At 37.4% G+C, this 106,342-nt stretch overlaps 4 protein-coding genes and 2 long non-coding RNA genes across 31 annotated transcripts; 2 read left to right on the top strand and 4 right to left on the bottom strand.

Moving 5' to 3' along the window:
• Window positions 1-5,186: 5,186 nt before the first annotated feature.
• Window positions 5,187-22,082, bottom strand: LOC119563078 (fibulin-1). 2 transcript variants are annotated; one of them, XM_037876307.1, is made up of 13 exons: window positions 21,789-22,050; window positions 19,706-20,200; window positions 19,328-19,645; window positions 16,915-17,136; window positions 16,775-16,857; window positions 16,665-16,722; window positions 14,906-15,193; window positions 14,037-14,174; window positions 9,995-10,439; window positions 8,967-9,099; window positions 7,730-7,818; window positions 5,449-5,679; window positions 5,187-5,376 (listed from the first exon to the last, which is right to left on the bottom strand). In XM_037876307.1, exons 1-13 carry the CDS (start codon window positions 21,859-21,861, stop codon window positions 5,214-5,216), a joined length of 2,736 nt encoding a protein of 911 aa, XP_037732235.1. In that variant the 5' UTR covers window positions 21,862-22,050; the 3' UTR covers window positions 5,187-5,213. The 2 variants fall into 2 exon arrangements, with proteins under 2 accessions (XP_037732235.1, XP_037732243.1); XM_037876315.1 differs by lacking the exons at window positions 5,187-5,376; window positions 5,449-5,679; window positions 7,730-7,818; window positions 8,967-9,099; window positions 9,995-10,439 and adding an exon at window positions 14,652-14,773 and having other exon boundaries at window positions 14,038-14,174; window positions 21,789-22,082.
• LOC119563122 lies at window positions 21,259-44,295 on the top strand. 8 transcript variants are annotated; one of them, XR_005222111.1, is made up of 6 exons: window positions 27,721-29,342; window positions 30,035-30,201; window positions 30,269-30,700; window positions 30,765-30,904; window positions 43,342-43,405; window positions 44,004-44,295. It is a non-coding gene; the product is annotated as an uncharacterized LOC119563122 (long non-coding RNA). The 8 variants fall into 8 exon arrangements; XR_005222108.1 differs by having other exon boundaries at window positions 27,727-29,342; window positions 30,765-32,510; window positions 44,004-44,292; XR_005222109.1 differs by having other exon boundaries at window positions 27,727-29,342; window positions 30,765-32,517; window positions 44,004-44,292.
• On the bottom strand, window positions 43,413-51,904 carry LOC119563093 (protein yellow). 3 transcript variants are annotated; one of them, XM_037876346.1, is made up of 3 exons: window positions 51,879-51,904; window positions 44,344-45,010; window positions 43,413-43,918 (listed from the first exon to the last, which is right to left on the bottom strand). In XM_037876346.1, the coding sequence occupies exons 1-3, from the start codon at window positions 51,887-51,889 to the stop codon at window positions 43,433-43,435; spliced, it is 1,164 nt and encodes a 387-aa protein (XP_037732274.1). In that variant the 5' UTR covers window positions 51,890-51,904; the 3' UTR covers window positions 43,413-43,432. The 3 variants fall into 3 exon arrangements, with proteins under 3 accessions (XP_037732274.1, XP_037732256.1, XP_037732265.1); XM_037876328.1 differs by lacking the exon at window positions 51,879-51,904 and adding an exon at window positions 46,315-46,648; XM_037876337.1 differs by lacking the exon at window positions 51,879-51,904 and adding an exon at window positions 46,258-46,307.
• Window positions 51,905-52,747: 843 nt separating this feature from the next.
• Window positions 52,748-86,424, top strand: LOC119562996 (kinesin-related protein 4). 16 transcript variants are annotated; one of them, XM_037876198.1, is made up of 15 exons: window positions 52,795-52,943; window positions 53,021-53,072; window positions 53,351-53,393; window positions 54,668-55,267; window positions 56,292-56,366; window positions 58,787-58,852; window positions 58,910-59,005; window positions 63,679-63,966; window positions 73,458-73,542; window positions 73,806-73,982; window positions 76,634-76,864; window positions 79,386-79,813; window positions 79,862-79,976; window positions 82,216-82,629; window positions 85,601-86,424. In XM_037876198.1, the coding sequence occupies exons 3-15, from the start codon at window positions 53,370-53,372 to the stop codon at window positions 86,290-86,292; spliced, it is 3,291 nt and encodes a 1,096-aa protein (XP_037732126.1). In that variant the 5' UTR covers window positions 52,795-52,943; window positions 53,021-53,072; window positions 53,351-53,369; the 3' UTR covers window positions 86,293-86,424. The 16 variants fall into 16 exon arrangements, 14 of the variants coding, with proteins under 14 accessions (XP_037732221.1, XP_037732158.1, XP_037732143.1 ...); XM_037876181.1 differs by having other exon boundaries at window positions 52,798-52,943; window positions 73,806-73,994; XR_005222099.1 differs by lacking the exons at window positions 82,216-82,629; window positions 85,601-86,424 and having other exon boundaries at window positions 52,776-52,943; window positions 73,806-73,994; window positions 79,386-79,563; window positions 79,619-79,813.
• On the bottom strand, window positions 80,119-83,775 carry LOC119563145. The gene is made up of 3 exons (XR_005222112.1): window positions 83,541-83,775; window positions 80,365-80,518; window positions 80,119-80,310 (listed from the first exon to the last, which is right to left on the bottom strand). It is a non-coding gene; the product is annotated as an uncharacterized LOC119563145 (long non-coding RNA).
• A 3,631-nt stretch (window positions 86,425-90,055) lies between the features above and the next one.
• On the bottom strand, window positions 90,056-104,103 carry LOC119558948 (zwei Ig domain protein zig-8). The gene is made up of 8 exons (XM_037872147.1): window positions 103,630-104,103; window positions 103,447-103,562; window positions 96,762-96,972; window positions 91,619-91,672; window positions 91,453-91,555; window positions 91,207-91,394; window positions 90,971-91,150; window positions 90,056-90,160 (listed from the first exon to the last, which is right to left on the bottom strand). Exons 1-7 carry the CDS (start codon window positions 103,757-103,759, stop codon window positions 91,014-91,016), a joined length of 939 nt encoding a protein of 312 aa, XP_037728075.1. The 5' UTR covers window positions 103,760-104,103; the 3' UTR covers window positions 90,056-90,160; window positions 90,971-91,013.
• Window positions 104,104-106,342: the final 2,239 nt, after the last annotated feature.

Here is a 106,342-nt window from a genome sequence, read left to right as displayed (position 1 = left end):
ATTAAACCCTCAGCACTTGATAGAACTGCACACAGGTGCCAGTACAATCGGATATGGGCAATATTTGTACATAGAATAGATAAAAAGCTAAAACTAGGTTAGGTTAGGTTAGGGCGGCTGTCGGACTATGGTCCGACACACTTAGACCTCTGTGGGTCCATTGTGATACCGCATGATCTCGTTTTTCCTTCTCTAGGGTCCCGTTTCTAGTAATTTCAACCTGTGTTAAGCTGATCAGCATGTCTTCCACCCGGAAGATTTAATAAAGGCACTTATGTTTTTGAGATTAATCTCCGATATTTCGGTAAGATCGTCGATGAAGGGACTTCTTAAGTGTTTCAGTCTGAGTCTGCATAGGGCTGGGCAGAAGCAGAGAAGGTGTTCTACAGTTTCCTCTTCTTCCTCATCCCTGCAGCTTCTGCAGAAATCATTTTGCGGGGCTTTTAGCCTGCCGGCATGTGCGTCAACAAGCCAGTGGCCTGTGCTTATCCTGCCCGTAGTTAGGAAGCACCTTCCTTGCCCACTCTACCTATTTTAGCCATTCAGGCGAAGGTGTGGCAACGGTGCTCCTAGTATGAACGCGCAGAGTCTGGGCGGCAGTCCGCCTTTATGCGTAAGTATATTTATTTGCTCCTGCAGGTGGCCCGAGCGCCTTGGCAGTGCCTACCGCTGCTTTAGGCGCAGATGCGCCTGTGGCGGAGGCGTTTGCGGCTGGCTTTCTGTCCCCCGTCATTCCCAATTTGGGATGCGGCCCTTTCGGGACCGTGCTGGTGCGGATGGTGGAACCAGTGTTCAGCTTATCCGAGGGTTTTTAGAGAGTTCCCGTCTCTGTGTTTTGTTTTGTATTATTATTTGAATTTGTTTGTTCCATAATTGGTCCCACGAGTTGCGGAGAGTGGAAAAGTCCGCCCGGGCACAGATCCGCGATGCCCGGGTAAGGCGATAGTTAGAAAAGGGGGTCGCCAAGTCCCTGAGCACACCGTTTGAGACTGGGCTAGTTTTTGATCCGGGCCCCAGCCAGGCTGACTCTGGCACGGTCCGTATTACACCGTAGTTCGGCCCGGAGTGAGATGTTGTTTGGGAGGGGAGATGGGTAGGTGTTGTGTTGGGAGTGGGTTTGTGTAAAGCAACTATTTAGATGCGGCTAAACAACTCGCATGTGCCTTGTGTCTTGATGTTAAGTTAAGTGAACTAAAGTTTAACATAAAATAAAAATAAAACAAGGAAGAACGCTATAGTCGAGTACCTCGACTATCAGATACACGTGACTCAGCTAAAGGGACCAAAGGGAAATGGAGATATGCAAGCAGCAAGGCGAGATTGAAATGCGCCACCTACCGGCGGTAGACAGATTTAAGCGTTATGGGCGTTAGGGTGGGCGTGGCAACATTTTTTTTGGATCAATCGATAGGTAATGACGAGACCAATACATTTCAGTTAAAATTTTTTATCTAGTATAAAAATGGTGGGCGCCACAGGCTTGGGCGGTTTTTGGGCGTTATAGTGGGCGTGGCATATTCGCATAATAAACTTGCGCTGCGTACAAGGCTACGGAATCTAAATCTGATATCCCAATACTTTATCTTTGATAGTTTCCGAGATATCCGCGTTCATACTAACGATTTTCTGAAGTTTGTGGGCGTTCAAGTGGGCGTGGCAAACTTTTTTTTATATCAATCGATAGGTCTTGATAAGAACAATTCATTTCAGTTTTTACTCTAGCATCAAAACTGTATGAGCCACAGTTTTGGGCGGTTTGTGGGCGTTAGAGTGGGCGTGGCATGCTGCCAAATCCCAATAGCCTAGCTCTCATAGTTTCCGAGATCTCAGCGTTCATCCGGACAGACGGACATGGCTAGATCAACTCGGCTAGTGATCCTGATCAAGAATATATATACTTTATGGGGTCGGAAACGCTTCCTTATGCCTGTTACATACTTTCCGACGAATCTAGTATACCCTTTTACTCTACGAGTAACGGGTATAAAAATTAAATTTTTAAAATCATAAAAACAATTGGCGCCCAACGTGGGGCTGCGTCATTAAAATTCAAAAAAAAAACCATTTAATAAAAATAAACTAAATTTATAAACGGAACTCGCGCGGCCAATAACTCAACATTTTAGTGGAAAAATTAAAACATCCGCCGACATGTAACAAAGTTTTAAATTTAAATAGAAAACAATTTATGAAATAATCAATTTAAAAGTATTAAGTGGGTTAAAAGGTGGACCGAAGATCTAACTCACAAGTAAAATATGAAGAGCACTATAAAAACAAATAAATTCGAAACGCACAAAAAAATAAAATTTGTTAAAACTATTATTTCTATGGGAGCTATAAGATATAGTTGTCCGATCCGGCTGGTTCCGACTTATATACTACCTGCAAGAGATATAAGACTTGTGGAAAGTTTCAGCCCGATAGCTTTAAAACTGAGAGACTAGTTTGCGTAGAAACGGACGGACAGACGGACATAACTAGATCGACTCGTTCAGTCATGCTGATCAAGAATATATATATATATATATATATATATATATATATATATATATATATATATATATATATATATAAGACTTGTGGAAAGTTTCAGCCCGATAGCTTTAAAACTGAGAGACTAGTTTGCGTAGAAACGGACGGACAGACGGACATAACTAGATCGACTCGTTCAGTCATGCTGATCAAGAATATATATATATATATATATATATATATATATATATACTTTATGGGGTCGGAAACGTCTCCTTCACTGCGTTGCAAACTTCTGAAATTAATATACCCTCGCAAGGGTATAACAAGGAAGAACGCTATAGTCGAGTACCTCGACCATCAGATACCCGTTACTAAGCTAAAGGGACCAAAGGGAAATGGAGATATGCAAGCAGCAAAGCGAGATTGAAATGCGCCACCTACCTGTGATTTAAGCGTTATGGGCGTTAGAATGGGCGTGGAAAACTATTTTTTGAATCAATCGATAGGTATTGACGAGACCAAAACATTTTAGTTAAAAGTTTTTATCTAGCATGAAAATTCTGGGCGGCACAGGTTTGGTCGGTTTGTGGGCATTAGAGTTGGCGTGGCAATCTTTTTTTTGGATCAATCGATTTTAGTTACAAATTTTTATACCCTTGCAGAGGGTATATTGATTTCAGTCAGAAGTTTGCAACGCAGTGAAGGAGACGTTTCCGACCCCATAAAGTATATATATTCTTGATCAGCATGACTAGACGAGTCGATCTAGCCATGTCCGTCTGTCCGTCTGTCCGTCTGTCCGTCTGTCCGTCCGTTTCTACGCAAACTAGTCTCTCAGTTTTAAAGCTATCCGGCTGAAACTTTCCCAAAAGTCTTATATCTTTTGCAGGTAGTATATAAGTCGGAACCAGCCGGATCGGACAACTATATCTTATAGCTCCCATAGGAATAATCGGACAAAAAAATGAAAAAAATTATATCTTTGGTGTTTTTTAGCATATAAACTCCTAAGCTTGGAAATAACAATTTTTAAATAATTTTGAATTTTGAATTAAATTTTATCGAAATCGGACGACTATATCATATAGCTGCCATAGGAACGATCGGAAAATTTGTGGAAAAATAATATGAAAAAAATTATAGCTTCGGTGTTTTTCAACATATAACCTCCAACGCTTGGAAATAACATTTTTTAATTAGTTCTGAATTTCGAATTAAATTTTATCAAAATCGGACGACTATGTCATATAGCTGCCATAGGAACGATCGCAAAATTGGTAGGAAAATAATATGAAACAAATTATAGCTTCGGTGTTTTTTAACATATAACCTCCTACGCTTGGAAATAACATTTTTTAATTAGTTCTGAGTTTCGAATTTAATTTTATCAAAATCGGACGACTATATCATATAGCTGCCATAGGAACGATCGGAAAATTGGTAGGAAAATAATATGAAACAAATTATAGCTTCGGTGTTTTTTGACATATTATCTTATACTATTGGGAATATCATTTTTTGTGTTTTTAAATTTAATAATTATAGCTGCAAGGGTATATAAGCTTCGGCTTGCCGAAGCAACTTCCTTTCTTGTTTAGCATGAAAATTGTGGGCACAGGTTTGGGCGGTTTGTGGGCGTTAGAGAAATTTTGTGCCAAAAGCGCAACTGTTTTTAATTTTATTTATGCTCTTCATACTTGGTGTTATCATGCAACAACTCAAAACACTCCCCGTGGGGCAAGGATAGTTGACAGTAACATTTAATAACACGGATTTTGTTGAAATATATATCTAGTTTTCATGGTGTCAGAGGTGATTGCACCTGTCAACGAGAACTTGATGACCCAAGTTGTAGTAATACTAAACCAAGCGGTTCAAAAAAAAATTTGACACTGCTGGGATAACGATATGCTGTGTAAAAAATTAAATTGACATATATGGGGCCTTTCTCGTCATAAGGTGTAGTCGAAATTCTATATCATGAAGAAAGATTTTAAAAAACAAACAATTTATTTCATTTCACATGAAAAAGTCAATTTATAACTATTTTTATCCCAATACTGGGACAATACTGACATTTTGCAACATTTCGCGAAATTGCAATTGACTTTACAGTGATGTAGGAAAAAGCTATAGACTAAAGATGACTTTAAGTGATACAAATTTCATGGTAATGACTTTTAATTTACAGCTGCTATGTCAAACTTTTCTTACTAACCTAACCCCGCTCTCCCCTACCAGTAAACTGAATTTTTGTGAGAATTTCATAAAATCTTTTGTCATACGCATCGGTATTTTAAAACATATTTGGGCGGAAGAAATGTCCGTGGTACCCCTAAAAAATGATTTCTACTCACCCCTAATATCTTTGCTTTGAATATTTGTGTGAGTATTTTTAAAACTATAAACTTAAAAAAGTATAATATCGACAAACTTAAAAAAATTCAAAATTGAATATAATGTGTGTGTGTTTTTTTTAAAGGGAAATAATATAAATGAAAATAATAATTATATTTATATCTTTAAATACAAAGATTTAAAACGCGTTAGACATGTTTTTTTCAATAAACAAACTCTGGATTTAACAGATCTCTCGAGAATCATATCCCAAGAAATAAACAAACTAAGATGCAGCAATTGGCGGTCTCTAATGTTCATCAATGTAAACTCTTTTCGGTGGCACTCCTTTAAACATCAGAATAATATAATTAATATTTTACTGGTTGTATTTATTTTTAAAATGTATGCTGGGAAACAAAAAGGAATAGTTTTGCAACACTTTTTCCACGAGGCATTCCGTTTGTGAAGACAGTCATACTTAACTCCAATTCAATGTCCTGTGGCCCTTCCAGTGATTTCTTCAAAAATACATTGACTTGGTTGTTGTTTTTTAAGGTGCTGTTAATTATATAGTTATAAATATAACTGTAATTTTCAAAGGCAAAGCTACTAATTTGGTATCATACTTACTCAAAATGCATACTAGTAGCCCTTTTAACATTGCTGGTTGCTTGTATACGAACAATCTTAAGATCAAAATCGATGTTATCATACCATAGTGGACCTCTCAATGTAAATATAGTTCTACCCTCCGGGGGGATCATTAGTTTGGAAACGAAGGTAATAAAATTATAGGTATAAGCCGACGGTTGTGTGTAACATTCTTCTCCCTCGCAGAAGTTAGTATTTTGTCGGCACCGGCTGCAAATAAAAAATTATAATTATTTTATGACAAAAAGTGCAGAACAAGAGTACATATATACATATAGGGCGGGTCGATTTATATGGGGCCGAAAAAAGTGACAAATCACTTATAGAATATATAAACAATTTTTGAAATTCTTTCCCAGCGATTTGCCTTTGGCATTGTTTTTTCATTTTGTAGTTGCCTTTATCTTTGAGTGCCGCGATTAGCTGTCCCGCTAAGGTAAACTAACAAATCGTTAAGTAAACACAAGATTCTGTTCGAAGACGATACTATTGCATTCCAAGTTCCACCCTTAAGGTGTTTCAAGTTCTTTTCAATTTGTTAGCATCAGTCAGCATAAATAAATTTCACAATTAAACGGTTCAATTTAAGCTTTTTATTTAAAAGCGAACAAGAATGGAAGTTAGCAAGCAGAAGTTTGTATACCCTTGCAGTTATAATTATTAAATTTAATTCGAAATTATTAAAAATACAAAAAATGATATTCCCATAGTATAAGATAATATGTCAAAAAACACCGAAGCTATAATTTGTTTCATATTATTTTCCCACTAATTTTTCGATCGTTCCTATGGCAGCTTTATGATATAGTAGGCCGATTTTGATAAAATTAAATTCGAAATTCAGAACTGATTAAAAAATGTTATTTCCAAGCGTAGGAGGTTATATGTTAAAAAACACAAAAGATATAATTTTTTAAAATTATAGCTTTAAAGCTGAGAGACTAGTTGCGTAGAAACGGACGGACAGACGGACATGGCTAGATCTACTTGTCTAGTGATGCTGATCAAGAATATATATACTTTATGGGGTCGGAAACGTCTCCTTCACTGCGTTACAAACTTCTGACTAAAATCATAATACCCTCTGCAAGGGTACAAAAATTAAAGCAAAAACCTTCCAGTCGAGATTCATCGGATAAGATTTTAAAATTAAGCCTTAGTCCTTTTTGAAAGAGGTCGGGATCGGCAGAATTTCAATTCAGAAGTGAAGGTTAGAAACTTTCTATAGTGAGTTAAGTGTAAAAATTTATTACCATGCCAAAAAAAAAAAAAAGTGCAATCAACTGTAGTGAACCATTTATTTGACGCCCAACGTGTGGCGGTTTCTTCAAAAGCGTGATCGAAGCAGATGCAACAGTCGTGAATGCCGTTGATGATGAAAAACCTCGACATATGGATACCGGCAAGGAGGAAATGCCGAAGCGCTGCCGCTTAACGCCAGTTGCGCAGTCCTTGGACCTTAACAGCCTGTTGTACATGATGTTCATGACCACAACCATGGTTAAGCATTTTCTAAGGACACCAATAGTGCGCTCTACAATATTCCTGGCTCCTGCTTGCTTTAAATTAAATTGATACTGATGCGTCCCATTCTGTGCGTTTCTGTATGGAGTCAGTACGAAACTCTCTGCAGCGGACTCAGAGTCAGCTAGAACAAGATGGCAACTGACAACTGATAGCAGCCAGTAGCTAGGAATCGCATCGCTGCAGCCAATTGCAATGAGTGCGAAATTGTAGTTACTTTCAAATAGAGCTTAGCTTTTGTCAAAATTTTGAAAGTACCTTTAGCCACTCTAAACGGTTTCACAAACCTACCATTGTTAATGGTAATTTATAGTTCAGTCAGTAAGTAAGACGTGCAATTTTGCAGTTTTACAAAATAATTGAATGAAAATGAATTAAACTTCTAACGGATCTCGCGCCACCAACAACTCAACGACACTTAACAAAGTGACCGTGATTGCAATAAAATTATATGTAAATCAATTAAGGAAATAATCCTATTAGTTGACAGAAAGGTGTACCGAAAACTTAACACACAAGTGAAAAAAATTTGTTAATAAATGAAATGAAATCATTGGACAATTAAAATGAAAATAAATAACAACACCTACCAAATATTTAAAAAAAATAGAATTAAAAAAAAAAAGGAAGAACGCCTCCTTAACTGCGTTGCAAACTTTTAACTGAAATCAATATACCCTCTGCGAGGGTATAAACATTGTAAATGTTTTTTTAAAATGTGTACTTTTGCACTTACTTTTTTTGGTCTGAATCAATTGCGTATCCGTATGGGCAATTAATGGTAGTACATTTGTAGCTTCCTCGGGTGTTCGTGCATATGTCATTCTGCGAGAAAAGAAGAAAGATTTTATTTTATAATACCCCTTTCTACATAGCCGTTATAAATTTTAACAGCGAAATGTTGTTGCAACCCCTCCTGTCTTTCTTTCCCTTCTTAAATGCCAAATTTTAGTTATTCACATGTACATTGTATATAAAATGTCAAAAAACCTAATATTTATATAATTTGTTCTTATATATTCTTTCTATATAAAGGAACACTTTTCTATAGCTAGTTGTAGCCACTTGTTTTCATTTTTCAAGCATACAAATTTGTTTGGCTTATGATTTCTCTTTTTTATACACTGATGTGAATAATACCCTCTGCAAGGGTATAAAAATCAAAAAGCTTTAAATAAGTTTTTTTTACACTATCACGCTTTTTAATGCAGCTCTAATGAATGAGCATAGTTACACTTCTTAGATTAAATTTTGTACCTTATTGAGGTTTTGTTAAATATCAAAAATATACCGGAAGTGCCTATCGATTTTTTTTAATTGCTTATTTGAGATTTTTTGCTCGCACTTTTTTAAAATCGAGAAAAATTGCTCTAATGTATGAGCCGAACATTGCCGCGGAATGAAGGATACCTTAACTAACTTTTTGGTCCTGCATATCCCTGAATGAAGGTTGCCGCCGTGGCTGGCCAATATTTAAAATCCAAGCGGCGGTTGCTGCCCGTAGATGGCAGAGATATAAAGGCCAAGTGAAGGGTATTGCCTGTAGTCGGACCTTTTGACTTCCAGGAAGAAACCTAGAAGCAGGTGAGGATTGTACGGAGCAGAAAGACATCGACCACATGGACGACGCGGGTGGGAAGCTCAAAGCAGGGTTGCCGAGGGGTCACGGCGCAACCGGATTCTGGTTTTCCGGAACAAAGGGTGAAAAAATGAAACATAAACCTTCGAAGTTCTGTGGCTCCCAGGAAATTTTTACACTGCTGCCAAAAAGCCAAACTCCGATTGAAATGGTGACTCGGTCGGTGATGGAAATATGTGTTTACTAATAGCTTCTTAGCTGAGTAAGTAAATCGCATAAAACAGACGAAAAAGCATCAGACTGTTTCGACTTGCCTGGTTATGCAGCTAGTTATAAATTGTTATCCTAAATTATAAAATCTCGTATCCTTAATTATACTTTGTGAAATACATACCCTGCCTGTACAAACTTGATTAATGGAATTAGTTGCACATTCATCGATATCTCGACACGTATTCCCGTCTGCAGACAACAAATAACCACGTGGGCAGGAGCATTGGTAGGATCCGGGTGTGTTAATGCAGAATCTTAAATGTAACATCATTTAATTTCAGAACAAAATATAATACATAGATCGATAAATATATACTAGTTTAATATAACAGAATATAAAAAACAAGGAAGAGCGCAATAGTCGAGTACCTCGACTATCAGATACCCGATACTCATCTTAAGGGACCAAAGGGAAATGGAGATATGCAAGCAACAAAGCGAGAATGAAATGCGCACCCTACCCGCGATCTCAATATACGGTTATGTGGGCTGTAGACTGATTTAAGCGTTATGGGCGTTAGAGTGGACGTGGCAAACTTTTTTTGGGTCAATCGATAGGTATTGACGAGACTAATACATTTCAGATATCTGGCATGTATCTAGCATGTTGGAGTGGGCGTGGAATGTTCGCGTTACGAACTTGCGCTGCGTTCGAGGCTAATTCTGAAATCCCAATTCTCTATCTTTGATATTTTCCGAGATATCCGCGTTCATATTTCCGATTTTTTGAAGTGGGCGTGGCAAACTTTTTTTTGGTTCAATCGATAGGTATTGATGAGAACAATACATTTTGGTTAAAATTTTTATTCTAGCATCAAAACTGTAGGAGCCACAGTTTTGGGCAGTTTGTGGGGGTTAGAGTGGGCGTGGCACCCTGCTGAAACAAACTTGCGCTGCGTAAGAAGCTCAGGAATCTGCATGCCAAATCCCAATAGCCTAGCTCTTATAGTTTCCGAGATCTCGGCGTTCATCCGGACGGACGGACAGACAGGCGGACAGACGGACATAGCTAGATCGACTTGGTTAGTGACCCTAATCAATCAATATATATACTTTATGGGGTCGGAAACGCTTCCTTCTACCTGTTACATACTTTCCGAAGAATCTAGTACTCTACGAGTAACGGGTATAATAACGTTAAATACATACCCCATGCATAGCTTATAATCCTTATGTACGTCGCATTCATTAATATCATTGCATGTGCGGTTGTCCTGTCCTAGTTGGTATCCGGGGTCACACGAACAACGATATCCTCCCCAAAAATTAACACACTTTTGTTGACAAAGACCCGGAATCACAGAACACTCATCGATATCAAAGCATTGTGTATTATTATTGTTGTCAGCTTTCTTCTGAAAACCTGCTTTGCACTCACAATAGTAGGACCCTATGGTGTTAAAGCAGTGTGCAGTGGATGGACATACACGTTGATCCTGCAAACATTCGTTTATGTCTACACATGTATTGCCACCAGAGCTGAGTCGCTTAAGTTCATGACCTATCGGACAGGTGCACACATATCCGCCGTTCCGATTACGGCATATTTGGTTTTCTCCACAGTTGTGTTCTCCACTCTCGCACTCATCAATGTCTGTCAAGTAAAGATAAATTTAAAAAAATCTTATAATTTATTTACAAACACATTTATTATTTACAAACAAAATTAAATTCGAAATTCAGAACTAATAAAAAAATGTTATTTTTAAGCGTAGGAGGTTATATGTTAAAAAACTCCCAAGCTATAATTTGTTTCATGTTATTTTGCCACCAATCTTCCGATCGTTCCTATGGCAGCTATATGATATAACCGTCCGATTTTGATAAAACTAAATTGGAAATTCAGAACTAATTAAAAAATGTTATTTCCAAGCGTAGGAGGTTATATGTTAAAAAACACCACAGATATAATTTTTATACCCTTGCAGAGGGTGTATTGATTTCAGTCAGAAGTTTGCAACGCAGTGAAGGAGACGTTTCTGACCCCATAAAGTATATGTATTCTTGATCAGCATCACTAAACGACTCGATCTAGCCATGTCCGTCTGTCCGACCGTTTATATGCAAACTAGTCTCTCAGTTCTAAGGCTATCGGGCTGAAACTTTCCCAAAAGTCTTCTATCTTTTGCAGGTAGTATATAAGTCGGAACCAGCCGGATCGGACAACTATATCTTATAGCTCCCATAGGAATAATCGGAAAAAAAATTAAAAACAAGAATGGAAGTTAGCTTCGGCAAGCCGAAGCTTATATACCCTTGCAGCTATAATTATTAAATTTAAAAACACAAAAAATGATATTCCCAATAGTATAAGATAATATGTCAAAAAACACCGAAGCTATAATTTGTGTCATATTATTTTTCCACCAATTTTCCGATCGTTCCTATGGCAGCTATATGATATAGTCGTCCGATTTCGATAAAATTTAATTCGGAATTCAATACTAATTAAAAAATGTTATTTCCAAGCTTAGGAGGTTATATGCCAAAAAACACCAAAGATATAATTTTGTAAAAAAATTGTTTCCGATTATTCCTATGGGAGCTATAAGATATAGTTGTCCGATCCGGCTGGTTCCGACTTATATACTACCTGCAAAAGATATAAGACTTTTGGGAAAGTTTCAGCCCGATAGCTTTAAAACTGAGAGACTAGTTTGCGTAGAAACGGACGGACAGACGGACAGAAGGACAGACGGACGGACGGACAGACGGACAGACGGACAGACGGACATGGCTAGATCGACTCGTCTAGTCATGCTGATCAAGAATATATATACTTTATGGGGTCGGAACGTCTCCTTCACTGCGTTGCAAACTTCTGACTGAAATCAATATACCCTCTGCAAGGGTATAAAAATTATATCTTTGGTGTTTTTCAGCTTATAACCTCCTAAGCTTGGAAATAACATTTTTTAATTAATTTTGAATTAAATTTTATCGAAATCGGACGACTATATCATATAGCTGCCATAGGAACGATCGGAAAATTGATGAAAAAATAATATGAAAAAAAATTATAGTTTCGGTGTTTTTTAACATATATCAATCCTACGCTTGGAAATAACATTTTTTAATTAGATCTGAATTTCGAATTAAATTTTATAAAAATCGGACGACAATATCATATAGCTGCCATAGGAACGATCGGAAAATTGGTGGGAAAATAATATGAAACAAATCATACCTTTGGTGTTTTTTGACATATTATCTTATACTATTGGGAATATCATTTTTTGTATTTTTAAATTTAATAATTATAGCTGCAATTGTATACAAACTTCGGCTTGAAGAAGTTAACTTCCTATCTTGTTTAAAATTTGTTTTCCGATAATTCCTATGGGAGCTATAAGATATAGTTGTCCGATCCGGCTGGTTCCGACTTATATACTACCTGCAAAAGAAAGAAGACTTTTGGAAGAGTTTCAGCCCGATAGCTTTAAAACTGAGATACTGGTTTGCGTAGAAACGGACGGGCAGACGGACATGGCTAGATCGACTGGTCTAGTGATGCTGATCAAGAATATATACACAATACAATTATGGGGTCGGAAACGTCTCCTTCACTGCGTTGCAAACTTCTGACTGAAATCATAATACCCTCTGCAAGGGAATAAAAATGACCGATTTATCCTTTTCTTTTTATATACCGTTTTGGGCTCCTGATTTTTTGTGTTTTTCTTAAGCGTTTTAGAATTAATTGCAAAGTATATGTTTTTTTGAAAGAAATATTTTCTGTAAATTAGTGCAAATCAAAGCACTTTTTATATCCTTGCAGAGGATATTATATTTTGTATTATTGCAGGTACTATTGCAGGTAGTAATAAATCCCTTTGCTCCCTTTGCAGCGCAGGTTTTTTTTCATATGAGTGCCACGCCCACTCTAACGCCTAAAAACCTTCCTAAACTGTGGCTCCTAAAGTTTTAATGCTAGAATTTTAACTGAAATGTGCAAGAAATACGCTATCGTTGCCACGCCCACTCTGGTAACCACAAAGCTCGGTCGTGTGAACAGTGATATCTCGGAAACTATAAAAGCTAGAAAGTTGGTATTAGGTATGTAAATTCTAGAGATTCTTGCTCATCGCAATTGTATTTCAGCAGGGTGCCACCGCAAATCACCTATTTTTTTCGAAGGGGCGCCGAAGAATGGCTACCAGGCCCCAATGGGCCAACATTTTTTAATATTTTATTTTGTATTTTATAGCTAAAATGACAATAAACTGTTTCCAAAAAACAAAAAACCACGTTAAATTGTCCACTCTTTAAAAAAAATTACTAGAGTTGTCCTGTTTTCTGGCCTTTAGAACAAACGTTTGCGCAGCGCCGGTATATTGAGAAATTATTATTATCGCCGACAAAGCATCCTTTGTGGAGGGCTCATTAAAATTCAAGGTCTTCGTTCGAATTAGACCTTTGGAAGACAGATTTCCAAACTGTGCAGTGGATGTTATACGCAAACTATTTGACGGTATCTCAAAACTTGTTTACTACCCCTAAAAATTGAAAAATCTGTTGCCATAATGATACCGAAGCTTGGGAAGACCACACGAATATCTCATCATTTAGGCTAATAAGTTTTTTATCTTGTCTGTCCAAATTGTTAGAAATATGTCTTCTTACGCGCATGATACCATATCTATGAGCTCACAATGTGTAGTCCCGGCACATCGATTCGAGGTCCTTGAAAGCCATGAAACTATTGATCAGGTTAACCGGATAACACCAGAGATTCGTACAGCCTTCAAACATCGGGAATACTGTTGTGTGGCTTGAAGGCCTTATGCATAAAATCATAACATTACTACCAGAAAGCATTGATAACTTGTGTCGTACCATTGGTACCATTCAGTTTCGTTCATCGCATTTTTCATCAAGCGCCGTTTCTATGTGATCTGCAGATTTTACTACGCCCGGACGAGTCGCGACCCTTGACGTGACTGTTTTTCCGAACCTTTTACAATTGACTGCTAGCTTCGGAGAGTGTTTGAATTCAGACTCGAACTGAATTTACTTAAGGTCTAACAATACGGCTTGGTATACGTGGGTCCTCCTGCGTGTCACATTTGATGTGCAATCATGCGGAAGGGGTAAATACATATGTAGACTAATGTGTATACAAAATATGGTGCCATCTATGTACATTTATTTTAAAAGTGGTATTCTACGATAACTTTACTCTGTCACTTGCCTGTACATGATTTGCCGTCAGCTGTTGATTTGTATCCTGCCGAGCACTGGAGAAGATTTTCGCAGCGGAAATGCCCATTTGTGTTGATGCAACGTTGATGGTTACCACAAGCATTTTTTTCCACACATTCATTTATATCTTAAAATAAAATAAAAAATACACATTTTTAATACAAGCGATAATATGATATTATATGGTAATCACTCAAAAACACCCCTTAACGAGGTAAAAATCTAGTGACGATTGCACCTTTAACGAAAAAAGTTCTGATATCAGCTTTTCTGACGAAAATGTATTATACGATATACTAAATTAATATAGAAGTTAGAAAGTGTATTTATTTAGTAGATCGTATAATACATTTTTGTCACGATCGAACGATCGGGTAATTAATGTCAAACGACCTGCAAGGGTCGGCTTTCCGATGTTAGATTACTTTCTTGTTATCTCTGCGTCCTTACTTGTTTTAAAGTTTTGAGGCTTAAAGGCATTTAATTTAAATCTAAACAAGCAAGCATAAAGCACTTTAGAAATGCTATTATACAAAGAAATAACGCCAGGTAGGCAATTAATTTTTGAAGGCTGTATCAAGCAACCGTTGCCAGATGTCTTTACCTCACTTGCTGTTACTGGAGTTTCCCCCAGTCGTCATATCTCTGGCTCGCGAACGGAGACGACAAGGACCAGTGACTGAACGGACATAACGATGTAGCAGACCAGTAATCCGCAACGACAATCTTAAGTCAAATTAATATAAAAATGTTACCACAGCGAGCTATATTAAACTCAGATGTTCAAATATGAGTAGACAGTTATTTCAACAGTTGTTCAAATATTGTTACGTTAAACATAAATTGGTTTCTAGTTACCGACACATGCACCACGATTATTCCTATAAAATCCAGAGGGACAGTCCAATCGGGATATTGCAGAATTGGCATAGTTGGGAGCTGAGTAATCCTGATGTACAGCTACTGGGGATGAGTATTGACTATTATTTAACCTTTCTTCAGGCTCTAAAGGTGAAATCGTCGTTGATGTCGTTGAAGTGGTTGAGCTTGTGGTGCTTTTTCTATAACAACGAAATGATCCCTTTGTATTGTGACAATCGTAGGTCAAAGGACAATTATGTGTTCTAAGTGTACATTCATCATCATCTTAAAAGAAATATATTATCAAATGTAAAACTAAGATTAATATAAGAAATTAAAATGCTTTTGGAGAAGGAGATATTAGTGATATTATGTGTGATTAATATATAAATATGTTCAGGTCGATTAAAGCGAAGTGCGTTATATGAGCCATTAAAACCATCAGGCACTTCAATCTCTTGAATCCGTCTGTCCGTCCATTTCTACGCAAACTAGCCTCAGAAGTATTAAAGCTATCGGGCTGAAACTTTCCCAAAAGTTTTTATTCTTTTGCAGGTATTATATAAGTCGGAACCAGCCGTATCGGACAACAAGGCTGCCGAATTGTTTTAATTTTTATTACTTGTTTTATATTACTAAGCAAATACATATGTGCCTAAATTGTACAGAATCATATTAGCTTAAAATATCATTAGAAATAATAAAATCATAAATCAAAATCAAAAACACAATGTAACCCTTAATGGTAATGATATGCAAATATTGAAACATAATTGGTAACTGTAATCCTGTGTCGAGAACGACCTGCAAAGCTGAAGAAATATCGAAGCAAGAAAGAAAGCTTTCTTGTTTTTTAGATTTTTTATTTTAAGCCGATCTGTCTGCCGGTAGATCTTACCGTTTTTCTGAGGTCTTTTTTCATTGGTACACAACGCGTAATGTATTTTTATACACTAGATTCGTCGGAAAGTATGCAACAGGCAGAAGGAAACCTTTCCGACCCCATAAAGTATATTTAATCTTGATCAGGATCACTAGCCGAGTCGATCTAGCCATGTCCGTCTGCCCGTATGAACGCTGAGATCTCGGAAATTATAAGAGCTAGGCTATTGGGATTTGGCATGCAGATTCCTGCGCAGCGCAAGTTTATTTTCAGCACGGTGCCACGCCCACTCTAACGCCCACAAGTCGCCCAAACCCATGGCGCACATTTTCATGCAAGATACAAAATTTTAACTGAAATGTATTGGTCTCGTCAATACCTATCTATTGATCCAAAAAAAAGTTTACCACGCCCACAATCCGCCTAAACCTTTTCATGCTAGAAAAAAATTTTAACTGAAATGTATTAGTCTCGTCAATACCACTCTAACGCCCATTACGCTTAAATCTGTCTACCGCAGGTAGGAGGCGCATTTCAATCTCGCTTTGCTGCTTGCATATCTCCATTTCCCTTTTGTCCCTTTAGCTTATTAACGGATATCTGAGGGTCGGGGATTTCGACTATAGCGATCTTTCTTTGTAATCCCTTTTTGTTGATTACGGTCACACTAGACAAAAAGATACCAGTCAAAACGAGACAGATTGGGTCCATATTGTCAGTGCGAAAAACATAACAAGCGAACTTTCTTTAACTTGATTTTTCCAAACTTATAACATTGAAACGTAGCATTGATCTTACCGTCAAAAGAAAGTTATTTTATTAGATGTAGATAAATAAAAGAAGAACTTTAAGAAGATTTTTTAAATTTCTTACCGTCACAATTCCCTGTATGTGCATTTAAGGTGTAGCCTGTGCCGCAGCTTTGAAGTCGCTAGATAAAATATGCTAAGTGACATAGAAAACACTTTAAAAAGTTTAAATACCGTGCATATATATGATCCGATCGTGTTATCACATCGTTGAGTTGGAAGGCAGTTGTGGTTGTTTATTGAGCATTCATTTATGTCTATAAAAACCCAATAAAATGTTATCGAAACTGTAATTATTAAGAAAACTTGCTTACCAACGCATTTATTCAGGGTAGCATCCAAATTGAATCCAGCCTGGCAAGGGCAGGAATAGCTGCCTACAGTGTTATTGCATACTTGGTGGTTTATAATATCACAGCTGTTTAATGTGCTATGAGAGCATTCGTCAACATCAGTACAACTTCCGTTTTTTAAAATGAAACCATTCTCACATGGTTGATGCATTGTGGTGCAGTTGCCATCCTTGCATTCGTTACCTAGATGGTTAGGATATATATACGGATAAAAACATTTATTAAAGAAATATTTTTATTTTGCCCTTGCAGAGAACGTCATTTTTCTCAGTTATGAATTATTACAATGAAACTTTGCAAAAAAAACTTCTTTTCAGATTAATATATATCACAAATCCTATAATATATCAGTAGCCGAGTCGATCTAGCCATGACTGTTAGCGCTGAGAAACTATAAGGGCTAGAATGTTGGGATTAAGCATGCAGGTTCTTAAGCTTCCTGCGCAAATCGTTTTTGTACCCTTGCAGAGGGTATATTGATTTCAGTCAGAAGTTTGCAACGCAGTGAAGGAGACGTTTCCGTCCCCATAAAGTATATATATTCTTGATCAGGATGACTAGAGAGTCGATCTAGCCATGTCCGTCTGTCCGTCCATTTCTACGCAAACTAGTCTCTCAGTTTTAAAGCTGTACTTTCCCAAAAGTCTTATTTCTTTTGCAGGTAGTATGTAAGTCGGAACCAGCCGGATCGGACAACTATATCTTCTAGCTCCCATAGGAATAATCGGAAAAAGAATTTTACAAAATTATGTCATAACCTCCAACGCTTGAAAATAACATTGTTTAATTAGTTCTGAATTTCTAATTTAATTTTATCAAAATCGGACGACTTATCATACAGCTGCCATAGGAACGATCGGAAAATTGGTGGGAAAATAATATGAAACAAATTATAGCTTCGGTGTTTTTGGAAATATTATCTTATACGATTGGAAATATCTTTTTTTTTGTATTTTTAGGAATTTTGAATTAAATTTAATAATTATAGCTGCAAGGGTATTTTCTTGTTCTCTTTACTCCAGAGCGCCACCTATCGGAGATTACAACATTTGGTTGGGCATTTGTGGGCGTGTAAAAATTTGTACTTTAAATTTATATTCTAGCTTTAAACTGTGGGCGCCGCAGTTTTGGCTGGCTTGTGGGCGTTTTAGTGGCAGTGGTAATTTTTTTGGTTAATCGATAGGTATTGACGAAGCCGATATATTTCAGTTTTATTCTAGTATTAAAACTGTACGCAAACTTTACCAACTTTCTAGCTTTCATAGTTTCCGAGATATCAGGGTTCATACGGACGATTTTAAGCGGCTTGTAGGCGTTAGAGTGGGCCTGTCTTCTGACAGGTATTGACCAGAGCAATACATTTCAGATGATATTTTCGACTCAGATAGTTATCCTATTCAAGAATATGTATACTTTATACACTCAAAATAAAATGTACCCTACATTTAAAAATACCGACATTAATTTTTTTTTTAATTCAAGAACATATTTCTGGAATATTGCAAATAGTTACCATAAACTAGAATCGGCTTAAAAACAAAAACAAATGTGCTTATATCTAGAAATTATTTTTTGAAAAAAAGAAAGGAAAACACAAAAATAGAATTGTTTAGCTATTTGCCTTTTCTATAAATGATTACCCTAACCCTAATAAAAGGGAAATCTAAAAAATATAAATATTTTCTGAAAAATAGGAAAATTAAATTTTGCATGATCTGACCGAAATATAAAATATCAGAACTTGTTAGCGGTCGGGCTGTTGTATCCGTAGCGCAGACGGTGAATGCGTCGGGTTAGAAATCGATGTGATGCAGATTCGACCCCAATGCCAGCCTTTTATTTTTATACCCTTGCAGACGGACACACGGACATGCCTAGAACAACTCGGCTAGTGATCTTATATATTCTTACACTTTACGGGATCGGAAACGCTTCCTTCTACCTGTTACATACTTTCCGAAGAATCTATTATTCCCTTTTACTCTACGAGTATAATTACGAGTATAATTACCCTAAAATTTAGAAAATATCTTATCCTAAATTTTATGCTTAGCTTGTCTTGAAGACAAAAATACGGCAATTTCCTTGACTTTTGGGTTTACCTTATTTTGAGTGCAGGGTCAGAAACCCATCCATCTACCTCTTACATTCCTTCCGACAAATGCAACATACCTTCTTAACCTACGAGTAAATATACCCTTTTTCTCCTCGAGTAATTATACCGTTTTTCTCTATAAGACTAAAAACAAAAACTTTAGGCACCTTAGAATCAGCAAGGGTATTACATTTCGGCTTGCCAAAGTTAGTTTTCACTCTAGTTGTGTTGTAAGGTTGTTATCTTAAATATAATTTTTTTATAGTAAGAAAAGTGTACCTTTACAATCATTGTGTTTATTCTCCGGCGGACAATTTTCGGCTTTCACATTTAAGCAGTGGTAGTCGCCTTTCGTATTGAGACAGTATTGGGAAAACGTACATTCATGAGTATTTTCCCTACATTCATCAATGTCAACGCATTTGTTTTCCAGTTTGTCTAAACTGTAGCCACTGGGACATATTTTTGGTTTCATCGGAGAGCACGTAACGTTGTTATCATCTAAGACAAATCCGGGTTGGCACTTACAGCGATATGCGTCAATTGTGTTTTCGCATATGTGCGCGCAAAGGTTTTCAATTCTTCCACATATGTCCTCTAAGGGTGTTGGGTAAAATAAAACATAAAGGTTTTAAGTGAGGCGCATTAATAACTTACCGTCATCGGTTAAGACTATAGTACCATTACTGTCCTCTTCAGAATCGGTTTGACTCTCGCCAATATCGGTTGTAGAATTTTCATTTCTTTTCTTATCTATATCAGAGCTGTCATTTGAATCTGCGTCTTCGTTACAACAAGCTCGATATGATTCAATTGAGGAAAGAAATGAAAATAATGGATCCTTACAATTGACTTTACTAGCTTTAACTGCCAGTCCAATTTGACAAGAACGACAACATGTTGTATAATAACTAGAAGTCAAATTTCCTTCTCTGTCGCAGCGAGTGCCGTCCAAAGCAGCAAGTCGACCTAGCTCACAACTTTGATGATCCAGTTCTCGAGAACAGCAAACTTCAAGTGTAGAATGACACAGTCCAAGCCAAAGTTGGGGGATTATTATAGGGGCTATATCGATGTTTGTGCAAGAGGCAGTTGTTCGCGCATGCCGAAGACCACTTATGCAGCATTTTCTTATATAATCCGATATGTTGTCTAAAAAATAAATGTATGTAGGGAGCATCTGTGAGACTTGTAGGTAAAAAGTTAGTTTCGGCCGAAGCCTCAACAAACAAAAGTTTTGATATCAACTTTTGTAACGAAAAATGAAACATTGAAAGAAATATCTACCCTTTTTTTAATTTTCTCAATTATTTCTATATATTTAAAATTCTCCCTGCACAATCCATTTAGACAATTGTATGTCATTCTTCGTCACAAATATTGATATTAATCATAAAATAAAAAAATAAAACAAGGATAAACGCTATAGTCGAGTGCCTCGACTATCAGATACACGTTACTCAAATAAAGGGACCAAAGGGAAATGAATATATGCAAGCAGCAAAGCGGGATTGAAATGCGCCACCTACCGGCGGTAGACAGATTTAAGCGTTATGGGCGTTAGAGTGAGCGTGGCAAATTTTTTTTTTGATCAATCGATAGGTATTGATGAGACCAATACAGTTCAGTTAAAATTTTTTATCTAGCATGAAAATTGTGAGCGCCACAGGCTTGGGCGGTTTGTGGGCGTTAGAGGGGGCGTGGCTTATTCGCGTAACAAACTAGCGCTGCGTACACGGTTACGGAATCTAAATCTGAGATCCCAATTCTCTTTCTTTTATAGCTTCCGAGATATCCGCGTTCATACTTACGATTTTTTGAAGTTGTGGCAAACTTTATTTTTGGTCAATCGATAGGTATTGACGAGAACAATACATTTCAGTTAATATCTTTATTCTAGAATCAAAACTGTAGGAGGCACAGTTTTGGGCGGCTTGTGGGCGTTAGAGTGGGCGTGGCACTCTGCTGAAACAAACTTGCGCTGCGCAGGATTCTCAGGAATCTGCATGCCTAATCCCAGTATCAGCGTTCATACGGACAGACGGACATGGCTAGATCGACTCGGCTAGTGATCCTGATCAAGAATACATATACTTTATTTGGTCGGAAACCTGTTACTTATTTCCCGATGAATCTAGTATACCCTTTTACTCTACGAGTAACGGGTATAAAAGTGCAAAAAGCTCCATCTTTTCGGTCCATATCATCAGAAGCCTTGTGTGAGTGGATTATTTCGTGAAAACGTTCGGAAATTGCCCATGAAACTCAATAAGATCCTTAAACATTCATTTATGCAAATTTTTATTGCAACTGTGTTCTTATTAAACAAGAGAGTGAACGATGTTCTTTTATACTCTTGCAATAATCAAAGTCAAAAAGAAAAACATATGTACATATGTGCAATGAGTAAACAAACAACCTGTTGAATGCAGAGCTATGATTTGGTTTTTGCAATCGGCGTTGCCTCCCAATTTTTGCAGATATGTGTACCGGGTTGCCCTCACCTTTTCACGCAATGGTGGCTAAAATCACTTTCATCAACTTTCGTGGGTAAGTGAATTTATAAAATAGTGTTTATACACTTTTTGAACATTTCATGATGCGATGGGGGAACCGCATAACACAGCCACAGCATGTGTTTAGAATATGTACAATGTACATACATAAGCTCAAGTGCACAGCGCACATGCATGCATACATACATATGTATGTGTCAACGCATAAGTATGCATTTACTTACCATTAGCCGCTGCTGCTTTGACTTGCTGTCCAACGATCAATAAACACATAAGTCCACATAGTTTATAAAACATATCAGGTCCAAAGTAATAACTTGCCGGTGGACAAGATTAAAATTGAAAGAGGTGAAAGGAGCTATAAATGAACAAGCCCAGCAATGAGTGAAAAACAACGAATGTTCGTGTGCATACGCTTTCTGGAATTATCTCTCAGTTGTAGTCCCATTAATATATGTATACATAGGAGCATACATATTTACGAATATGTGTGTGCATATGTACATTGGAAAGCAAATATACAATTTTAGAACAAAGAGTATGTATTTAGGTCTAAAACAGCGTGTGGGCCCATACATATGCATGTAACGATGTGTGTATACATACATATGTATAAATTTACAAATGTGTTTCTGTGGGCATATAAACGAGGTCTGTTTGTATAATTTTATCTTTGTACTTAAAGACTAATCACTTCTCGACTTGGTTGTGGGGAAAAGGTATCCCCATAGGGTGGGTCAAAAACAACAAAAATAAAGATTTTTATACCCTTGCAGAGGGACGGTCCGTTTCTACGCAAAATAGTGTGACAAGTATATCCTACAGCTTTCAATATAATAACACTAGTGTACAGTCCAAATGCCCCAAAAATGATGATGCTAGTTCCTGGTAGAGTTGGACCCCTAGCTCACAAAAAACAAGTCTATAAAATTGAATATGAATACTTTTTTTTAAAGATTTTTTAAGAACATTTTTTTGGTATCCCCTCTTTTATACCCGTTACTCGTAGAGTATCGTTGGACAGTAAGTAACAGGTAGATGGAAGCGTTTCCGATCACATAAAGTATATAGTCTTGATCAGGATCACTTGTCGTGTCGATCTAGCCATGTCCGTCTGTCCGTATGAACGCTGAGATCTATAAGAGTTAGATTGTTGAGACTTGACATGTATTTTCTAGGGCTTCCTGCGCAGCGCAAGTTTGTTTCAGCAGGGTGCCTCGCCCACTCTACGCCCACGAGATTTTGTTCTTAATATCAATACCCATCTACTTGTCAAAAACTATCCAAATCGGACCATTCATTAAAAAGTTATAACCAAACAAAAATAAATAATTAGCAACCCAATAGAGTGCGAGAGGGATAGAGATATATTCATATAGAAAAAAGGTTACACGTTATGTTGCGTCTCAGTGAAATCTCGAGAGCAGCCGATAGGAATAAATGATAGGTGGCGCTTTTTCCTAGCTGAACACGAATATCTCTTGCTTGAATTGAATTCGTAATTGTAAAGTATTAAAAAATTGTTAAATACCGGAGAAGAAGAGAATATGATGAAAAGTAACTAAGATTTATTTATTTTGTTCTTCCTGTACACGATGGTGTCACTCAAAAAATTGTCCAAAGAATCGTTCTTGAGATAATCGCGAAAAACATTTTTTTTGTGTCTTGATTAAGGATCAAATATCACAGAATCCAATTAAATAACCGTTAGGCAATTCACACAATCTGAAAGTAGATAGACGTACCTTTCCGAGGACAATAACTTGTTGGATGGGACTCCAATTAACGGAGTTATTAAGCAACAAAATTACCGAAATTAAAAGTTTCTAATTTTTTTTTTAAATAGCTAGTTTCTTTACTCAAAGTAAAGTGTTAGTAACTCTACTACCTTAAGAAAAATTGTCTAAATTATTTTAAGCAAGTGGTACAGTAGATTCGATATATTATTATACAAATCTTAATTATTTTATTATAACTTTAATAATTATTTAATACAACATAAATTATTTTATGTATACCTTGACTATGGTAAAAGCGCTAACCGATCGAGCGACTATAACTTATAGCTTCCAAAGGAACAAACGGTTAAAAACTGTACATCTTCGCAGTTTGTTAAGAAATAAAGCTTCCAATATGAAACGTTGCAGTTCGTATTATTTTAATTAAACCCTGATCAGGACAAAAAATGTGGGCGATCGAGTAACAATATCCAATATTTAAGGTATAGGGTCAAATAGGTATAAATTTTTGGTTTCTCAAGATAATTGCCGTTATTTTGTTGTTAAAGTTGGTGTTGGAGAAACTTTTTGCATCAAACAATTTACGTTTTCAAGACGAGGAAAAATGTTTGAAAAGTAGATTTTCACACAAATTCGTCCTTATCAATAAGTACTGAATGGGTTAAGAAAAATATTGCATCATTCGAACGGCATTTAAATTACCTTTCCATTGATGCCAAAGCTTACAATAAGTAAGTTCAAATTATGAGTATATTCAACTTTTGTTTTGTCAAAATACTTATTCCGACCATTGTAGTTTTACGCTTTCTGAAATCTGGGGGTTGGAAACGGTTGACATCTTGGCGCGAGCGAGTACTGCTGCGGATGGGGATACTAGATCGACGTGGCTGTGACGATTGAGGCTCATCTAGCTGGATTGGTGCTGGTACTTCATTGGAAGCTACTTCATTGGAGAGGCTGTGATGGGCTAAATGGCTGCTGTTCTTCATGTCTTGGGCTTAGCGGAGTTGTGAGTGGATTGGAAGTGTCGGTCATCCACCAAAAGGTGGTCATCGTGGTCAGATCTCGGCTTAATCTGATTTATGTGGCGCTTAATAACACCTGTGGATGTTTGAAGAATAAATACCATACGGCCTATGGACCGATCGTTCACTGCTTTTTTCACTTTTCTCCCCTGGCGTAGTTTTCGGCAAAGACTTTTTGGTTCGGCGAATACTTTTTTGGTTCGATATGTTGGCTTTCAGTTTATTTTTTAAAAAGTTGACTTAAGATCGTACGCACAGGGCGACCATGTAGAAGTTCTGCAGGACTGTTTCCATCTGAGTTCGAGGTGAAACGATACGAACTAAGGTATTTCGTAACGGCTGTTTTTACTGAATAACCGTCTTTTATGTTTTTGCCGACAGAAGTTTTAAAAGCTTGGACGAAGCGCTCAGCAAGTCCATTTGATGCTGTGTGAAAAGGAGCTGTTGTTAGGTGGTTAGTTCCAAGTTGAAGGTAAAATTTCTTAAAGGTTTCTGCAGTGAGTTGCGGTATATTACCGCTGACAATTGTTTTGGGGTAAACCTCAATTGCAAATATAGCTGTGAGCGCTGATATAGTATTTACAGTTGTAGTCGACGACATTTGGGTTATGAACGAGAACTGAGAATAAGCATCGACGCATAGTCTATGTGTATCCTTTCCCAGGCACTTGTAGCTTTTGGCCAGCTTTGAAACTCTTTTACCTCGGCTGGGTTGCCTACCTTGCAAACGCTGCAACTCTTAGATAGTTGTGCTATGTCGTCGTCGATACCTGGCCACCAAACATGCTGTCGTGCTAGTTGTTTCATGCGAACTATTCCCCGTCGTGAAGAAGTATAAGAATTTTACTTCGAAGCTTGCGAGGAATAATAATTCTGTTGACATCAGAATGGAGACATAGCAGCTTGTTGTTGATCGTCAAGGCAAATTTGCGGCTGAAGTAAGGTTGTAATTTGGGATCATCCTGTTGTTCTGGCCAACCAGTTGATACGAAGTTGTATACTCTCTGCAAAATTGTATCGCTATTCAGACTTTCGTTGATGATATCGGCATTTATTGGACAGGATATATCGACGATGTTATAGAATTCCTCTTCCTTATTGAAAAGGGGATCTGAGCTTATAGGAAGACGTGAGAGTCTGCGTTCCCATGAGCTGTGGTTGAGCGGTTGTTTGAGCGGAGGTTCAATAACAAAATTGTAAGCCATCAATATTATAGCCCAACGCTGGAGTCTGTTTGAAGTCATTGTTGACAAATGCTTGCTAGGATTAAAGATTGTGAACAACGGCTTGTGATCAGTTAAGAGAATAAATTTCCTGCCATATAAATACTGATGAAACTTCTTTACCCCAAATATGATTGAAAGGGCTTTCTTCTCAATTTGGCTGTATCGAACTTGGTGAACGTAAAGGGTTTTCGATGCAAAGGCTATATGCTTTTCCCTGCCATCTGGATGTATGTGTGACAATAATACACCTATGCCGAAAGAGGATGCAGCTAAAACAAGCGGAAGATTCTCGTTGAAATGTGCTAGCTCAGTAGCGTCGAGGATATGCTTCTTTAAAGCTGAGAAAGCTTGCTGTTGCTCGGATCCAAACTTGAAGGGTACGTTCTTTCTACGCAATTGATTTAGGAGTGAAGCTAACTGGGAGTAATTTGGAGTGAAATTGCAGTAATAGTTCTTTTTTTCCCATGAACGCATCTAGCTGTTGTAGATTAGTCCTGGCGAATCCGGAAGGATGCCCTTAACACTGACTCTTCTCCCAAGGTACTGTGAGGAGTTGATTAACTCCCCACAAATCCAAGCAACAGCAGCAGCAGATGGCCGGCCGGTTACCAGGTACGCGGCGAATTCGCATAGAAACGGCGCTGCGAGGAGAGGATGGAGAACGAGAGAGTTTGGAGACCAAGGATGGAGAACGAGAGAGTTTGGAGACCAAGGACGGAGAACGAGAGAGTTTGGAGACCAAGGATGGAGATCCAGAGAGTTTGGAGACCAAGGAGCGGATAAGGAGAGAGTGGAGACTTGCCGGGCAGAGCAAGAGTGCCATGTGGGGATAACGGGACTCCACCGTACTTTGGACTCTCCCGTGAAGCTTGGACCGGGAGAAGTGCCACATCTCGGCAGTGGAGCGGCTCACAGACGTGCCACATGCATCACGGGAACCAGCGGGACGGCGGTAGTGGGCAGAACATCGGTTGGAAGATGTGCGTAAAGGACAAGTGGGTCAACCAGGAGTCACGGACTTTGGACCCGGAGTGAAGAGATTCAGCGGGCCGTGCGCAAAAGAGAAATAACGGTTTCCGGAGGCCCTATATAAGACCGCAGAGCGCTGGCAGCTGGATCAGTCGATCACGAGGAGTCGAACCATCAAGATCAGTTAAAATACCAAAGTAAACAGTCAGTCAAACAAGTAGTCTACGAGGGAGCCATAACAAGGCGCGTCGTCGGAAGCAGCGCCGTGGGGAGCATACAAAGAACAAAATCGCCACGTCGAGACGTTCGGGATTGGGACATCAGGAATTTCCGAATTGAGACACAAGTGGCTGAGGTCCGGAAGTCAAGGCGTTTGTTTCCAACTTTGTCACGACCACACCTTGGCAAATCGCCCGGCGGGTCTGTCAGAGTCAAGCGAAAGAGGTCTACGACGAAGAACCGTTAGCTCGGGGAGGAAAGTTGTCTAAGACCCAGCGTACTTACCCGACCAAGCAGGACCTGGCGTGAAGGAGCGGTGGATCGATTTGCGGTTTCAAGAGGCGTTCGCCTGGAGAGCCCTGCGATTACTGGCGAAGTTCCCCAACAGCAACCGCCCAAATCCCCGAGTGCCAGAACGCCTACTAGTCTATCTACTAGTCAGGAAGGGCGAGCGAACGACCCCTTGAAGCAGTCAATAGGCGTTGTCCTGGAGAAGCCCAGCGGCAAGAAAGGAGACAGCGCAGAGGAAATCGGCAGCGACGCCAGCAGGCATCACTGGAAGCCACGTTACCATCGCCGCGCGGAGCTCATTGGGTCGCGGACGTCAAGCAATAGGGTGAAGCCGGGTGAAACGTTCGTCTGGGCTAGGCGTAAAGCAAAGTGGACTGCTAGGCAGCTTCCTGGCAATAGCCTTGACTGCCAGCGCGATCTGAGCAAGGACCTAGCGGGACAGTCCAGGACAGAGCAAGGGACAGGTATTGCCTCGAAAGTCGTTGGCCTGGAAAGCAAGGCTTGTTCACCCTAGTCTGAGAACGGTGACGCTTCCCTAAGTCCACAAGGCCGAACTCTCTGCGAGTCCAAGGCGCGACAAGCGACCCCGAGGCAGCGCGTCGGCAAGCGAGCAGAGGCGGCCACCACGAGCGTCCCGAGACACAGGAGCCAGCGGACGTCGAGTCAACGCGTCGACAAGCCAGGACGAGGACACCTAGCAGCCGGCGGAACCAGAGCAAAAAGGTACCGTTACAGTACACACTTTTTCTACCCTTAGAAAAAAACATTTCTCTCTCTCACATTTTACGCCACTCGCCTTTAAAATGCCTAAAATTTGTTCAAGTCTGGCTAGGTGTTGGTCCACTGTAGGAGCCGAAATAGTTATGTCGTCGAGATAATTTTCACAACCTTCTATTTCACTTAGAAGTTATTCAAGGTGACGCTGGAATTGCATACGGTAAACGTTGGTACTGAAAGAGGTCCAACGGCGTGTTGACAACCATAATTTCTTTCGCTGCATCGTCTAACTCCATTTGTAAGTAAGCGTCTTTGAGGTCAATTTTGGAGAAATGCGTGCCGTGACGAATTACTATTGGCGATGCCCAGTTGCTAAATTTTATGGGTTTCGAAATAAATGCGTCTATAAGACGCTGCGCTTCCTCCTTGAACTTATCCAATTGGGCAAACGGAATTTGCCTGCTTTTGTAGAACTTTGGTACGGAATTTAGGGTAAATGCTTTCCTTAAAGTTTTTTATCGTACCAATAGCCGGCTCAAATACCTCCTTATACCTCTGGCAAAGATCTGTCATTTGAGTCCCCTGCTTTTCAGTGACGTTTGCTGAATTTCAAAATTAAATGTTTTAAACAAATCCGAGCCGAACAGATTATTATCACCACATTTGCCAACTTGGTGCCACACTTTGCTACAGTGTGTAGCTCACCCAGTACAGGAATTTGTTGTGGGCCGAATGCGTCCAAGATTCGATCGCACTTCTGCAGTCTCGGGCTGTTTAGCTTTTTGTATGTGTTGACATTCAATGCTGACACCGTTGCACCAGAATCCATTTGGAAGGATACGATTGTATTGAAGAGGTCCACTTCAATTACAGATTTGTTTCTTCAAACTTGACCAAGCTGGAAACGTTGGAAATTGTTTTTTGTTGATCGGTGTATTTTTGTCTTTGCACTGCTTGGATAAGCAAACGACAGCTATGTGCCCCTTTCTGGCACATTTGTGGCAAATTGCCTCCCGAAATTTGCAAATTTCGCGAGAAATAGAATAACCGCAGCCAGTGCACGATTTATATACTGCGTTTGTGTCAAGAGCTCTCTTCTCACTCTCTTTGATTACTGACACTGGCTTTGTTGTTGCCTCGTAAGTTTCGGCAATTGAGAGAACGTCTTCGATCGACGGCTGCAACTTCTGCAAAGTGGCTGTGCGAATTGCGTCGAATGGAGTGTGCACAATTAGTTGATCGCGGATCATTTCATTAACGTAATTAAATGAACACCCATCGGATTGGCAAACAAATTTACACTCTCTAGCAATGCCACGTAGATCGGCGACCCATTCCTTATGTGTCTGTGAGTCCCGCATCCGACGCTTGAAGAATTCGTACCGCTCATCAACAATATGACTCTTCTGCTTGAAATGTTCTGTTAGTTTCTCTGTTATTTGTTCATATGTCTGCTGGTCCAAGTTTTCGCTACCAATCAGATTTTTAACAAGCTCAAATATGTGAGTGCCTGCCCACGATAGAAAATACGCTTTTTTTCTATCTGCTGCTTGCACCGAGTAAGCGGAGAAGTGCTGTGTTATTTGTTGGAGGTACGTTTCCCAATTTTGATTTTCTTTGTTAAAGTTTGGAAACGGCGGGCACACGTATAATTCTCCCGATCTGGCTAAGTTCACACCATTGTTTCGTGAAAGAATGGATTCCATCCATTTTTTTTTGTTGCATCAACTTCTGCGCAAATTCTTGCTGTTGAGCCAATATTGTTTCAAAATTAGCTTGGCTGTCAGCCATTGTATGTCTTTTTGCGTTCGATCACTGTAGTTTTAGTCTAGCGACACGAATTACAAAAAATGAAATTTTGTGGAGTTTTTCCTCGTCGACAGAAATGTTGTGTTCCGATTGAAAGGAGACAACAGATCGGGTTGAGATTAAATGTCCAACTGACTTTATTCGGCTCTGTATAGCTGTGGTATTTTTGGTATGTTAGAGTGTTCATAATAACCGAGAATATCGATAAGTAAACGGCAAATGATTGATTACGATACAAATCACGAAATCTTGGCCATTTGCCGTTTTAATTTATCAATAATAATAATAATTAAAAAAAATACCTTCAAAATTATATTCTAACAAAATATATCACTAGCCTGTTTCTTTAGTAGTTCACAAGTTATGGGTGTACAAAATTTAGCAATTTTAGCTTTTTTCTCGCCAAACTAGATAACTTTTCCAAAAGTGGTAGAAGTGAAGTTTCTTCTATTAAGCTGTTCAACATCATCTTAAGATTCCAGGACCTTCAAATAAAGTTTGGATACGCACAAAAAAGGCGAATGCTCAGACGGATGCAGACGCCGCTTTCTTTTATAGGTGCTAGTGGAATTCCTTTGGCAAATCTACCGGGGAGTATTGCTTGAAGTTGTAGACTGAGACAAGATCCCGAACAAATCGATGGTAAGAGTCAACATACTCAAGGCCTGCAACCCTAATCTACCAATTTACGATTGGCAAATTCTTAAAGTGGAAAAGGCCGAAAGGTGGGTTACTCTCTGTATAAGGAAGGAATCCAGCAAGCTGCTGAAGGCAGCTGAGGGCCGCGCGCTGCGGGTGGGAGGAAGTAGTGGTGCGAGTATACAAAGGAGACGCCAAAAGTCGGCTTGTAAAGAAACCGTCCGAAACCGACGCCGATCCCCTTGACGGCTATGTCTCGGAGGTGAGCGATCTCGCATGAGATATGCGAGGCGTCGGGGTCGACGATGACTCCCTTTCCGAATCGGACCTAGGACCGACCCTACCGTGGTTGAAAATGTCTCCAACATCCCTGCAGATCAACCTTCTCCACTATAAGGCAACGAACGCTGCACATGGGGCAGACATCGTTTTGACTTAGGAACCCTGGATCTCTAGTGCCGGGGTCTCTGGACTGGGCGCAACAAACTGACTGACTGTGCAGGTAAAACTAGAGCCTGCATACACGCTAGGAAAAACCTTAATATTTTTCTACTACCTAATTTCAGTGACGAAGGCACTGCAACATCGGGCTCAACCTAAGGATCAGCTCAGCTTACTCGGTCATGACCGTCAAAAATGGTCTTCGATACCGGTAATTTCCCGGAAATGTGGTTACGCAGCAAGGTGGTGTTCATTCCTAAAGCGGGTAAGCCATCGAACTGCACCCCCAAAGACATCAGACCGATCAGTTACTCATCACTTATGCTGAAAACGATGAAAAGATAAATAAATCTTCATATCCGAAACTAGTCTCACCAATCCCCTCTCTCCGACTCCTCACGCCTACGGGAAGGGTAAATCTATGAGAGCAGCCCTACACAGAATCGGCACGATCATATCATTCTTAGATCTAGAGGGAGCTTTTAACAATATCCTGCCAGAATCCATCACTGACGAACTAGCTGACTTGAATATTGGCCATTATCCGGCTACTGCGATACAGGACCGTGGAGGGGACGTTACGATTTACGACTTACTGTCGTAACGAAAGTTAGTAGAGGCACCCCGCGAGGCGGTGTACTCTCGCCATTTATGTGGAACGTACCAGTCAATAGACTGCTGCGAAACATGGAAGGAGGTGACAGTCTCGTAATGCCTTTCGACAGCCTAAGATGCTTATCAGACTGGACAGGCAAAAACGAACTGGGCGTAAACCCCTCCAAAACGGAATGAATACTCTTCACTAGGAACTATAAAATCCCTAAACTAAATATATCATCTCTTTTCGGAGAAACTCTAAGAACTCTGGAAAAAAAGCTAGATTGGAATTTGATCGTCGCTGACAGAGTGTGGAAGGCAACAACATCTTCCAAAAGCCTTTGGGCTCAGCTGGGGCAAGTCATCAATGGACAACACCAAGAAGCGTTCGACCAAATAAAGTCTGAAAAAGCGCCAGTATTGGCATGTCCAGAATTCACAAAACAGTTTTAACTCCAGATGTATGCCAGTAATTTTGATATAGGAGCATTACTAGCCCAGGAGAACACGTAATATCGCATGCGAGCCGGAAGCTGATTAAGGAAATTAAACTGCAACATCAAGGAGAACTCGGGCAAAATATTTCTCTCCGCGGATTGCCAAATATTTGAAACGTTTTGTGACAGCGTGCGATTGCTGACAGCGATATAACTCGTCACAACAGAGAGCTGCTGGAAAAATGCTAGCAAAGGTACCGGAGGCATCATGGAAAACCATGTGTATCCGACAATGGAGTCCAGTATACCACCAATTCACGACAATGTAGACTTCACAGTAAAATCCGACGGAGCGTACCAACCGAACGGTGAAAACAATGATCTCCCTACAGGGGTAGACCAGTCCAAGTGGGATGAGCACTTACCGGAGTTAATGCTAGCCTTCAATAGTACCACCTCAGAAACAACAGGTTACAGTGCAGCGCAGTCACTGTTTGGAAGAGAATTCTGTCTGGGTTAGGAATAGAAGAAGTCAGTAGAAGGCAAAAACAAAACTACGATCTCAGAAAACGGAATGGAAACCCAGTACTGGCCAACTGGTTTGGCACCCAGATATGATGGACCATGGAAAGTAGTCAAATTTGCATCACAGGCATCAACCCACAGGAGGAGACAAGGAAAGAACGCTTTTGGATTGATGGCTCCGGTGGGCACGCAGTGTTCGCACGAGCCCACCCGCGACATCTAGAATTGGGCCTACGTAAATAGGAAGGTGCAGCAGCGACGTTATCTCGTAAAGGATGGTGCCGTTACGTGAAAAGTGATCTTCAACCGCGGGTGAGAGGTAACCGTACTCTACAAGTTTTCATATAATTTATAATCATGTGCGTACATTAGTACACAAGATGAGTTATAGCTGAGGGAAGGTCATTTATAAATAAAGTAAAAAGTAGCGGCCCTAGGTGGCTCCCTTGTGGGACACCGGAACTAACGTGGAGTATACAAGAACCAGAAGAACGTGATTAACAGAGTCAAATGCTTTACTAAAGTCAGTGTAAATGGTGTCTGTTTAAAGATGTTTTTTAAATCCTTTTATCACAAATGATGTATGTTCCAAAAGCTTAGTGGTTGTCGATCTACGTTTCATAAACCCGTGTTGACATGGAGATATAACTGACCTACAGAGGTGCTGCATGTGGGGAGTAAGAATATTTTCAAAGAGCTTTAGGATCGCTGACAATTTAGAGATACCTCTATAATTGCATGCTTCCACTTTGCTACCCTTCTTGTGGAGAGGAATTACAAACGATTTCATATACATATTGGGAAATTGTGAGGATTCTAAAGATATAGTAAATAATTTGAGGAAGGGCTTGCATAAGGCCTCCGCGCAATTTTTAAGCACACAGACAGGAATTCCATCAGGACTAGGTGAATATGCAGGCTTGACAAGTTTAAGATCAACAAGCAAAGAGCTTTTATTTAAGGTGGGACAGAATATTAAATTCGACCTGGATACTGTGTACGAAAAAGGTTGTGAGGAATGAGATGAAATAGAATATGTCGTTGGAAAAAACTTGGCAAAAAGATCGGCTATCGCCTAATCAGTTGTTGCGGTAATACTTTTAGAAGATAACGAGGACGGATTATTTGTGGATATACGCTCAGTGTCAACAAAATTACATAACTTTATCGGATTCTGAGAGAATTTAACTTTACAACGATTTAAATAGTTTTTGTAACACAAAAAGTTAAGCACTGTAAAACTAGACCGAGCACCAAAGTATCTATAATAAATAGATTGAGAACCGCTATCTTTGAATTTCCTATAAAGTCTGGAGTTCTTATTTCTTAGGTATGTCAACTCACTACTGAACCAAGGTGGCTTGTTGGAGACTGACGGATAGTATACCGGAACACAAGAATTTAATGCACTATAGAAAATATTTATAGCATCATTCATTTTTTGGGATGAGTAGAGATCGGACCAATCAAGGCCTGATATATAAAGATTTAGCCGCTGAAAGTCAGCTTTGCGAAAACAATGTAACCGCTTAGTTGACTTCTCTGATTTTTCATCTAACACAGCACCAGTGTCGATTGAGACCTCAAAAGCAGGATGATATGGACCTTCGGGATGAGTAAGAGGTCCTACTTTGGACAGAAGCACACAGTCCGTATTAAATAAAAAGCACAGGTCCATAAACAGCCTAAGGAATTTTTGATGTAGTTAACTTGAGATAAAGATATGTCAAGCAAACCTTCAGTAAAAGCATTATGAGTTAAAGGAAGTAAGACATTCGTTTTTTCATCTGCGGACCACGTAATACCAGGTATATTAAAGTCTTCCAGGACTACAAGATGGTCTCTATTGGACAGCTTATTTGAGACTGCCTATATAGCAAAAAGATGATTTTTAATACTCCGGGAACTCAGATGCAGGCGCAATGTACGAGCAGGTGATATATATAAAACTACCAGGGATCGACAGCTTTACACATACGAATTCAGTATTATTGAATTCCTTAACAATATCCCTTCCGACTTGAGGGTGGAGTGCGCGCTACGCAAGACTCTGGTATTCTGATAGGAAAGCTAGTTTTTAGTTTTTTGAAGAAGATGCTACGGTAGAAGATGAAGGTGCGACGCAAGTGGGTAGTCTTGTTTCTACAGGTCTTTTTCTAGTTTCGAATTCCTTTACCACCTTAAGTGCAGGCCAGAAATCTGCAGAACATATGGTTGAAAAGAGCTCGTTTTGAACAGAGATCTTAAAAGAAGACGTGTCCCTGGCTTAAGTAAAATTAAATTTTTCTACGGTAATATTTGTGTCCAAGACCTCGGAGGCCGTTTGATAAGGAAAAGCAGACAAACAAATATTTGTTTTTTTGGCAGAACCACTTTAAGGGGTTTTGGTGCGGCAGATTGTGTTTCTGCAGAAACAACTTGTGACGGTAGAATAAGCTCAGTATTAACTGACGGTGTCATGATATTAAGTGAAGGAGGAACTGGTGAGTCAATTGCAGACGATTGCAGTTTGTATATATCTTTTTTAGCTGCTGATCTTAGCAACATTTGCGGATTTGTTGTGTTCGACCGCTGCTCCATGATAGAGCTCTGATCGTCACTTTCCGGGGGTTGCGGGGTGTTCTCACTAGGCTGCCTACCACCAGTGAGTAACTCCAGCGCTATCTCTAGCTAAGCAAAAGCTATTAATGGCACTCTTTAAGCCTTTAGTTTGGCGCATAAAATATCTCATCTCGTGCGTAACATCTAGACAAGGGTCACAGCAATATAATAAGTTATGACCCCTAGCAGGTCATCAATAATTCGACCGGTATACCCGGCACACTATGAGCCATTTTTTCACATAGCCGACACGTCAGTTTTGACTGGTCAGCTCTGATTAGTTGATGGATTTTTTAATAGAGCAGACAAAAGTATCCATAGTTTGTGATTTTCGGACCACTGTACCAAAGGAATGTAAAGATCGAAAATTTCAAGCAAATAGTTAAAAGTGCGGGAAGAGCACAAACTCTGTACGGTTAAGCTTTCGATTAAGGGAATCAGAACAAAATGTAATGAGAGAGTGCGAGAGAGCGGGAACGTAATGCAGTTGATGCGTATGCAATAACAACAGCACCAACCAGAACTGTAGCTACGACGGACAACGCACAAAAGAAAACAATAGAAGTCACAGTAACAAAATTTAGAGAGAGTATGCGGAAGAGCGGGAGCCTAATGCAGTTAATGTGTACGCAGAAAACAACAGCACAAAATAGCACTGCAGCTTCTACGGACAACGCACAAAGCAATATAAATCACAAAAACAAAAAACAGAACAGAAAATTCAAATTATAAATTGAATTACTAAGAATTTGCATAGAATAAATTCGCTCGCGAAGCTTACGAAATAGTGATCCTAATCACTTTAAGGACCGAATATTAAAAGTTTTGATTTAAGCCGTCCTAGGCAAACATAAAAACAAATAAAAATTCGGAGCTAAAAAAAAACACGACCGTTCACTTTAAAAGTCAAGTCAATGTACATCGTGGCAAGTTAATATGTAGTAATTGTGGGTTATTCTTATATTAACAATAAAAAAAACAATATTCAATGTTAGGACTGACAAAGGAGGCTAACAATAATTTAGTTATATATGGACCCTCAAATTCTTTCGACCAACCCTTTACAAACCCAAGAGCATTCATAGCTTTATTTACAGTAGAGGTGGGAGATGTGGGAGTCAAATTTAGGATTTGTGTCCAGAAGAGTACCTATATCGTTAACTGAATATATTCGGTACAGTGACATGTTCTGAAGAGAATAACTCATAAACGTTGGAGAACCCCTTTAAAAAGTCATAGCGTTGCGTTAAAGGCAGTTCAAATTTAAAAGGTTGTACTCAAACCATCCCTGGAAACAGTTAAGGGGTAGTCGCCGCTTGCAAATTATTTTTTTCCAGAAAAGTTTTTATTTTACCTTCAAGATTTTTTACAGCTTTATTATACTTAAAAAACGTTGCAAAAAATGTTTTTCTTTTAAATGCCGGTTGACTTACGGCAGAGTTATGGTTGATTCATCGTCCGATTTTTTCGACAACTTTTGAAACAATCTGCGGTAATAGAAGGTTTCTACACAATTTCTAGGGGTATAAAGTGTCCAAATATGCACAACAAATTGGAAAAAAATACCTGACTACCCCCTTAATATCTGACTGTAAGGAGAAACCAGACAATACACTTTTATATTATATTTGTTAAACGTTGATGCACTAAGAGCAGTACAAACAAGTGGCCCAAACGACACCAAGCACGTGCTTGTTACGCGCGGGCCCATTTTTATTTCGGGCAAGTACGGTTCGCGAGGAAGGTACATAGAACAAACAAGGACAGGACAAAACATAGATCAACAAGACTAAAGCAAATGAGCTAAGATTTTAGTTTTTAATACAGGGATAGAAGTTGAGGAACAAATTAAATGATATAGGTTGTTATAATTATTACAAAGAACGCGAAAAGGCTCATGCTGACTAAAATTAGATGAACATCGTGGCAAGTTTATGGATAGTAGTTTCGCATTAGTCTAACAGGAACACTGAAAGTAAGGCGGCTTACCAAATCTACAGAATCAATATCGCCTCTAATAAGATTATTCATAAAAATAGTACCAAGCATAGTTCTACGGCTTACTAGACTAGGCAAATTAATAAATAGCAATCTACTCGAGTAAGAAGGCAACCTGACGTTTTGGACCCAGTTATAAACAAAGCTTAAAATCATCAGCATACTTTAGTACACGAGAGTGTGTTACGATACAGGGAATATCCTTAATAAACAGATTAGATCTACTATCCAAATAACTTGAAGTCCAAGCTTATAGATTATTCGGAAACCCTAGTTGATCTAATTTGAATAAAAGAAGAAGATGGCTTACAGAGTCAAAGGTTTTACATAAATCTGTGTATATAACGTCTGTCTACAATTTTTTGTTAAATCCCTTTTATACAATATATGTCAATTCGAGCAGGTTAGTGGTGGTCGGTCTTGGCTCAACAAAATCCTTTTTGACGCGGTCATAGCAGCGAGGAGCACATATGTTGCAAATGAGATGTAAAATGCGTTCAAATGCTTTAGGAATTGCAGACAATAATAATATTAATAATTTAATATTTGGTTTTGAGGTTATTTCCAAGTGATACTGGCTAACTCTCTCTCTCTCTAATCTCGGAGCAGCTGCACTGTTGGGGGGGTTGGCACGTGGCGGTCGCAATTGAGGTGGATGTGTCTGGAGGTGCCGTTGGGAAGTCGTCGATGAATCTTCGAGGACTTTTGTGGCAGCTGTTTGCCGAACCTCCGCCTTCCCAACTGAAGGGATCCTATTCCCGATTGACGAGTGATTTTCCCGCCGACTAGCCTAGCCTGGATTGTGAACAGCTTGGTTCATAGCCCCACGGACAACCTGCTGTTGGCTAGATGTTTACGGCCTGATCTTCTGATTGAGAACTAGATGTTAATTTCACGTTGGCTATCTCCTTTTACTTTTACTTACGTTCAGTTTGTCGTTCCCTTAATTTATGTATTGTTTCTTTCTGTTTTCAGATTTAGACGTTTGACTAGTTGGTTATTTCATTGTGTTTTAGAATACACGAGCATACCCACAAATATTTAATATGCAAATCCGAAACAGCTTTTACACATATCCTTCAAAGTGCAAAATTAAGTTCAAATTACAAACTAATTTTGTTATTCTCAAATTGAAATTGCATTCCGAAAATGTATATAATTAGAACCTGTGGAAAAAACCAAAAATATCGTTTATAGGAGTGTTTTACAGAACTATTAAAATTTTTAAATTAAAAGATACGAATTAATGACATATTTGCATTGTGGAATACATTCTTTCCGACGAATCTAATGTACTCTTAGAAAGCTTGCATTTCTCACAAGCCGCAAAAATCTGAAATGTATTGGTCTCGTCAATACCCTTCAGTTCTGCAGTAGGGACGCGGTGACATGGCTCAAGGCAAAAAGTTTTTTTTGTTTTTTTATTGTGCCCAAAACGCTGTGCCGCTGTTGACGTCAGCAGAGCAGTCGGCGCAGCGTAGAAGACTGCCCACGAAAACGATCGTGCAACAAAGAGAGAGAGATACTCGGATATTTTCCTCTCTTTCTTGTCTTATAATCTGCCTGCACTCCGTGCTCGCAGAGACAAATTTCGGCCGGTCCGTTATTTTTTTTTGCGTCTCTCCGTTATGTTCGGCTAGCGACTAATATTTCGGCGGAAAAATTTTCGTGGAGCAGCGACATGTGAATGCCCTAATATTTTAGGAGCATTATTGTGTATCGAAAATATACAACTTATATTGATTTATAAAAGTAAATTATTTGATTATAGTAAAATTAAGTAATTTGGATTTACTTATAATGTTATGTTTACTTATTATACACTTTTATTACAATATATTTTTTTAGTGTAATTATAGAAAATTAGTCCGTTAAAATTGATTTCAATATTTAAAACATTAGTAGTATTAGTATTAACATTTTTAAAAAATTTCATATTGTATTTGTTACTCAAGAAGTAAAAACTATATAGTCGGATATATTTCACTTTAGAAAGGGTATAGGTGCAGTGGCACGCGCCAACAGCGAAGAGAAAACAAAAGAAATCTAGTAAAGGGGTGAGAAGACTTGGTGCATTCTGTTTGAGTGATTGAAAGGGAAGCATCCATTTTAATGGTGCGCAGCAGAGTTACTTTAATCGTTTAGTTAATATAATAAAGTCAGGTAAGTGCTACATTAAGTTTAAGATGTTGTGCATTGATCTTAGTTTAAAGTACGTAAATTTTGAAGGTATTCAATGGGTTCCGTTAGCCGAAAGTGGATGACGAAATGTTTTGTGCCAATAAAAATTCTGCAACACAGCTATAAAAGGTAAATATACAATTAAACAAAAAAAACGCATTTTTTAAACATATGTTTTTTCAGGAGCGTTGGCCAAGGATTCAGAGGACCCGGACAAAGGTTTAAGAACGGCGATGTCTAACGTTAAAAATAAGCTTACGAATCAAAAAACAGAAACAATAATTGTAAAATTTTTGAAAATCTAAATAATACCATATAATTAAAATGAATTAAAATGAAATTAAATATGTATGTACTTTAAATTCTATATTTTTTAAATTGAAAACTCAAGGAAAAATTCTGATTTTCACAAGTGATTCACTTGGGACGTGTCCCTTGCAAGTGATTTCACAAGTGAAAACTCAAGGACAAATTCTGATTTTCCCAAGTGTTTCACTTGGGACGAGTCACCGGCACGTGACAGGCCATACGAAAAATGAGTATAAGGAACAAGTGAAATCCCGTAGGACTTCGAAAAATTTTCATTTGAATTTTCACTTGTGAAAATGCGGACATCCCATACAATTTTCTATATGGAGCGTCACTTGTTCTTCACTTGTGCACGAGGACATGTCCCAGGTGATTCCCAAGGTGATTCACAAGTGAAACTTTTTTTTTGGAACTGAAGGGTACCTATAGGAATTGATATATCAAACCTACAAAAGTACCACGCCCACTTTAACGCCCATAATGATTCAATCTGTCTGCCACCCACAAAGGACTGTTGGAACGAGCTGTATCGGAGAACTATATCCTACAGCTCCCATAGGAATGATCAAATGAATATTTTTTTAAGTGTAAAAAAGTATAACTTCGGTGCTTTTGACATATTATTTTTACTCCTAGGAATATCATTCGTTTAATATTTCTGAATTTCGAACAAAATTTAAATAAAATCGGACGACTTCATCATATAGCTGCCATAGCAACGTTCGGATAATTAATGTCAAAATAATACATAAGCCGTTATATTTCGTCTTCCTTAATCATACCATACACGGTAGGAAATTAAAAAAGAACATTATCTTAAAATTTTTAAAATTAGTTTTTGGTTTTCTAACAATCGGAAAGCTCTGTACATACAATGCTCCCACGGGAACGACCTACAAGGGTATATAAACATCGGCGTGTCGAAGCTAGCTTCCTTTCTTGTTTTTGAAATGTTAAAATTTAATTGTTAAAAAGATCGGACGACTATATCATGCAGCTACCAAAGAAACAATCGAATAACACTGGTTGACTGTGTTTTTGGTGCAGACTTTTGGGCATTTAATTATGTTAATATAGACATACTAGGCATATCTGCATATTTGGTTTTTGATCCTAACGTGTGGTATTTCTGAAATCGCGGTTTAAAAACTTAATATTTTAAATAAAGATATGTTCGAGAGTTTGTACTTTATTTTATTGATATGGATGCCAATAAATTGCTTAGATGCTCTTCTACAGATTTGCATTTAAGGTCTCATCATATCTTAAGTCGATCACAACTCATGGGCATGTCTTTTCCCGAATTTTTAAGTTAAAAACCTACAGTGGTGGTCGAGGGATGGAATTTATAGAATTTTTTTTAACATCCTAAAGAGTAAGGTTTATGTTAACCTATGTCGTTTAATGCCCACATAATCAAAAAAGGCAATCGGAAAGTTAATTTAATTAAAATGTATAATATTTTGATTGTTTGTAAATCTACGAAGTTTAGATAAATATTATAGTCGTCACGTGCAATGTTCTGGTAAATTATATGGGGGCTGCGTTTGTGATTTTTTGTTTAATAAAAAAAATTAAAGACTTTGTTACTTCCATTGACTTATAACTGCAAGGGTATACAAGTATAACCTTCAGCTTGCCGAAGTTAACTTTTTTTCTCGTTTTTTGTATATGATGCTTTTTGTTGTTCGTAACCACATACCAATGCTGCACACCCCATTATTCTGAGCGCTGTGGCCGAAGAAATTTTGTACTGCATTGCACATTTTGTGAGTACAGTCATAGAAATTTTACGGTAAAGTCGCCACATGTATTTATCATACATTTATAACGATTTTTCCTAAATATAGGCCGTTTTTATACCCGTTACTCGTAGAGTAAAAGGGTATACTAGATTCGTCGGAAAGTATGTAACAGGCAGAAGGAAGCGTTTCCGACCCCATACAGTATATATATTCTTGATCAGGATCACTAGCCGAGTCGATCTAGCCATGTCCGTCTGTCCGTCTGTCTGTCCGTCCGGATGAACGCTGAGATCTCGGAAACTATAAGAGCTAGGCTGTTGAGATTTGGCGTGGAGATTCCTGAGCTTCTTACGCAGCGCAAGTTTGTTTCAGCAGAGTGCCACGCCCACTATAACGCCCACAAACCGCCCAAAACTGTGGCTCCTACAGTTTTGATGCTAGAATAATAATTTTAACAGAAATGTATTCTTTTCATCAATACCTATCGATTGACTCACGCCCACTTAATCGCCCACAAACTTCAAAAAATCGTAAATATGAACGCGGATATCTCGGAAAATATCAAAGATAGAGAAATGGGATTTCAGATTTAGATTCCGTAGGCTTAAGCGCAGCGCAAGTTTGTTACGCGAACATGCCACGCCCACTCTAACGCCCACAAACCGTCCAAGCCTGTGGCGCCCACAATTTTCATGCTAGATAAAAAACTTTAACTGAAATGTGTTGGTCTCGTCAATACCTATCGATTCATCCAAAAAAAATTTTTCCACGCCCACTTCAACGCCCACAACGCTTAAATCTGTCTACCGCCGGTAGGTGGCGCACTTAAATCTCACTTTGCTGCTTGCTTATCTCCATTTCCCTTTGGTCCCTTTAGCTGAGTAACGGGTATCTGATAGTCGAGGTACTCGACAATAGCGTTCTTCCTTGTTTCTGTTTAAAAATGTAAACTTCCTTTAAAATGAGAAAAAAGTGTATGCAGTTAACGGCAATATTTCTTTAAAAAACTGTGCCTTTTTTGTTTTAATGTTAAATTGCCTTTTAAATAATTAATGGCAATTTTTCTTCAACTTTTTTTTTTGTTTTAAAAGTAAAGCGCCCTACAAACAAGGGCAAGTGCCCCTACAATTTTAATAGATTTTTATAAAAAATAGTTTATATGTGTAAACATATTTGCTGGTAATATCGGTTAAAATTTCCGAAAAACTGAGAAACTTTTCTTTGGACCATTTTAAGATTATTTTACTTAACTATAACCGACGGTTTCTGACGGTTTCCAGAGACTGTCCGTCCAGCAGACCAGCAGACTATGATTTGTAGGCCACATGTTTTGCATACTGCTGCATGGCGTCGATCATTTCTAGTAGCATGGACTTTTACACGCTCGCTATATTGGGGCCCACGAGTTGCTAGGCATGAGACGAAATTTTCCGGGGCATTTTATACGAACTCTGCTGAATTCCAGAGCTCTTGCCATTCTTGGTCTTGTTTATAGCAACTTCCAATGAGCTTCAAAAAGGCCAATGTAGGCAAATCCACCATGATTACGTTACTCGTAGACTAAAAGGGTATACTAGATTCGTCGGAAAGTATGTAACAGGCAGAAAGAAACGTTTCCGACCCTATAAAGTAGCGCAAGTTTCTTTCAGCAGCGTGCCAAGCCCACTCTAACGCCCACAAACCGCCCACAACTGTGGCACCTACAGTTTTTATGCTGAAATAAAAATTTTAACTGAAATGTATTGTTCTCATCAATACCTATCGATTGACCCAAAATGGTTACCACGCCCACTTTAAAGTCATAAGCCGCCCACAAACTTCAAAAAATCGCAAATATGAACGCGGATATCTCGGAATCTATCAAAGATAGAGATTTGGGATTTCAGATTAAATTCCGTTGCCTTGTACGCAGTGCAAGTTTGTTACGCGAATATGCCACGCCAACTCTAACGTTAACAAACAGCCCAAGCCTGTGGCGCCTACAATTTTCATGCTAGGTCAAAAATTTAAACTGAAATGTATTAGTCTCGTCAATACTTATCGATTGACCAAAAAAAGTTTGCCACGCCCTCTCTAACGCCCATAAAGCTTAAATGTATTGATATCGCGGATAGGTGGCGCATTTCAATCTCGCCTTGCTGCCTGCATATCTCCATTTCCCTTTGGTCCCTTTAGTTTAGTAACAGGTATCTGAGCTTTGTATGCTGATCAGCCATGATTACCCATTTTTAACTGAAACTTAACATCGTTAAAATATCCCAACGCCAGCTGAGCAAGAGAAATAGGCTTAAAATAATAATTACTTTCAGATAACGAAGTACCCTCAAAAAGACGATAAGGTTGCACAGTGCTATCGAATATCACATAAAAATGGTATGTGTCCTTTTCTTATAAACATTTTTAATAACATTGACCTTCTTCGATTAACACAAAAGCTGATTTAGATCCATTAATGTACTTATTGTCTGGATTACAAATGCCATTGCTTATAGCCTTTTTTACGTTCGCCTTTAAAATTCGAAAATTTACTTCTCCATAGTCCAAATTACTATATAGAAATATTGGTAGTCGGTTACTAATAATCCATAGACTTTGGTCGTCTTCATTATCTACTTTTAAGTCATTTGGAAATTGAATTAGATTCGAGCCATTTTCCAGAAGTCTTTCCAGATGTGCTCGAGTGTATGGTTTTGACGTGTCCCAACATCCAATATTATCTTGATGAACTTGTGTGAAAAACATAACGCCACTCCTTGTAATTGCAGAAGTAGATGATTGGCTGTTGTATCCCCGATCCCCAATGGAAATGAAATACTTCGCATTTTCTTGATTGTTTGTTTGCCATAGAGATTCATTTAACAAGAGGTCCATCGGTACCATAAACTCCTGGAATCAATATTAATAACATTATATTATTTTAAACTGTTTTAGATATTACTTAATAAAAAATATACTCTTAATAATTCCACAGGACAACAAAATCTGGAGTTATTCTTGCTAAAAGACTAGCGGCTACAAAATTGAAAGAATTTGACCTGTAGATTAGTAATCCATAACCTGGAAACTTTCCATCAAGTTGCAGTCTTGAGATAATCGTGGTTAAGGTTCCATATTTTCGATTTATTGGCACTTTTTAATATCAGCTAAAGCATTTCTAGCCTAAAGCCAGAATTAAGATACTTTGAACATGTACTTGTTATGTAATTCTACACATTTAAAATCTTAAACTGAAGTGCACATACAAGCGTTACAAATAAATCGAATTAAACAGACTATGCTTATTTTCTTTTTTACTCATACATACAACTCACCTTGAAACTTGCCATCGGATGAAAGTAAAGAACGCGTTGCATCATTTTTTCATTGTAAGATATACTCATACCAAATACACCATCCAGCCATTGAAAGTTCAATCCGTAAATATTAAAATCTGATGCAACTGGATCGGGATAAAAATTATAATTTGTTACACGCCAGCTTCGGTTCTTTGAAAGGCTATACACAACAAGCCCATATCTCCATACATCCGATACAATAGCATGCGCATCGTCGCAATGATCTCCAATATCCACAACAATATTAGAGTGCAGGGAATCTTGTTTGACCTGAGAAGACTCTAAATTGTACTGAACAATCAGTTCGTCTCTTTTAAGATCATATACAACAATCTTTGGCGGACAAATCTGGTTTAAATTGACTGTAGCATTGACAATGCCAGAATCAATTAGCCAAATTCGTTGACACCTATCTACAGCTGTACGATACACCGACATCAGCTTTAAACAGTCGGGATTTTTAGGGTTTCCATGAGCCTCCCAGTTTGGATACGGTCTTATTGCTGGACTTGACTCTGTTGGAGGAAATGGAATGGTACCCAAACTAGCAGGCACACCATCTTTCCAACGGGGTGTAGTCACAAACAGGCGATTTTTATGGACATCAATTCCCAAAGGTAAATTATTTTTCGGTACAAAGTCTCTGTAAATAAAAATATATGAAATCTAAAAGTAACAAATAACCTTTTCAATCTTAAAATCTTATATCTATAACAAAAAGTATAACTCATGTATTATTAACAATACAATAAATTTATAGGAGCTAGGAGTCCACGCCTCTATAAAATCAACAAAGGAGAACGCTTAGTCGACTGTCAGAAATGCATTATGATGCATTGCACAGAAAAACAAGGAAGAAAGTTAATTTCGGCAAGCCGAAGTTTGTATACCCTTGCAGTTATAAGAAATAATCAATGTTAGTAACACCATGATAAATTTTTATACCCGTTACTCGTAGAGTAAAAGGGTATACTAGATTCGTCGGAAAGTATGTACCAGGCAGAAGGAAGCGTGTCCGACCCCATAAAGTGTATATATTCTTGATCAGGATTACTAGCCGAGTCGATCTAGCCATGTCCGTCTGTCTGTATGAACGCTGAGATCTCGGAAACTATAAGAGCTACAATACTGGGATTAGGCATGCAGATTCCTGAGATTCCTGCGCAGCGCAGGTTTGTTTCAGCAGGGTGCCACGCCCACTCTAACGCCCACAAACCTCCCAAAACTGTGGCTCCTACAGTTTTAATGCTAGAATAAAAATTTTAACTGAAATGTATTGTTCTTATCAATACCTATCGATTGATACAAACCACCCACAAACTTCAAAAAATCGTAAATATGAACGTGGATATCTCGGAAACTATCAAAGATAGAGAATTGGGTTCTCAGATTTAGATTCCGTAGCCTTGTACACAGCGCAAGATTGTCACGCGAATATGCCACGCCCACTCTAACGCCCACAAACCGCCCAAACCTGTGGCGCCCACAATTTTCATGCTAGATAACAAATTTTAACTGAAATGTATTGGTCTCGTCAATACCTATCGATTGATCCAAAAAAAATTTGCCACGCCCACTCTGAGGCCCATAACGCTTAAGTCTGCCTACCGCCGGTAGGTGGCGCATTTCAGTCTCCCTTCGCTGCTTGCACATCTACATTTTCATTTTGTCCCTTCAGCTGAGTAACGAGTATCTGATAGTCGAGGTACTCGACTATTGCGTTCTTCCTTGTTATATTTAATCATACGTTTTATTTTACTTATTATTATTTCCCTGTATTATCATAACTTATCTATTATTTCTTATACCATAAGTATAAAACCCATAGGAACTGCCACAGAAATCACAGATCGCCCTTTCAGAGCAACTTTATTCTATGCAACATCTTACCCATCTAAGCTCTGAAGTGGATCTGTGGCATCCATGATATTTTAAGATTTTTGTTACCCATTTAAAATTGATTGTTGCCGTTGAACAAAAGTTGAATATTCAAAGTCCAAGTATTTCCACTCATTAACGACCTCTAGTTTACTTTCACTCTGCAAAAACGATTGTTGCGTGTATTCATAGCCTTCAAGTTTTTGAGAAACTGGTTGAATAATAAAGTTTCCTTTCAAAGTCTTTAAGAAAATTATGAACCACGTAATTATACATAATCTTTGCAAAGATTTCATTATTACGATTGAAAAAATTTAAATACGTGGTTTGACTAACTACCAATCCACAAAAATTTGATTTAGCTTAACAAGAAGGGCAAGCGATCTGATCTACTAACTTTTTATAACTGATTTCAAGTAAAGTTAGATGTATCTTACAAGATTTCTTAAGCGTGTCAGAGCTTTAAATTTTGAGCTGCTGCTTAAGCTTTTACAAGACGCAAAAGCTTTATTGGCTTCGGTACAGTGGGGTTTTTGAAAGGAAATGTTTAAACATGTTTGCCTTACTTTTCCAAACTGAACTTTTATTTGATTCATAGGTGTTGAACGAACTGAATCAGACCTTGTAATATATGTATCGTTATCACCAATCGAGATTTTTTAGCTCATCCTCTTTTAAAAAATTGAAATAGAAATCGTATTTTAATGCCCTTGCAAAGGGTATTATAATTTCAGTCAGAAGTTTTCATCGCAGTCAAAGAGATATTTCCGACTCTGTAGTTATAAAATCCCATTTTTTTTTGGAATTCGGAGTGCCAAATTTCAGCGTTATGGGCGTATGTAGGCGTAGCTCTGTGCACTTCACAACTTGCACTAATCCTAACATTCTACCGTTTAGATTTTGAGATCTCTATTTGATCTATTTTACGCTAAGCTAGCGGAGTTTTCCAGAAGTAGTAGAACAAGAGTTTTCTGTTTAGACCCTAAAATGAATAAGGGCTACATACATTTTCATTTTCGTAAGTCCTCCTCTTTTTTTTAACAGTTGAGGTGTCATTCGCCGCGTAATTTCAGTTAAATAACTCGATGCTTATTATAAAAAATAATTATTTTTACCGCTTTTTCTTCCAAGCCAATTGAGATTTTCAAACTCTTCTTAATTTAAATTCTAAAAGATGAATCTAAAGCCTAGTACTCACATCGACAAGACCCGCGAGCAAACTATACGAGGTATTGAGATGACCTAAGGAAATAGGAAAGAATAGCAATTTTTGTATATATTAGTTGCATGCTGGCTTGGAAGTACCCCTTCAGTTCAAAAAAAAAGTTTCACTTGTGAATCACCTTGTGAATCCCGTGGGACATGTCCTCTTGCACAAGTGAAGAACAAGTGACGCTCCATATAGAACATTGTATGGGATGTCCGCATTTTCACAAGTGAAAATTCAAATAAAAATTTTTCGAAGTCCCGCGGGATTTCACTTGTTTATAAACTCATTTTTCGTATGGCCTGTCACGTGCCGGTGACACGTCCCAAGTGAAATCACTTGTGAAAATCAGAATTTTTTCATGAGTTTTCACTTATGAAATCACTTACAAGTGACACGTCCCAAGTGAAATCACTTGTGAAAATCAGAATTTTTCCATGAGCTTCCACTTATGAAAATATAGAATTTGAAGCGACTAGCATTTCGGCGGAACAATTTTCGTGGCGCAGCGACATGTGAATGCCCTAATATTTTAGAAGCATTATTGTATATCGAAAAAAACAACTAATATGGTTTTATAAAAGTAAATTGTTTAATTATAGTAAAATTAAGTAAATCGAATTTACTTATAATGTTATGTTTACTTATTATACATTACAATATAATATTTTAGTTTAGTTATAGAAATTTAGTCCGTTAAAATTGATTTAAATATGTAGAACATTTTAGTATTAACATTTTTAAAAATTCATATTGTATTTTTTACTCAAGAAGTAAAAATGATGTAGTCGGATATTTTTCGCTTTTGAAAGGGTATAGGTGCAGTGGCACGCGCCAACAGCGAAGAGAAAAATAAAAAAGTAAAGGGGACTTGGTGCATTCTGTTTGAGTGATTGAAAGGGAAGCATCCATTTTAATTGTGCGCAGCAGGGTTACTTTAATCGTTTAGTTAATATAATAAAGACAGGTAAGTGCTACATTAAGTTTAAGATGCTGTGCATTGATGTTAGTTTAAAGTACGTAAATTTGAAGGTATTCAATGGGTTCTGTTAGCCGAAAGTGGATGATGAAATGTTTTGTTCCAAAAAAAATCCCGCAGAGTTTATACACAGCTCTAAAAGGTAAATATACAAATAAACAAGTAAAACGCATTTTTTAATCATATGCCTATACATTTTTTCAGGAGCGTTGGCCAAAGACTCCGAGGACCCGGACAAATGTTTGAGAAAGGCGATGAAGAACGTGAAAAACAAACTAACAAAACAAAAAAACAGAAATACTAACAATAATTGTCCCTTAATTGAAAATCTGAATAATACGATTTAATTAAAATGATTTAAAATGTAATTAAAATTGTATGTATTACATATTCTATATTTTCATAAGTGAAAACTCATGGGAAAAATTGATAATTTCACAAGTGATTTCACTTGGGACGTGTCACTTGCAAGTGATTTCATAAGTGAAAACTCATTAGAAATATTCTGATTTTCACAAGTGATTTCACGTGGGACGTGTCACCGGTACTTCCTTAGCTCATCTGAGTACCGCGTTAGCCGCGTATTTGCCTCTCGCTCACTCATATTTTTAGCTCGCGGTTTTTGTCGATGTGAGTACTATGCTTAAAGTTGGGTCGAAAATAGTTTTCTTTGTTGTGTGACCGAAGTTTTAAGAGTTGAACGGTGTTGTTTTACTGGCAATAGCTGGTGATCTCTCTTCCAGCTGTCATCCCTGTATAAGTGATTTCCCAATGGAAATTCGTCTAGCCAGGACCGACTTTCTTTGCGAGGGCACGCCCGGCAGAAAGTCCATGTGGGGAAATTAGTTTCAACAGTGGATCTACTTCAGCACTTCCCTTCTTCTATTGCTTTTTCTAGTTGTGATACTTGTAGGTGTCCAGTGACTTTGAAGCCATCTTGCAACTATTATCTATTGTATATACTAGATTTAAACACCATTTTGTCTCCATAAAATTATTATAAACAATCAAAAAATTTAAAATAAATTAAATTTTTTTAAATTCCGCAAATTTAACACTAAATAAACTAATACGGTAATCACATTACCTCGATGCGTTTTACCCTATTTCAGCAATTGGTTTTTCTTCTTTGCAACACTACCTCTTTGTCCCCTTTCCCGGTACCCTCCCCTGTGATAATTTGATTTGCTTGTTAAATCATCGTTATTAAAAGAATTTAGATTATGTTATTCTTGAAGGAGACAGGTCTGACGAAAATATGTGAGTTACGTATACATTTCTTTTCGGCTTAAACATTTTGAATGGACTATGCAGCCAAAGAGGTCACTGTGAACAGCAGTCCACGAAGTGGCGAACGCGGACAGAATTGAAAATCTGCAGTGATGGTCCTATCTAACGGGTGATACACCAATCGAAAAGCTAAAAAGATTGCTTAGAAAGACTTAACATATTTCGATTGGTTTGGGAGAAAATGCGGTAAAAGTGTAAGTGTATTCTTACTGAGAGTACAATAAATCCCTTTATCGTTTTAGGGTTTGGGGGACTTTATGGATGTATTAAGAAGCTAGAGATAGAAAACTTTTGCTTTACGACTTTTGAAAAAACTCGCTAGTTTAGCGGGAAATTAAAAAAATAGCTAGATTTCAAAGGCTCATAGTTTCTAAACAACCAATGCTACAGATACGTGCTGTATGTCGCTGAATAGATAATTCAATATGCAAATCAAGCTGTCTTTCCTTATATTCTTTAAATACAATAGACTTAAGGTTATAGGAATACGTTTTTTAAACCACATTTTGTCAATTTTTTCAAAATTGATTCGTAGCGTTCTTTTTCAAACTATATAGCCCTGGAGATCCATCATCTTTTGATATACAACACCTTTTGCCATAAAAATTACCGTTTGGAAGTTATTGAACGATAAAAAGAATAGCCCGATTGAATTCAGTATGAAAAACATTTCATGCTTGAGTGTCCAAAGCTATGCATCATTAATTTAATGACACAACATTCTTATTCGATATTTTTTTAAGAAAAGGAAAAGTTTGTCATTAACTAAAACTTTTTGTAAAAAATAAATATTTAAATTTATTTAAATTTTTTTTTGGATCAATCGATAGGTATTGAAGAGACCAATACATTTCAGTTAAAATTGTTTATCTAGCATGAAAATTTTGGGCGCCACAGGCTTGGGCGGCTTGTTGTTTGTTTCATATTATTTTCCCACCAATTTTCCAATCGTTCCTATGCCAGCTATATGATATAGTCGTCCGATATTGATAAAATTAAATTCAAAATTGAGAACTAGTTAAAAAATGTTATTTCCAAGCGTAGGAGGTTATATGTTAGAAAACACTAAAGATATAATTTTGTTACATTTTTTTTCCATATACGGACGGACAGACGGACATGGCTAGATCGACTCATCTAGTGATGCTGATTAAGAATATATATACTTTATGGGGTCGGAAGCGTCTCCTTCACTGCCGTTGCAAACTTCTGACTGAATTCATTATACCTCTGCAAGGGTATAAATATATTCGGTAAGAAAACCAATTATTGAATTTAACGACATTTTCAAACATTCTTTAATTGTCTCCATAGCAAACTAAGAAATCCACAAATATGTTAGATGTCAAATCTCCAGATCTTCTAGTTTCTAAGATCACAGCGTTCACACGGACAGACAAAGGGTCAAAGATTCAACGACTCGGTTACTTGTCCTGACCAAGAATGTATACACTTCATAGGCCGGAAACGCTTCATTCTACCGCTTGCATTTTTTCCGACGAATCTAGAGTAGCCTTTAAATCTACGAGTAACGGGTGTACAAAATACTACACCGGAAAAGTAGAGCTATGATAATAATAACAGAGCTACATATATATTTTTCCAAAACTATGGGTGATTTTTCAAATTCTTTTTGGTTTACGATATGCTCTTTTCATGAACTAAGCATTTTATGGGACATTAAAAAGTTTTTTTGCTCGGTTCTTTTTGGGGCAACTGGGGAGAAATATGGGATTTTAAAGCCTACCCTAGGGCTCCTGTATGGCATCAGATCAGGGGTCGGCAGCGGCCTATCTAGTGAGCATAGAGAAGTGTTCTGCTCATCCTCTGCTCGTTCACGTATAACGTAGATGTTCGTATGACTTCGGCATGGGTCTTCGGGTCTTTTTTTCTCAGCTTCGGTGTGTTTTTTTGCTGCTGCGGCAGACAACTTCAGTGCAAAACAGAGAAACGTCAGGCGTCAGAGCGCTGCGCGCCAACTTCGTGTTTTTTACACTCACACTAATGCAAGGCAAACTTGTGGTGCCGACCACTGCATTAGATCTTACGGTTTGGGCTGTGCGCTGATACCCATAATTTTTTTATGTTTGTTTAAGTTATAGGGTCGGAAACGCTTCACTCTACCCACTACATACCGTTTAACAAATCAAAACTAACCTTTTACCCATGAGTAACGGTTATAGAAATATTATATTTTGACTTAGATGCGTGTGCAAACAGAAAAACTGAATTTATCGATTTTCTTATTATTTTCCCAAATATTTTTTGATGGTTGCTAGGATTGATACGTAATGTAGTCGTAAAATATTTATTTAATGAAGTTCGTAATTTTAAAATTTTTAAAATTACTATACCCAGCAGAAGAAGAGGTATAATAATAACAACAAAGCTATATATATTTTAAATATTGTACTCTTTTAAGAGCTTTAGGATATACAAAGTCGTTTGATCTGATCTGATCTGGGCGGCAGTCCACGTAGTGACGCGGCGCACCAGGAGAGAGTGCGAAGGCGACTACTATATATAGCCGCAGAATTGAAAATCTGCTGTGAAGATCTGATGGTAACGAATAATGCACCAATCGAAAGGTATCGCAAAAACATACCCAGACCTTAGAAATCTTAATTGGTTTGGGAGAAAGAGCGATGGAAGTGTAAAAGTGAATATTTTGAAAATTGGAGATGTTGGGGATCAATATTAGAAAGTGTATTTATTTAGTCCGATGTACAATCATTTTTCGTCACAAAATTGTATATCAGAACTTTTGTATGTTGAAGGTGCGATCGTCACGACCCCTTACCTCGATAAGAGGTGTTCTCGTTTGAAAAATTTAAATATGGCTAAAAAACTGCGTTGGAAACTTCTAACTAAAATGATAGGTGTATAACAATAGATAAAACATATTACACATATAGACCCTTATAACTTTAAAAGCAGTGAATATAATTAAACATTTCCTTAATAAAATCTGTATACGGCATCACTCTGATCATTTGACATTTTGCAGAGATGCTCTAGTCATTAGAGTCTAAATTGTATTCGTAAAAGTATAGATATACAAATACATTTGTTGTGTTTGTGATTTTTTTGTATGTGTGAGATTTAAATTTAAATTTTTCGAAACGTTGTATGTGAAAGAGTCGGTTATATAGTAAATAGCCAAAATGTGGACAGTGTGGAAGCTATCTTTGATGTGCACTCATATTCTCGAAATACATAGACGTATGTATACTTGTTCATTCTTTTGGTCTATACGGATTTTAGTTTTATTATTATCTTTCAATAATTCGATTGTACAGTATTGTATGCAGTAAACATTTTCTACTCCGTACACTACTTAAAAATTAGCAGGTAAAGTGGTTATGTTTTAAATATGTGAAAAATATAAAAGATAGAAAAATTATTTTGTTATAAAATACTGTTTGTTTCCTGCATTTATTGTATTACGTAAGAACAGCACCACCAAACTTTTGCGGTACTTTGTGTTTATATATAGTACATATATTTATTTTCACAAGTGAAATCGATGTTGCGGCATCGAAGCACCTGTTGCTGTTTTTCTTGATACGATACAATGTTTACATAAAAGTTTATTTATTCATTTATTTATTTGACTTATTATTTTTTAGATTGTAAAAGATTTGAGAAATGGATCCCGCTTCAAGTATCGTGGTAAGTATAATAAATCTACAATAATTTTCGGATTTCAATTATTATTGATTTTTTGAGACTAGTTTTTTTTAGAATATTTATATTTTCTATCCTATAAAAAAACACAAAACTATTGTTTACCATAAGTATTAACAATAATCTTTTCTGTGGATGCCCAAACATAAAACACACAAATGTTGTTTAGAAGTTTAATAACAAAAAGTTGCTGATCCCTGCTCAAGTGTATTTTAAAAGTTTTCCAGAATCAATTTAACTGGAGGTATGTGTGTTGCATTCGCTTAAAAGGGGATTCCCGTCCAGCGCAATGAAAGAATCGATTTTTGTATCTAATTTTTTTTTAAGAAAGCGCATAGAAAAACTATTTCGATCACCAGTAGTTCTCAAGATATGGGAGTAAGTGCCGACCATTCTCCGAGCGCGCAGTACTAAGCAAATGACTTTAAATACGCCCACGTAAACCACGGTAATTTTAAAAAAGATACGACTACAAAGCTTAATGGCTCAAATAAAAAGTAATTAAATTTCGATTACCCCAACTTAGACTTTTTTAAATTCTTAAATCCGTTATGGCCTATTTACACAGAGGGGGTTTGCGCTTCAGCAACCAAATTCCGCTTCAGCTACTTTTCCTTCCATATGATATACACATGCTAGATAGAGGCGGGAAAAGTCGCTACAGCTCGCTTCAGTGAAAAATGGAACCGCACAAGCAAATCGATTCAGAATTTCAGTGTTTTTATTTATTTTTTCTTACGAGCTTAGGTGATTTTTTAAATTGGTGTTTCGGGATGGCAAGACCTAGCAACTGTTGCACCAAACCGTACATTACATATATAAAGAAAAAGCCATTTGAAGACGCAAGATCTCCCAAAATTGGCTTAAAAAGTGGATATTGACAAAGAACAGTATGCGAGAAAGGTGATAAATACGGAAAAGGATTCAAGCTGTCCTAACTTGTGAAAATTCTCGTAGCGTTACTGTTGGCCAACAATAATCCCTATTTTAGGTTTACTACGCTTGCCTGATCAGGATCACTAACCAAGTGGATGTAGCCATGTCCGTCAGTCCGTGTTAAAGCCGTGTTTCGGAAAACCATTAGAACTAGAGAGTTGGGATTAGCCTATATTTACTAGGCCGCTGTTTTTATGCTGCTGGACGGGATGAGAGAGTAAGGTTTGTCTGATAATAGAAGCACTTGAATATATTATCCCCTCTTTATTTAATTTTATTTATTAAAAATAAATTTGACATCGACATTTTTCTACAATCTTAAGGAAAAAGTAGTTGAAACAAAAAATGGAACGCAAGAAGTTCACGCTGGTGTAAACGAAATGGCTACCGAAAATATTGACAACTCAGTCGAAAGTCCTTTGGAATCAAATATTGGCAGTAATGTAAGTCAGAGCATTACTTCCACAGATGAAAATGACGATGACGATTTAGTAATTGAAGAAAGCGAATCTGATGAACATAGTTCAGATGGCGAAAGAACTGCAGATGTAGGAGAAACTGAGGATTTAATCAAGGTTACTGAAATGGATAAGCCGTCATTGTCATCAGATGCGGATAGCACTGCTGAAAAAAATGGAAGCGCAGAAATTGAATCCGAGGATCTTACCGTAGAAGACTCATCTATTAAATCAGACCCAGAAACTTCGGTTTTAGCCAATACAAAAGCCGATAAACACTCCACCGTTTCTGAGGAGAATCCAAAGGTGGAAGTAATAGATGAGAATATTATTAGTGTAAACACATCTAATGCTAGAATGGCAATTGTTCCACAAGAGACATCAACAATTATAATTGAAGGCGATGAAGTTAAAAGGACTGAAGAAGTGGCATTAAAAGACCACACAGAATCGTTGACGGAAAAAGTATTTTAATTTTAAAAGCTAATTAAAATTAATACAAGCCTTTACGCTTCTAAAATAAAGCTTTTTTTAACATTAGCATTAATACAGCGATAGCATTCGCTTACAAAGTTTGGCTCTCGAAAACCAAATTCCTTTCGCAACGAAACCCATTTATGGACTTGATTTCGTGCCACTGCTAACTTTTCACAAAATAGGATTTGAACAAATTGAACTTTACATTGTCAAGATAAAAATAACCATTTTGAAAAGATTAAACCCTTATATATTCTCGACCAGCTTGACAGTCGATTCTACACAAAAAAAAACTATTGGGTCAAATTGACCAATATAATAGTTGAATGGTCCCAACCCACCGAATTGTCAATTTGACCATTGAAATAGTTACTCTCACAACTACAACATACACACAACTTACTATTTAATGGTACTTTGGGCACTATAAAATAGAAACCAAAGCAACTACTATTTTGAATAGTTCTTAACCCTTTTCCTATAGTTACGTATCTATCCGTATTAGTCAACTTTACTCATACCATTGTTTGTGTGTATGTCAACATATTCCTCTCTACGCCAAACAATTTCTCGTTTGTAAACCAAAAAAAAAACATTTCTGACTTAATTATTTTTTAATTTAAAACATATTGTTTCTGGCTTTTAAGTTTAAAAGTTCTGTCCCCCGAAACCATTTTTGCTGAGACTCTTATAAAACGTCCTATCCGGTGGTCACTTTAATTGGTGACAGTATTATCGGAAAATTTTAGAGTACTGTTACCTAAAATAATAAGAGGTAAACACTTTCTGAGTCCCCTGAAAATATTTTCATTTTATTTTAAACGCTATATATTTTTATATATTTTCGTATTCTGAATGTAAAAGTCAAAACTTGTTAAATCCCGATTGGGGGTTCTCTTCTTGCCAATTTTTTTGTTCGCTGCAGGTTTATATATAAATTCGGGTTGCTCAAGCTAATATTTCTCGTTCGGTTTTATTTTGAAAGCTTATAAATGTATTTTTATATTCTCAGGATGCCAAGGAACCTACAACAGGTGAACTGACTGCCGAAAACACTAAAAACGAAGTTTTTTCTCCCAATGAAAATGTAAGTTTAAGGTTATACAAATTAAGTAAACGACTATTTTTACTCTGTAGTTACTCCTAAGAAGAAAATGTGAACCAGTTTGAATTGTAAGACATGGTAAAATTTTAAATGGCTTTTTTTTGACCTTAAGTCAACATCTTTAACACTGCTCTACAGTGGGTTTGGTGCAGACCTATAGGCCTTAAAATTAATTAATATATAATATGCGTATTAATAAAATAGATTTCCGACCCTCGAAGATGTCTTAAATCCCCTTAGCTGAGTAATGGGTATTTGATAGTCGATGGCATCGACTATAGTGTTCTCTCTTGTTTTTTGGTTGTACTTTTCAACACGCAACGTTTTGAAAACGACAGTGTTGCTTCCATAATGAAAATTAACTGGCTTTTTATACCCGTTACTCGTGGAGTAACGGTAGAAGAAAGCGTTTCAGACCATATAAGGTAAATTCACTCTAAGTCGGGATCACTAGCCGAATCGATCTAGTCATGTCCGTCTGTTCTAAAAGTTAATGCATGTTAAGGATTTCAAAGAGTGAGTTCCTTAAATAAGAGGTTACGTTCATATGTGAGGGGCTGAATATGATCGAATATATTTAAGAATTTTGGTGTTGTTATTAACAAAAAACTTCAGTTGACTAGATGCAGTCCTAAGGCTGTCAGGTTATTCGAAACGTGATGCTCAATCAGCAAATTACTTTTTAGTTCGGCTGTTATGATTATTTTCGTGTAGACAGATTAGACATAATCAATTTTCCCAGAATAGGAAACAGTTCTATTTGGTCGGTGAAAAAGCATTTTCAATGAAAGTTACGGCTAATATAGGGGCAATGCCGTCTCTTTAGAGAAAACCAAAAAAGCAGCAACACTAAGTTTTTTAAAGCTCTTTTATAATTTGATTTCTTGATTAAAACCGTTACATAAATTGGTCAACCTTAAACTGCTTTGCCACCCTCCATGGCCATCACGATCAGATTGAAATAAGGTATACTCATAACATTCACACAGAATCAGACATTCTCGGGACAAACTACGATTCGACATCGTCGTTTGAATCTCCGAACTAATTTATAAGTTCGTGAATTTTCAATTTATGTGACATTTCTTAAGATCCATCTGGCGGTTACTAAGGATTTTTATCATTGTTCGTGTGCGTGTGACCTGATTTTAACAATAGTAAAAATAAAACGTAATTTGCACATCACAAATAAATGTTTGCATAAATAATGCTAACGATTCGTCGTTATGAAAATTCGTTTGATGAAAATTTGTCGCTACAGCCGTTATCTTAATGGTGTTATTGTTTGGATCACTCATTAAAGCATTTATTAGAGGCTTAAAAAGATGCGAATATATATGAAATTTTAATGGATTTGCTTGATTAAGAAGGCATGGTCACTTTAACATTTGAACTTTAACTTTAAATTGTATAACTTAAATAATATTAACTAGCTTATTTTAATATTTAACTTACATTTTTAATACAACTTTAAAAATGTTGGGGCTGTACAAAGCTTTGTAAATGTTTTTTTGATTAAGAAGGAAGAGTTTTCGACCCCATTAAGTATATATATTCTTAGTCAGGATTACTAGCCGAGTCGATCTAGCGACGTCCGTCTGTCCGTATGAACACTGAGATGTCTTTGGCTCCCTGAGCAGCGCAAGTTTGTTTCACTCTAACAATCGAGATAACAACCATCTTCCCCGAATTTTATTTAATGTTAATGATGAGATGTTATGTGTTATATTAATTTAAATGAGATTTTGTTCTTACTATCAATACCCATCTCCATGCCAAAAATTATTGAAATCGGACTAGTCATATTAAAGTTATAGTTTGCATTCAATCAAGATTCCACACCCTCAGCAAATCAGCTGTTTTTGCTAATACGCCACCAAGCCGCTTGTGGCGCTATAGGCTAGGTGTCGCTAGGAGGCGGTACAGGCTAGGTGGTTATTGGACGCAAAAATCATAACTTTAGTTACCTATGTCTATTTTTACTGCAGTTCTAATTAATGAGAAAAATTTTACTTTATAGATAGAGTTTGGACCTATCGTTCCGAGAATTAAAGTATAGTGGGTTTTAAGATACCAGAAGTGACTATCAGTTTTGTCAATTTTGCTCATTAAATGAATAATGTCGCGGAATAACATCATAAGGTCGAGTAAACCAATTTGCACATATCGCTCCGATGTCCCGCCTGTCAAATTAGAGTACGGACGAGGAAACGGACCCTAATTTGAAATTCTCAATCGGCGTGCCAAGAATGATTTGATTCGGACCATTAGTTAATAAGTTAAAGGTTAACTTAGTACCGGGTATATAATATTCAAGGAATTCGAATATGGCGTTCTGTCTTGTTTTAAAATTAAGCGTAGGTACATCGTTTATACTTTATTTAATTTATTAATGCTTTTAGGTTAATGAATTGAAAGAACTTGGTACAAATGCTGTCGAAAACAAAGATGTAAAATTGCTTCAAGAGGTATGTTTTACATTCTGTAATAGTGCCTCAATGATTGCTCATTATTTGTTATTTTAGACCCAGCAAGGAAGGGAGGCGAGTGAAATTACTGCTCAATCTGAGCTTTTAAATGACAACATTACAGACAAGGAACATCTAAGATTGTCTAATCAGGTATGTAAGTAAACTACTTCAACATTTTTTTATTCTTATTTGAAGGTCTATAGGTCATTTGTTCTTATCCAATGATGCTCAGCATCAACAGAACTCAATGTCTCAAGCCTCAGTAGACAGGTTTAGAACAGTCCCTTGTAATTCCTGATCAGCAGATTTTAGTCAATGTCAACAGTCCGACTTGACGTTTTCCAACTACGCTGACTGCAGAATCCTTTTACCTTTTACTCTTTATATAGTTGCAGACTAGTTTACTTGTTACTTATCCCAGAAGTATATATATACATAGGTATCTTGTTATGAATGTGTGGCGATCACGTTTTTTGCCATCTGGCATCGCTGAAAACTTCTCAGAATAGATTTGTATCTAAAAACATTCTCTGGTCACACGGTCACACTCCCTTTCGAACCACGCTAAAAGCCCCCCAAGAAAAGAGATCTCAATTTCAACAACAAATCAGTTTTAACAAAGTATAAAATATATATGTGTTTCACTTAAGTGCAGGACTTACCTTGGTTTGAGGACAAACCATAAATGAATCAGTTATCAACGCAATCTTTAACTGCGCTGTTCTACGTTCTCGTTCCGGGAAAAGGGCTTGAAATACCTCGACGCAATAATCCCACAACTCCTATGCTACTGTCGTTTTCACAGTCAGCAGGGCATTGTCCACCAAGTACAACCATATCGCTCCTTCTACTAAGTAGCGGAATCTTGAGCAAAAACATCATCACCTTTTGGTATAACTGTCAATATTTTACTAATTTTCGGCAAATAGGAAATTCTTCTGATGGGGCTGCCATTTATCCTCAATTTAGCAAAAACCTACTTTGCAGTACGTATGAGAAAACTGCCCTTAGATTAGAAAAACGGGACATGCTTATCGGCTCCAATTGTACATTATTTCGTGTTTCAGGGATTATCTGGCAAGGATAACAGTCACATTTAAACATGTTGTTGAATACATGTTTTCAAAGTATTCCACAAAGCTCGGCAATTCTACTGTTATATTAAGGAAGATAAAATGGTGCCCTGACGCTTTCTTCAGATGTGAGACTTGGATCTTATACTCCCTTCCCATAGACTCCACCCGTTCGAAACGGTTGGAATTTTTGACAAATGTGAAACTCCGATTCCCACAGGGCGCATCCACCATCTACCGTCCGATAATAGCTGATCTGAAGACCTGTGGCTAATCATACCAAACCTGTTGCTCCTGCGCTTTCCATTTTTTAACGAGAAACTCCAATTTCCACAGAGCACATCCACCATCTACCATCCGATAACAGCTGATCTGGCTAATCGAACCAAGCCTGTTGATTCTGCGCCTTCCATTTTCGATTGTTCCCTGTCATCATTGTTCACGTTTTTGTAGTGAATGTATTAATTTCCACTGTCAAGAAGAAGAGCTCAAAGTTGAACCGAACAAACATCGCCTTACTACCGCATAAAATAGTCTGGGAAATTTTCGGAACGGCTAAACCTTATAAACTATCCGTTCAACGGATGGTAGATGGATCAGTGTGGGAAGACGCTATTAATGACAATTTGAAATTGTCTTGACTGAAAAATGATTGGCAGGATAGCATTAGGTGTGGTTTAAAGACTTCTAAATTAAAATTTAATGTATTTGCCTTCTTTTTATGGCTGCGAGCCCGATACAGATTTCCACAGTGGAAATATTTTGAATTTAAATTTTCAATTTGTATTATACCTTTTAATTTATGAAAGTTATTTTTGCAAATTAATCTTAAAACTAATTTCATAATTTTTTACTATTTACAAATTTATTATTTTCTTAGTCAACGTTTAAATCTTACTAAGTTATCTGTGTATTTTAATACTTAGTTGTTCTGCAGATTTTATACACGATACTGGTGGAGTAAAAGGGTATACTAAATTCGTCGGAAAGTATGAACAGTTAGAAGGAAGCTTTTCCTTTTTTTTTCATTTGATTCCATTGTCGTATAATAAAATGAATTTCGGAGCTGGTCAACTTAAATCTAGATGTTTTAGGTTATTTGTCTTGTAGTCAAAATTAGCTTGCAGTGATATTAGGGTTCTATATTTTATTAGGTCAAAAATACTTTTATTTATGTGAGTAAGGCGACATGTAGTTCGAATTCCTTAGTGTGTGCCTTGCAGTATCTTTAAAGGACAAGGTGGTAATGAGCGCTTGTTGCAGGCTCGGGGATGCCTTGGTGGCAGGTCGATAAGCGCGTCGCGACTATGGTAACGAGAGTTACTGCCATGTATCTCTTTAACGATAGCCAACGAACGTGTTTTTATGCTGTCGAGCTTGGCGTAATCCTCTTTTCGTTGCTTACAGAGCTTGTGGTCCCTGATGTTATGTTGCAAAACAGGTGAACCCTCGTACTCAGATCGGCTAAGAGTTTCACTAGTCAAAAAATTATATTCTTTGTAGTGTGACCGAAGTTTTTAAGGCTCACCCGCAAAGCATGTAGCATGGTCTTACTGTCAAGCAGCTGGTTTGTTGCCAAACGGAAAACAAATCAATTGGAGCAATTTAAAAAAGAAGAGTCTGCTGGTGCACAAAGTTAAAATAAAAATAAAAGGAATTTTAAACGAAAGTCTTTATTCTTGTAAATTAGTTAGCTTCCTTCTCGTCCCAAGGATGCTTCGCCATCTTTCCCGCGCCATCTGCAGCCCAGCTCCGAGTCCCAATAGCCATATTGGACCTTGAGCAAGTAGGAGCCGGATTGCGAACGGAGGCGTTCCGCCTGATGCTGCAGGAAGTCGACAAGCATTCTGACAATGGCTGGTAATGGCTCCTCCAGGTGCCCCCTAACGGGCGCCCTTTTTTGCTCCCTTTTTCCTCCTCCCTATGGAAGCCATCTCCGCTTTAGCTGTCAAGTATCTGGTGGAGGTGGAATCCTTTGGTTTCCCAGTAGAGAGTTCGTCGAAAATCGTTCTGGGAGTTGTGCTAAAAAGATACTTCTATTAGTGCAACGTAGCCAAATTCTTTTGGCCAGAACTTACTTTCCGAGGACACGCCCGGTAGGATGTCCATGTAGAGAGCGAAATCCCACTGGGATCCTCTTGTGGATCTCGTCCAGCACTTCAACTATTCTGCGGATTTGCCCTGTTGTGGTATTGCTTCCTGTCGGTGAAGTCCCACAGTAATGGGCAATAGTTTTCATACCGCTTTTGCACGAACACCGCCAACACCGCGTTTATCGAAATTCACTCGTTAAATCTGGTATTTTTACTGGTATTTCCTTAGCTCATCTGAGTACCGCGCTGAAAAACGTTAGCCGCGTATTTGCCTCTCGCTCACTCCTATGGTTAGCTCGCGGTTTTCGACGATATGAGTACTGGGCTTAAGAAAGAAATGGTTTTATTAAATACTAGCAAGGTCGCCCGCATCTTTACCTGCGGAAATTTCGTAAATAGATCGTTATATAATCCTAAACTTTTAACTTGCTTTTATCTTTCCTACAAACTATGTAAAATTAAAACATTCCTCATTTCCTTGACACAATAGGTGTTGGGGTGTTGCGTTTTTTTGTGGTTTCCCCAAGGTCCTATCCCATACTGCAAAGATTTTATTGAAGTTTTATCTTTTAATTTTAAAAGTTTATCTGCATGACTTTCCTATAAACAATATTTTTGGATTTTTCCACTGGTGCTAGTTAATAGTTATAATAATAACAATAAAAGATGTGGAATTGTTTAAACATTTATACGTATTTGTTTAAACATAGGAATGCAATTTTAGTTTCAGAATTTGTTTGTAATTTGAAGCTAGTTTGGAAATGTGTAAAAGCTGTTTCAGATTTTTTTATAATTTTACGTCAAGCCGTTTTGCTGCAGGAGCTACTGGTTATTTTTTAGGGGCCTCTTTTATTTATTTAGTATAGATGTAGGAGACAGGTGTGAGGGAAATCTGAATTTGTTGGTTTAAACATAGGAATGCAGTTTCATTTTGAGAATAGCAAAATTAGTTTGTAATTTGAATTGAGTTTTGCCCAATTAAAGGAAATGTGTTAGGGCGAATTCAATACGTTCAATATGTTTACAAAAGGATATCAGTGGGTATAATAAAGAATTTATATAAACGAATCTCATTCCCCCGACAGCTGCAAGAGCATACACACACGCACAAATTTATTTTGCTTTCAGCGTTCTTGCTTTTATTAGAATTCTACTTGGATGTTCAAGGCGGGTGTGAGGGAAAGCCCTGAAACTGTTTGTTTAAACAATTATATTTGTTTAGACATAGGAAAGCTATTTAAATTTAGGAATAACAAATTAGTTTGACCTTCCACTTCATTTTCATTGGTTTTCCACCTTATTCGCACAAACGCCATTTTAAAAACTCCTTTTAAATAGTACATGTGGTATTTTGTTAGTAAGCGGTCACCCTTAATGGCTCGGCTATTTCCATATTTCAAAGAGCGAGACATCAAGACGTGAAGGCCATGACATCACAATGAACATGTCAAAATGTATAACAGGAAAATGACAAAAGAAAATATTTGATATACAAAATTTCGGAGGGTTGAACGAAATAAGCTTCCTTTCTTGTTTTTAGATTTTTATGTCAAGTCTTTTTTGCTGCAGGAACTACTTGCCTTTTTTTTTGGTCCTTACATAAACTTAGTATAGATGTTTTATACCACTTAATTTTATTTTTCTTTTTACATTACAGACCGACTTTAATAATCAAATTCTGGACATTATATCGGACATTGATATAAATATAAAGGCCCAGGAAAAAATAACTCAGCTTAAAGAGCAAGAACTGAAACTTATACAGAAACAGAACGAGCTGGCAAATCAAATCCACCAGCAGCAAATCTTAGCTCAGCAACTGAATGCCAAAAATACAATTAAACAAAGTCAATGTCAAAGTGATAACTTTGACTCACAGTTCCAACAACAAAATAATTGTGATGTATCAACCTTGACACTAAATCAAAATAATGTCATCGGCAAAGTAAGTACTACATTTAGTAAGAAGCCTTTTGTAAATAAATGGAAAATTATTTTTGTTTTATTATATATAGTCCAATTAATATTGTATTTAAGTGTATGTTTGACAGCTGTCTCATTTGTATTTGTGTAAATTCGTTTTCTATAAGAGATGTTCATTTTACGAACGAAAGCCATATTTTAATTTAATGCATTGGACTTTGAGGAATATCAAATAACATTACTGCCACTGTTCAAAGACTATACGAATTTAAGATTGATGGGGCTGGGTGGCTTGGTCGCCAAAAAAAAAATTAAGTCCCAAGAACGAAGGCATGAAAAACTCGGGAGTTGCGCGACGTGCGTGGGTGTTAGTCTTAACTTAACTCCCGAACCAGAATATATATACCAAAATTACATTGTGAACCTTAATTAAAAAAATGTAGACAGAAACGATAACAAACTTAGTGGCCTATATGAACACATAACATCCACTGCACAGTTTGGAAGTTCAACTACCATTGTTAGAGTGCTTAGGTCACCGCCGCGATCCTTTTTGGTTTTATGTGTTTCTTGATCACGTTTGGTATATCATGTGTTTTAAACAAGTTCAGTTCACTTGGACATTCAGCAGTTTGGATTTTTTTTGGTAATAAATCATATATTTTGAACCAACATAGATAAGTGAACCGTTATTCCTATGTGTATGTATTCTTGATCAGTGTCCGTCCGTCTGTCCGTATGAGCCCTGAGATCTCGGAATCTGTGTAAGCTAGAAAATCGGGACTAGACATACAGTTTCTAGATTCGTACGTTCGTACGCAACGCAAGTTTGTTTGAGCCGAGTGCCACGCTCACTCAAACGACTACAAACGCCCGTAACTCTAATTCCTGTCCATGTCTTCTTAAAAGTAAATTACGAAATGTGTCACCTAAGCCACAGATTAAAATATCAAACATTTTTTATACTTATGGGCGAGTCGATTTGTATGGTTCCAAAAAAAGTGATAAATGTTAGGGGGGACGAAACTATGTCTAAACTATGTTTGAAAAAAAAAAGAAAAGTACTGGGAAAGAAAAGTACTGGGCTTTATGGAAATTATCTCAGTGGCCTTGAATTTGGAACAGTGTTATAGAAAAAAAGCTACAAGTCGTGTGGGTGAAATACAACCTAGGTCCAATAGTTTTTTTCACGTCCTACCAATGTTTAAAGTCAAGGCCACTTAGATATTTTTTATCAAAAAAACTGTATATTCTTCCCTCTTCACGGAAGGAAGTAACTTAATATATAAAAAAAAAGAAAAAAAAAAACAATATTTTTCTTTGCAAATGCGGAGGGTCAAACGTGGTTTTTCAGACATAGTTTCTTTGGCAATATTTTATATATATATTATATTTAAAAATTCATATATTTATTTACAAATTTTTAGTCCGGAACTTATTTAGAGCATTTAATAACGTTGCCAACTTTCTATACAAACAGGACCATAAAGTGTTATATGGCGAGTTCTAGCTTTGAAACCCACACACACAGTGGGCGAAATTTCTGTTTTAAAAATATGTTAATTCATTAAGTCTTAGTTGTGCTTAAGACACACACCTTTGTTAATATTAATATCTTCTCTAATCAGCTGATTAGTAATACTCGTACAACTAGGAATTCATATTCAAAACTTCTTTGTTTACAAAAAATGATTTTCTCATAAGAGTCATAAAAGGGAAGGCTAATTTTTTTCAGAATCTGTGGCTAAATATCAAAACTTTAAAATATTAAAAAAAAAAAAAATAGTACTATGAACTAAAACTTTTTTTCAATATACTAAGATTTGGATAATCTTATAGTTTCAATCTATACATACACAAAACTTGGTTGCTGTTAAAACAATTTTAAACAAGTCGTTTGAATCGTGAGCTTTGAAATTCTGTAGTGCTAATAACAAGGCCTAACGCAAATGGTCTAAATGCAAGTGATTGGCAAACACTTTAATACCGATTTATTTTTAATTTTCATTTTTATATCTTTTGAGATTCCTTAATTTGTGATTGTCCTAAATAGTCACGTTTTAAGGTTATGTAGATTAAAAATGCCAAATTTTCTTAGTGCAAGCTGTTATTCTTAAGCGCTGCACGCGCCTAAAATTTTGCCGAAAAGTATGAATCACCGATTTGGGAAAAAAAAAAATCCAAAGAAGGAATTTGTAAAAAATGAATTTAAAATTTAAAAATAAAACAAAGAAGAACGCTATAGTCGAGCAGCAAAGCGAGATTGAAAGGTGCCACCTACCGGCGGTAGACAGATTTAAGCGTTATAGGCGTTAGAGAGGGCGTAGATCAATCGATAAAAATTTTTATCTAGCATGAAAATTGTGGGCGCCACAGGTTTTGGCGGTTTGTGGGCGTTAGAGTAGGCGTGGCATATTCGCGTAACAAACTTGCGCTGCGTACAAGGCTAAGAAATCTAAATCTCAAATCCCAATTCTCTATCTTTGATAGTTTCCGAGAAATCAGCGTTTATATTTACCTTTTCTTGAAGTTTGTGGGCGTTAAAGTGGGCTTGGCAAACTTTTTTTAGGTTAATCGATAGGTACTGATTAGAACAATACATTTTAGTTTAAATTTTGAGCGGTTAGTGGACGTTAGAGTGGGCGTGGCACAGTGACGAAACAAACTTGCGCTGCGCAGGAATCTCTAAAATCTGCCTGCCTAATCGCAGTATTGCGGCTTTTATAATTTCCGAGATCACAGCGTTCATACGGACAGACGGACATGTGATCCGGCTAGTGATCTTCATCACTCGGAAGAAGGAAGCGTCTTCAGTTTACATACTTTCCGACAAATCTAACAAATCCGACGAAACTGTACGAGTAAGATATACTTAATATACCAAAACGCCGAATACTAGTCATTGATGCTATAGGAGAACAGCTGCCCAACAGCTTCGAGCACTACATGATACAGTGCCAAGGACAAAAGGCCCCCTTAAAAACCACGATATCAGCACAAACTCGTGGGATTCAGTCCTACGTTTTATTATCAAAAGAAAACTAGACCAACAGACTCTAGCTACACTGGATAATTTAGTGGATGCACCAACGCGCCTGCGTGCTGGAGACGATATGCGCACATCCTACAACAACACTCCAACGAAATCAATCAGTCCACAACGAAGAAAGCTGCAAGTCTTGTCACCTAGGACCCACCACTTTATAGCGTGTAGCCGTTTTCAGTAGGAGCGTGCTCTGGATCACTGGCAACTTGTCGAGTCTGTCAGCAACGGCATCTTTCAATGTTACATCAAAAAACCAGTGTCCGGCTTAGCAATCACTACAGGCTACTACAACCTTACATGATATGTTCTGCTCGCGACCGCCAAGGTATCGTTGCAGGGGACAACCCGTCAACTACAAGCATGTACGCCATGATAGATACTGGATCAAGGGTGTTCACGTCAAAAGGGCGTTTAATTTCAGGAGGCAGTGTCGAGCGGCAGTTTTATCCAGATGTCTACATCTCGCGCGCTCGCACTGCCGTCCGCTCTCCCTCTCCATCTCTCCCCTAAGTCTCCGCTCTGCTCTGGAGCGCTTAAGTTAAGTTAGGCTTAGGCAGTTCATGTTTCAAAGTGTACTAATAAACACCTACGCTCGTCGCGAAAAAACCCCAAAAGTACTCCCGTGTTTTTTGGGTACCATTCAGTCTTGGGGCTTCAACTATTTCCATCGATCAAGCCGCACCGCCCCAACATTTTGGTCCTTCGAGCCGGATTTCAAAATCTTTGGATTTTCCTCTCCTGGAGTTTTCTTTGATTTTGTCCCAGCAGGCTTGAACCGCTCCAGATAAGTTCCACTTACTATAATTGCCGGTCATACGCCAGTTTTTCGAACCCTATTTCGACTAACTTTCTGTATGATATATTGTCTAAATCCAAAAGTGATTAATCCGACGCAACGGCATTTAATATATTTATTTCGATTCCGTTACTTGTGCCCGACATTATTCCAGTTTCCTTTGCCCACAATTGTACACTTGAAACAATTCCAGAAGATATTTCAGTGCTACTATTCAACAAAAATATTTCTCAAATATATTTTCAATTCCAATTGTGTGTAAAATATAACTCAGCCACAGTAAAAAATTCCCGATCATAAAGATTGTCCCTAAGATTTGCACTCTTTATTTTTTACTGTGTTCCAGCTGCATGTGTATATTTACAAAAACAATCTAATACAGTCCACTCGAACTACTTTTTTCTAATACAGTCCACTCCAACTACTTTTCTCGACCTACAAATACGGCTAAACTATTTCTAAAATTAAAAACAAAGTGACAATATCCACAAATTTACTCCAGCAAATCGTTTGCAATTTAGTTGTGCAGGTGACAAACAAACGCACCGACATACAAACATAAGCGAAGTCTTTCCAATTCCCGCAACGTTATTCCGCTATTCGCACCCCACATATGTACATATATGTACAGTGTGCATACATACGTATATCGCCAGTGCACAGTGGGTCAATAGCTCACAAAAAGTGTTCCTTTCAAACAAACAATGTTAAAGTCCGTAATTCCTTACATAAGTCCGACCATCCGATATAATAAATATTTATTGCCTATCCGACAGTGTGACCGTATATATTTACAATCTTAATTGGTTCCTAAATTCCAATTTGATTCCAATCCGTTTCCTTGCATCTGAATTAAAATTCTAAATTATTTAACGTCATGGCAACATCAGTAAAATCCGCTTTAACCCGATTTATGGCCACAGCTGACTGTCTGATCCACTTTGAGGCCACTGTGAACGCTCCAGGTGCTCCTACACCAACGTTATCCGCCTGTAACATCCGTCGCGATCACCTCAATTCCTTGTGGCAAACGGTAAAGGCAGCATACGACATATGCTCCGACAGCATTATATCTGCAGGCGAGAGCGCCGCAGACACAAAATCCATACTAAAGTCCACGTATTACCAAACGTACTCCACTTACGAAATATTTGCCGCGCAGTTGATGGAACAAATCCAAAAAGGCTCCTCCCAAATACCTCAAGCTCCAGTAACTCCGTCCCGAAATTCCACGTCTTATGGCTGTCGGCTCCCTCCTATCGACACAGAGGTTTTCTCTGGCGACTATCTTCGCTGGCCGACTTTCCGGGACCTTTTCACGGCAATATACATAGACAATCCGAGTCTAACGCCCGTTGAAAAATTATTCCACTTAAATTCAAAAACAAGTGGCGAAGCTCATTCCATAGTTTCAAGATCCCCACTCACCAATGATGGCTTTCGCTCAGCCTGGAATAACCTAACTGAGCGTTTCGAAAATAAGCGATTGCAGGTAAACAGTCACCTGAAAACACTTTTCAATGTGCAATCCATAGCACAGGAGTCGGGAGCAGCCTTAAAGGAACTTCAACGCACTTTTCAAGGTTGCTTAACTTCCTTAAAATTTTCCGGTGTTAATATTGAGAATTGGGACCCTATCCTGGTTTATATGTGCTCGACAAAACTACCAAAGCTCACTCTCTCATTATGGGAGCAATCCATCCAAAATAAAGCCGAAATTCCTACGTGGCTTGAGCTTGATTCATATTTGACAGAGCGCCATCGAACTCTTGAGGCCGTCGATAGCTTCCGATCTGCCAATTTCCACCACGTCCAGTCCAAAGACACAAATCGAGTGGCAGAATTTCCAAAAGTAAATTCCTTCAACACAAGGTTAGATCCGATACCCAAGGGCTGCGATCTGTGTTCCAAGAAGAACCACCCCGTGCGTATATGTCCACGCTTCCTACAGATGACGGTAGACGATCGCCTAGCCTATATTCAAAGGAAGCAGTTGTGCTCCAATTGCTTTGCAAGTAGCCATCAATTCCGGGATTGCACAAGCGCTCACAACTGTCTCACTTGCCAAGATCGGCATCACACATTTCTGCATCGAAACAGCGGCCCTACTACTCCGACGATTCCATCCGACCCTCCAAGGCCAGTAACCGCCTCAGTTCCACACATCATTTCGTCCTATTCAGCGCAAGTTTCCGTACAAAAAGTCCCTCCTAAGAATACTCCATCCGAGTATTGGGTTCCATACCCATCCTTGGATGGCAGACGTACTCGAGGTATTAAATCCTACCAATGCCGAGTCTGCCAAAAGATCCATCCTCTACGGAAGTGCCACCACTTTCTACGGCTAAGCCCCCAGAATCGGCTCCAGGAAGTACATATCCAGAAGTACTGCTCCAATTGCTTGGCTCACAATCATACCAAGGACTCCTGCCGTAGTGGTCATCACTGCCACAAGTGTGGAAAGGACCACCACACTCTCCTACATACGGACGACCGATCTACACTTCCAACGTGTTCCTGAGCCTACTATCCTAAGGTTCTTGCTACGGGTGTCCTCGCAAGGGGGGGGAGAATGTTCACGTCAAAAGGGCGTTTAATTTCAGGAGGCAGTGTCGAGCGGCAGTTTTATCCAGATGTCTACATCTCGCGCGCTCGCACTGCCGTCCGCTCTCCCTTTCCATCTCTCCCCTAAGTCTCCGCTCTGCTCTGGAGCGCTTAAGTTAAGTTAGGCTTAGGCAGTTCATGTTTCAAAGTGTACTAATAAACACCTACGCTCGTCGCGAAAAAACCCCAAAAGTACTCCCGTGTTTTTTGGGTACCATTCAGTCTTGGGGCTTCAACTATTTCCATCGATCAAGCCGCACCGCCCCAACAAAGGGTAAATCGTATTTCAAGGAGGATGGCAATTCTGCTATCTCTTAAAAAAACGTATCCACCGATTAAAATATCTGGAATCGGAAGAATAAGAACAACAGCAACTAGGTCAATACTAAAGCTCTCGTAATGTACATCTAAATTAGAAACACCAGTAGAGGTACTTATTATTCCCAATGTCATTACAAGTCAACCGTCATTACCGATTGCAAACGATCTAAATTGTCCCTAGGGACTGCCGTTAGCCGATCCTGACCTTGTGACCTAAACTTGGGGGCTGGTCTATATCCCTGCTTAATGACAGGTGAATTTCTTAGACTAGGACCCAATAAACCTCTTGCGCAAGGCACAGGCTTGGTTATATAGTCACAGGTTTTCTCTTGTGATACGGAAATCAATCCTATTTTTGAAAAAGGCGTTGACGATCTTGCAGAACCTAGCCTGCTTGTGAGCTATCAAATGGTGAAAATCTGGTGGATGACAACCAATTTGATAAAGAAGATAGCAAGCGGCTGAAAGAGATCTCTCTCGACGAGGAAAGGATCCATTTAACCAACTTAGCGTTGTTAGATCATAAAATACTAGAGTCAGAAGATAAAAGTCTCCGATTAAAATAAGACCGACCTCTCGTCAACGTAAAAACTACAATAATTCTGAATTTTTTATGACAGGCAGAAGGAAGGGTTTCCGACCCCATAAAGTATATATATTCTTGATCAGGATCACTAGCCGAGTCGATCTAGCCATGTCCGTCTGTCCGTCTGACCGTCTGTCCGCATGTCCGTCTGTTCGTATGAACGCTGAGATCTCGAAAACTTTAAGAGCTACAATACTGGGATTAGGCATGCAGATTCCTGAGATTCCTGCGTAGCGCAAGTTTGTTTCAGCAGAGTGCCACGCCCACTCCGACGCCCACAAACTGCCAAAAACTGTGGCTCCTACAGTTTTGATGCTAGAATAAAAATTTTAACTGAAATGTATTGTTCTCATCAATACCTATCGATTGATTTAAAAAATGTTTGCCCACTTTAACGCCCACAAACCGCCCACAAACTTCAAAAAATCGCAAATTTGAACGCGGATATCTCGGAAACTATTAAAGGTAGAGAATTGGGATCTCAGATTTAGATCCGTAGCTTTGTACGCAGCGCAAGTTTGTTACGCGAATATGCCACGCCCACTCTAACGCCCACAAACCGCCCAAACCTGTGGCGCCCACAATTTTCATGCTAGATACAAAATTTTAACTTTAATGTATTAGTCTTGTCAATACCTATCGATTAACCCAAAAAAAATATTGCCACGCCCTTTCTAACGCCCACAAACCGAACAAACCTGTGGCGCCCATAATTTTCATGCTAGATAGAAAATTTTAACTGAAATGTATTGGTCTCGTCAATACCTATTGATCGATCCAAAAAAAGTTTGCACGCCCATTGTAACGCGCATAACGCTTTAATCTGTCTACCGCCCACATAACCATATATTGAGATCACGGGTAGGTGGCCCATTTCAATCTTGCTTTGCTGTTTGCATATCTCCATTTTCCTTTGGTCCCTTTAGCAGAGTAACGGGTATCTGATAGTCAAGGTCCTCGACTATAGCGTTCTTCCTTGTTTTAACTGTTAAGTTAAGAACAAGAACGCTAAAGTCGAGTCGGAACCGCTTCCTTCTGCCTGTTAAATACTTTCCCCGAATACAAAAATGGGTGGATTTTTTAGATATCACTAGTTTACAGCCAAAGAAGTTACAATAAAGAAGACTACAACATTTTTTATGGACAAGTAGGAAGGAAAAAATATGGAAAAATTGACTGTCATAACTTACAGTCCTCTCCCCTTCGCCTTCACGCATATGTATTTTATTAACTTATGCATATGATTTTTTAAGTAGCGGGGGTGCCACAAATATTGCTGAGCATTCATTCAGCGTAGTTTTACACGACTTAGCACTGAAGTGATTTCTATATGTTTAATTTTAATGAAACGATGTTGCCAAAATTTAACTATCTTTATCCTTTAAAATTATGCAAATACATATGTATGCATAATCAGAGGTCTATTGCTAACTAATAACGTAATTGTGATTTCAAATTTACAGAATTTTTAATGGTAACACAGATAGACAAACTTACACTTATAGTGAACCTATTTAAGTGATGCGAAGTGTACATATTGTATATTTAAATGAAAGCTTCTTGTAGCACATACCCCAACGCTTGCCTTCAAATTTAAGAACAAGAGTTTCTATAATTAGCGTTTGCGAGATCATTTCGTTCGCTCACATTACGCTCTATACACATAATGTATATACAAATCTTATTGATGTATGAATGTACACATATATTTGTGTGAAAAAAGCGTTTATTTTGTTTTGAATTCTATTTGTGCTATAAAATTTAATGAACACGGACTGCAATTAATTTCACGAATATTATTAAAAAATATTAAAATCCGAACCTAACATAAATACGATAAAAATGAATTCCATAGTAGAGAAAAAAAGAGGCTATCGACCAAGTGATCTTCTTGATCATAGTAAACGGCAAATTTTGTTCAACCTCAGTAAGCAGCTGTGGCAGAACAAAAATGTACTACATCCTTCCAAAAATTGCAACTTCTTTTACTACCGAGTACTTTACATGTTGCCTTAATACTTTTTAAAATAAAACGTGCGCAAAACGTATGTTTTTTGTGATTTTATGGAAAACCTCTTTTCCGGGCAGCGGATTACTTTAAACATATACAAAAGAAATAAAATAGGATGAGTTAGAATATATTTTTATGTATTCCATTAGGAACACACAGACTTACCGAAGACTATTGATTTGCGCAAAATATTTACTCCTGCGACCGATGCTACTGAAATATTGCCGAAAAATCGTAAGTAATCCAAAAATCAATACGAAAAGATGATACGTAACAGTCGTTTTGACAAAGCTTGGAATAAACATCAGCAGTGAACCTTATAACGTGACTAATATGCGCTTGTCTTACTTATTTCGTTTAGCTTTAAAGATGGGCCTTGCTTGATTTAACATACGGTTCTAAAATGCTTTCAAAAGTAAACGTTCATTACGTATCGCCTTTTTTATTAAATTTTAGGTAAACTTATTTATCTTCATTCTTTAACTTATTTAAAATAGGAAAGCTATATGCCTCGTCTGCATTTTATTCTCCAACACTACACCCTACTGTGGAAGACCAAGTTGAGCTAGCACGAAGAATATCACATTCATTAAGTGATATCAGTAACCAAACCTCTAAGGGTCAGTCAATGTATGTCAATCGAAAAAAACGCGCAGACAAATGGGTTCATGAAGGTAGATCTCAAGGTAACAGTCTTTTCGAATATGGTGTTATAAAAAGCGGTTCTCACAATTGTATTACCTAATACTGATTAAATATTTATAATTTAAGTTAAGTTTAGAGTAAATATCAAATACGTTAATACGAAAATTTGAAATGGCGGAAATATGCGGCTTCGTTTTGTTAGCTAGGTTAGGCCAAATAAACGCGTTTTAAAAAATAGAGCTACTTTGGGGTACCCAAAATATTTTTTTTAAAATGTTTTTAAATTATTTTTTCTAGCTTAATATCGGTTGTAGGAGATACGCCCTTGTCTTACCTTTTTAAAAATAGGCTCCCTTCACCGAATGTGCAAAGGAAATGCAAAAAAGTAGATTTAAAAAAAAAATTGTTTTCAAAAAATGGGACCAAAAGGTCTATTTTAAGGCAACAGAAGGGGATTCTCTTTCTCAATTGTTGTATTATCTATTTTGTTACTTAGCTTAAAAGATATTAAAACTCAAAAAAGTATTTTTTTCATATAAGACTAATTAAGACATAGAGTAATTACATTACATTATACTTGCCAATTTGCCTAAAAAAATTTTGCCACTCTTACATAATGAACATATTGAGACCACTTTTAAAAAAATGAAAATATGAAATAAATTTTATTTTATTCCGCTTGTCAATACCTAATAAATCTTAGCATTAGTTAATAAGTAATAAACTTACGCCCGCATCTAGCAAGAGCATCGTCAATGACGTCACAACCAGTAGATAAAAGTGAATAGTTTAAAATGTAAAAATATAAAGCAGATATATTTGTAAGCGTCAATGTTTTTTCGCCTCTATTCGAAGGATTATTTATTTTGATGTTTGTGGTTAGTGTTCTCTTATGTTGTTTCTTGTTTCCTTCCCACAAAGTCCTATTGCTATTGCAGGTAGTATATAAGTCAGAACGAGCCGGATCGGAAAATTATATCCTATAGCTCCCATAGGATTGATCATACAAATATTTTTAAAACAAGCAAGGAAGCTTACTTCGGTACTCCAAAGATTATATACCCTTGCAGGTCGATCCCATGGGAGCATCTTACGTACGGAGGTTTCTGATTTTTCGAAATCTAACAAGGAAGAACGCTATAGTCGAGTACCCCGACTATCAGATACCCGTTACTCAGCTAAAGGGACCAAAGGGAAATGGAGATAAGCAAGCACCAAAGCGAGATTGAAATGCGCCACCTACCGGCGGTAGACAGATTTAAGCGTTATGGGCGTTAGAGTGGGCGTGGCACTCTTCTGAAACAAACTTGCGCTGCGCAGGAATCTCAGGAATCTGCATGCCTAATCCCAGTATTATAGCTATTATAGTTTCAGCGAGATTTCAGCGTTCATACGGACAGACGGACAGACGGAAAGACGGTCAGACGGACAGACGGACATCGCTATATCGACTTGGCTAGTGATCCTGATCAAGAATATATATACTTTATGGGGTCGGAAACGCTTCCTTCTGCCTGTTACATACTTTCCGACGAATCTAGTATACCCTTTTACTCTACGAGTAACGGGTATAAAAACTAATTACTGAAATTGCGGTCCATAAAATAACGGTCTATGTATTATTTTGACATTAATTATACGCTCGTTCCTATGACAGCTATATGATGAAGTCGCCCAAATTGTTTTAAATTTTACTCAACATTCTGAAATATTAAGAGAATAAAACTCTCAAAAGATTTAATTTAATATGACAAAAAATACCGAGATTATAATTTATATACATTTTTTAGAAAATATCTTTTTGATCATACCTATGGGAGCTATAGGATATATTTTTCCGATCCGGCTCGTTCCGACGAGTTCAAATCAAGTATCAGATCCCCTTTACTCAGCTAATCAACTTCAAAAGAAGTGTACCTTCGAGTGGAGGCGAAGAAATGTCGATGTTTTCATTTTTATCTACTTGAAATTTTTACTTCTTACACATTTCATTTTTACCAACTAGCTAGATACGGGCCTATGGTAATTACTTATTAACTAATGACCGATTTTAATATAATAAAAATATTTTAATTTTTAATCTTTGAAACTGTGGACGCCATTGTTTTGGACGTGACACATTGGCATAACAAACTTGCTCTGCCCACGAAGCTGTCAAATCTAAATCTGAAATCCCAACTTTCTAGCTTTATGGGGTCCGAAACGCTTCCTTCTACCTTTTAAATACTTTCTCTGAATGTGCAGGGGATTTTTTTTCTGAACACATTTTAAAGGAGCGATTCTAAGCGTAAATGATTTAATAGCATCCGTCAAGGTAAATAAATAATGACATTACATATTTAAATTTCAAAATTTGTTGCATAATTTTGCTTCGAAAACTTTATTGGAATTTGGGACAATTGCCATTGATTCTCATTTTAAATATACAATAACCTATGTCTTAATCTAAAATAGGAAAATAATGTTCAAGTCGAGGACGCGAACAAACTAAAATGTATATACAAACGTGAGAACCAATTATTTAGGAAGCTATATTGAAAAAAATAATTCTTTTTAACTAAATAAATAAGTAAGCAGTCATTTACTTCTCCTTTGTAGTAAATAAAATTAAAAAAAGATATAGTGAACTAATGAGCTCTCATTTTTAAGTACGTACCTATACAATCGTTTACATATTCAGGGAATGAGTGCTCAAGTGACGCTGTAGATCCATATAAAGAGAATTCCGAAACGAATTCCACCTTGGAACTTACAAAGTTGGAAAAAATACCGCTAAAGCTTATAATGAACCCAAACGGAAAAGTCCGTGATTATAATTCGCTCAAAGAATTGATTAACGTTGAAACTGGCCTACTATCGCCTGACAATTGCGCTGAACTAATAACTGCACTTCAACTTCATCAAGGACGAGGTAACTTAATAACTTTTAAATGTGTGCTACGATCTTAAGCGTAAACGTAAATAAATAAAGAGTATTATTTGCTCTAGAAACGTTTTCTTGCTCATTGAAGGCGATTACATTGTAATCATAGAATCTTAGGCATCGCATCGTTTTACTCATTTTTACTCGCTTCAGAGACACAAGTATGGGACACATTTAAAAAGACACTTTTATAAGTTATGGAAATATGGGTTTTATTCAGAACGAGAGCAGCAATAATTAACCACTCAAGGTAATATACCTCATTGGAAAAATTTGTCAAAGAAAATGACCCCTTAAAATGCATAAATTAAAAAATTATAAAATGGAATATTTAAATTTGTCGATAATATCCTGGGACAAATTAAAAAGATTAATACTGCTGGATTCAGAATGGTCCAAGGTGAATGCCGTATTTTATACAGTCGGCCCCCTACCACGAAAATTGTTTAACAAAATTTGTCTATGAATCCATTTTGAGTTCAATCCAGTTTTGTTCACCTTATTTTCACTTCATTGTATAGGAGGTGTCACACAAATCTCTTCAAGGAAGCACACATTTCCTCAGAATTTCGACATTCATTTTTGCATTCAAATGGGTTCGCCACTTAAAGGATAACTTCGGCAAGCCGACGTTTCTATACCCTTGCAGGTCGATCCCGTGGGAGTTCCCCGGTTTTTAGAAAACCAAAAAAAAAACCAAAACTACAATAGTTTTAAGATAAAGTTTTTTCAATTTACTACCGTGTATGTTTACCGAAAACGAAATATAACGGTCTATGTACTATTTTGTCATTAATTGTCCGATCGTTCCTATGACTGGATTTATTTTGTATTTGATATTCTGAAATATTTAAAGGATGATATTCCCAAGAGTAAAAGTTATTATGTCAAAAAACACCGAAGTTATCTTTTTCTGATCATTCCTATAAAAGCTATACGATGTAGTTGTCCGATCCGGCTCTTTCCGGCTTATATACTACCTGCAATAGAAGTGAGACTTTTGGGAAGGTTTCATCCCAATAGCTTTAAAACTGAGAGACTAGTTTGCGTAGAAACGGGAAACGTCTCCTTCACTGCGTTGCAAACTTCTGACTGAAATTAAAATACCCTCTGAAAGGGTATAAAAATGAAAATCTATCATTATGTTCGATTTAACAATAGACCATCCTGCCAAAAAACACCAGTTGGGCATCAGAAATATATTCTTTTTGCAGAAATATTTATGTTTAAAGCAACATAAATATTTAATGGCGGATCCAGAATTTGGTTGTGAAAAGAAATAAAAAAATTGTTTGATTAGAAATCAAAAAATTTGGAATAAAATGCATATTACCGTGCGCGGAATCACGGGTGGATATGGGGTATAGATCCCCCACTCGGGTTAAAACCACCACAACCAACTTCTGGATCCGCCACTGCATATTACATATACATTTTACACGAGTGAAGGGATCTATTCCTACAGCACCCCCTATACAAGCAGTAGGGAGAGCGTCGTTGAATTTATCATCAGATTAGAGGGAAAAGCTGTTCTTATGGCTTTTATATTTTTTACCAGGAGAGTGCGAATCCGAATTAACCTTGCGACGAAACAAACTTGGTATCAGTCGAAACATCATTATCAGAGAAGGACGGGTACATTAGGGTGGGTCGATTTGGAGGTCTTCAAATCGTAGGGGGGAACGTATTCTGTGGACAGTTCTAAGCAATATTGTCAAAGAAACTATGTCTTGAAAATCAGGTTTGACCCTTCGCATCTGCAAGAGAATAATACTGGCTTTGTGAAAAAAATATCTAGGTACCCTTGAATTAGGAACATTGGTAGGAGGCGAAAATAAATATTTTCCAAGGAACTATGTGTCGAAAGCCACGTTTGATCCTCCGCAATTGCAAAAGAAAATACTGGTTTTCTCTTTATTACAGATATTCTGAATTACTGCATTAAAAAAATATTTTAAAGACAACAAGAATTTGAACAAAGGAGAGAAATATAAATTGATAAATCTGTAGCGGCAACTATAATATTTTTCTCGAAAACAAACAAAAAACAGTAGGGTCAAACGTGGTTTTAGTCAGATGGGTTCTTTGGCAATATGGCTTAGAACTGCTTATTGATTGGGTACCGTCCAAAGGGTTTTTTTTCAAATACTGGCCATTTTTATTATGCTAGTGCGGAGGTCAAAACTGATTTTCAAGACAGTTTCTTTGGCAATACTGCTTAAAAGTGTCCTTAGATTACGCCCCCCTACGATTTATCACTGGGCCCATACAAATCGACCCGCCTTAGTATACATAGAACTAGGATAAAGGCTTGAGATCGTAGTAAACACCTAATTTTGTCTGAAAGTCAGCATATTATTTTAATGTTTTTTATTTTTACATACATGCTTTGCTTCATTTTTGACGCTCCCGCCGCTGCTCCCGCCGCCGCTCTCACCGCCGCTCCCGCCGCCACCAACGGCTGCAAATCAACCAACCCACAAACCGCTAACTTCTTCTGTATATGAAGGCGCCGAACTGTTTGCAAAACGCCGCAGAAAGGCCGATAATTGGATAGTCGATGAAACCAACTTAGAGACTCAAAATCCTCCATCTGGTATTCCAGATTACCAGCAGTATCAACAAAGACCGGCTATATCACCGAACATTTTGCCGGCATATTCTGATGCGGGAAAACATCGCGTTCAGTTGAATATTCATCAAAATCAGTTAATTGAAAAGTATTCAAAGCCAGGATTGCAGGTGGTTCAGTCTCCTTGGGATGCAGCTTTACAAACTGGTTCAGCCAGTACAGCGTTTTTGGAAGATAAGGATACCAAAAGTCAATGTTTCTCACCTGCTGCCGTATCACCCACTCCGTACTTCCAAAGTGGTAGAAGGGATTTAACGGATGCTGTGGAACCTACGCATTACAGGCCTCAGAAAGATTATAATAATGTATGTTTCTTATAATTACTGAACGTAAATAATAGTATCTTTTCACAGGCCATTGCTTCTCCACCGCAGTCAATCAATGTACCCTCGAATCCCCAAAGGGAGCTTGCATACACACCATCCGTTGCTCAGGGCTGGGGAGGTCGCAATGTGGAACTACCAAAAGGTTAGTATAGATTTGCGGTAACGGCTTGTGTACGTGATAACTTAATATTATTTTAAATGAAACAGGTTGCTGTAGTATAAATATGAATAATCTATTGTATTGCATATATATATACATAAAATTGTATAAATAATTGTGTACATATAGTCGCCATCAATTCATTCAGTAGTTCGGATCGCAGTGCATTAGACCTTTCGGACCTGTTAAATCATCATCACTAGACCAGTCGATCTAGCCCTTTCCGTCTGCCCGTTCTTAAGACCGTTTTTACGTTGATCTGACCGTTTTTGCCGGGTCGACACAAACGGCTCGAGCTTCCTCATTTCCTTTTTTACTTTTAAATTTTCTTGTTATTTGGGACCAAATCAAATTTCTACTCAGAAAATACCGTAAAATAAAGTTGCTTTTCCAATCTCCTCATATGAATGTTGTTAAACGTTCTTTAGCTGTCTCACAAAGATTATAAAATGTAATCTTTTATAGTCCCCCGCAGCCGAAAGAGTGCTTAAAAATCTAAAAGACCGAAATGCATCGAAATAGCTCTGAAAAATAAAAAAAAAAACCTTAATAACACTTCCAAAAAAGTTGAAGAGTCCCAAGAGTTGAAGATGATTTTTAATTTTTATACCCTTGCAGAGGGTATATTGATTTCAGTCAGAAGTTTGCAACGCAGTGAAGGAGACGTTTCCGACCCCATAAAGTAGACGAGTCGATCTAGCCATGTCCGTCTGTCCGTCCGATTCTACGCAAACTAGTCCCTTAGTTTTAAAGCTATCGGGCTGAAACTTTCCCAAAAGTCTTATATCTTTTGCAGGTAGTATATAAGTCGGAACCAGCCGGATCGGACAACTATATCTTATAGCTCCCATAGGAATAATCGGAAAAAAAATTCTTAAAAATTATATCTTTCCATTTTTTAATTAGTTTTGAATTTCGAATTAAATTTTATCGAAATCGGAAGACTATATCATATAGCTGCCATAGGAACGGTCGGAAAATAGGTGGGGAAATAATATGAAGCAAATTATAGCTTCGGTGTTTTTCAACATATAACCTCCTACGCTTGGAAATAACATTTTTTAATTAGTTCTGAGTTTCGAATTTAATTTTATCAAAATCGGACGACTATATCATATAGCTGCCATTGGAACGATCGGAAAATAGGTGGGAAAATAATATGAAACAAATAATAGCTTCGGTGTTTTTTGACATATTATCTTATACTATTGGAAATATCATTTTTTGTATTTTTAAATTTAATAATTATAGCTGCAAGGGTATACAAAATTCGGCTTGCCGAAGTTGACTTCCTTTCTTGTTAAATTTCCCATTGTTCTTATGAGAGCTATGCAATAAAAAGAAGAATTTTGGATATGTTTCAGACCGATAGCTTAGAAACTAAGAGAGAGTATTTTACGTACACACTGACAAATGGATATGGCTGATCATGAATAAATATACTTTAGAAGATGGAAACGACCCCTTCACTGGGTTGAAAACTTTTTAATAAAGTCATAAGAAATCGTAAGAGTCTCCTGAGTACAGAAAAGGTTTCCGATATAAATACCGCTTCGGCACGTTCCTAAACCGTTGTTAGTTTCACCACTTCAAGGCAAATGTTCTTACAAATGGTTTATTTACTTTGTGGTTTTATCAAACACAGTAAGACCAGTTTGAGGGAACTGTACAAATATTCGGTCACACTGCAAGGAATACTGTATTTCCTGAAAATGTTTGTGAAATTATTTTTTAACTGAGTTCTAGGGTCATGTGGAAAGGCCCTAGCTGTTGCAAAGCAGCGATCAGGCAAAATGCTTTTAAATTATTACTTAGGCTGACAATAAAAAGACCAAGACAAAATGCTTCAAAATCTAAAAAAAATTTCCTATTACTTAAAGTTTACTTTAACTAAAATACTAGAGGTCCCACAAAAAGTATGATGGATCAATGTTGAAAGCAATGGTTCAAAGTACCATTTCAGACATCTTCTAGTCCCGTGGGCTTCGGATGGCTTAACTGTTATTAAAAATCCCTTAAAATCGAAGATTTGGTACTTTGATCACGATTTCCTTAAAACTGTGACGTGAGGGAAAGTTTCAAAAGCTTTGTTTTAATTATTGAGCGGGTTGGGACTACTTTTATAGGATTCTCCAAACCCTTACATATTTTTCAAATCTTTAGGAATAATAAATCTTGGGTTTTTTTACTTGTTGTTTTCTTGGTAATTCAAATATTACAGAATCTTTGCAACCTAACAAAACTGAATCATCGCGTCAGACTCACCCCCAATATTACTTTAATGAAGATAACCTGACTTCCAATTTCGCTAAAGATGTGCAGAGTCGATTATATGAACTCGAAAAATTTCAAAAATTATTTTTGGAGCACCAACGCCTTCAAATAGAAATATTACGGAACCAAGAAAGTGTCCAAGAAATACGTTCAACCCTTCTGCCTCAGGCTTATCAAAGCGGCAAAGACTGTATTAAAAAAGTTGGCTTTGAATTAAGTGATGATGACCAGAAAGTCAAAGATGACCTAGATGAAAAATTAAATGTGCGAGAATTAATACAATCTTTTGAACAACAGAATTTATCGGAACTAAGCCATTGTCAAGACGGCCTTGCCGCACCATCAAATTACGACAATAAAGGCAAGGCTAAAATGTTTATAAATTGTTTTGTGTTTAAATGCATATGAACAGTGTATGTATCTAAGAATAAAAAATGTTCAGTTTACTTTGTTTTCTATGTATGTATATTGATTAGTGTTATGTTACAATATTTGTTTAAATAGCGTACTTCCACATGGGACGCTTGATTTCAACGTCAATTGTTTTTAACGATTATGATATTCAAAGTCAAGGAACCGAAATTAAAAATTCATTATGGTGTTATTCCCAGACATTGTTCAACTCGTTCATTAGAGCATTAACTAGAGTCTTGGACAGAAACAGAATATATAGACATATATAGCACTTACATGCATTTTGCTTGGATACGAAGGCATGGTCCCTTTATCATTTGAACGGCTACTTTAAATTTTATTATTCAAGTAACTTTAACTGGCTAAGTTTAATGTTAAACGCTTTCAATATGAAGTGCCAAGTTGGTACAAAATTATGGCCAATTATTAGTGATTTGTTAAGAAGCAGCATTTTTATACAACTTAAAAATATTTTCACTCAGTTAAAAGTCACAAAATTCGTTTTTATACTTAATCCCAATTTTACTACAGTTCAATGAATAAGCAAATTTGTACTTTTTAGATCAAATTAGCCGCATATTAAATTATCGAGAAATTTTTAAATACCAGAAAAAATACATCGGTTTCTTCAATTTTGCCATTAGTTGCTAGTTGGAGTTAACATGTGTTTGTTCGCTCGCACTTACATTAAATCGCATAATCTATGGAAAACTTGATCTAACGAATAAGCCGAACTATGTCGTGGAATAACAACATTAAAAGTAGTAGCTGGTCTGTAAACGCTTTCGACAATGAAGCAAATAGTCTGCAAAGACTCTAAAAAGAAAATTGTCAATAATGCAGCGGTCGGCATCTTACCATTAATCGGGTGCACGGAACACCTCGGCTCGTTCGTTACCACCATAAAAAGCTCCAAATGATTATTTATTATTATTGCTATTAGCAAATTAATCAATGACAAGATTTCCATTCAGGCATGCGTAGTGATAATTGAATAGGGACTATTTTGGGCCAACAGTAACGCCATGAGAATTTTCACAAGTTACAGCTTGGACCCCTAAACCGTTTATAACACCACCCTCGCATACGATTCCTTGACTATTTCCATTTTAAAAGCAACCATTTTGGGAGGTGGATGCGCCTTCAAATGCAAATCCCAAAACGCATAGTACAATAATCACTTAAAATCGTAAAAAAATACTGAAAAAAACAATGGAATACTGAATCGATTTGCTTATCATTTCATGAAGTCGGCCAATTCAAGCATAAGCGCCGTTTCATAAATTCGAAACAAACGAAAGTTGAATATGAATCCAACTCCAATGCGTGAAATGGTAACTCTGGTAATACTTTATGCCCTTCAGTGTCTGAAGGCAAAAGGCATTTTGTTTTTTTTTGTGTCTAAAACGCTGTGACGCAGCGTAAGGACTGCCGACGAAAACACCCGTGCAACAAAGAGAGGCAGATATTCTTTGTCTTATAATCTGTCTGCACTCCGCGCTCGCAGAGACAAATTTTTATAGTCGGATATTTTTCGCTTTAGAAAGGGTATAGGTGCAGTGGCACGCGCCAACAGCGAAGAGAAAACAAAAGAAATCAAGAAAAGGGGTGGGGGGAAGACTATTAAGAGGGAAGCTAGTCATTTTAATTATGCAAATCAACGAAACATAAAACTAGTCTTACTAACAATAACCGTCCTTTAAAAAAAAATTAATTTAAAATTTAATAGAAATGTATGTACTTTAAATTCTATATTTTCATAAGTGAAAACTCATTGGAAATATTCTGAATTTCACAAGTGATTTCACGTGGGACGTGTAACTTGCAGGTGAATTCTTAAGTGAAAACACATCGTAAATATTCTGAATTTCACAAATGATTTCACGTGGGGCGTGTCACCGGCAGGTGACAGGCCATACGACAAATGAGTAAAGGGACCAAGTGAAATCCCGAGTGATTTCGAAAAATTTTCATTTGAATTTTCACTTTTGAAAAAGCGGACATCCCATACAATTGTCTATATGGAGTGTCACTTGTTTTTCACTCGTGCAAGGTGACATTTGCCGCGGCATTCACAAGGTGATTCACAAGTGAAACTTTTTTTTTGGAACTGAAGGGATTGTTTCGGCTCTCGTCAAAGTGAGCATAGCATACAAAACAGCAATACGTTGATAAGAATACAATACTTGAAAATAAATATACATATGCTCCCGTACTAAAGCAGGCGGCTTTTGCATTATTAATATTTCTTAGCCAGATGCGCACTCTTGCTAAATTTATGCATTTTTTGTAGGACATGGATTAAAAGTTTAGATAAGTGTTATAAGTCTTATCACACTTAATAAAATGAAAGAATAAAAAGACCTTGTCTCTTATTTCTTGCTTTTATTATATAAAATACTAGAACAAAAATATTTCCAAAAAATGGTTTTTTTTGGCCCTTGTTAAAAAATCTTGGTAAAAATACCATGGCTTATTTCTTACTACCCACAAAAAAACTTCCGTAAACTTTTAAAATTATGTACGATGTTGTTTGATGTTTGCCTGACAGGTATTTTGGTGCAGGCCTATAGGCATTAAATTATGTAAATATAGACGTATACATATAAGCACATCTTTACACGTAGTTCCTGATCCTAGCGGGGAGGGTACGTCAAATTAATAGAATGTGTGATTTCAAGTAGTAGGCTTTATTAAAAGAAAATATATATTTTTTCCGAGTGCTTTTCAAGATAAATGTTCGATAAGCAAAGGCTTTGTTTATGTATATGTGATATGTGAATTTTTGTTTTACATTTCAGGAAGATATGTAACGTCTGAATGTTCGTAAACTTGTTGAATCGTCTGACATTCACTTTGATTTTCAAAATACAGCACTGCAATAATTTATATTTCGTGTTTCTACTTTGTATTCACAGGCTTATATGTACCGAAAGAGATATCTCTTTCAAGCTACGCAGCACCTCCACAGCAGTACGCCGGGAACAATGAACATTTTGAATCACCAAACAATGGCTCTGTTTCGCGCCCTTTACCAAGGACTAACTTCTCTGCTTATCAAAGTTCGGTTGGAAACAATGGCATTGGCCAGTTCCCATTATCAAAGCCGTTGTCACCTGGGTTTAGCACTGTACCACCAAAGCAGCAGCTTTACTCGCCGTCTAGCTATCAAAGAACCCCAATTGGATCTGAAAACGTCGCGCCTCAGGTTAGCTTTAACCCTGCGCCTTTGACCTTTGATAAACTGGCAAGGTATGAACAACCTGACGGAAAGAATTCGACCAGTGCAAGTTCACAGTACCTAAATGTGCAACAAAAATCGCACGTGCGTAATGCTTCGCCGACACCATTTGGAATCGTACTTAATGAGCATACGTCAGGATCTCCAAGTTCAGCAGGGTCAATTGGATCTCCGTACCGTCAGCTGTTACCAACTGCTTCTTCTAGAGGTGGCCCATCAATTGGCAGGACGACTTCTCCACTGGCGAACAAAGGTCAAATCTTTAACCAATGTGCCAGAGGCTGGGGCGCTATTCCAGACAAACAACAGAGCTATCAAAGTCAATTCTCCTCACCAACAACTGGAAACTTACCATACACTGATTTTTAGATATTGCTCCAGAAACTTAACGATTTACGACACATTTACTTAAAATTTTATTCATATTATTTAATATTTAATGTGTTCTGTTTATTTGACTTTGTAAAATAATATTGGTACTACATCGGAGTACGAATGAAATTATTGCATTTTTTTTAAACCTGTTATGAAATTATTGTATTGACTTATGTAGATATGTATTAATTTATTTTGGGGGTGTTTGAACATTTAACATTCCGCAATAACTTTAAACATTTTTTGTGGGGGAAGGATAGTGGAAGATAATATTTGATAATACGGATTTTGTTGAACTATATACATATATAGTTTTCAGTGCTGCTGCCAGTGGTGGTGCCAGTAGTGATTGCACCTGTTAAGAAGAACTCGGTGACACAATATGTATATATATATTAATATATTATATGTATATTAAATCAGGCGGTCCAAAACGCAGTCGGGAACGTCCAAAAAAAAAATTGAGGCCGACGAATTTTCAGAGGATAATGATATTCTGTAGATCAATAAAGAAACAAGGAAGAACGCTATAGTCGAGTACCTCGACTATCAGATACCCGTTACTCAGCTAAAGGGACCAAAGGAAAATGGAGATATGCAAGCAGCAAATGCGCCACCTACCGGCGGTAGACAGATTTAAGCGTTGTGGGCGTTAGAAAGGGCGTGGGAAAGTTTTTTTTTAATCAATCGATAGGTATTGACGAGACCAATACATTTCAGTTAAAATTTTTTATCTAGCACGAAAATTGTGGGTGCCACAGGCTTGGGCGGTTTGTGGGCGTTAGAGTGGGCGTGGCAACCTTTTTTTTAGATCAATCGATAGGTATTCAAGAGAACAATACATTTCAGTTAAAATTTTTTATCTAGCATAAAAATTGTGGGCGCCACAGCTTTGGGCGGTTTGTGGGCGTTAGAGTGGGCGTGGCATATTCGCGTAACAAACTTGCGCTGCGCTCAAGCCTACGGAATCTAAATCTGAAATCCCGTTTCTCTATCTTTGATATTTTCCGAGATATCCGCGTTCATATATACGATTTTTTGAAGTTTGTGGGCGGTTTGTGGGCGTTAAAGTGGGCGTGGCAAACTTTTTTTAGGTCAATCGCTAGGTATTGATTAGAAGAATACATTTCAGCTAAAATTTTTGTTCTAGCATCAAAACTGTAGGAGCCACAGTTTTGGGCGGTTTGTGGGCGTTAGAGTGGGCGTGGCACTCTTCTGAAACAAACTTGCGCTGCGCAGGAATCTCAGAAATCTGCATGCCTAATCCTAGTATTGTAGCTCTTATAGTTTCCGAGATCTCAGCGTTCATACGGACAGACGGACAGACGGACAGACGGACATGGCTATATCGACTCGGCTAGTGATCCTGATCAAGAATATATATACTTTATGGGGTCGAAAACGCTTCCTTCTGCCTGTTACATACTTTCCGACGAATCTAGTATACCCTTTTACTCTACGAGTAACGGGTATAAAAAGTTAAATTGACATAAATGCAGTCCTCCGCGTAAACAAGCTATAACAGCAATTTTATATCACGAATAAAGGCTAAAGCCTAGTACTCAGATCGGCTAAGAGTTTCACTAGTCGAAAAATCTTATTCTTTGTAGTGTGACCGAAGTTTTCAAAGTTCACCCGCAATGCATGTAGCATGGTCTTACTGTCAAGCAGCTGGGTCTGTTGCCAAACGGAAAACAAATCAATTGGAGAAATTTAAAAAGGAGAAGTCTGCTGGTACACAAAGAAATTAAAATATAAACAAATGGAATGTTCAACGAATGTTTTTATTTATGTAAATTAGTGTCTTAAAGCTTCCTTCTCGTCCCACGGATGCTTCGCCATCTTTCCCGCGCCACCGCAGTCCAGCTCCGAGTTCCAATGGGCATATTGGACCTTGAGGAAGTGGGTGCCGGATTGGGAACGGGGTTGATCCGCTGATGCTGCAGGAAGTCGGCCAGCATCCTGGCAGTGGCTAGCTATGGCTTCTCCAACTGTTCCTTAGCGGGCGCCCTACTTTTCTCCTCCCTATAGAAGCCAGAGGGTTCTCCAGCTCCGCTTAAGCTGCCAAGTAGCTGGTGGTTATGGTGTACAGAGTCCTAATGGAGAGGTCTTCGGAGATCATATTACTGGTGGTTCTGCTAAAAAGATTCTTCTATTAGTACAACGGAACCAAAATATTTTGGCCAGATCTTACTTTCTTTGCGAGGACACGCCCGGCAGGATGTCCATGTAGGGAGCGAAGGCCCACTCGGCATGTTCCTTCCCACTGGGATTCTCTAGTGGATCTCCTCCAGCGCTTCAACTATTCTGCGGATTTGACCCGTTGTGGTACTGCTTCCTGTCGTTCAAGTCCCACAACAATGGGCAACAGCTTGGATTAGGCGTCCTTTTTCATCTGCACTGACTTCATTTAGCCGTTTTTGGTGTTTTTCTTCCATTTTTAATTTTCAAATTCCCCACCGCTTCTGCACGAAGCCCGCCAAAGATTAAATTTCTAATTCTTTGGGCCGCGGCTAACGGCGTTCATCGAAAATTCACTCGCGAAATCTGATATTTTTTCTGGTATTTCCTTAGCTCATCTGAGTACCGTGCTGAAAAACAGACCCGACGAAAACCTTTAGCCGCCTGTTTGCCTCTCGCTCACTCCTATGGTTAGCTCGCGGTTTTCGTCGATGTGAGTACTAGGCTTAAACTAGGAAGAACGCTATAGTCTAGTACCTCTCCCATCAGATATCCGTTACTCAGCTAAAGGGACCAAAGGGAAATGGAGATATGCAAGCAGCAAAGCGAGATTGAAATGCGCCACCTACCGGTGGTAGACAGATCTAAGCGTTATGGGCGTTAGAGTAGGCGTGGCAAAATTTTTTTGGATGAATCGATAGATATTGACGAGACCAATACATTTCAGTTAAAATTTTTATCTAGCATACAAATTGTGGGCGAAACAGGTTTGGTCGGCTTGTGGGCGTTAGAGTGGGCGTGGCATATTCGCGTAACAAACTTGCGCTGCGTACAAGGCTACGGAATCTAAATCTGAGATCCCAATTCTCTATCTTTGATAGTTTCCGAGATATCCACGTTCATAATTACGATTTTTTGAATATTGTGGGCGGTTTGTGGGCGTGGCAAACTTTTTTTTTTGTCAAACGATAGGTATTGATGAGAACAATACATTTCAGTTTAAATTTTTAATCTAGCATCAAAACTGTAAGAGCCACAGTTTGGGCGGTTTGTAGACGTTAGAGTGGGCGTGGCACTCTGCTGAAGCAAACTTGCGCTGCGGACGGACAGACAGACGGACAGACGGACATGCCTAGATCGACTCGGCTAGTGATCCTGATCAAGAATATATACTTTTTGGGGTCGGAAACGCTTCCTTCTGCCTGTTACATACGTTCCGACGAATCTAGTATACCCTTTTACTCCACGAGTAACGGGTATAAAAAGTCAAGTCTACAGGGCAGGGCCATAGTTAAGACTCTAAGCTTTAGAAACTTGGAATAAAGACAGACGGAAGTACGTAAAGACGCGTCTTACTTTATAATATCGGTTCGGAAGCTTGCCTTCTTTAAGGCACATTTTTTTCATATACCCCTTTTGGTCCATGATTAACTTGAATATTCCAGTGCACACTGGGCATAGTTGATTATTCGAACATCTTTACTTTGTTAAATATTAAGGTAAAATACGGAAGTCCAATAATTGCCAATTTATTTCCAAAGCTCTTTAAAATATATGAATATATACATAGTACATCAATATTTATTATAGTTATTTATTTCATATGACTATAGGAATTACATTTAATTTTTGTATAGAATATTGCGTGTGTTACAATGGGTCCTTTGGAACACGCTGTGATCTGAAAATAGTATATAAATAGTTTATATTAGCATTGGTAAAACAATAACAATTTTAAAAGATGTACTTATAAAGTAATACAAGTCGTGCACAAAAAAATCATGTTCAGCAAGATACTTTTTATACCCAATACTCGTAGAGTAAAAACGTGTACTAGATTTGTCGGAAAGTACGTAACAGGTAGAAGGAAGCGTTTCCGACCCCATAAAGTATATACATATATTCTTGATCAGGATCACTAGCCGAGTCGACCTAGCCATGTCCGTCTGTCCGTCTGTCCGTGTGCCTGTCCGTCCGAATGAACGCTGAGATCTCGGAAACTACAAAAGCTAGAAACTTGGGATTTGGTGTGTAGATTCCTGAGGTTCGTGAGCAGAGCAAGTTTGTCCCGCGAATATGCCAAGCCCACAAACAGCCTAGGCCTGAGAAATGTATTAGTCTCGTTAATACCTATCGATTGAGACAACTAAAAATTTGCCACGCCCACTCTAACGCCCATAACGGTTAAGCCTGTCTACCGCCCACATAACCATATATTGAGATCGCGGGTAGGTGGCGCATTTCAATCTCGCTTTGCTGCTTGCATATCTTTATTTCCCTTTGGTGCCTTTAGCTGAGTAACGGGTATCTAATAGTCAAGGTACTCCACTATAGCGTTCTCTCTTGTTCTCTCTGAACTCTTCGAACCACAAAACGAACAAGATCCAAAATATTTCGTGTTAGTGCTCTGTTGTAATCAAAAATGATTATCCTCTAGGTAACATTCACAGACTTAAATTAATAACCTTATAGTAAAACTTTGTAAACTTACCTTAAGGCTAATCAAGTAATATTATGGAAATTGTATTAGTTAGTCATCTCTCTCTTCGATACATATGCTCTTCAAGACTTGAAATATATAACAATACTTTTACTGATATGATAGTTATCATTGCAGTGTAAGCCCTATTGCCGATGGCAGCACTAGTTTGCATTGCTGCAGGCTGCTCCCCTGTAACAATTGGAAATTTGAAAACCATATCAAAAATAAATATGTTTAAAATTTACCGGTTAATACATGAACCCTAACGGACGCTGGTATGGCTCCGTTCGGAACGCAAGTATAGTTTCCAGAGTCCCGTAATGACGCCCGTGTTAGCATCAATCGACTGGTGGTTCCTATATCAGTTTTTTCGGTTTCTAAACTTATTCCACCGCGAAGTGAATCAAAATCGATGATTGATGAGCCATGATACCTTTGAAAAGATTGTTCCAATAGGTTATATGCTTTTTAAGAAAAAGTTGCTTTCATACCAAATTACTGATGATGCATGCGTATTCACTGAGCAAGCCAGGGCAATTGTGCTATCACGTTTAACATGGATTTCAGTAGATCCAAGAATTTTCGCTCTAGCCGCTGTATAAATATATATTGTTTTTTATTTGTTAACGTACATATGTACACTGGATGGGGCTATACCTTTTGAATCGTAAATCCGCTTTTCCGTTTTTAAATCTCGAAAGTCACTATCAGCTGAAACGTGAAATGAAAAAATATGTATAAATTAGTATATTACATTTATTCTACGTGCAAAAAAAATCATTTAACAAACTATTTAACTAAAACATGAATAATTTTTTTTAACACTTTAACAGACTTGATGGCAACACCCCATCTGGAAAGATCACTAGTTGCCTAAAAACGAATACTCAGAACTCACAAAAAGATCTTATCAAAGAGCTGAAGCCCATAATTAATCTCTCAAAATTGTATACTTTTGTGCTAAAAGGTATTGGTATATGTTGCAATCTCCGCAGGCAGTCTTATGCAGAATCGTAACCGGTTAAGGCAACTTTTTGGTTGCTTTCAAACCCACCGTTGTGTTTAGCAACACTAAGATCTCGACATTGTCGGAGGATAGGACGAAAGGAAGGCTAAGAACGTTTTTTGCACTTATAAAAATAGCACCATACAAACAATTTTAAAAGCCGTGCTTTTAATCATGGTGCTCAGATTCGCCGGACGCCTAGGACGCTTCCGTGTAGAACTTTGACGATTTTATTTTGTAAGCTGGTGTAATAATAAATTCGACAGGTCTGAGGAGATTCAATAAGCAGCAAACAAAATTTATTTGTAAGTTAAAATTAGTAACTTAATGGTAATGGTAGAGGCCTGTGCCCATAATATCGCAAAAACATCTGTCGGTGGACAACGATTAAAAAAAAAAATTAAGGCCGTATATCCACAGAAAAAAATGTGGGCCCAAATTTTCATAGTTTTGCATACAATAAACAAGAGAGAACGCTATAGAAACCTAATCGAGAGTGGTACAGAATTATACAAGTAGAATTAAAATGTGTTTGTCTCTTTAAAATTGTCTAAATTCCCCATCCTCATCCCCCGCATAACGACAGTTACTTGTGTAAGCACAGGCACATGCGCCCTAACATAAAATATATTCAAACCACATTTGATAAACCCTAACATTATAACATACAAACAAAACTTAGATACCTGCAAATATAAATCGAGTATATACACCTATACGAGTATAGGATCACTAGCCGAGTCGATCTAGCCATGTCCGTCTGTCGGTCCGTCCGGATGAACGCTGAGATCTCGGAAACTAGAAGAGCTAGCCTATTGAGATTTGGCATTCAGATTCCTGAGTGTCTTACGCAGCGCAAGTTTGTTTCAGCAGCGTTCCACGCCCACTCTAACGCCCACAAACCGCCCAAAACTGTGGCACCTACAGATTTGATGCTAGAATAAAAATTTTAACTGAAATGTATTGTTCTCATCAATACCTATCGATTGATAAAAAAAAGTTTGCCACGCCCACTTTTACGCCCACAAACCACCCACAAACTTCAAAAAATCGTAAATATGAACGTGGATATCTCGGAAACTATTAAGGATAGAGAATTGGGATCCCAGATTTAGATTCCGTAGCCTTGTGCGCAGCGCAAGTTTGTTACGCAAATATGCCACGCCCACTATAACGCCCACAAACCGCCCAAGCCTGTGGCGCCCACAATTTGCATGCAAGATACAAAATTTTAACTGAACTGTATTGGTCTCGTCAATACCTATCGATTGACCCAAAAAAATTTGCCACTCCCACTCTAACGCCGACAACGCTTAAATCTGTCTACCGCCGATAGGTGGCGAATTTCAATCTCGCTTTGCTGCTTGCATATCTCCATTTCCCTTTGGTCCCTTTAGCTGAGTAACGGGTATCTGATAGTCGAGGTACTCAACTATAGCGTTCTTCCTTGTTTTCAAAATGGATTCATGTAGCTTTCTAATGAGTCTGTTTCCAAGGAAATATCTCCATTTGTTTTTATACCCTTGCAGAGGGTATATTGATTTCAGTCAGAAGTTTGCAACGCAGTGAAGGAGACGTTTCCGACCCCATAAAGTATATATATTCTTGATCAGCATGACGATAGACGAGTCGATCTAGCCATGTCCGTCTGTCCGTCTGTCCGTCCGTCCGTCTGTCCGTCCGTTTCTACGCAAACTAGTCTCTCAGTTTTAAAGCTATCGGGCTAAAACTTTCCCAAAAGTCGTATATCTTTTGCAGGTAGTATATTTGTCGGAACCAGCCGGATCGGACAACTATATCTTATAGCTCCCATAGGAATAATCGGAAAAAAAAATTTAAAAAAAATTATATCTTTGCTGTTTCTTAGCATATAACCTCCTAAGCTTGGATATAACATTTTTTAATTAGTTTTGAATTTCGAATTAAATTTTATCGAAATCGGACGACTATATCATATAGCTGCCATAGGAACGATCGGAAAATTGGTGGAAAAATAATATGAAAGAAATTATAGCTTCGGTGTTTTTCAACATATAACCTCCTACGCTTGGAAATAACATTTTTTAATTAGTTCTGATTTTCGAATTTAATTTTATCAAAATCGGACGACTATATCATATAGCTGCCAAAGGAACGATCGGAAAATTGGTGGAAAAATAATATGAAACAAATTATAGCTTCGGTGTTTTTCAACATATAACCTCCAACGCTTGGAAAGAACATTTTTTAATTAGTTCTGAGTTTCGAATTTAATTTTATCAAAATCGGACGACTATATCATATAGCTGCTATAGGAACGATCGAAAAATTGGTAGGAAAATAATATGAAACAAATTATAGCTTCGGTGTTTTTTAAGATATAACCTTCTACGCTTGGAAAGAACATTTTTTAATTAGTTCTGAGTTTCGAATTTAATTTTATCAAAATCGGATGACTATATCATATAGCTGCCATAGTAACGATCGGAAAATTGGTAGGAAAATAATTTGAAACAAATTATAGCTTCGGTGTTTTTTGACATATTGTCTTATACTTTTGGGAATATCTTTTTTTGTGTTTTTAAATTAAATAAACACGTCGGAAAACGTGTAACAGGTAAAAGAAATCTTTTTCGACCCTATATAGTATATATATTCTTGATCAGAATCACTAGCCGATTCGATCTATCCATGTCCATTTGAAAAATTATCGGTATGAACGCTGGGATCTCGGAAACTATAAGTGCTAGAATGTTGGGATTAAGCGTGCGCAGCGCAAGTTTGATCGGAGTGCCACGCATACTCTAACGTCCATAACGGAAAAATACGTTTTCTTTCAGTGGATATTGAAGTGGACTTTATTAATCAAAACTTATCTGGCGATGGCATCGGCGGTGTGTAACGCCCCAATAACGATGCAGTGGTACTTTTTATACCCTTGCAGAGGGTACATTGATTTCTGTCAGAAGTTTGCAACGCAGTGAAGGAGACGTTTCCGACCCCATAAAGTATATATATTCTTGATCAGCATGACTAGACGAGTCGATCTAGCCATGTCCGTCTGTCTGTCTGTCCGTCTGTCCGCCCGTTTCTACGCAAACTAGTCTCTCAGTTTTAAAGCTATCGGGCTGAAACTTTCCCAAAAGTCTTATATCTTTTGCAGGTAGTATATAAGTCGGAACCAGCCGGATCGGACAACTATATCTTATAGCTCCCATAGGAATAATCGGACAAACAATTGAAAAAAAATTATATCTTTGGTGTTTTTTAGCATATAACCTCCTAAGCTTGGAAATAACAATTTTTAAATAATTTTGAATTTTGAATTAAATTTTATCGAAATCGGACAACTATATCATATAGCTGCCATAGGAACGATCGGAAAATTGGTAGGAAAATAATATGAAACAAATTATAGCTTCGGTGTTTTTTGACATATTATCATATACTATTGGGAATATCATTTTTGTGTTTTTAAATTTAATAATTATAGCTGCAAGGGTATATAAGCTTCGGCTTGCCGAAGCTAACTTCCTTTCTTGTTTTTTATTTAATTAAGTACCGGTCGCGAACGAACGGGTCGCAAACGTACGATTTTTCCATGTTGTTTTTTTAACAGTTAAATAAGCACTTTTTAGACCTCTGTGGATTTTTACCTTCTTATTAGATTGCAACAAAGATATTTTGTAGAAAAAGTGCTAACAATTCATATGTTTTTCTTGCCAAATAATTAATCCTAAAATGCCTTAAAAAGTAGCTAAAAACGAAAAAAAGTACATTTTTTCAGTTTTAAGGGAAATTTCTTCTACAAAACAAATAAAATATGCTATGGTTCCACTATGTTATGAAAATATGGCCATTTATTTATGAAAATATGAAGATTTTATTGTTTCGGCCCTGTTTGACAATTTGGCGGATATGCCCATATGTAAGAATACATGCTTGAGCCAATAACCCCATAACTCCACCTTATGCTTCTATTTTACATTCACATAGGGGTTCTAAGGGTATTTCACTGACTCAACAATGGTATTAAACTGGTTGGCCTTCTATGAAAACTGTGGAAAGTAGAGTATACAAGAAAAAGGTTACTAACAGATCTTAAGAACTCTTCACTGTGGTGGAACGGATTACCGATAGAAAGATATTCAGAAGTCAGCGGCAGTTTTACTGCCCTCTGCTCTCCCTCTCCATCCCTCCCCTAAGTTTTCTCTCCGCTCTGGAGCGCTTAAGTTAAGCTAGGCTTAGGGAGTTCAATTTTTAAAGCGTAATAATAAACACCCACGCACGTCGCGTATAAAACCCCAAAGTACCCCCGTGTTTTTCGTACATTCGATCTTGGGATTTCAGCCAATTTCAGCGATCAAGCCACCCCGCCCCAACAATGCTGATCAAGAAAGTATACACCTTATGGGGTCGGAAACGTCTACTTCTCTGCGTTGCAAATTTCTGATTGAAATCGTTATACCCTTTGCAAGGGTATACAAAGTTTTGAAAAAAAAATATACCGTTCTGTTCTAAATGGTACGGGGCGGTCACATCGTGCGTCACGTCATACCATCTTTCACTGATGATTAACCTATTGAATCCGACTTTTTTTGGATCGGCATGGTAATTTGTGTGTAATTTGAATTGGAAGTGCATTGATGTGTGTGCCGACCGCTGCTGTCCAGTGTACGTGTTGCGGCACGTACGTCCACTAGTTAAGGCTTTTATTACAATTTTAAAAAATAGGAAAAACCAATAGAAAAACAATAAAAAAGGACACCCACGTACATTTAAAAAATAAGTATTAGTTTCCCTTAATATATGCACCTGTTATTTCCAAAACAATTGGTAAATTTATCTTTGGCTCGGTATTCACTTGACACTCATATACTCCGCTATCACGGGGCTGAGCATAATCAATCTTTAAGTCCCAATCTTCACTGCTAGGCGGATGTAATACAGAAAATCGTTGATCGCCAGTGTACGTATATATATTTGTTGTAAGAATATGAAGGTCGCGCTTACGCATCCATGATACCTGAAAAATTCAAACGTATTAGAAAACCATGAAAGGAAGCTTACTTCGGCATCCCGAAGCTTATACTAGAGCCTTGGATAAGAAACCTGACTGGTTTGTCAAACCTTAAGCCCAACTGACCTTTGTCATTTGGGTTTAGGTAAATCGGTAAAATTGAAAATTTTTGAGTCGGGTTGATAGGTAATATTAAACAAGAAAGGAAGTTAACTTCGGCAAGCCGTATACCCTTGCAGCTATAATTATTAAATTTAAAAATACAAAAAATGATATTGCCAATAGTATAAGATAATATGTCAAAAACACCGAAGGTATAATTTGTTTCATATTATTTTCCCACCAATTTCCGATCGTTCCTATGGCAGCTATATGATATAGTCGTCCGATTTTGATAAAATTAAATTCGAAATTCAGAACTAATTAAAAAATGTTATTTCCAAGCTTAGGAGGTTATATGCTAGAAAACACCAAAGATATAATTAAAAAAAATTTTTTTTCCGAACTTTCCTATGGGATATTTTTACTTATTTATTCCTGCATTTATTTTTACTCATTTTGTATACCCATGCAAGGCTCTTGTAAATACCCTTGCAGGTCGTTCCTAAGAGAGCAATCGTAGGAGTATATGCAGAGCTTTCCCAATTTTTAGAAATAAAACAAGATAAAACTTTAAAGTCGACGGCCCCGACATTCAGATACCCGTTACTTAGCAAAAGGAGTGCGAGATTGCATACCACCCAAAATTGCCACCTAACACTCCACATAACGTGAAACCTAGTTCGCGTTAGTGAAATTTCGTAAACAGCCGATTTGCTGCATAAGTAAAACTCCACCCCTTTCGCACTCTATTTAATTTGCAAATTATTATGCCCTAAATGACGGTATAATGATTTCAGTCAGTGCGTTTGCAACGCAGTAAAGAAGACGTTTTCGACCCCATAAAGTATACATATTTTAGACTATTCATCACTAGAGGAGTCGCTCTAGCTGTTTGCGTCTTACCGAATTAGACACTTCTGGGTTACGCCGCGGGACAAAATCAATGAGCAATTGTCTCAGGTACGACTATGCTTTGATGGCAGGACAATGATCGCGTCGCGACAATATGGTAACGATGGTTACTGGCTAATTTCCTATTCCCTGAGGTGATGAGTAGAACCGAGGAGTTATATATTGCGTTGATAACTGATTTGTTTGTTTGTTATATACTTCTTGGAATATATAGTGTAAAGAAAAGTGGCACGCGTTGTATTCTAAAGAAGGTCAGTGAATTTTGATTATGTTAACAGCTTGCGTAGTTGGCTCGGCTAAAACTGTAGAATGTATTGACCACTTGGCGGGTGAATGTACTGTTGAGCCGCACGGTCTCATAGTGAGACGTCGAGTAATGAGTTGACATTAAATATAATATGCTGATCGGGACTTCTCATATGCTGTGGGTGCAACTGGGCGTCTGGTACTGTTCGCAGCTTAGCTATTGCTTGATTTGTTGGGGTCTGGTCATATTAAGAAACACTGGCTTCAATCATTCTGCCCCCCATTGAGGTGTACCCTCAATAAAGGTGTGATGTCGGTCAGCCCTCGACCGAGTTATATAGTAAGCAGCTAACAAAATGTTGATCATGGCTAATGGTGACTGGAATTGTGTTCTCGTAAAAATTGATCATATGGCACGTCATATGGCATGACAGGACGTAAAATTCCTGTAACGAAGCATGGATGTTTCTTGGTTAAATTTAGAAATGTCATCAAAAATTCCGAATTCTTGTAATTTTGAAGCTGATAAGAAATCAGCTTTATTTGTCTCGTTAGTTCTCTTGCAGTGTGTTCTTCTGCTAGCTGCAATGAATTATTATGTATAACGGTCGATTCTCGTTCGGATGAGTCAGTTTCGATAGCTCTTGTTTGGCAACATGTAACTTCAGGCTCTATTATTTTATGACCCATTAATGCTTAGTTAGCTAAATGTATCCTTTCTTCATCGAGAGAGATCTCAATCAGCTGTTTGCTATCTTCTTTATCAAATTGGTTGTCATCCACAATATTTTCATCTTTCGTTGCTTCACAAGCAGGGTTGGGTCCTGTAAGATTGTCTACGCCTTCTTCTAATATATTTGATTTCCGTATTACACGAGGTTTCTTTCTTGAACCTGTGACCAAGCCTTGCACCTTGCGCTAGAGGATTTTTAGGTCCTATGTTAAAAATTCACTGGTAATTAAACAGGGATATAGACCAGAACCAAAGTTCTGGTCAATAGGTCCATGTTGCCAAAAGTCTGGATCTGATAACAGCAGTCCCTCGGGAATATTAAGACCATTAATGTTAAGATTACCATCAGCCTTTGGTTTGTTCTGCATTCTACGAGGTACCTTTTTAGCGCCGCTTGCTGACGTCTTTAAATACTTCCTAATATTTCTCTACTAGCTCCTTTAATCCTGTTAGTCTTGAGGCATACTCATATCCAGTTGGTAATGCCGCTTGCTGGACTTCTTCATCTAGTATACAAAAATGCTGCCAGAGATCGTTCAACTGACTTAGCTTGCCGGAATAGTAGCCGTCTCGGTGGCGTCGTTCGACAGAATCCTTGCTATAATTCTTTATGAACTGTTGTATTTGTATTCGTAGCTTATTTTGGCTGTCTAGTAGTCGACTTTGTAAATTGATTCTTGTATGACTTATTTTCTCTATAAATTTCGTGTTTGAGAGACGAAGAAACCTGTGATGCCATGAGTCCTGTAAAGCTGGACGATGCTTAGTATCCTGTGAAGCTGGATAAAGCTGTGTACCCTGTGAAGCTGGATGACCCATGGTTCTTAGGCGGGTGGATTAGTGCATTACTAACGGTACTTCTCAAGTGTAATTAAGTGCTCATGTGTGATCCTTTGTTGGTAAAGAAGCACGTCGGGGTCACCAATGTTTGTGTCTAACTGAAGTAGACACTTCTGGGTCATGCCGCGGAGCAAAGGGGGTAGAAAGCGCAAGTTTGTTACGCAAATATGCCACGCCCAATCTAACGCCCACAAACCGCCCAAGCCTGTGGCGCCCACAATTTTCATGCTAGATACAAAATTTTAACTGAACTGTATTGGTCTCGTCAATACCTATCGATTGACCCAAAAAAAAATTTGCCACGCCCACACCGATAGGTGGCGCATTTCAATCTCGCTTTGCTGCTTGCATATCTCCATTTCCCTTTGGTCCCTTTAGCTGAGTAACAGGTATCTCATAGTCGAGGTACTCGACTATAGCGTTCTTCCTTGTTCCATCTGTTTTTATACCCTTGCAGAGGGTATATTGATTTCAGTCAGAAGTTTGCAACGCAGTGAAGGAGACGTTTCCGACCCCATAAAGTATATATATTCTTGATCAGCATGACTAGACGAGTCGATCTAGCCATGTCCGTCTGTCCGTCTGTCCGTCCGTTTCTACGCAAACTAGTCTCTCAGTTTTAAAGCTATCCGGCTGAAACTTTCCCAAAAGTCTTATATCTTTTGCAGGTAGTATATAAGTCGGAACCAGCCGGATCGGACAACTATATCTAATAGCTCCCATAGGAATAATCGGACAAAAAAATGAAAAAAAAGTATATCTTTGGTGTTTTTTAGCATATAAACTCCTAAGCTTGGAAATAACAATTTTTAAATAATTTTGAATTTTGAATTAAATTTTATCGAAATCGGACGACTATATCATATAGCTGCCATAGGAACGATCGGAAAATTGGTGGAAAAATAATATGAAAAAAATTATAGATTCGGTGTTTTTCAACATATAACCTCCAACGCTTGGAAATAACATTTTTTTATTAGTTCTGAATTTCGATTTAAATTTTATCAAAATCGGACGACTATGTCATATAGCTGCCATAGGAACGATCGCAAAATTGGTAGGAAAATAATATGAAACAAATTATAGCTTCGGTGTTTTTTAACATATAACCTCCTACGCTTGGAAATAACATTTTTTAATTAGTTCTGAGTTTCGAATTTAATTTTATCAAAATCGGACGACTATATCATATAGCTGCCATAGGAACGATCGGAAATTTGGTAGGAAAATAATATGAAACAAATTATAGCTTCGGTGTTTTTTGACATATTATCTTATACTATTGGGAATCTCATCTTTTGTGTTTTTAAATTTAATAATTATAGCTGCAAGGGTATATAAGCTTCGGCTTGCCGAAGCTAACTTCCTTTCTTGTTTCATGTACATTTCAGCCTTAAATACCTATACTGTTGATTGTACATGTCCGAGACACGTCCACCCCTATAAAATATATATATTCTTGATCAGCATCACTAGATGAGTCGATCTATCCGTTTCTACGCGAATATGTCTTTCAGTTTTAAAGTTATTTACATTCCGAAAAGTCTTCATTTTATTGTAGATAGTAAATAATCCGAAACGAGATGGATCAAAAAACTACACCATATAGCTTCCATAGGAAAAATTATTTAAAATATTTAAATCAAAATTTTGATTTCAAATGACAGCTCTATGATACAGTCATCCAATCAAAAGACTTAATTCGAAGACAATATTGTCAAAAAACAACGAGGCTACAATTTGTTTCATATTATTATACTCGTAGAGTAAAAGGTTATATTAGATCCGTCGGAAAACGTGTAACAGGTAAAAGAAATCTTTTTCGACCCTATATAGTATATATATTCTTGATCAGAATCACTAGCCGATTCGATCTATCCATGTCCATTTGAAAAATTATCGGTATGAACGCTGGGATCTCGGAAACTATAAGTGCTAGAATGTTGGGATTAAGCGTGCGCAGCGCAAGTTTGATCGGAGTGCCACGCATACTCTAACGTCCATAACGGAAAAATACGTTTTCTTTCAGTGGATATTGAAGTGGACTTTATTAATCAAAACTTATCTGGCGATGGCATCGGCGGTGTGTAACGCCCCAATAACGATGCAGTGGTACTTTTTATACCCTTGCAGAGGGTACATTGATTTCTGTCAGAAGTTTGCAACGCAGTGAAGGAGACGTTTCCGACCCCATAAAGTATATATATTCTTGATCAGCATGACTAGACGAGTCGATCTAGCCATGTCCGTCTGTCTGTCTGTCCGTCTGTCCGTCCGTTTCTACGCAAACTAGTCTCTCAGTTTTAAAGCTATCGGGCTGAAACTTTCCCAAAAGTCTTATATCTTTTGCAGGTAGTATATAAGTCGGAACCAGCCGGATCGGACAACTATATCTTATAGCTCCCATAGGAATAATCGGACAAACAATTGAAAAAAAATTATATCTTTGGTGTTTTTTAGCATATAACCTCCTAAGCTTGGAAATAACAATTTTTAAATAATTTTGAATTTTGAATTAAATTTTATCGAAATCGGACAACTATATCATATAGCTGCCATAGGAACGATCGGAAAATTGGTAGGAAAATAATATGAAACAAATTATAGCTTCGGTGTTTTTTGACATATTATCATATACTATTGGGAATATCATTTTTGTGTTTTTAAATTTAATAATTATAGCTGCAAGGGTATATAAGCTTCGGTTGCCGAAGCTAACTTCCTTTCTTGTTTTATTTGACATTTGAAGAGGAGAAACGGATATCTGATAGTCGAGCCACACGACTAAAGCCTTTCTTCATGTTTTCGGCTCGAATAAGTGACAGCTGGTTTCACAAAGCATACTAAGATGAAATTTTCTAAACTCAAACATAAACAAAACCGACAAAGCTGATTCAATAAAAAAAAAATTTTGGATCATTCCTATGAGAATAACTTATATTCTACCTGCAATAGAAATAAGACTTTCGAGAAGGTATCATCCCGATAGCTTTAAAACTAAGAGACGGACGGACAGACGGACATGGCTTAATCGACTCAGCTAGTGATTAAGAATATATATACTTTATGGGGTCGAAAACTTCATCTTCACTGCGTTGCAAACTTTTAACTTAAATCATTATACCCTCTGAAAGGTTATAAAAATATAGACAAATATCATAAAGGAAAAATATTTAATTATGACCTCTTTTATAAAAGGTTGGCTATGGTAGCTATAGATATAGCCCGAACGCCAGGAATTTTTGGTCTGATCAGAGATTACATAAAAAATACGATTATATGTTGGGTGCTACCTTTAAACTGGCAAAAATTGTTTGAAGTTGGGCCTATATTCCCTATGGGAACAATCTGAAATCAAATTGATGCCCAGCTCTTTGACTGTCCGAAATTTCTTCAAATCGGACCTCGCAAACGGTATTAAAACCACGTATCCTTCACAACGGTACAAATTATGTCCAAAATATAAAACTCTCTGCAAGGGTGTAAAAATGTCAGACATTTTTAGACGAATTACAAACTTCTGTCCAAAATTTAAAACTTTCTGCAAGGGTATAAAAATGACATATATTATTAGCATATCAAATTTTGTTCTTTTACGGCAACACGAATACAAATATTTAGGAATATCCGTATTTGTATATACTTACAGTGCGATTTCCTTTATTTTTAACACGACATCTCAAAATTGCAATTTCATCGACGACAGCAGACACGTTCCTTGGGCTTATATCATCAAAAAAAGGTCTATCAGAACTGGTTAGATCTGAAAGGAATTGAAATTTAAAAACCTTGTAAAAAATACCTAGGTGGAAAATATTATTGTAACTTACCGTTTAGATTTAAAAATGAAGATGCATTAATTTGGTGAAGGCATATGTTAAAATTTAAGATCAAAATAATGAATGGCTTGAGTTTAATTGAGGAATTATCCGAGTAAGTGGCATTATTGCCACGCGTCATATTGCATTAATTCATTTACAACGATTACTCTTAAAATTGGAACATAATGATACAATCTATTTATTTAAGCTCACATTGAGCACGAAAAAAGCACATACTCGCGAAAGATTTTTACATATATTAAGACGAATTTAATATCCGAAAACTTTGTTTTAACACTCTATATAGGCTTTCAATAAATATTAAGTGCAGCAAATAAATAAAGTTGTGTTTATTAAGGTTTACGGTTTTTGGGACCTGTACTTTTGATATATGTACATAAAAGAATATTTGATTGCTTGTATTTTTATAAAAAGCTCAACTCTTTCACTTATGTAGTTGGTATCGATAATATTTTTTTCAGCAGTAAGCTTGTTTCATCCCCTACTCAGTGCTTTGTAAAGTTCTTGTGAGTTGGCTTTCTACGGAACTTTAAGATGTCATGCATCCCTGAAAATATTCGCGCATGCCCAGTGTTATGAGTATGCACCCTGTTCACCTTGCACCTATACAGTGTGACCATAAACACCTATGCTCCTTCAAAAATATGAACAAATTATGGGGCGCCAACAACTCTTAAGCCCCTTTAAAAAAGTTCGCTTGTGTCTTATGTGTATATTCTTGATCACAAAAGAGTTGTGAGTATAGGCAATAGCATTGAATTTTAATTATCATTAATAAAAGTCATGCTAATAAAAACACTTTTCATTGGTATAAAAAACAAGAAAGGAAGTTAACTTCGGCAAGCCGAAGTTTGTATACCCTTGCAGTTATAATTATTAAATTTAAAAATACAAAAACTGATTTTTCCAATGGTATAAGATAATATGTCAAAAACACCGAAGCTATAATGTGTTTCATATTATTTTCCCTCCAATTTTCCGATCTTTCCTATGGCAGCTATATGATATAGTCGTCCGATTTTGATAAAATTAAATTCGAAACTCAGAACTATTTAAAAAATGTTATTTCCAAGCTTAGGAGGTTATATGTTAAAAAACACCAAAGCTATAATTTGTTTTATATTATTTTTCCACCAATTTTCCGATCGCTCCTATGGCAGCTATATGACATAGTCGTCTGACTTTGATAAAATTTAAATCGAATTTCAAAACTAATTAAAAAAGTTATTACCAAGCTTAGGAGGTTATATGTTAAAAAACACCAAAGATATAATTTTAAAAAATTTGTTTTCCGATTATTCCTATGGGAACTATAAGATATAGTTGTCCGATCCGGCTGGTTCCGGCTTATATATTACTTGCAAAAAAGAAGAAAGAAAAAAAAAGACTTTTGGGAAAGTTTCAGCCCGATAGCTTTAAAACTGAGAGACTAGTTTGCGTAGAAACGGACGGACAGACGGACATGGCTAGGTCGACCGGGTAGTGATGCTGATCAACAATGTATATATTTTAGGGGTCGGAAACGTCTCCTTCACTGCGTTGCAAACTTTTGTTTGAAATCATTATACCTTCTGCAAGGGTATAAAAATGTCAAGACCGTAACACAAATCAAGGAAAAATGCTATAGTCGAGTACCTCGACTATCAGATATCCGTTACTCAGCTAAAGGGACCAACGGAAAATGGAGATATGCCAGCAGCAAAGCGAGATTGAAATGCGCCACCTACCCGCGATCTCAATATACAAGGGTGGTCAAAAGTGTTTTCACAAAAAAAAAGTTAAATATATTCATAATTTGAACTTACATCTTGTTAACTTTGGCATTAATGGAAAGGTAATTTAAATGCCGTTTGAATGATACAATACATTTCTTAACACATTCAGTACTTATTGAAAAGGACGAATTTGTGTGAAAATGTCCTTTTTGAACTTTTTTCCTCGACTTGAAAACTTAAATTTTTTGATGCAAAAAGTTTCTTCAAACAAAAATAATAGTAACTGCAAAAAGAATTTTTCAAAAATTATTTTGCTTATATTTTTTATGATTTTTTGAAAATGCTTAGAAACATGCATTTTAGCCATATTTTTCTCTTTTTCATACAAATATTTTCCGACAGTGTCACCTTTAAAAAATCATAAAAAATATAAGCAAAATTATTTTTGAAAAATTCTTTTTGCAGTTACTATTATTTTTGTTTGAAGAAACTTTTTGCATCAAAAAATTTAAGTTTTCAAGTCGAGGAAAAAAGTTCAAAAGGGACATTTTCACACAAATTCGTCCTTTTCAATAAGTACTGAATGTGTTAAGAAATGTATTGTATCATTCAAACGGCATTTAAATTACCTTTCCATTGATGCCAAAGTTAACAAGATGTAAGTTCAAATTATGAATATATTTAACTTTTTTTTTGTGAAAATACTTTTGACCACCCTTTTATAATTATGTGGGCGTTAGATTTGGTGTGGCAATTTTTTTTTTGGGTCAAACGATAGGTATTGAAGAGACTAATACATATCAGTTAAAATTTTTTTCTACCATGAAAATTGTGGGCGCAAATTGGGCGGCTTGTGGGCGTTAGAGTGGGCGTGGCATATTCGCCAACAAACTTGCGCTGCGTACAAAGCTACGGAATCTAAATCTGAAATCCCACTTCTCTATCTTTGATAGTTTCTGAGATATCCGCGATTATACTTACGATTT

The sequence above is a fragment of the Drosophila subpulchrella genome, chromosome 4 (assembly GCF_014743375.2).
Source record: "Drosophila subpulchrella strain 33 F10 #4 breed RU33 chromosome 4, RU_Dsub_v1.1 Primary Assembly, whole genome shotgun sequence".
In the NCBI taxonomy this organism is placed as follows: domain Eukaryota; kingdom Metazoa; phylum Arthropoda; class Insecta; order Diptera; family Drosophilidae; genus Drosophila; species Drosophila subpulchrella.
The sequence above is the reverse complement of the archived record's forward strand: the minus strand, read 5'-3'. Positions and strand labels throughout refer to the sequence as shown.

Bases quoted from the DNA above. Each gene is read 5' to 3' on its own strand.
- LOC119563078 (XM_037876307.1), bottom strand. From the start codon at position 21,861: ATGTTTTATAAACTATGTGGACTTATGTGTTTATTGATCGTTGGACAG. The intron at 16,723-16,774 runs GTATTTAAACTT...TATTTTATCTAG, and splicing joins TCGGATCATATATATGCACG to CGACTTCAAAGCTGCGGCAC. The intron at 9,100-9,994 runs GTATGTATTTAA...GTTACATTTAAG, and splicing joins GATTATAAGCTATGCATGGG to ATTCTGCATTAACACACCCG.
- LOC119563093 (XM_037876328.1), bottom strand. From the start codon at position 46,541: ATGAAATCTTTGCAAAGATTATGTATAATTACGTGGTTCATAATTTTC. The intron at 45,011-46,314 runs GTAACAAAAATC...TTTTATTTACAG, and splicing joins CAACAATCAATTTTAAATGG to AGACTTTGTACCGAAAAATA. The intron at 43,919-44,343 runs GTGAGTTGTATG...TATTGATTCCAG, and splicing joins ATCCGATGGCAAGTTTCAAG to GAGTTTATGGTACCGATGGA.
- LOC119562996 (XM_037876181.1), top strand. From the start codon at position 53,370: ATGGATCCCGCTTCAAGTATCGTG. The intron at 58,853-58,909 runs GTATGTTTTACA...TTGTTATTTTAG, and splicing joins ATGTAAAATTGCTTCAAGAG to ACCCAGCAAGGAAGGGAGGC. The intron at 73,543-73,805 runs GTAAGTAATCCA...TATTTAAAATAG, and splicing joins TGAAATATTGCCGAAAAATC to GAAAGCTATATGCCTCGTCT.
- LOC119558948 (XM_037872147.1), bottom strand. From the start codon at position 103,759: ATGACGCGTGGCAATAATGCCACTTACTCGGATAATTCCTCAATTAAA. The intron at 91,673-96,761 runs GTGCATATATTA...TTCACGTTTCAG, and splicing joins AATTGTTTTGGAAATAACAG to CTGATAGTGACTTTCGAGAT. The intron at 91,151-91,206 runs GTAAATTTTAAA...CAATTGTTACAG, and splicing joins TAGGGTTCATGTATTAACCG to GGGAGCAGCCTGCAGCAATG.